The sequence below is a fragment of the Chiloscyllium punctatum genome, chromosome 7, assembly GCF_047496795.1.
Source record: "Chiloscyllium punctatum isolate Juve2018m chromosome 7, sChiPun1.3, whole genome shotgun sequence".
Lineage (NCBI taxonomy): Eukaryota > Metazoa > Chordata > Chondrichthyes > Orectolobiformes > Hemiscylliidae > Chiloscyllium > Chiloscyllium punctatum.
The window spans coordinates 79,139,981-79,284,159 of NC_092745.1; the positions used below are offsets into that span (position 1 = coordinate 79,139,981).

Genomic DNA, 144,179 nt, shown 5'->3' on the forward strand with positions numbered 1-144,179 from the left:
CTAAAGCATCTCAACCATTTAAGCAATCGATGCAGTAGCAACAGAAGTGGTATTTGCCATCAACAGGATTCTACTATCAAGCCAAAAAAGATTTTGGTTGTCTGTTCCAAAGAAGGGTCACTGGACCTAAAATGTTAATTCTGCTTTCTGTCCACAGATGCTGCCGGACCTGCTGAGTTTTTCAAGCAACTTCTGTCTTTCTTTCTGATTTCCAGCAGCTGCAGTTCTTCCATTTGTTTTTTCTGCCAATCACATAGCTTAGCAAAGTGGTATGTGAATTTCAGTGCTGGTAAAATGCCAGATATGTAGGTTATACATCTCAAGCTTTAGCAGATATTATCAAACAGCATGTCCTTCAGTTGTTCACAACAAGCAACGTAGTGATAGTAATTAACCAGCCTGGGCTTGTAAAACTCACAAGACAGTGGATAACATTATATTTGATTCTGCAATTAGACAAGATTCGCTGAATACTCCTGAATGTGCAAGGATGTATGATGACAACTAATTTAGAATTGTCAGTCAGGCTTTCAGTGTGGCATACTTTCATGTACTGGAGCTTACTAATCCATGGAACTCTGCTCTTTGCAGTTAACACACATACAGTCACTGTGCCATTTTCATCTCAACAAAATAGATGACACTATTCACAAATTCATTTCTCAGGGCAATGTCCTGATTAGTCAGAGTCAACTTTCCTGGTTAAAAAAATAACAAATAGTAGCGGCTAACTATTGATTAGTATGAGCAGATGCCCTTTCCATTGCCACACCTCTACCTGTAAGAGTTGATTTGTCAATCAATTAGCATTTGTTTATGTGCAGTATAAATGTTGAACTGGTATACTTGTGAAATTTCCTGATGAATGCAAAAGGAAAAGCTTCACCAAACATGTCTTGTTTTCAGCAAGTCTATAGAGATATACAGCAGGGAAACAGACCCTTTGGTCCAACTCATCCATACTGACCAGATATCCTCAATTAATCTAGTCCCAATGCCAGCACTTGGCTTATATCCCTCTAAACCCTGGGCGAAAGTGAGGACTGCAGATGCTGGAGATTAGAGTCAAGATTAGAGTGGTGCTGGAAAAGCACAGCAGGTCAGGCAGCATCTGAAGAGTAAGAAAATTGATGTTTCAGGCAGGAGCCCTTCTTCAGGAGCAGGAGAATCAATGTTTTGGGCAGGAGCCCTTCATCAGGAATCTCCCTTTAAACCCTTTCTATTCACATACCCATCTAGATGTCTTTTGAATGTTGTAGCTTTACCAGCCCCCACTATTTCCTTTGACAGCTCATTCTATACATGCACCATCCTCTGCATAAAAAAGTTGCCCCTTGGGTCCCTTTTAAATTTTTCCCCTCTCACCCGAAATCTATGCCGTCCAGTTCTGGACTTCCCTGCCCCAGGGAAAAGATCTTGCCAAATTACCCTATCCATGCTCCTTACGATTTTATAAACCTCTATAAGGTCACCCCACAGCCTCCGAATCTCCAGGGAAAATAGCCCCTGCTGATTCAGTCTCTCCCTCCAGCTCAAACTATTGAACTATTCTAATTTACACTTCCAGATTCTGAAACTCTCAGAATCTTCAAACTGATTGGTGAAGGAGAAACAGTTCCTTGATTGTCTTCCTAGGTCCCCAAGATCTTGGTAAGGGTCACTGTGTTTAAATATTTTTTTAACATCCAAAATTATCAAATCAAAACACACACAGGGAGCTTGTGGGCGAATTACATGTCTGATACACAACCATTTGTTCCCCATTGCTTTGGTCAAAAGGTTTAATGAATTTGATAATAATTTGGTTAAATTTTTTTGAAATGGCGATTTTTATGAGATCATTTTATTTGCGTTGACGAACGTGCGTGTTCTATCTGGCCAATAGAAGCAGAGAAAGTAATATATATATATATGGTAATGGTAGGAGTTTACGGCATTTAAAAGGTTAAGAGATGATTGTTTTACATATTCAGTCACGAGGGGAAAAGAAAATCCGCCTCCAGCGCTTGCCAATGAACTGAGTGCTACTGGAGGAGGTTCGAGTATTTTGAGCTTGGCCCTAGTGAAAGTGGGTTGTGTGTTAATTTCTGGGCAAGGTTATTGTAACAAAACTGAGCAAAATAAGATGTCTGGCGATTGCAAGAAAGGCGAGTTGGAGAGCGGATTCCAGCTACCTTTTGAGCATTTTTCTACCCAGGCAATTCATGCGGGACAGGATCCCGAACAGTGGACATCAATGGCAGTGGTGCCTCCAATATCGCTGTCTACTACCTTTAAACAGGCTGCTCCAGGAAAGCATGCAGTAAGTGTGCAATGGCAAGATCGCTTTCGGTTTCCAATATTAGTCTTCTCTATTATGAAGAGGCAAACGCATCGGACTCCTCTTTAGATTTCATCAACCTAGATTTTAATTGATTCTATTAAAGCGGTTGGGGCTGACGCGGGAGCAAGGGCATTATTAATATGCTGATAATTGGTCCTATACATGGTCTGTATTTTAAAGATGGCTTACCAGCGAAATAAATTTTGGCGTGTGCTTTAAATATGTTTTACTTTTATTTTAGTATTACAGTGAGTCGCTCGTCATTTTGAGACCAAGTTTATTTGTTCTGCATATTTGGTGAACGTTTTCTTACCCCATGATATTTGATTTCCAGTTGGGTCAAAAATAAAGCGCTAGAACCGATTGATTTGTATGCGGGTGCTGAAACTGGTGTTCGTGTAGTAAGTCACATTTCGTAGTTACAAAATTTTGGCTTTAGTATGAACTACAGATTTCTCAGGCCTTCTATGAGAATCAGTTCATGAAGAGATCAGACTGAGACACTAGAACTATGGTATTTCCTCCTTTGTCTCATTTAAAAAGGAAATGAAGCCTCAAAGAAAATATCTGGTCAAGAATTCCTTCTCTCTTTGAGGTGAATAGAATAAAGTTCTCTTCTTCCTTTATCCCTTTTTTAATGCTTCTTTCTCAGCTTTCAGAAGATGATTTTAATATCTATTTATTTGAAATTGAAGATGTACTATATAAGACATTGAATTAAGTTTGCAGTATTAGACATCTGAGCTGATACCTAACACTTGTCATTTGATCAGTAAAATTGTATCACTTATACACAAATCTAGCAATGACTGTTAATGTGGTTTTTCTTTTAATGGAGATAAAGTTAAACAAGTATTTTTAGTAGCTTCAAAATCTACTTGGATGCTGCCTGAACTGCTGTGCTCTTCCAGCACCACTAATCAAGAATCTGGTTTCCAGCATCTGCAGTCATTGTTTTTACCTAAGTATTTTAGTATGCACCAGTTACAGGTAGACCTATTCGGCTGCATGTACATTCTCTTAATGTGAAGACTTTTCATGGGTAGGCATGGTTGTTTTGACTCTGCTGGTAATGTTAGCTCTTTATCAAAAGCTGCAAGGTCAAACATTGCAGAAGGACACAAAGTACTGATGGAAGTGCTGTTTTGTACAAAATGGTGCCCTTTTGGTGAGACATTGACTTCTAAGTGAGCTGTGTAAATAGAGCTGTTGAAGACTAGGGCGTGGTGTTAATCTAGACTAATACTCTGTCCTGAGCCAAAATTGTTAAAAACCAGTTTCAAATTGGAAATTTGTCATCAGTTCTTAACTAGAAAGAATGTTTTAATAATTCTACCCTGTAAAGTTAAGATTAATAATTTGTTGACCAACTTAGTTTGGAGCTGCAAAGTGTTCACTTCTAAATGAACAAATGTTCTGAACAGTTTCAGAATACCTGCAAAGAAAACAATTTTTTTTTCTCCCCATCCATTTACATGTATTAAACTTTTTTTGTTCCCTGTAACCTTCACAAATTGCACAACTTGTTACTTTTTTAAGCGTGTGTGTTAGTAAACATTTTTTTGAAGAAAAAATGTTGCTTTGATTTTAAATTTCAAATCTGCATCAGAATTAATTGCATACTTATTGAGGTGAGCACTTGTGATTAATCTTGAGGCTAAATTAATTTAGTTAAGGCAACTTGGTTAATTGAACAGTATTTTCTCAAGGAGAAGTTCCATGGGCAAACTTCATTGTGGGAAAGACTTTTTAAAAAATATATATTTCTCTGGCTGAGGGCTCGAACAAGGAAAGCACTGACTATTAACAGGACGGTTGGAGTTTTTTAAACACTGAATGCTCAATTATAGGAAATTGTTGAAATTAGCATTTTTTTTTTTGCTCCATACCTAGCACCATATTTTGAATCAGACAATGTACAAAACCTACCCTCTGCGTTCCTGCATGAGCAGATGGGCTGCTGGCTTCCTGATGTAAGATTGGGCTCACTTGCTTCCTTCCAACCCCTCCAGGGCTACCACTAAAACTGAACAGGCTAATACGAACAAGTTTTATTTTTAATGTGTGAACACATTGCCCTGTAAAATTGTACCACATGTGTACTGGATACTAAGGTTTGTCTGCATTCAGTGAAGGTATCAGGTTTTTAGAGCATTTAAGTTCATTCAAAAGCCTAATTGTTTTTAAAAGCAAAACTTTCTGCCTCTTACTTTGCCAATAAGATTCATTTAAGCACCTTTTTTAGTGCTAAGTGTATTCTTTATTCCAGTGTTATAATGGGCCAAAAAGCGACTGTGCTTTGTTTTATGATCTAAGTTTCTGTACACCAAGCTGGCCTGATTGCATCTTTTGTAAGTTCACCAATTAATTGAATTAATATTGCTTACTACTAGGACTGTCCATGGATATAAAACTGCTGATGCTTTCCTTGATAACAAAATTGTGGTTAGTTTTCCAAACTTCAGTTAGTCATAGAGATGTACAGCATGGAAACAGACCCTTTGGTCCAACTCGTCCATGCCGAGCAGCTCCCAACCCAATTTAGTCCCACCTACTGTACCTGGCCCATACCCCTCCCAACCTTCCTATTAATTTCTCAATCTCGATGTCGTTTAAATGTTGCAATTGTACCAGCCTCCATTTCCTGTGGCAGCTCAGTCCATACACGTACCACCCTCTGCATGAAAAAGTTGCTCCTTAAGTCTCTTTTATATCTTTCCCCTCTCACCCTAAACCTGTGCCCTCTAGTTCTGCACTCCCCCACCCCAGGGAAAAGGCTGTCTATTTACTCTATCCATGCCCCTCATGGTTTTATAAACCTCTATAAGGTCACCCCTCAGCCTCCGATGCTCCAGGGAAAAACAGCCCCAGCGTATTCAACCTCCAACCCTTGCCTTTCCACATAGATGTACATCCTGTCCCTCAGGATTCCCTTCAACAACTTGCCCACGACTGAGGTCAGGATCACTGGCTTGTCCTTAACACCCCTCTCAAATCCTCCAACCCTGGCAACATCCTTGTAAATCTTTTCTCAACCCTTTCAAGTTTCACAACCTCTTTCTAATAAGAAGACCAGAAGTGCACGCAATATTTCAAGTGGTCTAACCAGTGTCCTGTATAGCTGCAACATGACCTCCCAACTCCTGTACTCCATTCTCTGATCAATAAAGGAAAGCATACCAAACACCGCCTTCACTGTCCTATCTACTTGCGACTTCACTTTCAAGGAGCTGTGAGCCTGCACTCCAAGGTCTCTTTGTTCAGCAACACTCCCTAGGACCTTACCATTAAGTGTACAAGTCCTGCTAAGATTTGCTTTCCCAAAATGCAGCACCTCACATTTATCGGAATTAAACTCCACCTGCCCCTTCTCAGTCCATTGGCCCATCTGATCAATATCCTGTTGTAATCTGAGGTAACCCTCTTCGCTGTCCACTACACCTCCAATTTTGGTGTCACCTGCAAACTTACTAACTGTACCTCTTATGCTCACATCTAAATCATTTATGTAAATGACAGTGTACCCAGCACCAATCCTTGTGGCACTCCACTGGTCACAGGCCTCCAGTCTGAAAATCAACCCTCCACCACCACCACTCTCTGTCTTCTGCCTTTTGAGTCAGTTCTGTATCAAAGTGGCTAGTTCCCCCTTTTATTCTATGAAATCTAACCTTGCTTACCAGTCTCCCACGGGGACCCTTGTCAAATGCCTTACAGATCACATCTACCACTCTCCCCTCATCAATCCTTTGTTACTGCTTCAAAAAACTCAATCAAGTTTGTGAAACATGATTTCCCACGCACAAAGCCATGTTGACTATCCATAATCAGTCCTTGCCTTTCCAAATACATGTACATCCTGTCCCTCAGGATTCCCTCCAACAACTTGCCCACCACCGAGGTCAGGCTCACTGGTCTATAATTCCCTGGCTTATCTTTACCGCCCTTCTTAAACAGTGGCACCAGATTAGCCAACCTCCAGTCTTCCTGCACCTCACCTGTGACTATCGATGATACAAATATCTCAGTAAGAGGCCCAGCAATCACTTCCCTAGCTTCCCACAGAGTTCTAGGGTCCATATGATCAGTCCTGTGGATTTATCCACCTGTCTGCATTTTAAGACATCCAACACTTCTTCCTCTGTAATATGGACATTTTGCAAGATGTCACCATCTACTTCCCTACATTCTAATACTTCCATGTCCTTTTCCACAGTAAATACTGATGCAAAATAGTTGTTTAATATCTGCCCCATCTCCTGTGGCTCCACACAAGCCACCTTGCTGATCTTTGAGGGGCCCTATTCTCTCCCTGGTTACCTCTTTTGTCCTTGATGGATTTGTTAAAAACTCTTTGGATTCTCCTTAGCCTTATTTGACAAAGCTATCTTGTGTCCCATTTTTGGTTTCCTGATTTTGCTCTTAAGTATGCTCCTACTACCTTTACTCTAAGGATTCACTCGGTCTATCCTGTCTATACCTGACATATGCTGCTTTTTCTTAACCAAACCCTCAATTTAGAAGTTGAGTAAAAGATTGTTTCTCTGAAATAAGGCAATCAGAAATCGGTATTTGGCAAAATTAGTGGTGTAGAGCTTGTTAAAGCACCCAAAGGGAAGCTAAACTGAGTTGCAAACTTCAACCAATGTTAGCTTATGAAGGATAGAATCAGGAGTTCTTGCTCATTTTAAAATGAGCGAAGAAAGATAGTGGTTTATCTCCTACCATGCTGATGTAGATAGTTGCACGGAGCTGGACAAGAAGCAATAATTGTCAAATGCTGCAAATGGCACAATGTCTCTTCCACAGGCAGTTCAGGAAATTTGGCATGTCCATAAGGACCCTAAACTTTTACAGATGCACCATATTGTGTGCTTGCATAAATGCCTTATATGGCAACTACTTTGCCTGGGACTGCAAGCAACTACAGAAGGTTGTGTGCAGTCTAAACCATCATGAATTCCATTTAGTCCTGCTTTTGCTGCAAAAAGACTGCCAATATCAAAAACCCATTCCACCCTAGTAATGCTTGTCTATAACTTCCATCAGACAGAATCTCAAACACTTAGGAGCAGGTTGAAGAACAGCTTCTTCCCTGCCATTATTAGACTGAAAGGACTCTCTCTAACTTTAGTGTTGATCTTGTTAATATTTCTCTGCCCCCTTACTGAGATTATACCCTTTGGTTCTAGAATCTCTAATAGGAAACAACCTCCTAGCATTTATCCTGTCAAGTTGTCTTTAAAATACCTCCTTCTAATGTTTTCAGTAAGGTCAACTCTCATTCTACTTAAGACCCAACCTACTCAACCCCCCCCCCCCCCCCCCCCCAATCCCTCCATATCATGTATCTACCTAATGTTCCTTCTATGGGCTGCCTCCAATATAGAAATTTTGAGTAAAAGATTGTCCTTTTTTTTCACAGAAGCAATCAGATATCATGTATTTGGCAAAATTAGCGTGATTATAGGGCTTGTTAAAGCACCCAGAAGGGAAGCTAAACTGGTTGAAGTTTGCAACTATTCTAGCTTATGAAGGATAGAACCAGGAGTTCTTGGACATTTTTAAAATGAGTGAAGAAATCAGTTTTTGCTTTTGAGAAGGGGCTCAAAACTGTTCACAGTATTTCCAGTGTGGTCTGAAAAGGCACTTTGGATTATTGTTACCTTCTGGGATTACCCCAATGTTGAGTTATGTAGACAGATGGCTCTTGAAATTTGTGCAGCTGGCTTCTGTTAATGGAAGGATGTCAGTAGTTTAATCTGTCATTGACAACATGATGAGATTTGTTTGAGCAGTATGTTCTGGAGAATAAAATGGTGACTATTGATCATTGAGAGAGCAGTGCAGGGTTGGAATAGGGAGGAGAGAATTTTGAGATGTTGTCTGGGAGATGGCAAAGCAGCTTGTGACACGTTGGCACATGGAGTTATTTTTAGACTTCTGAGTGAGAAGGGACAGAATTGGTAATGGAGCAAAATGGGTGAATGCTGCACTTAAACTGAAACTGTAGGCATTTGAGAAACTCATGTTGGTTTTGTTCCCTTTTTTAACTGCACATGGCAGAGGATTTGTTTTGTTTCATTTGCAAAGTTTTTTTTTGTGTGGATCTATTATGTTGCTAAAGTGTCTGTTACTGGATTTTTCTGCAGGGCTTTGAATACAGTCGCAGTGGCAATCCTACACGGAATTGTTTGGAGAAAGCTGTTGCAGCAGTTGATGGAGCAAAATACTGTAAGCCATGCAGTACCTGATATGTTGAATTGTTTTGTGGGAGGAGTAGCACGTTTTTTGGCTATAAGGGCTCTTTTCGTCTCTAGACGTAAATATCTCCATTGTTGGAGAAATGCACAAGTTTCTTTGTCAATGTCAAATACTAGGGTGCGGGTGAAATTGGGCATGGTGAGACTCATTTTCAAAAATGCTGAAATGTCCATCAAATGTCACTGGTAAATGAATTAAGATGTACATGAGCGGCATACAGAAAGGGAGGTCATGGCATTGCCATGAGCACTGTCACTTTGGAGTTAATGCCATTTCTTTAACCTCTCTGAGCATGCATGAGACCATAACTCCATAAGACATAGGAGTGGAAGCAAGGCCATTCGGCCCATCGAGTCCACTCTGCCATTCAATCATGGCTGCTGGGCACTTCAACTCCACTTACCTGCATTCTCCCTGTAACCCTTAATTCCCCGAGACAACAAGAATTTATCAATCTCTGCCTTGAAGACATTTAGCGTCCCGGCCTCCACTGCACTCTGCGGCAATGAATTCCACGGACCCACCACTCTTTGGCTGAAGAAATGTCTCTGCATTTCTGTTCTGAAATGACCCCCTCTAATTCTAAGGCTGTGTCCACGGGTCCTAGTCTCCTCGCCTAACAAACAATTTCCTAGTGTCCACCCTTTCCAAGCAATGTACTATCTTGTACGTCTCTAAGTCTCCCCTTAATCTTCTAAACTCCAATGAATACAATCCCAAGATCCTCAGCCGTTCCTCATATGTTAGGCCTACCATTCCAGGGATCATCTGTGTGAATCTCTGCTGGACACGTTCCAGTGCCAGTATGTCCTTCCTGAGGTGTGGGGACCAAAACTGGACACAGTACTCCAAATGGGGCCTAACCAGAGCTTTATAAAGTCTCAGTAGCACAACGATGCTTTTATATTCCAACCCTCTTGAGATAAATGACAACATTGCATTCGCTTTCTTAATCACGGACTCAACCTGCATGTTGACCTTTAGAGAAGCCTCGACTAGCACTCCCAGATCCCTTTGTACTTTGGCTTTACGAATTTTCTCACCGTTTAGAAAGTAGTCCATGCTTTTATTCTTTTTGCCAAAGTGCAAGACCTTGCATTTGTTCACGTTGAATTCCATCAGCCATTTCCTGGACCACTCTCCCAACCTGTCTAGATCCTTCTGCAGCCTCCCCACTTCCTCAGTACTACCTGCCTGTCCATGGATTAGGTTTCTTTTTGAAAAAAGGCTGGGGATGCCCTTAAGAGGTTTTTCAAATTTTGTTAAGAGTGGTGCTGGAACAAAATAAACGATGTTTCGGGCAAAAGCCCTTCAGCCCTTTCCTGATGTAGGGCTTTTGCTCGAAACATTGTTACTTTTTTCCCTGCTCCTCGGATGTTGCCTGACCTGCTGTGCCCTTCCAGCACCCCACACAACTCTAATTTCCAGCATCTACAGTACTCTTTCTTTCCCATCTTAAAATGTTAAGGTTTTGTTAGTGGATAGTGACTAAGCTTAATTTTTGTGTTGATGAGTGTAGCAAGTGAATTCCAGCATTAAATAGTCACTAAGAAATCCAAATGGATATTCAGAAGAAACTTCTTTTCTCTAAACTGGGTGATAATGTGGAACTCTACCACAAGGTATAATTGAAAAATGTTGCACTCAACTATTTCTCCCCCCATGCACTCTAGATAAAGCCAAGGTGGAAACCCATTAGGCAAATTCCTGACATGGACAGGAAATTGGTTGTGTGGCAGTGAACTGAGTTGGAATAATGAAGTACACTAATTGGCAGCACATAACAACTAGTATCCTGCAGGGATCTGTGTTCGAGTCTTTATTCACAATATTCATTATTTATGTTTTTAATTATATAAAGTCAAGTTGAGGACAGCGATGTATGTGATTTGTGGACTTCAGTAAGGTGCTTGACCTGGTTCCCCATGGGAGACTGGTTAGCAAGGCTAGACCTCACTGAATACAGAGAACTATCCATTTGAATACAGAACTGGCTCAAGGGTAGGAGACAGGAAGATGGAGGGGGTTGTTTTTCAGACTGTAACCAGTGGTGTGCCACAAGGATCCGTGCTGGCTCCACTACTTTTTTGTTGTTTATATAAATGATTTGGACATGAACATAGGAGGTACAATTGGTAAGTTTTCAGATGACACCAAAATTGGAGGTGTAGTGGACAGCAAAGAGGGTTACCTCAGATTACAACAGGATCTGGACCAGATGGGCCAATGGGCTGAGAAGTGGCGGATGGAGTTTAATTTAGATAAATGCGAGGTGTGCATTTTGGGAATGCAAATCTTAGCAGGACTTATACACTTAATGGTAAGGTCCAAGGGAGTGTTGCTGAACAAAGAGACCTTGGAGTGCAGGTTCATTGTTCCTTGGAAGTGGAGTCGCAGATACGATAGTGAAAAAGTTTGGTATGCTTTCCTTGGTCAGCGTATTGAGTACAGGAGTTGGGCGGTCATGTTGCAGCTGTACAGGACAATGGTTAGGCCACTGTTGGCATATTGTGTGCAATTCTGGTCTCCTTCCTATCAGATGTTATGAAACTTGAAAGAGTTCAGAAAAGATTTACAAGGACGTTGCCGGGGTTGGAGGATTTGAGTTAGAGGGAGAGGCTGAACAGGCTGGGGCTGTTTTTCCCTGGAGTGTCAGAGGCTGAGGGGTGACCATAGAAGTTTACTAAATTATGGGGCATGGATAGGATAAATAGACCAAGTCTTTTCCCTGGGGTGGTGGAGTTCAGAACTAGAGGGCATAGGTTTAGGGTGAGAGGGGAAAGATATAAAAGAGACCTTCATGCAGAGGGCGGTACGTGTATGGTATGAGTTGCCAGAGGAAGTGGTAGAGGCTGGTACAATTGCAACATTTAAAAGGCATTTGGATGGGTATATGAATAGGAGGGGTTTGGAGGAATATGGGTTGGCGCTGGCAGGTGGGATGAGGATTGGGTTGTGAAAACTGGTTGGCATGGACAAGTTGGAACAAAGGGTCTGTTTCTGTGCTGTACATGTGTCTCTGTGGCCAAAGTTGCTGACAAGCCAAAATTGGACAGTGATGGTGATAGCATCAAATTTTAACAGGATATTGATTAGTTGAATGGGCAAATCTGTGGCTGGTGAATTTTAATGAGTATGAGGCCCTCCATTTCGGACTGATAGTTAATGTAATTGCAGTCTTCAGGATACAGGTAGTTTTGGCATAACTTGTTTTGGTTATAGTGTTGCTGAAGAATTGGGAATGTGATTTTTGAGAATGCTTACCTCCATTGGCAATAGTGCAATTCCAGCAGGGATCAGTTTGCACGCTTCATTTTGGCTTTGTGCTGTTCTGCGCATGTGCTTAAAGCATTGCACTGAAAAAAAAATTTAAAATGTAGCACTTGGCTGTGAAACAAATAGCTGAGCTGTTGCTTTAATACATAACGAAGTCAAATTTGACCAATCAGTTTAAATTGTGCCCAAGGTTACCAAAATCCAATCTAACTCGAACTTTATTGGTTTGATGACATCAAAAAATAGTTTTGGCATATAAAAATCAGGCATTTGAACAGAGCCAGTGGCAAAGAGCACCAACAGGCTGCTCACAAAATCACATGAAACCTAACTGTTCATATTAAATCTGTGCAGCAGAAGACTGAAGACCAGACCCAAGGGGGAAAAAGTCAAGAGGAGAATTGATATAGCTGACTGGTTTTAAAATTTTGAAACTTTTTTTAGTAAAACTTTGTTTGGGGGGGGGGGGGCGGGCCAGCAACATTTTGGTGTTTATCCAATCAGTATAGTGCTGTAGAGGTGGGAGGCAGCTAAATTGATCAGACAAAGGAGGTAGATATTTGTTTGTTTCATGTTTTTCTTGGAGTTAAAGAATAAATTGTTAATGGGATTTGGTAGTTCTTTGTCACGCATACTTTTACAGAGTACAAGGTGAAGTGAGCTTTTGTCTGGTTTGAATTAGTGGAAGGGTTTACTCCATGTCATAATGTCCCTCACCCAATTTTCCCATACACCCCATTATCTATATTAAGCAATTTTCTAGTAAGTGAGGTCTCCCTGGAACTCTGCTACAATGTTGAAGAACTACCTGTATTAACATGATAAGCAAGTTAAATAAAGATGAACTCTTTCCAGTAATTGAAGATTGCAGAACTCTTCCTCAAATGGCAGTCGTTGCCGAATCAATTTGTTAGATTTAAATGTGTTTTTGTTTTTATTAAACACAGGATATTGGCACAAAGCAAGTGAATGGAGTTGGGTCATGGATCCATCATGATCTTACTGAGTGGTGGAGCAGGATTGAGGGCCTGAATGGCCTACTCTTGTGCCTATGTCCATTTGAATTAAGGGTTATGATGACTTAAGGAAAATGGGAACTTTGAGAGAAGCATAAATTAGGCTGAATACCCTGTTTCTGTGCTGTGTATACTATGCAATCAAGTATAAAAGTATTGACTGTCCTATCTGGATTTTTTTTTAATATATATTGTCTTTACTTTTTCTGCAGGTTTAGCATTTGCATCTGGTCTGGCAACTACAATGACAATTGCACACTTGTTGAAGTCTGGTGATAACATTATTTGTATGAATGATGTATATGGAGGTATAGTTTTGATTTGATTTTTGAAAGTTTAACTTTTTTTGATTTGATCAGTATGTGTTCCTGACTTTCATTTTAATGTTAATCTGAGCATAAGTGCGGTGGCAGTGTCTGCCAGGTTGATGCTGACTGAGCAGGAAGAATAGCAGCTATGTGGGGTCTGGAGGAACCAGAATGTTTTAAAATGGAATGTAGAAAATCTATGTCATGCCTCTATGTAAAACCCCTGTACCCACACCTATAAGACTGGTACCATTAACTTTAACCATTAACTTCCTATATCCCATTTCCCCTCGCTGGCTACTTGATTGGCTTTAGAAATTGTTAATTTCTAATCTCCCCAGCCTTGTGTGATCCTGCTATGTTGAATACTATATCTGCTCTATCACCAAGATTGCTTATTTTTCACTTCCTTGTCATTGACCATTTCAATCTTTGCTTGTTTCGCCACCAGAAATGACAATTCCAATCTTCACTTCTAAAATTCATTTATTCATCTTAGAAACTCTTGAGTAAGACTTGGAGTATGATAGAAACACTTTTTTTTTGCTGATATACACTAGTTTTAACTGCTTCAACTGTCAAATTCCTATCCTAATTTTAATTCTCTCCCTACCTTTTTATCCTGTTTTTAGTTCTATACCACCTCTTTCACTCGGCCTTTTTAAAATGGTGCTCTTTTTTTGACTTGAACTTTCTATTCTCTTGGGCAGCTATGGGAGAAACCACATTATCTGGAGCCACCTTGAGCAGCCTCTGATCCATTTGATGCCACTTCAAGTATTGTTTAATTCTAGTCACCACATTACAGCAAGGATGTAGAGGCTTTGGAGAGGAAGCAGAAGAGGCTTACCAGGATGCTGCCAGGATTAGAGGATATGAACTTAAAGGAGGCTCATCTGGTTGTATTCATTTGGAGTGGTAGAGGCTGAGGGGAGAGTTGATAGAAGTCTGTATAATTGAGATGTGTAGTTAGGTTTGATGGTCAGAATCTTTTTACCAAAGTTGAAGTGTCTAATATGAAGGGCTGTGCATTTACGTTGAGAGGAGGCAAAATCACAGAAGATGCGAGGAACATGTTTTTTAAACACTGGTATGAGTCTGGAATGCACTGCCAGGAGTGGTGGAGGAGGCAGATACGATAAGAGTGTTTAAGGGACCTCTAGATAGATAGATGAATTTGCAAGGAATTGAGGGATAATGGACCAATGGTGGGCAGAAGGGATTAGTTTAATTTGGCATCATGTTTGGCACAACATCTTTCACTATGCTAATCCTCATTCTCCTTCTCCTCTTTCCTCTTGCTTCCATTATCAATTTGTAGCTTCTCTCTTGATTTGAGACCTCTTCTTCCTGCTCAGTTTATTTTTCACTCAACTCCTGATTTCTTAAGTTCTGGTTTTCCGTGCAGGCTCACTAGCTTTTATTTCCCTTGCATAGCAGCACTTTCATTTCATAGACCAGTAACTCAAGACAATGGTCAACTTTTAATTCACTCTATCCCTTCTTGCAAATTTCTTACTTTGTTAGACTTTTTTGACATTGTTATACATAAGTTAGCATTTTGTCTGGTTATACATCAGGAAAATCCAAACCACCTTTTGGTTCATGCAATACTTCCAGCTGTCGACAACTAGTCCAACTTGAACCAGATGGCATGAAATCTGTGTTCTAACTGATCCAGGAAGCCATATTCAATCCTGCATTCAGTCACCAGGGCATTGTGTTACCTTGTCTCAATTAGAATTGAAATAGTATGAATGTTCATGAAGTGTATACCACCTTGAGTAAATAAAGTGTAAATGAAATTGCTTTGTGTATTTGGATTTGAACTCTTCTAGCTACTTTGTGCACTATAAGGAGTGTCACTAACTGCATTGAACAGGATATGATGTAGTACTGCATGTTTGGGCCAAAGGTTCCCAGTTTTATAGCATATGGGGCATAGTTTATTAATTAGCAGAAAGGAGGGTATCATAAGTTCTGGTAGTGTTAATTTTGTTTTTTTTACAAATGATTTTCAACCTTCATTTAGGCTTTGCTGCACTTTGTGGTAGACTATGTGGAGAAGTGCTGGTTTGATGTAGGGTGCTGCTTTGCAAGGTGGAGAGAAATCTAAACTGGTATTGATCTAGGCTGTTTGCATCTACATCAGTTAATGTCTTCCTAGATATTTACAACTTGTGACCAATGTGGCATAAGACAGCACAGGATTTTCCCCTAGAGAAAGTGGGGGAAAATGTGGCTGATCTTTTTCATTGGTGAGTTTCTTTGGAAACCACTGCTTGTTTCCTTGTCACCAATTTAATGGAGAGATTTTCTAAAATTGATTCAAAACATAGTACATTCTGTAGAAATGCATTTTGTACTTTTAGGTACAAACCGATACTTCCGCAGAGTTGCATCTGAAATGGGCTTGGAAGTCTCTTTTATTGACTGCACATCATTGGAATGTCTGGATGCAGCTATTAAGCCAAACACAAAGGTAAGATTGTGTTGGGGAAATCTTTTTAATTTTGGTACAGGTGTGGTATCTTAATTTCAACCATCTGCCGCCACCTTCTCCTCCTCCACCCCCACCCTCCTGAGTGAAATCATTATGGGCCTATCTAAATATGATTCAAGCTGGAACATTAGTAGGAAACGAAGAACGTTGTGGAATGCTGAATGTTGAGAAAGTTGCAGGCAGAGTACCTGAGAAGGAGGGAATGAAAGCAGACAGCTTAGGGAGGAGCTAAATTTAAACTTTCATTCCCACATTTTTGCTTAAGTGGATTTTAGTACAGTTGCACTCAAAATTCATCCTGACTAACCAAGAACCACTAGTTGAATTACTTAGGAGGCAGTAACGTTTTATGTATGTCATGGTCATAAGCAGGATTGAAGGGAGGCAATAGTCAAGAATTAAAACCAGGAGGCTGTGATGGATAAAATCTCATAGATGAGGAAGCTGGTAATATCAACTGACTGTCCAGATTTGAGGACTGATGGAATGAGTACATGAAGTCAAAAAGCTAGAGTAAAATATCAGAATGCACAGTTGGCAGGAATTGGAGGAATAAAGGTCTGGGTAATGCAGGTGCTATGGACTAGGCCAGACCACTCAAAACATTCTTAAGCAGGCAGCCTAGACCATAACTTTGCAATTTGTTTTGGGGTGTGTGTACAGTGAAAATTGCCCACAGTATGTTAGCTGGGTTGACTACCAGGTTTTAAAGCAGGCAAATTGTTTCACAATTACACAATGAAACACAGAACAGAATAAAGAACCCCTATGGAAATCAGTCTATCCAAACTGGACTTGATTATGCTGTTCCAAATATACATTCCCAATAAGCAACTCTTCTTTTTTTTAAATAAAAGTAGTAAAATTGGAACAAATACTCACACTTTAAAGTTAAAAGGACAGAAGGGGGAGAGTATTTAGCAGTGTGTTTCCACACAGCCGAATTCCTAACTAGGTCGTGGCAGTAGAGAGCTGACCACACCAGCATTATACAGGTCACTTCTAAAACGTGACCACTTTGGCATGAAGTCTCATCTGCTTCACATATGAACAAAAGGCCTCTCCCAATCCTCTTTCATCTCTGTACCAAACTAGTCACCTCTGAGCCAGGAGGGTTTTATGACCCCCCCCGCCCCACCTCATCAAAAACAAGGACACAGTATCCTTGAGAAAAGGAACAGCTGTTAGGGGAAAAAAAAGGACCAGTTTTGTGACAAATGGAGTAGAAAGTGGGTGGCACAGTGGTTAGCTTCGGCGACTGTTTGTGCAAACACCACACAGACATTCTCCCTGTCTGCGTGGGTTTCTTCCGGGTGCTCCGGTTTCCTCCCACAGTCCAAAAATGTGCAGGTTAGATTAATTGGTCATGCTAAGTTGCCCATAGTTAGGTGCATGGATAATTGTAGGAGAATGGATCTGGGTGGATGTGCTTTGCTGGGTCGGTGTAAGTAATCCATTCTAATCTTAAAAAAAAAAGTGGTGGAGTTGGAGATTATCAAGATCCAGAGGTGAAAAGCTGTACATCTGTTCCTAGAAATTTAGTGGGAGAGGAGGATTGTTTTCTTTATTTGAAAAAAAAATATGAATTTGGGCAATAAAACACACCAACTGATAATGGTTTAGTCCCATCTAGAACCTGTCTTTGTTTCTGGAGCCAAACTTGAGATCCAGTACTCAATGAAGGAGGGGAAGCAAGGACAGGAATTGTTGAGGTGGGGGGTGTTCTTGTGTTACAAGATTCATTTTTAATATTTACTATTAATCATCTGACCTGACTTTTCGCATGGGTTCTAACTCTGATTTGAAGCTGCTGTCGATGTACAAGCCAGAAGACTGGGCACTCTCCCTGTGCTGCATTGCTGGCCAAGGTATAATCTGAAGCTCACATCTGTCTGATTCCAGACCCACAAGTTGGAGCTGCTGACCAATACCACCCCTCCCCAGCTACTGGGCTAATAGTTCAGCTGAACTGGGATGGCTACTTGAGAAAATATGTGAAGAACATTGAGGTTTTTATGGTAGGGATGAGCTGCCTGAGTTTAGTAGTCAGTGATGTACAGCAAGGAAACCAACCCTTTGGTCCATCCCATCCATGCTGACCAGTTATCCCAACCCAATCTAGTCCCACCTGCCAGCACCCAGCTCACATCCCTCCATACCCTTCCTATTCGTATACCCATCCAGATGCCTTAAATATTGCAATTGTGCCAGTCTCCACCACTTCCTCTGGCAGCTCATTCCATACATGTACCACCCTCTGTGAAAAGGTTGCCCCTTGGGTCTCTTTTTTTTTAATATATCTTTCCCCTCTCACCCCAAACCTATGCCCTCTAGTTCTGGACTCCCTAACCCCAGGGTAAAGACTCTGTATTTTTTTATCCTACCAATGCCCCTCCATAATTTTGTAAACCTCTATAAGGTCCCCTCTCCACCTGACGCTCCAGGGAAAACAGCCTCAGCCTCTCCCTACAGCACAAATCCTCCAACCCTGGCAACATCCTTGTAAATCTTTTCTGAACCCTTTCAAGTTTCACAACATCTTTCCGATAGGAAGACCACCAGAATTGCATGCAATATTCCAACAGTGGTCTAACCAATGTCCTGTACAGATGCAACATGACCTCCCAACCCCTGTACTCCATACTCTGACCAAGGAAAGCATACCAAATACCACTTTCACTCTCCTATCTACCTGTCACTCCACTTTCAAGGAGCTATGAACCTGCACTCCAAGGTCTCTTTGTTCAGCAACACTCCCTAGGAGCTTACCATTAAGTGTACAAGTCCTGCTAAGATTTGCTTGCCCAAAATGCAGCACCTCGCATTTATCTGAACTAAACTCCATCTGCCACTTCTTAGCCCATTGGCCCTTCTGCTCAAGATCCTGTTTTGATCTGAGGTAACCTTCTTCACTGTCTACGAACCTCCAATTTTGGTGTTATCTGCAAACTTACTAACTACTTCTTATGCTCGCATCCAAATCATTTATGTAAATGACAAAAAGTAGAGGGCCCAGCACCGATCCTTGTGGTACTCCACTGGTCACAGGCCTCCAGTCTGAAAAACAGCCCTCCACCACCGTCCTCTGTCTTCTACCTTTGAGCCAGTTCTGTATCCAAATGGCTAGTTCTTCCTGTATTCCATGAGATCTAACCTTGCTAACTGGTATCCCATGGAACACCTTGTCGAACGTCTTACTGAAGTCCATATAGATCACATCTACCACTCTGCCCTCATCAATCTTCTTTGTTACTTCTTCAAAAATCTCAATCAAGTTTGAGACATGATTTCCCATGCACAAAGCCATGTTGACTATCCCTAATCAGTCCTTGCCTTTCCAAATGTTCATCCTGTCCCTCAGGATTTCCCTCCAACAACTTGCCCACCACAGAGGTCAGGCTCATCGGTCTATAGTTCCCTGGCTTGTCTTTATTGCCCTTCTTAAACAGTGGCACCATGTTAGCCAGCCTCCAGTCTTCTGGCACCTCACCTGTGACTATCGATGATACAAATGCCTCAGCAAGAGGCCCAGCAGTCACTTCTCTAGCTTCCCACAGAGTTGTCAGGTACACCTGATCAGATCCTGTGGATTTATCCATCTTTAACAGTTTCAAAACATCCAGCACCACCACCTCTATAATATGGACACTTTGCAAGATGTCACCATCTATTTCTCTACATTCTATATCTTCCATGTCCTTTTTCCACAGTAAATAATGATACAAAATAATCATTTAGTATCTGCTGCATTTTCTATGGCTCCATGATCATAATGGTGTAGGCTAGAAGGGCAGAATGGCCTACTCCTGCACCTATTGTCACACAAAGGCCACCTTGCTGATCTTTGAGGGAGCCCTATTGTCTCCCTAGTTTCCCTTTTGTCCTTAATATATTTGTAAAAACCCTTTGGATTCTTCTTGAAATAGCTGTGGCAAATAGAATTATGTCCCCTTTTTGCCCTCCTGATTTCCCTTTTAAGTATGCTGCTACTGCCTTTATACTCTTCTTAGGATTCACTCAATCTGTCCTGTCTAAACCTTAGCATATGCTTCCTTCTTTTTCTTAACCAAACCCTCAATTTCTTTAGTGATCCGGCATTCCCTATACCTACCAGCCTTATCTTTCACCTGAACAGGAATATATTTTCTCTGGATTCTCACTATCTCATTTCTGAAGGCTTCCCATTTTCCAGCCATCCCTTTACCTGCGAACATCTGCCTCCAATCAGCTTTCGAAAGTTCTTGCCTAATACTGTCAAAATTGGCCTTTGTCCAATTTAGAACTTCAACTTTTAGATCTGATGTATCGTTTTCCATCACTATTTTAAAACTAATATCATTATGGTCGCTGGCCCTAAAGTGCTCCCCCACTGACACCTCAGTCACCTGCCCTGCCATATTTTCCAAAGGTAGGTCACATTTGCACCTTTAGGTACATCCACATACTGAATCAGAATATTGTCTTGTATAGTTAACACTGGCAGTCCCAGTCTGTTTGGAAAGTAAAATTCCCAACCATAACCACCCCATTATTCTTACAGATAGCTGAGATCCCCTTACAAATGTTTCTGAATTTCACTCTGATTGTTACAGGGTCTATAATACAATCCCAATAAGGTGATCATCCCTTTCTTATTTCTCAGTTCCACCCAAACAACTTCCCTGTTTGTATTTTGGGAATATCCTCCCTCAGCACAGCTGTAATGCTATCCCTTATCAAAAATGCCACTCCCCCTCCTCTCTTGCCTCCCTTTCTATCCTTCCTGTAGCATTTGTATCCTGGAACATTAAGCTGCCAGTCCTGCCCATCCCTGAGCCATGTTTCTGTAATTGCTATGATATCCCAGTCCCATGTTCCTAACCATGCCATAAGTTCATCTGCTTTCCCTGTTAGGCCCCTTGCATTGAAATAAATGCAGTTTAATTCATTAGTCCTACCTTGTCCCTGTCTGCCCTGACCGTTTGACTCACTTCTGTTCTCAACTGTAGCAGTCTCAGATTGACCTCTTTCCTCACTATATTTCCCTGGGTCCAACTTCCACCACATTTTATTGGTTTAAATCCTCCCAAGCAGTTCTAGCAAACTTCCCTGTCAGTATATTAGTCCCCTTCCAATTTAGGTGCGATCTGTCCTTGTACAGGTCACTTCTACCCAAAAGAGATTCCAATAATCCAGAAATGTGAATCTTTCTCCCATACACCAGCTCCTGAGCCATGCATTCATCTGCTCTATCCTCCTATTCCTGCCCTCACTAGCTTGTAGCACCAGGTGTATTCCAGATATTACTACACTTGGACCTCCTTATTAAATTCCTGCCTAACTCTCTGTAACCTCCCTTCAGAATCTCAACCTTTTCCCTGCTCATGTTGTTGGTTCCAATGTGGGCAATGACCTCTTGCTGGCCCTTCTTTCCCCATGAGAACATTCTGCACCCTCTGAGACATCCTGATCCTGGCACCAGGGAAGCAACACCATTCTGATTTTTTTTTCACTGCTGGCCACAAACACCTGTCTCTACCCCTGATTAGAGTCCCCTAACACAATTGATCTCTTGGAACTCTACGTACCCCTCGTTGCATTAGAGCCGATCTCGATACCAGAAACATTGATGTTCGTGCTATGTTCCCCTGAGAATCCATCCCCTACATTTTCCAAAAAAGCACAAAGTGGAAATGGGGTGTCAAAGTTCTGCAGGAGCACTGCAATTTCAGTTTTATAGCATTAGGGGCATAGTTTATAAAGTGAACAGAAAGATGTGTTGCTGAAGGTTGGTAGTGTTAAATTGGATCTTTAGAGTTTGAATGATTTCTGATGTGAACACTTTGAACTGTTGAATATTGTTCAGACCTTTGGTGAGAATAGTTACTAAGGTTGTCTGTTTAGTTGTGATAACTCTATCTGCTGCTCTCAGAAATGCACTAATAATACCTGAAGTGAACAGTGTTTGTATTTCCAGTTGGAGAACTGGAGGAGAGTGGCTGTATGTTACTGTGTCGTAATATTTGAGTTCCAATTTAATAGGTTGTGGGATCTGCTGGTTCCATGATTGAGGAGGAGTCACTGACTTGGAAACAAAAAGGAAAGGATCAGGCTGAAAGTGAGAAGCCAGAGAGAAGGGTGTTATTTTCAGAATGGACTTTACTAATTCATGCTCGTGGCTGCTAATTTTGTTTTGTGGGGTGGGGAAGGAGTTCCACTGAATTCACAGGTGTGATCAAAATATTTTGCTGATTGTTTTCTTTTAATTGTACCCTGTCGTGACCAGCCTTTGACAGTTCTGAAGTAAAATCCAGGATATTGCAACTGGAGGGAGGATTAGGTCACTTATTGTTTCCAATATGCACAAAAGTCAAAACTGGAGACTTTTTTTTGCATGTTGAACTGAAGAGAATTATAGGGGTAAATGAAATGTACTGTTGAGAATTTGCTTCTGGCAGAACACTGGGCTGATGAGCCATGCTCCACATGTGTCACTGTCTTCAATATATTCTTGGCAAAGACTGATTCCAGAAGTATCCCTAGCTAGAGATGAAATATCAAAATGGGACTGAGCTGACTATGATCAGTTAGATAAACTCTCTTCCCTCACTCATACTTACAGGAAGATCCATTAAATTGTGCAAGATCCATTTTGGTCTTGATCCTGGCCTTGGAGATGCTAATAGCCTGTGTGCTTCATTTGGAGGAATCTTTAACTCCTAATTTCTCTTCACAGCTTGTCTGGATTGAGACTCCTACTAACCCGATGATGAGTGTCCTTGATATCAAGGGTTGTGCAGAAACTGTACACAAACATGGAGATATCATTCTGGTGGTGGATAACACTTTCATGTCAGCTTATTTCCAGGTAATCTTGATGGTCTGCACATTTCCAGATTTGAATAAAGTTACTTTTTGAATGCAGCTTCAAATATTTAATGAGTTCATGCATCACTTTTTTTCTCTTTTTACTCGTTTCTTGAGTCTAATCGTACTGGGTTCAGTAAAATTGCCATGACAGCTGCAGCATAATGTGCTATGTTACAACTGAATGTAATATTCATTTTATACTATCTGAATTGAACCAATAAAGTTGGATTATTCTACTGGGGCAGAATTTGTTGCACTGCTACACAATACACAGGTGAAATTTGCAGCTTCATTTGTAATGTTTTCCCATAAATAATTCCAGATCCAAATCTCTTTGAGATGTGGATTTCTTTTTGTTTTTTTTTTTGCACAGAAGAGCACAGAACTGTAGCTGTTTGTCTCTTTATTTGATGGCTGACCTTTTGCCTCAATTCTTATACTCTCCTGTTTGTTCTATATGGATTCTTTAAATGAGTCATGATGGCATTTCAGCAATCTCTTTTTTTTGGTTTTTTGATTGGTAGTAAAACTAGTACCAGTCTAATGGACAGTCAAAAAGATTGAGTGAAGGGAGCTTATGACTTGGTCTCTTGCTGTTGACAAAATTATTTGCACTCTGGAATGAATATGCAAAATTAGTTTTGCATCTCGGGGTAAAAATTGGATGCAAGAATGTAACAAAATCGAGATACCCTAACAACTAATTTCAGAGTCTGAGATCCTCAAGTATCATCTACAAAATGTAGAAGTTTAGAATCATACTTGAGTATGAGCATCAAAAAGAAATTTAATAGCTTGTAGAATAAATACACTAGCATAAACCAGAGTGCTGATTTTGACGTAGATCTTTGTCTTTTTAGTCACTGACAAGATAAAGGCCAGGTGAGCATATATTGCCTATCCCTAACTGCCCAGAAGGCAGGTCCAAATCAACCACATTGCAGTGGGTGTGGAGTCACACAGGCCTGACCAGTTGAGCAACTTCCTTTCCGAAAGGATGTTAGTGAAGTAGATTGTTGGAAAATCTATCGACAGTGAATTCCGTTATCATTAGACTCTTGGTTCCAAATATTTGTCAAATTCAAATTTCAACCATGTGACATGGCAGGATTTAAACCTGGGTCTCTGGATTAACATTCTAGTGATAATACCACTAGGCCTTCACATGCCCCCACCCACACCCTCTCCACTTTGCTGTTAAATGCAATAGCAAATGATTGGACACTTAAATTCCTTTTACCCACAATCTCCCAATCCTTTTATTTTTTGCTATTGGTAGTCAGTTTATTAATCTCTTTAAACCTACTCAAAGACTGAGGTTTCCACATCCCCTGGGATAGAAATTTCCAAAATGTACAATCTTCTAAGTTAATAAAAATTCCATTCTTAGTCCTAAATGGTGTTTTCACCTTATTGTGATGTTGTTACAGATTAAACATCTCTTCATTATCTTAAATCTAAAGAACTGTGGATGCTGGAAATCATAAACTAAAACAGAAATTGCTGGAGAATTTCATAAAGTCTGGCAGCATCTGTAGAGAAAAAGCAGAGTTAACATGTTTTGTCCAGTAACCCTGGATCTGAATGGCTCTGAAGAAAGGTCACCAGACTCAAAACATTAAATGTTTTATCTCTGTAGATGCTGCCAGACCAGCAATTCACTGTTTTTTTTTACACTGTATCTACCCTGCTTGTGTTTTCAGTTTCAATGAGATCTCTCCACTCCAGAAAATATTGATCTAGTTTGCCTAATCTCTAATAGGACAGTAATGCCATTCCAGCAACAATTCTGGTGAATCTCCATTGTACTTACTGACAATTTCCTTCTTGAGAGAAGGAAACTAAAACTGCCTACTCCAGTTATGATCTGACTGAATTCCAATAAAATTGAAGATAAACTACTCACTTGCTTTTATTGCAAGAGGATAAAAGTACATGTTTGTAATAGCTTGCTGCACCTGCATGTTAGTCTTCAGTAACTTATTTACAAGGGCACCTGACTACTTTTTTGCACATCCTCCACTTTCCAACCTCCCCTCCATTTAATAAATGCTTTGCACACCTGTTTTTCCTCCCTTTGTCCAAATTCTTCTGAAAACATGTCCCATCTTCCTGTAACATACATTCCTGTTTAGATTTGAAGCATCTGCAGATTTTGAAAGCTTGCATTTGGTCTCCATGTCCAAGTCATTCCATATTGTCAATTATTAGGGCCCAGTTATGATCTTTGCACCACCCCACTAGCTATAATTTGCATACTTGGAATTGCTCCTTACTGCTATGTTTGTCATTTACTACTTTGTATCTTTAGTCAGAAGATGACAGATGATTTAAGGTCCTACCTACCCCCAGAACTCATTGCAATTTCAAAATCCCAATGCCCTCCCTTCACACCATTCTCTAGGTGTGTCCAATTTGAGTCATCAATCCTTCTGTTCTTGTACTTAATAGCACATGGCACTAGGAGTAACCTTCTCCTTACTGCTGTTACTCCTGCTATTAATTTCTTTCCTAACTTCCTGAATTCTTTCAAGACCTCATTCCTCTTCCTGTGTGCTGTTGGTACCAATATGGACAATGACTTCAATGACTTCTAGTTTGTTTTCTCTTTCCCCTCCCCCCACCCCCCCCCCCCCCCCCTTTCCTAAAAGGACATCCGCAACTAATGTGTGATGACCTTGACTGGGGAGAGGAGATCTATCTTCCTGGAGTCATGACTCATGCTACAGAGACACCTGTATCATCTCCAGGCTATGGAATCCTCTGTCACTGCCTTTCCAATCTTCCTTATTTGCACAACTAAGACACCCTCGTGTCATGGACTTGTCTCTGGCTGCATGCCTCTGCAAAACCTATGCTTTCACTAGTTTTCAGAATTAAATTCCACTTAGCAAACATGGTGGACACAGGGTTCTCCTGTATGACTTATCAGGCTTTCTTAAATTCCTGGTGGTCACTCATTTTCCACTCTGCCACTAGACACCAATCATAACACCCTGTCTCCACCTCAAATAATGGACCAAATTTTTTTTTCTTGTCAGGCCTTTGGGAGAACTCTTGACTTGTAATCTCACCTCTAATTTTAATTTATCCATTACCTAAAGAATCTTAATGTACAGATCAATTATGAACATTTATTCTTTTGTTACTTTCTTAATGTGCAGTCAGTTCCTCTATAATGCAATTGTTCTTGTGCAATCTCATATTATAGAAAAATCATATTTTAGAAATGGTGCTTAGAGTTGCTGATATAATTGCATTACAGCCAACATATTTTAAATGTCTGCACTTTAGAAACAGCATCCCCAATTCCTCAATCGCATTATAGTGAATTTGCATTGCGATGCATATTATAGCAGGAAGACCTGTATTGTTGATTTCTATTGCAACTTATCTTCCCTCTTTAACTGAGGAGGCGGATGGTGGAGGGCAATGAGTCAATTCTCACTTGAAAAAGAATTAAGCTTAGTGAGATATTTCTCACTACTTTCAATGTAATTCCCTCTCTGAAGGATCAACATAGTAAGTCACTCAAGGGGAGGTAATAGCTAGTGATGTTATTGTAGACCATTAATCTGGGGATCTAGGTTCAAATCCTGCCATGGCACATGATGGCATTTGAATTCAATAAAAATCTGGAATTAAGAATTTAATTGTCAGGGGAAAAAATCCATTTGGTTCACTAATGTCCCTGATTCGATCACATTTATTGTCAAAAGTTTACAAGGCACCACTTATGGTGCCATCTTGGCTACAAAGATATCTCGTGCAGATACTTAAGTATAGATTCTTTGGTATAAAATAATAAAGCTTAGGAAATAAATCCAGCATAGGAATAAATTGGAAAAACAAAGAAATACTACAGTTATTGTCCTTCGGCCCAGGCCCATGCCCAACGTTTCCTCAAGACGACACCTGGAGCTTGCCTCTCGGCCATACTGGAGCATCACACTGTGTAGATTAATTTCATTATTAGAAGCTACATTGTCATTGGAATCTTGTATTTTTAGTACTGTAGATAAGCAAAACTGAGGAAATAGTTTGGAAAGATGTTAAGTTAGAAATCCTGGCATTAAGTCTAGTTTGAAAAGGTTTCCCACAGCTAAAAGCTAAAGAAAGTTCTTGACTCTGCTTTGTCAGAAAATAGAAATATTGTAATAAATGTAGTAACTCGGAGGTACTTGGAAGACCAACTAATGACTATGCACAATGTCCTGTTGGTCAAGTGAACTGTGACTGGGCAAATGGAAAGGTTACTTGGAAGACCAAAGATAAAACAGATTCTCATGAAACTTCTTTGCAGTGTAGAGCAGCCAGACTCTGAAGATCCATGAGAGAAAAAGCTTGAAAATAGGCTATAAAAACTACCAGGAGACCTTTTTATTGCTCATTTATCTACTTCTTCATAGGAGCAGTTATGGACTAATCCAAACTACTCAAAACATTCTTAAGCAGGCAGCCTTAAACTGTAACTTTGCAATTTGTTTTGGTAAGTGTACAGTGAAATTTACCCAGATTAAATTAGCTAGGTTGACTAGTAGATTTTAAAACAAACAAAAATTTATTTACCACATTACACAATGAAACACACAGAACAGAAGAACCCCTACAGAACTCCACTTATCCAATTAGAATTAATTATACTTTTTCAACTGTACATAACAGTCCCAACACACAAACTCCCTTTAAAACCCAGTACAAATGGAACACCTTACAGGTTGAAGTTGAAGGGCAGAAAATAGTTTCCACATAGCGCCCTGTTGAATTCCCAGTTCAAGACTGAACTAAAACTGCTCTTCTCAGTTTGAGAGCTGACCACTCTCCTCTCTTTATACAGATCACTTCTAAAGCATGACCTGGACTAGAACTCCCAAGTCTCTCTGCACTTCAGACTTCTGAATTTTTTTTCCCCATTTAGGAAATAGTTTGTCTCTATTCTTCCTACCAAAATGCATGAATTCACTTTCCACATTGTACTCCATCTGCCATTTTTGCCCACCTTCCTAGCCTGTCCAAATCCTTCAGCATCCTCCCTACCTCAATGCTACCTGCCCCTCTACCTATCTGATGGGCAATAAATACGAGCCCAACCAGCCATGTCAATTTCCTGTGAATTTTTAAAAAATATTAATTTTTGTTTGTCCCATCTGACCAACTAATTTCATATGCAATGTTAAAATTTCTGATGTTTTAATGATAGTACACTTTGGCTCTAAGATTTGTTTCTGATCAAAGTGCAAATGAGAGTGGCTGATTTTTCACTAAGTCAAGTGCAGCATACATTTTACTGTTTAATGCTATTGGTTGCAACACTATCATAGCAGACGTTCCATTCTTGTCTAATTTTCTACATTTGCAGTCAGCTATTGCAATGCTTGCATGCTTCAGTTTTGGTCTATGAGGACACTGTGTACAGTGTGTATCTGTCTGCATACATAGTAAAAATAATTACCAGCATTCAATCAGTTGGAAAATGAACTGATAATAATATTATCAGTGTGGGCTAGACACCTTGAGAAAAATCTTTTACAGATTCAAAGGGCTAAATTAATGTTAACATTGAAAGTTTGATAGTAAGACAACTTAAGCCATTGAGCACTAGGGTCAGAAAGATCTGTAATCATTGCTTTTTGTTGAGTTAATAGCTAATTATATTGCAATGAAGGATTTGGTGCCCCAGGGTTAAAGTACAGAAACTAACCACGTTTCTTATTGATTAGTCAAGTGAAAGTGCACGACTGGCAGAATCAAGGTGGTTTGGTGCTATAATCAAATGACTTTGCAACACTTTTTCTGTTCCAATTGCATATATAAAGTACCAATGAGGTGAAGTACCAGAGAAGGCTTCACTATGTGAAGTGAGAAATTTGAGCAATGGGAGAGAAAGAAAAACAAAAGCCATTTTGATGCATTAATTTTAGTGTTTGTATTTTGTTGTCAACTGTTCTCATTAGACTGAACTTGCCCATCAGTTCTGTGCAGAATCACTATCTTGAAGTTTGGAGCTTTGTGCTGCAATTTTGAGGTATTTACGTTTGTGCTTAGGTGAGCATGTGACCTTAATACTCTAGTGTAATAGCTGTTTCACCAATTTACCTTCAATCAAATGGGAGAAGCCTGCTGTGATTTGGGGATTGGTTGAACTACTCATTTTTTAAAAAAAGTATTTAGTTTCTTAGTTTAAGAAGAAATGTAGAGATAATGCATTTATCTCAAGAATTTTTTTCCTTTTTAGCGTCCTTTGGCTCTTGGTGCTGACATCTGTATGTACTCTGCAACAAAGTACATGAATGGTAAGAACATTCAGTGGTTAAACATAACATTATATTTGCAGTTTCAAGTTGAGGTCTGAATCTAAAAACTAATAGTTAAATTCTAATGAATTGATCCGTTTTACTATGTGATGTGTATAATGTTTATAAGCATTAGAATTGCTGGAACTCCAAGATTTTTTTCATTCTGTCCTCAAGTTCCAGACTTTAACATTATTTACGTAAGTAGCAATTTTAAAAAATCACTTCTGCTTAAATGATCTCTTTGTACCAAACTTTTATCACTTTTAAAATTTTCATTTTAAAACCACTTGGATTTTAAAATTTATTTTAATACTTATGACAGTGCCTTATTTTAAATGTTATGTCTGCGAGCCCTGTTTTTCTGATTCTTGTCAAACGCCAAATAGCCTCGATTGTTTTAAAACTGCTGCATATTCTTTACAACACGTTTTGTAGTCATACTTTTTTCTTCAAAATTGCTTTCTCAGCTCTTTAAATCCTTTTGCGCTTCATCAGTTCACCTGAGGGCCCAAACCTTAAAGCTTACTTCGATACATATCTTGTTCCCTCAATTGCTGATCTAATTTGTTAGCCTCCATCTTAGCCCCACTTCACCCCATATTGTTTGTAAACCCTTTTGTCACACATCTGTACTATTAAGAAACCATTTCTAAATCTGCCATCTTTCCACACATCTGATTCACCCCACTTTTGTTCTTGTTTGTGAGTATCTGTTTCAATTTCATTCTCTTTCAATTTCTGTTTATAGTTATCTTTCTATGCATTCAACATCAAATCTAAGTATTCCAGTCAACTAATCCATACTGCCCATTTCTTCAAGCTCTGAAATACTCTGTATCCCATTTCATCCACTTGCCAATTGTGCACTGCATCTTTCTGGTATTATACAGTCCTTGGAAAAATTCCTGAATTCCCTTTCCAAACTCTTATGACTTTCTCTCAGTCCAATTGACTAACACAGCATCTCTCCATTTTTTTTTTCTTTTAGGATTTTTTAAAAGAAGCTGTAGTTTATTATTTTGCTGGATGTGTTACTGGCTTGAGCAGCATTTGTTAGCCATTCCTAAATGCCATCAAGAGACGCTGGTTCCATTTTGCCTGGAACCATCACACTTAATGTGGTGGGTGTACATCCACAGTGTCACTATGGAGGGGATACTAGGATTTTGACCATGATGATAATAAAGGAATGGTAATTATAGTTCCAAATCCAGTCAGTAACTTGGAGGTGACCTTAGTGTTCCCATGTTTTGGTGACCAGTCCAGAAGTCACATGACACCAGGTTGTAGTCCAAGAGGTTTAAATGAAATCTCAAGCTTTTTGAGGGCTGCTCCTTTGTCTGGTGAAGCTCCGGCACCTCTACATCACTGACATGTAAGCATCTGGAGGTCCAAGCAGTTTAGTGTTTGTTTAATTTTTTACAAGCCTTCCTGTAAACCTGCATAATGAAATTATTTCCTCAAGTAGCTCTGTCAATGTTTGCTCAGTACCACAAAAAAATCTTCTTAAATTTCCAGGTCACAGTGATGTAGTCATGGGATTGGCCTCAATGAATCGTGATGACCTCCATGTGAAGCTGAGATTCTTGCAAAATGGTAATAATTTACAGATATTTGAACAATATATTACATGGTGTGTTTACAGTTCAATGGCATCAGTGAGCTTGACTGTCATTGGCAAGGTAGAGTTAAACCGTAATTTAGAAGTTGAAGTTTTTTTTGGGTAACTGCAAATTTGCTTGCTTTTTGAGAGGAATGTCATATCTGTGTAGATGTGTAATTTTATCATTCTCTGTATAAAATACTACTCTTTAACAATAACTGGTTTTGGACTTACCCAGTTAACACAAGAAATTTGGCCAGGATCTAGAATGATCACCTTTAGATGAAAAAGGTGAGAATCTGGATTTTAGTACACCAGCTGAATCAAGAAAATATTTCCTTTTATCACCTATCTCTATTCTAGATGGTGAGACTTAGCCTTTTTGAGAATTGTTCAAGATTCCAAGGCTATGAAAATCAATATCCATGCCATTTACTCCCATGCAAATGAGGGGATATGATATAATTTTTTGGAGCTAAAAATGGAAGATAAATCTAGGTCAAAAGTTTTTCCTGAAGTGGAACATGTTCCCTTGTTCTCCATTTAAATTGCTTATTTTTCATTAGCATTAAAATAGCTAACACAGATGCTTGCTGAGCAAGGACTCCAACCTGAGTGTAGTTTTACAAAAGAGCATTTGAAAAGCATTATCTTGTACAGGTTCTGTTCCCAGTATAAAAGTACCAAAACAATTTGAGTCATAGATGTACAGCATGAAAACAGACCCTTCGGTCCAATTTGTCCATGCCGACCAGATATCCTAAAATATAGTCCCATTTGCCAGCACTGGGCCCATATCAGTCTCAACCTTTCCTATTCATATACCCATCCAGATGCCCATTTTAAATGCTGTAATTGTATTAGCCTCCACCACTTCCTCTGGCAGCTCATTCCTATACTCATCACCCTCTGCATGAAAAAGGTGCCCTGTAGGTCTCTTCTATATCTTTCCCCTCTCGCCCTAAACCTATGCCCTCTAGTTCTGGAGGGGAGGCTGTTCATAAGTAAAGGTATGTCTGGTATGTGGGACGCTTTCAAAAATTGAGTTCAGGGACACTACATATTCTTATTAGTGTGAAGGGCAGGCTGAAGGATTAAGGGATGACCAGAGATATTGAGGCTCTGCTCGAGGAAAACGAGGTATATGTCCGATTTATAGACAGCTGGGATCAAATGAATCCCTGGAGGAGTATGGGGAGTAGGAGTATACTGAAGGAGGAAATCTGGAGGGCAAGAAGTACACATGAGTTAGCTTTGGCAGTTGGGGTGAAGGAGAATCTCAAGAGAAACTATAAGTACACGAAGGGCAAAAGAGTAACCAAGGAGAAAATAGGACCCCTTAAAAATCAACAAGACTGTATGTATGGAACCACAGGAGATGGATGAGATACTAAACAATTATTTCACCTCTGTATTAACAATGGATAAAGACATGGAAGCTGAGGAAATTGGGAAATAGTGGCTCTTGAGGAGGTGCTGGAGGTCTAAAGTTGCATAAAGGTAAACAAATCCCTGGGCCCTGATTGGGTATATCCCAGAATATTGTGGGAAGCTAAGGAAGAGATTGCAAGGCCCTTTGTAGAGATATCATTGACTGCTGCAAGTGAGGTGCTGGAAGTCTGGAGGGTGGCTAATGTTGTGCCATTTCTTTTTTTAAAAAAAGCTGCAGGAAAAGCCAGGGAACCTTGACTGAGTCTTTAGTCCGAACTGAGGAAGGGTCACAGGACCTGAAACTATTTCTCTTCAGAGGTGCTGCCAGACCTGCTGAGCTTTTCCAGCAATTTGTTTGTTTCTGATTTACAGCATCCAAAGTTCTTCCAGTTTTTCTTTTTCCTAGGGTGGGGGAGGACATAGGTTTAAAGTGAGTGGGGAAAGATTTAAGAGGAACCCGAGGCAACCTTTTCACACAGAGGGTGGTGCATGTATGGATCAAGCTGTCAGAGGTGGTAGATGCAGGCCTAGTTGCAACATTTTGGGCAGGTGCATGAATAGGAAAAATTGGGCAAATGCAGGGAAATGGGACTAATTCAGTTTGGGAAACCTGGTTGACATGGATGAGTTGGACTGAAGGATCTGCTTCCATGCTGTATGACCTCAATGTGATGGTATTTTGGTCTGTCTTTAGGAATTCTACAATGTATCTATCCAAACCCAAATTTCCCCCATTGCATGTCACAGCAAATTAGTCCAAAAATATTTAGTATGTCATACTGAATTGATATGAGAATTGATTCCATCTTGGGACCTATTTCCTTTTGACAAGTTATGAAAATATTTGCACATGATTGAGATGTGGAATTCAGATTAATACAGACAATGTAAACTGTTGTAGTTGAGATTTACTACTTTTTAAACCAGAAAGATAAACATTTTACTAGCTAAATAAAAAAGTTCCATCTGCTGTAAGTTAAGATTGTGTGTTTTAGCTTGCCTTCTCGCAATGTATCCTAACTTTATTGCATTGAGATTCCCAAAATAAGTTCCCAGAATAATTCCCAAGGTCAATGAGTTACCATTTTTGTTACATTTTGACATGGGACTTTTATTCATGGGATCATCGATGGAGGCAAAGCCAGCATTTATTGCAAGTCCATGAACAAATGCCATCTAATTGCCCTCCTAAGCTGCTGTTGAGCTGCCTCCTTGAACAACTGGTAGAGCGATGTCCAATAGTGCTTTGGAAAGGGAGGTACAAGTCTTTAAGCCAGCAATGCTGGAAGAATGATAAGATGGTTCCAAGTCAGGATAGTATGAGACTGGGAGAACTTATAAGTGGTATATTCCCATACAACTCCCATCATTCTCAAGTAGTATAAGTAGCTGGATTGGAAGAAGCTGTTGAAAGCACTTTGGTAATAGCTGGGATATCGAGTGAATTCTTTGCCTCAATCTTTTGAGAACAACTAAGGAAGTGACAAGCCTGTTCAGTCAAGTGGTTGGACTATGTTCCCAATGTAGGAAAATACTTAATATACTGTGAAGGACTATAGTATAAAATTTGAAGGTACTATGTAATTGGGGTTTTGACTTGTACAATATAAGGAAGGCACAAATTAACACACTTGCAGTGGACAGGTAAGTAGAATTTGGTATATCAATAAAGTGCTAAGTGGTTGATTTTTGATAAAGGGAATAAGGAGGCTAGTTATACCTTGAAAGATAAGAAACTAAAGTTTGGAAGGAAATTTGGGAATAAAGATGCATACATTATTAAAAGAAGTGACATTATCCACAAAATGGTTTATAAGTCCATAAACAGTAACAGAGTATAAGGATTCGTTTCGGAAAGGAATATAATAAAAGCATGGTGATAATACTACATTCATATAGGATCTTCATTCAAACTCAACTTGTGTACATTGTATACTTCTGATAGGGGATTAAGAAAAAGCTGTGCGTTAGGAATGTTGTAGGTGTATTTCACGTGGAATCACAGAATTCCTCAGTACAGAAGTGGGTCACTTGGCATATCAAGCCCATACCGACCCTCCAAAGATCATCCTACCACTGCACCTTTATTGCTGTAATCTTCACTTCCCATGGCTAATCTACCTAGCTTGCACGTCACTGGACACTGGTCAATTTAGCATGAGCAATCCACTTAACCTGCACACTTTTGGTTTTCTCCCAGTCGAAAAAAAAGAGCACTAGGAAGAAACCTATGCTGACAAGGAGAGTGCACAAACTCCACATACAGTCATCTGATGGTGGAATCCAATCTGGGTCCTTGTGAGGCAACAGTGCTAACTACTGAACCAGTGTGCCAGCCTTAAATACCTATGATTCAAGTAAATATCTAAAATGCAAATGGTTTATAGAACATTATGTTGTAAGATCATATTTCAATTTTTAAAAATTGTGTTATAGCTATTGGTGCAGTTCCATCTCCATTTGACTGCTACATGTGTAATCGTGGGTTGAAAACTTTAGCCCTTCGAATGAAACAGCACTTCAAGAATGCGTTGGTTGTAGCCCAGTTTTTGGAGGTGGATCCTAGAGTAGAGAAAGTTATTTTTCCAGGTCAGTGATTTAAATATGATTTCTATTATAAATGAAGTAAACAGACTTAATGGCAGTAGTTATTCTTGCACTGTCTTTGTAATGTAATAGCTATCTCATTGCTGTCCATAATTTGATCAATTTAACAACTTGGTCAGATGGGATTTATTTCTTGGATGCTTTGTTCCTTTAAAATTTGCAGCACTGAGAGCTTCTGTGCACATCTCATTCATTCCAATATGTAATGTAGCCTTAGACTTAGTACAGTATGGCCAACATCTTCATAATTGTTGAATGTATTGCCATTGCTGTGAATTGCTGTAGTGCTGGAGCTGTGTACTTTTTTCAAGTACACTGTATTTCTTCAGACTTATTAGTGAAATTGATACATCAATTTCAAAATTTAACTTATATTGGAAGATGTTGGGGACGTGGCACAAGTTCCAGAAGATAGATCAAGTTTTTTTTGGTTAAACTGTTTGTGCAATTGTGTTTCTATTTAAAAGTAAGCTTTCCTGCACCTGTAAACCTTGTGGTTTTGACCACATTTCATTAAGTAAATAACTTTTTTTGTTCTCCTTCAGTGTCAACCCTTCTGAGATGTTGAGTCATGCCAAGACACAGTTCCATGATCACTAGATGACATGACAGTACTCCTCCTGCAGGAATTTTTAGCTGGAGCATGTGGCATCCTATTTTTCAATGAGAAAATTGCAAATAAGCTCCTGTTGATCTTTGTCTAACAACTACTTGGATTTGTATTCCCAGCAGAAATTGCCAGGTAGCAGTTGGAAGCAATTCAAAATTGTAATTGAGACTTTTTTTTTCCTGTCTCTTGAGGTGCAGACACAAGAAATGTAAGCTAGTAACTTGCTCATCTTACAGCTTAGTTCAATGCTGGACAATGCAGTAGATAACAACAGTATCTGTGGAGAGAAAACAGTTTTACATCCAGTGACCCTTAATCAGAACTGATAGTAGCTAGGAGCAGCCTAAAGTACATGGAAGGTGGTATTCAGGCTTTAAAATGGAACTTGATATTGATTCCCAAAGACTGCAGGGTTCCCAATTGGAAGATGCAGTGCCGTTCCTAAGCTTCCACTAATTAATCCACCTTCATTAGAATAATTTTGTTTTAATAACGAACAATTATTGGTTTAATAAATTGATATTTTGTTTTAAACTTGATGCAGACAAGGTATTTAGTTGGCCACTTTGAAAACTGGGAAAATTATTTTGCAACTTGTGGAGCAATGGAACTAGAATGACAGTCTAGCTTTCATCATAACATAATTTAAAGTGTCATCTTCTTCGATCCTTTCCTGTTTCCTATCATAGGATTTGAGAGATATGTGTCCATGTAGCCATGATTACAGTATTTAATTGTTGTACACAAGAATTCTCCAAATGTAATCTAGTAGCAGAGTAGAAATCTCAATGAGGCTGCAAAGTTGGAGTGCTAAAAACTCCAGTGCTAAACATTATGGCATGCTTGTAAAGGTATGAATATCCAAGAGCCTTTTTTGTTTTTTGCATTTTTAAAAATCTATTGAGCCCCATATACACACTTCCTTCATCTTGCCCCAGCCACACTCTCTCCTACCAGCTTCTGTGATTTGGTTCTGGCTGAAACCGAGTTCTTGGCCTTGCATAAGTGGCTACTTCCATGAGGTCCTGGCTAGGTATTTGTGGCTTACACTGACACACACTGGTAATTAAAATTAAATCTGAAGTGAGCTCCTTCTGAGATCCATGCATTCAGCAAGGATCACTAGGATAATAAATTTATGAAGCCAGGTTCCTTTCTACTTCTACTCTGGCATAAGGACAACTGTAACATTACTCCTGAAATTGAAGTTTGGTAATTCTAGAGAATGTGATTTACACTTTAAATCTTCCCAGTCTGAAGAACTTAGTGCTGCATTGGATAATGTATTTACCCTTTGAGACAAAGGTTTACCTCGGTAGGAGATTGAATTGTGTTTAATGTTTGATTTAATATACTGCTTTGTTTGGCACATTTACAGAATTTAAGGTAGTTAAACATGGTTTTCAAGTTTTACAACTTGATTTGCAGTTTGTGTAATCAAATATATTTGCAAAGTGCTGTTGTATCTGGGATTGTGTTTGAGTTTTTGGTATTTTTTGATAACCTACTCATGGCTGTGGTTTGTTTCTCAAGTGGCTCTGCTTTCAAATGAGTGATGTCTGGACTACATATTTATTGACTAGTAAAGCATTTAGGTATAAAAGGGACATTTGTTTGCATCTTCTACCCTCTTCTAGTTTTTAAAGAGTTGTCTTAATCTTATACAATGATTTCAACAAAGATATATGATTGGAAATGTAAACTAGGTGCATTTCTTCCATTTTATTTCCAGGAAGACAATGGCCATTTTAAACCAGTTTTATTTATTTAAAAAATAGATTGAAGAATTATTGTGAATTAGTTGATGATTTTGGCAGTTCAGTGAATGAAAAGAATCCCAACTGGTAAGAGTCAAACAAAAGCAGATGGAGTTGAAACTGTGAAAATTATGCTTTTTGGGCTTTTCCATACACTGGTGTATGGAGAAGGTGCAGAATGCACATTTGATCTGTGTACTCAGTTTGTGATAATGGTTACAAAACGTGAGATTGATTTTTAGTATGCTATAAATTCTGTAGTTTTTATTATTGAGACTTCAATTGCAGAAGTAAATATTCAAACTTGGTACATGTTCCAAAGGTTATGGTGATATGTATTATGAAATATCAGTGACAAGCAATTGTGTGTACAGATTTTGTCTTTTAGTTTACAATAATCTGTTCTTGATAAATTCAAAGCATTTTTATTATAGAAAATCTTCCAACACAAGCTACTTCTAGTTTAAGATTTGATTATTTCATCTGAGGTCTGGAAGGACACTTGTTTGATTTCTTGTCCCTTACCACAAATTTCTATGGAATGATAAAACTTAATTTACCCCTTTCAGTTCAGCCTCTGCATTGGTCTGATTACACGACGTTCTTTCTACCACAGGGTGGTGGAAGAATCCTAAATATTGAACACTTCAACATTTTATGAAGCATAAAGGTAAAAACAATGACTGCAGATGCTGAAAACCAAATACTGGATTAGTGGTGCTGGAAGAGCACAGCAGTTCCGCATCCCTATTATAATTTCCTAAGGTGCTTTATAAGCAACATTTGACACTGCTAAATATTCAGATGGAGCACAAACAATTGAAATTTAAAGGTTTTTTTGAGGAAGAAAGAGCGAGCATATCAGGTTTAGACTGAAATTCAAAGCTTGGGGGCACAGTAGCTTAAGGATAGCTACTTAGGGAAAAATTTAGAAAGTCTGGAGTTTGAGGTGAGTCTGCTTGGCCAATCAAAAGCAATGCCAAAGAAAGAAAAACTACAGATCATCTGCCTGTATTTCTGTGATGTAGAAACAAGTTGAAGGAGCTTCCTTCCCATGATTTTCCTCTCATCTGTTGCTGCCCTTGAAATGCAGGTCTGCTTTCCTTGTCTGCTTTAGAGTAAAGTTGCAGCATGTTTCTCAGTCTTCAACAGTTGGGTGAAGCCAGATGACGTTCTAGTTGTGGAAATAGAGGGTCTTGGTACAGATATGTAAGTTTATCTCTGGGTCAAGCATGATACCAAGGATGCAAATATACCTGCTTAAATTTGCTAGGGCAAGGAATGGAATTTGGAGCAGAGATTAAAGTAAATGTCAGTCTTCAGAGTATCCAATAATGAATTGGAGGAGTGTTCTGTTACCATTGGTAAGCAATGTGATAATTTAGGAGCAGTCGTCAAGAAAGGCAATGATGATCCAGATTTGCGTGTCTTTAGGATGTGAGAAATGAAACCTTCACAAACCATGTGGCCTCTCAAGCCTGCTTTATCATTCTGTAATAATGTTTGATCATCTGCCTAAGTCCATTTTCTTGCCTGCTGCCTTTTTGTCCTTCTGAGGAAGGTCACTGGATGTGAAACGTTAATGCTGATTTCTCTCCCCAGATGCTGCCAGTCATGCTGAGCTTTTCTAGCAACTTCTGATTTTGTTTCTGATTTACAGCATCTGCAGTTTTTTCAGTTCATAAAACAGTGGACACGTATTGGAGGAGAAAGGCTGTAGATAGGTCTCAAAGGTTCAGGAGATACTTCAGAAATCTTCACTTTCCTTATTTTGTCTTTTTAGTGTTGCTGATTTTTGTGACTACTGATAGGAAGGATATTTACATATGTCACATTGACATAAGAGGTTTTAGTAACTTCCCCAAGAACTGTTTCAGAACAATGACAGAGGTGCAGAAATTTGGAAGGAAGGATTCACTGAGTTCCAGGAAGGATGATTGTGGGTTTAGGAGGGGCAACTTCAGAGGTTAGAGGTGGAGTAGAATTTTGTCAGCACTTCTGAAGAAAAGTGGAGTCAAGGATTAATTTTGAGAAGTGTAATGACTGCAGATTTAAAGGAGAGGAGTACAATACCTGAAGAGTGTGTTAAATTATGAACTGGGAAGGGAATTTGTGCAGTTGGCTATTTATTGTGAATAGGATCAAGGGATCAATAGGAGGGGCTCTGAATGTGAAATCAAAGAGAACATAACTGGGATTGGAGACTGCCTAGAGAAAGTTGAGTTTAGGATGAAGGAGAGTTGATGTTTTCAGGCAGGATATCCACCAAATCCTTTTGAAGTTAGTAAACCTGAAGTGGAAATGACAGCCATAACTGTAAAACTACTATTCTTATCACTGCCTTATTTGTATTGTACTTGTAAGCTGCAACACTGGAATATAAGCTTTTAAAGAAGAGGAACAGGAGAAGGCCATTCAGCCCCTAACCTGCTCTACCATTTGAAAGGATTATCTGACCCAACATTCCTCTGTCTGCTTGCCTGCTCTTTCCTCAAACCTTTGCTTGAACGTGGAGAACTTCATAGGAACCCACTCCCAGACCATATTTGGTTCTGATATGGTTTGGAACTAAATTGAAGTAGGAAAGTGTCTCTACCTGATTCTTAATGGGTTGTGTTCCTTTACACTTTTTATGACTTTTACGTGTGCTTTTCAGGTCTCCCTTCTCATCCACAATACAATCTGATGAAGCAGCAGTGCACTGGAAGTTCGGGTATGATAACGTTTCTAATTAAAGGAGATTTGAAAAATGCCACAACGTTTCTTAAAAACTTAAAAGTGAGCACTTCTGAAATTCCTTCTACTTCTTTAAAGTTGACTGTGTTAATGTTTAGTGAAAGCACTACTGAAATTAATGAGCTTTGTGTTCACTTCTGATGCTCCATAGTATCGCTGAGTCAAATTAAATGAGATGTTTGACTGTCTTAAGAGGTGAATTTTTCTTGTGAGGAGAAATAACAAAGCTATTATTGCATTTGAATAATCTAAGTGACTTTGTTTCAAGAGTCAGTTGGTTTTTATAGTGGGCACTACAGATGGCCCCAAAATTACCGCCTCACGACATGCATAAATGTGGAATTTTCAGCAATTAACAACAGAATTATAGAAATGCTCAGGCAACTTCAAGCCAGCGTTATAGGTCTGGGAGGAATACTCGGGCCTCACTGCTACATAGACTGTACCAAAAGTATAAATGTTTCATTTCATGATCCAAATGGTTAACTTATTTCTCTTCTCTTACTGTTATCCCAAACAAAAGACATTTTCATCAGGTTTCTTCAATAAATTTTATTTTATTAAGAACAACTTTCATTTTTAGACAAATTACTAAAGCAACTGCTCATCCACTAAGCTACTATGCAGTCGTAAACTATATCCCCCTTACTCCTTGCACACATTCATTTCACTCTCAGGATAATACAAATTCTTGCAGAGGGATTATGGGAGGGGAAAAATCACCCTTGTGGATCAAAAATGCAAACTAAAAAGTTAAGGTTGTTGGAGCCATTCCATTAATTTACAGTATGTAGAAGAAAGAGCGTTCCTGGGGAAGGGCTCATGCCCAAAACATCGATTCTCCTGCTCCTTGGATGCTGCCTGATCTGCTGTGCTTTTCCAGCACCACATTTTCAGCATTTACAGTATGTAGCCTGATGATTGTGTAGAAAACCAGGAGTGATTTATGAATATGTCCCAACTCCCTGGCTGAAGGACAGCCATCTCCCGATTCATTATTTAAATAAAATTCACTGAAGATGATAGGAAGCAGCCCTCACAGTTCTGGGTGTCAGATAAGACTATTTGCATGGGCTGAAATCACCAGATGGTCACTTGTGCAACTGATGTAGTTAAGCTTATGAAATTATATGCATTCTGTAAATGTAGTGTCCATACAATGGGTACCTTATTAGTATTTATCCACAGAATGGTAGGACTGACAGAATATATATTATTTATATTTCATTTATCATTTGTGAGCAATCAGTGTTTCTGATGTAAAATATCTTCTGAGCTTGATGGGCTGAATGGTGGCCTCTATAACTATTCTGATTCTGAAATAGAGGCAAGAAAAAAAATTGGAGGGGACGGAAACATTTTTTAAAAATCATTGATATGGAAGGTAGGGAATGTCTAAAGGGATGAAAGTGGGACAGCTAAAACAGATGATAGATCTGTAAGATGTATGAATGGAATAGCTGAATCATTATCAGCATGTTTGAGAAGTGGGACTAATTTAAAATTCTTATTGAGACTGGGAGACTGTAAACTGCCTAATTGAAAGATGAGATGCTGTTCCTGAAGGGTGTTCGAAGTGATTTGCAAAGGGACTCCAGTTGTGGCGGGACCAATTGCTTTTGAATGTTCAAAAGTGGAAGATTAGGTTTGGTAGTGGCAGCACACTGGAGATACTAGAAATGTAGTAGAGGCTGGTGGGGTGGATGGCTCGATCTCCTTATTATTCTGAGAGGAGTCAGAGCAGAAATTTTGAAAATTGAATGGACACTGCAAAGAGCTCTTTGTTCCACAATAGCAAGGAATATTCAGTAGCTGTTATACCTTTTTTTGCTTTAGTTGAATTATTTTTTGTTCAACCACTAAAAGCAATGCCTTTTTGTTACTGCTCACTTGGCTGAGATTAGTAAATGTAGTTCAGACTGCCTTGGACCATTTGGGCCTGTATGGTTTAGTACTGCACTTATGCAGAACGTTTTGCCTCTTTGCAAAAATATGGTGTGAACTGAAGATTTAAATTATGTATCTCTAATAGTGAAAAAATTCTCAATTCATTATTTACACAACTAGAATTTGAGAGTTTTTTTTTTTGCAGGAGGGGAGAACGTATATGCGCTGAATCTTGGGTGGGTTGTATAGTATAAAAACTCTTTTTTTTAATGCTTTACCTTTTTTTTTCCTTTTTTCAGCTGTTTGTCCTTGCTGAGAGTTTGGGAGGATATGAAAGTCTAGCGGAGCATCCGTAAGAAATCTTTTTTTTTAAAATAGATGTATCGATCACTACTTCAGTTTTAGATGTAGAAGTTTAGTGACATGTATTTAAAGGATAGGTTGTTTGAATGAGAGGATTTTTGAAGGTGATGCATGAAAAAAGTTTCAGCGTATGTGATGTAAATATAGAGCCATGGAATCATAGAGATATACAGCACGGGAACAGACCCTTCAGTCCAACTCGTCCATGCTAACCAGATATCCTAATTTAATCTAGTCCCGTTTGCCAGCACTTGGCCCATATCCCTCTAAACTCTTCTTATTCATATACCCATCCAGATGCCTTAAGATGCAGAACTGGTTAACATACAGTTTGTGATATGAAAATATAAATTTTTACCCCCCAATCCAAAACAACATATACACCATGTAAAAATGAAACTGCATTATTTCTGTAGTGATTCAGTTTTGTAGAAGAAAACCATTTTGGCCAAAATGTTTAACTCATGACTAGAAACAAATAATATCTTGGAGTGTTTAGCTGGCTGGCTATCTGATGTTCTGGCACACATGGGTCACTAGATTTTGGACCTTGGAAGACAGGGTCTTGTTCAGGAAGCACACAATTTCAAAGTTTTTTGGACATTGTCCTCTTAAACAATCAAATTTTGTTCTGAAGTTGTAACAAGAATGTTTCAGAAAGACAGGCTGAGCAACTATTTGCTGAACAGGCTTTATTCCAACTGACATCCCAATCAATATCCAGACAAGATTGCCATAGAACTCAGGCAGGTGATTTCAAAGAAGTTAATCCAAAAAATAGGCCAAGGTCATGTGATTTCCTAGAAGTTTTTTTAAACTGTTCCGGTGTGTCCTTTGACCGTTTTAAGAAAAAGCAGATATTCACCAAACTTGAAATTAATCGATTTATCTGCAATCATTCAAACTGTAAGTACTTAGTATGAAGCCTTCATAATGTAATCGTTTTGAAAAATGCTTGAAAATAGTTGCTGTCTTTGCACGCAATGCAGGAAGAAGACTTTGTTTTTAGTTGGAAATTTTCCAAACGCATTTTATGTCTTTTTAATTCCTCTGAAACAGTTTCTTTAAGTACACTGTACCATTTGTTGTTTTAATGTAATTTAATCCTAATTAGTGGTTGCTTGAAAGCTGTACTGTTAGCTTAAATTAATCAATTCTCACTAATGGATAATTTGAAATTAGAGTAGTAGTAAAACCAAGTTAATAACAAATTATGTAGTTATGAAGTTGTACTGTTTGCAAAAATATTTTTGATTTTACAGGAAGTGGCTTTGCATCTTTGTTTTTGATCATTTTCATGGTTAAGAAATATTCAACTTGCTTCCTTCAGCTATTTATACTTGACTCTCTTTTCAGTGGATTTTCATCATTTTTAATTTGTAGACATTGAAAGTTGGCTCTAATTTTATGAAAGCTCATGATTATCTATAACTTGCATGTTTTTTTGTTAGTGCAATTGGAAAGTATTGAAAGCATTTTCTTTGTCAATCATTTTGGTTGAATTGTTTTTACTACTCCCTTTTGAGTTTTGAAGATCTATGGTTATTGATTAAATGTTCTTTCAGTACATGATTTTATATCTACCTCAATTTCAATAAACCTAAAGCATTCTTTTGCTACTTTAAAATTGGTTTTTATTCTGTTAAACTTTACAGGGATTAAAATTTTTAATACTTGTCATATCCTACAAACAGTTCAACAGCTCAACCTTCCTTCTGTTTCTTTAAACCAACTACATTTGATCTTTCTCCCTTTTTCAAAATGAGTATACTAAATGCTTAATTGTGTATGTTTGGAACTTTTTTCAACTTTAATTTCTTTAACAATTGTTATTTTACTTACCAAAAAATTTTTTTCTTAAGTAATTACAAAATGATTGTTGCTAAAAAATAAACACAATAGGTGTAAATTTCAAAGTTGGGTATTTATTTGTTCCAATCAAAGGATTTCATTTATCCATAAGATTTTATATATATTGCAGTTTTTAATGCTACAAATACCAGTTAGACTAACTCAGCTATTTCCAATATCGAATTCTTACTATACCTGCTTCCTGACGTGATAATACAGTACCCCAAATATTTTTACTGTGGCAGGTAACCATTTACTTACAGATAGTGGCTTGAATCTTGCTCAAACTCCAGCATTCTCAAAACACAGGACTTTTTAAAATAAAAAAAAATTTCATTTGAGTAACATTTTAAAAATTAACAAATGGACAATTTTTGAGTGCTGCGTTGGTGTGGTGTAGCGCTCAACAAATTATCCACTTCACTGCTTCTGTGCCAGTCTATTTCTGAGTGAGCCTTGACCTCAGCAAACCTGACTTGATCCAAAGATTGTGTAGTCCTTTAATCCCAGCGTTCTCAATGTTGAGACATAATACCTGTATTTAAGTCAACAGTTTTGAGGTAGTACATTAAAATACTTGCATGTAATGTATTGTACTCTTCTAAGCATTTAATTTTCATTTATTTAGCTTTAGATTAAATTTAAGTATCTGATTATTGATATTTTACAACACTTAATAAATTTAAGGAACTTGTATTATCACCACCTCAAATATCTCTTAGCAGTTTGAACATAGAAAAAAATACAGTGCAGTACAGGCCATTTGGCCCTCGATGTTGCGCCGATCCAAGCCCACCTAACCTACACTAGCCCACTATCCTCCATATGCCTATCCAATGCCTGTTTAAATGCCCATAAAGAGGGAAAGTCCACCACTGCTACTGGCAGGGCATTCCATAAACTCCTGACTCGCTGAATAAAGAATCTATCCCTAACATCTGTCCTATACCTACCACCACTTAATTTAAAGCTATGCCCCCTTGTAATAGCTGACTCCATATGTGGAGAAAGGTTCTCATGATCAACCATGTCTAAACCCCTAATCATCTATTAAGTCACCCCTAAACCTTCTTTTCTCCAATGAAAACAGCCCCAAGTGCCTCAGCCTTTCCTCATACGATCTTCCTACCATACCAGGCAACATCCTGGTAAACCTCTTCTGCACCTGTTCCAGTGCCTCCACATCCTTCCTATAGTATGGCAACCAAAACCACACACAATACTCCAGATGCGGCCGCACCAGAGTCTTATACAACTGCAACATGACCTCAGGACTCCAGTACTCAATTCCTCTACCAATAAAAGGCAGTATGCCATATGCCGCCTTCACCGCACTATTTACCTGGGTGGCAACTTTCAGAGATCTGTGTACATGGACACCAAGATGCCTCTGCTCATCCACACTACCAAGTATCCGACCATTAGCCCAGTACCCCATCTTTTTGTTACTCATACCAAAGTGAATCACCTCACACTTACCCACATTGAACTCCATTTGCCACCTTTCTGCCCAGCTCTGCAGCTTATCTATATCACGCTGTAACCTGACACATCCTTCCTCACTGTCAACAACTCCACCGACTTTCGTATCATCTGCAAACTTGCTCACCCAACCTTCTAGCCCCTCCTCCAGGTCATTTATAAAAATGACAAACCGCAATGGTCCCAAAACAGATCCTTGCGGAACACCGCTAGTAACTGCACTCCAAGATGAACCTTTACTATCAACTACTACCCTCTGTTGTCTTCCAGCCAGCCAATTCCTAATCCAAACCTCCAACTCCCCCTCAATGCCATACCTCTGTATTTTTTTGCAGTAGCCTACCATGGGGAACCTTATCAAATGCCTTACTAAAATCCATATACACCACATCTACCGCTTTACCCTCATCCACCTCCTTAGTCACCTTCTCACAGAATTCAATAAGGTTTGTGAGGCCCGATCTGCCCTTCACAAAACCATGCTGCCTATCCTTGATCACATTATTCCTATCCAGATGTTCATAAATCCTATCCCTTACAATTCTCTCTAAGACTTTGCCCACAACAGAAGTGAGACTCACCGGCCTATAGTTACTAGGGTTATCCCTACTCCCCTTCTTGAACAAGGGAACCTTTGTAAGTAACTTTGACTGTAGTCATTATTTTGCAACAACATAAACCACACTTTATAAATTAGTAAGTCTGTACCAGCTAACCTGCAACTCTACTGCATGAAATTAATTAATACAAGTCTTTCTTCTGATACAAGTTAATTTTCTATTTAAATTCTGTATATAAATCATTCCTATTTAAAAATATTGCTGCAGTTGTATTTGTGGAAATTCTTGTGGCTTTCCTTTATTTAAGGACAGATGAGAGGCAACTTTTCCATTATTGTTTTGCCACCAGGCACTCCTGCATCAAATGTAGCATGATTAGATTGAGGGGAAAAAGTAATGTTCTCTTTATGTTCTGGCCCAGACGTGTCTCTGCCCATATTACATTAAAACAAATTTATATCAGAATGACTGTTCATTTTCCACATAATCTATTTTATTTTCCTCCTGAGTAAGGTTGCTAGTATTAATACCAAGTTAGAGACCCTTTTAAAACTCTGCACCTATCAACAAGAGGTGGTGTTGAAACTGCCCAGACATTTATTCTAGCGTACTTAGTAATATAGAAACCTGCTTTTTTTAAAATAAAACTTTCTTTAGGTTGCACAAACTAGCAAAGGTACCAATACTATTTTCTTTATATGTATTTATATAAAAGAAGAGAAAAAAATCGCTGAAACACTTCTGTGTACAACAAAAAGTACACGGCACAGTGGCCCAGTGGTTAACAGTGCTGCTTCATAGCACCAGGAACTCCCGTTTGATTCCAGCCTCTGGCAACTGGGCAAACTCCACACAGGCATTCTCCCCATGTCTGCAAGGGTTTCCTCCAGGTGTTCTGGTTTCCTCTCCACAGTCTGAAGATGTGTGGGTTAGGTGAGTTGGCCATGATCAATTGCTCAGTGTTCAGGGATGTGTAGGTTAGGTGCATTAGTCAGGGGTAATGTAGAGTAATAGAGTAGGGGAATTGATGTGGACAGGATACTCTTTCAAGGATTGGTGTGGATTTTCGCAAAAGGCCAGTTTTCGCACTGTGTAGGAGTTCTGTGAGGGATTCTATTAAGTGCGACAGTAATAAGCTCTGTTCTTTGTTTTTTTTTGTTGTTTTTAGAGCAATTATGACGCATGCTTCTGTCCCGAAGGAGGACCGAGATGTATTGGGAATAAGTGACACCCTAATCAGATTATCTGTTGGCTTGGAAGATGTAGCAGACATTATTGAGGATCTACATCAAGCATTAAAAGCTGCAGTAAGAAATTTAATTTTAAAGGGGATAACCAAGTTATTGATTGTGGGATATGATTAATGACCACTGTAACAAAGCAACCCGAGTAAAAGTATGATATAACACCTTGGTGATGGTGATAACTGCCCTTGGCATCCATTTTCAAGGGGGTTCTGCCATTACATGCAAGATGAACATGTACTCATGCTAATAATCAGCATTTTGGATACAATATAAAAATTCATTTGGAGCCCTTCCATTGCCAAGCCATCACTAGGCTCCAGGTTTGTTTTTCCTAAATCTTTCTCACAGTTAAGAGAAAGAATTGAAGTAATGTTACTAAGTTTGGAAAACAAGAATATCCTTCTTTATCTTTTTTTTGTCTACAGCATCCAAATGTGGTGATACCTACTGAGCAAATCAACAGATTCCTTTGCAATTAATCTTCGTGTTCCATTTGGAGGAAATGCATTTGTGGATGAGGAAAAACCTCAAAAGAAGACTTGATTGATTAAAACATTTTGTGTCAGTTAGGAAGTTTGAAGCTCTGTTTAATTACAGCCTTTTAAAATGTTTTGACCTGTAATGAAATATCACTTAGGACCAGCAATTGCAATGTCACAATATGTATGTAAATTGCTAAGTTTCAGGTAAATGCCTTTTTTGTAATTTTATTTTTAATATGGCTTTGTGAAAGGTTGAACTCCTTTTACTAAAATTTAATGTTTTTACTTCCTTGAATTATTCTGTGGAATGCTGGTGGGAGGGGAAGTTGAGAAATGATTTTTATAATGTATTGGAGAGATGAAAGGGACTATCATTATGAACTTAAATTCTGGAAATATTGAGCAAGTCAGGTTGTTTGTTTTTACAAACATCACGTTAATGTTTTAGATTTAATGGCTTTTCATCAGAACTGGAATTTTTTAGAAATGTAACCAGTTTTAATCAATTGGGAAGGAAAGAAAGGGAGATCTGTGACAGTGGGAGGCAGCAGAGGCAATGGTGCAGGTAAAGTGACATTATCAGAAGATTTGGCTCCCTTCTATGCAATAACATTCAGCCCATCATACCTGTGTAGCCAATCTCCTGTCTTTCTCTATTTTCCTGCACCATTTCGATACAAATAATCATTTAAGGCCCTCTTGACTACCTGCATTTAACCTCCCCCTCCACATTTTCAGAGAGTGCATTATTCTTTATTACTCACTGATATACATTTTCATTCCCTCACTTCACCCTTGCTTCATTTGCACGTTATTTTAAATATATACCATCTCATTTTATTCTTTTAGAAGTGGGAACAGCTTCTCCCAATGTACTGGGTCCAGCCTGTTCACCATTTTGAAAACCTCTACCCAATCACCTCTCTGCCTCCTCTCCAAAGAGAACAGTCCCAACCTTTGCAAATTATCCTCTATTCCTGAAACCATTCATGTAATTTGTTGTTTCAGTCTCTCCAGTGCATCTTTCCTACAATGTCATCCCCCCCACCGCGCGCCTCCCCCCCCCCCCCCCCCCCGTACACAATACACCAGCAGAAATCTAACAAGTGTCTTGTACAATTTCGTCATCACCTTCTTGCTCTTGTATTCCATTCCCTAATTAATAAAGTCAAGAACCCCATGCTTAATTAACTGCATTCTCCACCTGTCCTGCCACTTTCAATGGTTTGTGCATATGGTCACCCAGGTCCCTCTGTTCCTGCACTCCCTATTTTATATTGTCTTTCAATGTTTTTCCAACCAAAGTGTGTCATCTCCCATTTCTCTGCACTGAACTTGTCCATTTGAAGTTCTATGCTGTCCTCCTCAGTTTACAATTCTTCCAAGTTTAGCATCTCTAAATTTTGAAATTATTCCCTGCACACCAAGATCCAGATTAATACATATTGGGGCTAGCCAGAGTCCCAATACCAACCCCGAGGGAACTCCACTGCAAACCTTCCTCCAACTCAAAAGTATCCATTGACCATTACTCTTTCCTATCCAATCAGCCAAATTTTTTTAATCCATGTTGATACTGTTCCTTTTACACCAAGTCATCACTTTCCTTGAGTCTATTGTGTGACACAGTAACACACACCATCTGGAAATCTGTGAATATTACATCAACAATAAGACCCTTATTGACCCTTTTTGTTTTATCTTCTAAAGTTAGTCAAATGTGATATTCCATTTAGAAATCAGTGCTGACTGTTCCTAATCAACCCACCTTTTTCTGCGTGATTACAAATAGTGTCTAGAAACATCCCTACCATCAAAGTTAAGTAACTGGTCTATAATTGCTGGTACTATCCTTACAATCTGTTCTAGAACAAGGCCATAATGCTTGCAATCCTCCAGTCATCTGGTACCTCCTTGGAGTCCAAGGGTGACAAATTATGGCCATTGCTGCTGTAATTTCTACCCTCCCTTCTAAATCCTTGGATGCATCTCCTCCAATCCTGTTGTTTTGTCAACTTTTAAGTGTCAAAAGTCTATCCAAAACTACTACCTTATTAATCTTTAACCCTTCAAATGACTGTTCCTTCCTCTATCACCACGGCCTGTGAAGAATCTTCCTCTAGTTTTGCCTTGTGTTCTTCTTCCCAAGTGGTACTTAACCAGTTGAAGCTTTTTGTAATTAGGGATTGTGTGGAGACCAAGATTGCAGGGGGTTTGGGAAAGAAAATGGGTAGGGGGAAGTAAGAGAACCCATGAGAGGAATTGAGATGCAAAGGAAGCTGAAGAGATGGAAGGAGGAGAAAAGCTGGATTTGATGTTGAGTTGTTGAGCACCAGGGGCGTTCTTGTAAAGAGAGGAGGAAAACCTCTTCAAGGCAGGCATCCTTGCAAGAGGATTCGCAGTAGGGTTAAAAGCAAGGACAGAACGCCCCTGGTGCTCACCTTCCACCCTACAAACCTTCGCATCAACCAAATCATCCACCGACATTTCCGCCACCTCCAAAAAGACCCCACCACCAGGGATATATTTCCCTCCCCACCCCTTTCCCCCTTCCGCAAAGACCGTTCCCTCCGTGACTACCTGGTCAGGTCCACACCCCCCTACGACCCCACCCTCCCATTCTGGCACTTTCCCCTGCCACCACAGGAACTGTAAAACCTGTGCCCACACCTCCTCCCTCACCTCTGTCCAAGGCCCTAAAGGAGCCTTCCACATCCATCAAAGTTTCACCTGCACATCCACCAATATCATTTATTGTATCCGTTGCTCCCGATGTGGTCTCCTCTACATTGGGGAGACTGGGCGCCTCCTAGCAGAGCGCTTTAGGGAACATCTCTGAGACACCCGCACCAATCAACCAAACCGCCCTGTGGCCCAACATTTCAACTCCCCCTCTCACTCTGCCGAGGACATGGAGGTCCTGGGCCTCCTTCACCGCCGCTCCCTCACCACCAGACGCCTGGAGGAAAAACGCCTCATCTTCCGCCTCAGAACACTTCAACCCCAGGGCATCAATGTGGACTTCAACAGCTTCCTCATTTCCCCTTCCCCCACCTCATCCTAGTTTCAAACTTCCAGCTCAGTAACTGTCTCCTTGACTTGTCCGACCTGCCTATCTTCTTTTCCACCTATCCACTCCACCCTCTCCTCCTTGACCTATCACCTTCATCTCCTCCCCCACTCACCCATTGTACTCTATGCTACTCTCTCCCCACCTCCACCCTCCTCTAGCTTATCTCTCCACGCTTCAGGCTCACTGCCTTTATTCCTGATGAAGGGCTTTTGCCCGAAATGTCAATTTCGCTGCTCGTTGGATGCTGCCTGAACTGCTGTGCTCTTCCAGCACCACTAATCCAGTATTTGGTTTTCAGCATCTGCAGTCATTGTTTTTACCTAAGAAATAAAGCTGCTTTTGTGTAGCATCCAAAACACCACTCTTAAATACAGAGACTTTGATAAGAGTATTATAACACCTAGGTAGATTTCAGGCACATGTGACTTCATCTTTTAGACAGGAATTTCTGGTAGCTTCTTTCTGGAGCTGGCCTACACCTGAGCTTCAATGTACTCAGCTTTCAGTAACTTCAGGGTGTTGTCCCAACACTTCTGGCCTGGGTATTGCACTAACTCCTCATTCTCTAAAGTAACCTATTTAACTATGTTTCTTTTTCAGAGCACATGTCTATGCAGTGATTTTATTCCAGGGATTTAGCAGAACTGCCCCACTCATAGTTAAGAACTGAAACCCAATCATTAGTTATTAGTTTTTTTTTCCATTTTAGTTTTAAAAAGTTTTTGAAATCACTAATAAACCTTGCATTCCCATTATTTGCCTTGCTGGGTTGCAAAACAAACAAAATACACCAACCCATTTACTCTAAAGCCTGGCCTCAAAAATACCTTTTTTTAAAAAAAAATCACCGTGGCCACAGAAATACTTCAAGTTAATATTAACTTGAGACACTCAAACTTGAGAAACCCAAACTTGCAATAAGTGGCAGGTCGAGAGCGTGGATGCTGGAAAAGTACAGCAGGTCAGGCAGCATCAGAGAAGCAGGAAAATTGACAATTTGAGCAAAAGCCCTTCATCAGGATTGACACCTTTTCCATGAAAGCGCAGGAGATAGAGCACATCCTTTAAACTAATATTCAAACATTCCTGCAGTTTGCTTGTATTTACACTTTAGCACTGTAATTATTACTCATGTTTTGACATTTTAATCTCTAATGTGGCACAGTGGCTCAGTGGTTAGCACTGCTGCCTCAGAGCACTAGGGTTCCAAGTTTGATTCCAGCCTCTGGTGACTGTCTGTGTGGAGTTTGCATATTCTCCCTGTGTCTGTGTGGGTTTCCTCCCACTAATCCAAAGATGTGCAGGTCAGGTGAAAAGGGCCAAGCTAAATTGCCCTTGGTTTTAGGTGCATTAGTCAGAGGGAGGTGGGTCAGTGTGGACTGGTTAGGCCAAAGGGCCTGTTTCCACACTGTAGGGAATCTAATCTAATCTAGTATTTACTACTTTATTTTTCCTCCTTGCTTTAAATCTTCTAACATTTCACCAGTACTAATGAAAGGTCATCAATGGGAAAATCAACAGTTTTACCCTCTCTACAGATTCTGCTGGTCTTCTGAATTTTTGACACTTATTTTCTTTCAAATTTATAGCATCCACTGTTTGATTTTCTAATCTTGTTTAGATGGAAGCCTAGAAATCATTAAACTTCTAACTGTAGCACCTGACCTTGGATTTCTTGTTCTTTAATCACGTGAAAGCATAAAGTACACATTAGAATTTGATACTTAGCATGGTGTGCTTAAACTGGGTACTGGTTTTGCAATGCATCCTTAAGCCTTTGGGGTGGCATGGTGATGGCTCAGTGGTTAGCACTGCTGCCACACAGCACCAGGGACCTGGGTTCAATTCCCGTCTCAGGCGACTGTTTGGAGTTTGCATATTCCTCCAGTGTCTGCGTGGGTTTCCTCCCACAATCCAAATGATATGCTGGTCAGGTGAATTGGCAAATTGCCCATAGTGTTGGGTGCAGTAAAGATAGGGGAGGGGAATGGGTCTGGGTGGGTTACTCTTCAGAGGATTGATGTGGAGTTGTTGGGCTGAAGGGCCTGCTTCCACACTAGGGATTCTAATCTAATATGTTTAATATATTTGGGTGAATCCATAGTTGTCTGTCCTAATTGCTAACAAAGGTTTAAATAACTGTTTGTACAGTAATCTGTTCATGAGTACCACTATTTGTAATCATTCTATAAATGCTTATCTATACATGATACTGTGATTTACACTCCCCTCTTAGATTATGCATGGGTAATTCATCTAGACACAGGAGTCCAAGAACAACATTTCATGGGGGTGGGGGGTGGGCACAATTTAAAGACCATATTTGGCAGAACAGTAAGTCTAAATTTCAGAAAAAAATCCAAAGCAATGGTAAGTCAGTCCCAAGCAGCCTCGTCAGTTGAAAAGTTGAGCTAGACAGAAATACTTCCTATATTTCAAACATTGACACAGTTCATATGGTCCCCTTGACAGATCAGTGTTATTACTGCTGACCAAGTCTCGAATACTTCTGAAAGCTCTTTTGTTTTTTAAGGAAAAATTCTTGCAGTTGGTGCAGTTACTTTTCAGATTATGGTTCCTCCCCTATTTGGGGGAAAAAAGGTCTAATTATCTCCTTGATTTGCAAAGAGATGAGATCAAAATATCTGGAAATAAAGCTATTTTTTCCCAACTCTTATCCCATCACCCTTTTCACAGATCGTTCCTCTTCAGGAGTCAGTTTAAAAACTCCTTTGCAATGTGAGTATGTGGAATTAAAGAATCTCTTTCCATAGAGTTAAACCACAGAATATTTTGATTTATTTGTCTCTTTAAAGATAGTGTCATGACAATTTATAGGCTCATCAGTAATCAAAAATTTTCTTTTGGTCTAAAGTAATGAAAGAGGAGGACAGTGTTGTTAGTAAATTGTAGAGCAGCTCCCTATCAACAGAAGTAAGAGCGTCTTGAAGTTTGGGTTCCCAAAGAGTAAACCCCTTCTGGATTTTGAGTAGATTGTTGTCACAATCCTATGAGCCATAGTCATATTTTATCTATATCTAATCCAAGAATTGGGACACAGTTATTGTGTTCTTCCATAATACAACCATCAACTTGTTGGTTATGTTTCAGTCTTTCGTCCAGCATAGAAAAATACACCACTTCGAGCACAAATTGTAAGGGACCAAGCGGATAGATAAATTTCCCAGCCAACTATATTAAGTTAGGGTTGTAAACATGCCTTTTTCTTAATGATTTGTTGCGAGAAGGTTTAAAAAAGTTGGGTGAAATGCTACTCAGCCTTTTCTCACCCATTCAGAAATTAAGATTCTGGGTGTTACAATTCTGTTAAGGGCCATTAATATTCAAAAAATAATACTATAAAGTAGGTTATAGTCTGCTCAATCGGTTCCCTTGTTTTACACAATCGTAAAGATTCCTTCACTTTTTCTGGGGCTAACCCAAAAGAAATGCCTCAGCCCTTTGGAATTTAGTTTAATTCTATGGGGTCTAAGATTCTATGGGGTTATTCCATTTAATATTTTAATATCCACCTTTTCCATTGTCAACTTCATGGCCTATGCCTTTAACAGTAATATCCACGCCTCAGAAAATGCTGTCCTCTGATTGATCAGCAGTCTCTGGCAGTATGGGACTTTTGTGGGAAGCCTCCTGTTTGGATGAGAAGGTCGCCGTCTACCTAATTTTGTTTGATCCATTGAGTTTTCTCACTGGTGAGGTTGGGAGTTCGTCACTCACCTCCACTCAGCACAAAATACTTGATCCTAATTTGCATATTAAGTACTGGTTTGGGGGTTGTGGGAGAGGGGTATTGCAAATGCTGAGAATTAGAAGTGCTTTAAGTAACATTCCTACTTCCGTATCCCATCACTGATCCAATTATCCTTGAGCACTGCATCATTCCTATTATTCTTTCTCTTCATTTAGCTGTCTGAAGATAGGACTAATCCATAGCATTATGATGTTAACCAACATGTAGGGCAAGGAGGCAGTCTGATGTGTTAAAGGTAAGAAGGGTCATAAAGACATAATCATAGAGATCACCAACATGAAGACAGGCCCTTCAGCCCAACTTCCCCATGCAGTCCAGTTTTCACAATTTAAACTAGTCCCATTTGCCTGCATTTAGTCCGTACCTATCCCATTCACGTACCTGTCTAAATGTTTCTTAAATAACAAAATTGTACTCCCTTCACTCACCACCATTGACAGTCTGTTCCAGACCCACACTAACCTCTATGGGGAAAAAATGCCTCTCTGAATCCCTTCATCTCTTCTGTCTCTCCTTAAGTCCATGCTATCTAGTTTCATACTACCATGAGGAAGGCTGGCTGTTATCTACCTTCTCTATGCCTGTTATGATAAGGTCACCCTCAGTCTCCTATGCTGTAGGGGGAATAAAGTCCTGGACTATTCAACATTTCCTTACAATTTAAATCTTCCAGACCAGGTAGCATCCTAATAAATCTTTACTTCACCTTTTTAATGGCTTTCTACAGCAGGGTGACCAGAACTGCATGCATCTCTCTAAATGTGGCTTTGCCAACATATTGTAAAGCTGCAACAAGATGTCCCAAATCCTCTACTCAAGGGTCTGACTGATCGAAAGCTAGCGTGCCAAAAGTATTCATCATGTCCCTGTCCACTGTTCGGATCCTGTCCTGGGCGAGCCTCCCCAAATTTATTACCATTCCTGACTGGATACCCAGAATTGTTAAGCTGCTGAATGGGGTGAGATAAACTGGCTCCTCTTCTTTATTCACCCACCTCCCACGTTGGTTGCAATAAGGATCACTTAAACAGGGCTCCTTCCCCTGTAGATATCTTTATCCCAAAACAAATGAACTTCTACTTTAAGAAGCCAACTTAGCCAGGCTTTCTTGAATCAATAAGGAGTGAATTTATTAATTACAAGAAGTAGGAAAATTAGTAATGTAGTGCACATACCAATTCAAAATAAGAGATTATCTGGATAATTCTCTGCATAGTTGGATATTGTGCCTGTTGTAGTGGGGTTTGCGAGTAGTGTTGATGGTGTTAGTTGAATGGCCATTTTCATGATCGTTAGTTTTGTAAATTTGTTGAGATTCTGTAGTTGATTCCTTTTGACTGTTATTGAATTACAGCATTCAGGGTGTGTGGGAAAGTCATGATTAGGTTAGATTAGATTCCTTACAGTGAGGAAACAGGCCCTTCAGCCCAACAAGTCCACACCGATCCTCTGAGGAGAAACCCACCCAGACCCATTTCCCTCTGACTAATGCACCTAACACTAATGGGCAATTTAGCATAGCCAGTTCACCTGACCTGCACATCTTTGGACTGGGAGGAAACCGGAGCACCTGGAGGAAACCCACAGACACTGGGGAGAATGTGCAAACTCCACACAGATAGTCGCCCAAGGCTGCCCTTTTATTGTCCTGTTTCTTTTTGTCTGGTTGCTTCCAAGTGAGCAAAGGTTTTTATTTGTAGGAGTAACTAGGGGATAGTTTTTCAACTTTGAACTCTGCATACAAAAGCAGGCTGGTATACATGAGAATTTGCAGTCCCATTAGCACGTGACACTGCAGTTGAAGCTGGTTTCTTCATCCCTATCCTTGTATATCCTCCAAAGTGAAAAAAAGATATGTCTGCAGTTTGGCACATAATCCATAGGAGTATGGCTCCCGTTTCAGCAAGGGATTACCAGACCCACCTTGTTAGCATAAGATTTCACCAACAAGTCTGTTTCAACTTGCTCGTCCCACCTTTGAAGGGATGTCATTTAAAGGAAATCAAAAACAGGTCAAAAGCCATAGGAAAGGATTCCAGAGTGGATAATGATAACGTATAGGTAGTTCTCATATAAAGTGTGTTTTGGCAGTGTGATTTGGCTATAACATAGCCGAAGAATTAGGGAACAGTATTTTCAAGAATGCTTACCTCTGTTCCCAATAGTGTGATTCCAGTGGAGATTTTTCACATGCTTTGTTCTGCGCATGTGCTGATGTCAGCTGCCATCAGAGTATATTAGAGATACTGTACTATACATTGAACAGCATCCTTTCAAAAATTAAACTAATGAATATTCCCTCAGAGAAGAATATTCTTGTATAATCCCTGTATAAGACATGTCGAGGACTGCATACTGAGGAAGTCAATTCGGGTGTACCCCAACAGCAAACTCTGGATGAACCAAGACGTACAGAACCTGTTAAAAACCAGGCATGAGTTCTTCAGAGCAGGAGATCCACTCACCTATAAGGAATCCAAGTATGACCTTCGCAGAGTCATTAAGACAGCCAAGGACTAATACCGATACAAACTAGAGACCCAGACAGACACCTGGCAACTCTGGCACGGACTGAATGACATCACAGGTTTTAAAAAGAGATCGTGCAAGAAAGCAGACGATGACACATCCCTCCCAGATCATCCCAACACCTCCTATGCCCGCTTTGAGTAGAGTTTTGACAGAGAGGTAATACCTATTCTGACAGGTCCTGATGAACCAATCCCAACATTCACTGCATCAGAGATCAGATCAGTTTTCCTTTGTGTGACTCCAAGGAAAGCGATGGGACCAGATGAAGTACCAGGCCGTGCACTCAGAGCACGCACAGATCAACTGGCACAGGTCTTCTCGGACATCTTCAACCTCTCCCTGCAGCAGGCCACTGTTCCTGCCTGTTTCAAGAGGGCCAACATCATCCCTGTGCCTAAGAAGGCTCATGCAGCATGTCTAAATGACCACCGCCCAGGGGCCCTAACTTTGGTGGTCATGAAGTGCTTTGAAAGGCTTGTCATGACATTAAAAACTCCAGCCTCCCTACAACTCTTAACCCACTCCAATTTGCCTATTGGACCAGATCCATGTCAGATGCCATATCACTTGCCCTTCACTCTTCCCTAGAACATCTTGACACCGAGAACAGCTATGTAAGAATCCTACTCATTGACTACAGTTCAGCCTTCAGCACTATTACCCCCTCGAGAATGATTGCTAAACTTAGTGATCTCAGACCAAGCCCCACTCTCTGCAACTGGATCCTGAGTTTCCTGACCCAAAGGCCACAATCAGTGAAAATTGGAGATTATATTTCTTCCTTAATAACACTCAATATTGGAGCCTCCTAGGGGTGCATACTTAGCCCCCTACTATACTCACTGTGTACCCATGACTGCATCACCAAATACCAGACTAATGCCGTTCACAAGTTCACTGATGACACCACCATAGTCAGTCAAATCTCAGATGGTGACAAAACAGACTACAGATGAGAGGTGGAAGACCTGGAAACTTTATTAGGCACAGTGGCTCAGTAGTTAGCCCTGCTGCCTTACAGCACCAGGGACCTGGGTTCGATTCCAGCCTCGGGTGACTGTCTGTGTGGAATTTGCACATTCTCCCTGTGTCTGCTCTGGTTTCCTCCCACTGTCCAAAGATGTGCAGGTTAGGTGGATTGGCCATGCTAAATTAGGTGCATTAGAGGGAAATGAGTCTGGGTGGGTTACTCTTTAGAAGGTCACTGTGGACTTGTTGGGCTGAAGGCTGATTCCACGCTCGTGCACTGAGAAAAATCCAGCTCTCAAAGCCAGCAAAACCAAGGAACTCATTATTGATTTTCGGTGGGATGTTACTCATGGCCCCCTATACATTAACAGCACAGAGGTGGAATGAATGGAGAGTGTCAAGGTCCTGGGAATGGTCATCCACGACAAGCTTTCTTAGACTCTTCATGTGGTGGACACACTGGTTACAAAGGCCCAACATTTCTTCTTCAGGTAGCTGAGGACATTTGGCATGATGGTGAATACCCTTGCCAACTCTTATAGGTGCGCCATTGACAACATTCTGTCTGGATGTGTCACTACCTGGTATGGCAACTGTACCATTCCAGATCGGAGACGGTTACAGAGAGTGGTAATCTTGGCCTGGACAATTACAAAGGCCAACCTCCCATCTATAGAAGCCATCTACCAGGCCTGCTGTCAAGGAAAGGCTACCAGTATTCTCAAAGATCCAAAGATCCAAACCACCCAGGCAATGCTTTTCTATAACCTCTACCATCGGAGAGAAGGTATAGAAGCCTGAACATGCACACCAGCCAGTTTCATATCAGTTTCTACCCTACTGTTGTTAGAATACTGAATGAACTCACAAACTCTTAACATTTACTTGTACCGATGTTTTTGTTTTTGCTGCTGTTTTACTTATTATTTACTTAAATCTACTTAAATCTGTGATCTGCCTACATTGCTCGCAAGACAGAGCTTTTCACTGTGCCATGGTACACGTAACAATAAACTAAATTCAGTTCAGACCTGTATAATTCCTGCAGGACTACATTACTCTCACAAATACCATTTGCCATTCTAATTTGTTCTTGTACCTGGATGTGCAATCTGAACCAACCCCCAAGAAACAGTCAGAAGACAATCAACTACAGCCACCCACTTCTGCAACCACAACTACAGTGGTGATGATGATCCTCTGTCCCTGCATTAACAATATTTTTTTCAATGCAAGATGATAAATTTACTTTTGTTTCATGAATAAATATGATTTAAACCTTCATCCCAGTCATTCTATACTTAGTATTAGGCTTTTGGGTGATTTTTGAGCGAGGGCTAGTATGAGTTTTGCTGGTCTGCCCCGACGCCATTTTCCCCATAGGCCCCATGATTTCTATTAAATGATTTTCTATAAAGTGAGATTTGGAAGCAACTATGACTTTACAGGAGAACTAGCTGTAATCAGGTAGGGTGGAGCATCAACAAATTATCTTCTATGTTCAGAGACAGATGTAGTGGATTCCACACAATATTAAGTTTTTAAATCCAGTTCAAAGCTGTGAGAATTGAGCTTTGAGCACCAGGTGGATGGAGGAAAGAGTTGAGATGGAGGAAAGAGTTGAGAGGGAGGAAGGACACAAAGGTCAAGTCCTCACAAGAGAATCTACCAAAGATTGAGTTATCTGGAAGAGCTGAACAAAAAGCAGTTATCAGCAGTAGCTTCCATCACTAAGCCTTGCTGCACAAATGCTCTGTCAGAGGGGCAAAGAACACCTACGTCCTTGCTACCACCATTCATTAATCGCGATTTCTCCTGCTCCCCTCTTCCATCCCAGACCCAATATCTCACCTCTTTCCTGTTTGCCAATCCTGCCACTCATTGGTCCTTGTATTTCCCAGTGCTCCCACTAACTGCTACCATCATTCAAACTGTCACTGTTCATCTGTCCTCCCCATTGTAAGAGGAAGCTTTCAAAGGAAAGATGGATGCAGCAACCTAGGCCAACAGCGCCGATGGGACTGGTACACATAGAAGAAACTATCTGTTGATGAGTTGTTACATTCTTAGGGATATAGTTTGCAAAGTAAAACTAAATCGCACTATGTAGACAGGCCAAGAAGAGACAATGCCATATTGGATTTGGTACTGGGGAATGAACCCGACCAGGTGTTAGATTTGTAGGTAGGTGAGCACTTTGGTGATAGTGACTGCAATTTGGTTATGTTTACAATAGCCATAGGCAGGGATAGGTATATACCACAGGGAAAGAGGTATAACTGGGGGAAAGGAAGTATGCTGCGATTTAGCAAGATTTAGGATGCATAAAGGATGTGGAAGCTTTGGGAAGGGTTCAGATGAGATTTACTAGGATGTTTCCTGGTATAGAGGGAAGATCTCACCAGGAAAGGCTGAGGGAACTGAGGCTGTTTTCGTTGGAGAGAAGAATGTTGAGAGGTGACTTAATCGACACATATAAGATTATCAGAGGGTTAGATCGGGTGGACAGTGAGAGCCTTTTCCGCGGATGGTGAAGGCTAACATGAGGGAACATAGCTTTAAATTGAGGGGTGATAGATTTAGGACAGATATCAGGGGTAGTTTCTTTACTCAGAGAGTAGTAGGGGCGTGAATGGCCTGCCTGCAACAGTAGTAGACTCGCCAACTTTAAGGGCATTGAAGTGGGCATTGGACATACATATGGATAATAATGGAATGGTGTAGGCAAGAAGAGCATCGGATTAATTTCACAGGTTGGTGCAAAATTGAGAGCTGAAGGGCCTGTACTGCACTGTAATGTTCTACGTTCAATGTTCTACTTGAGGGATTCATGTTCATGTGTGAGGCAACAGTGATTAGCACAACACTGAAAATTGCAAATATACATTTGATTTCAAGAGCACAGTGCTGCTACCTGCTGTTGGATTTTTACTTTGCTGACTGAAACAACAAACCCACAAATCTACTACAAACCCACTGACTCCCACAGCTACTTAGACTACACCTGTTCCCACCCTACCTCCTCTAAAAACACTATCCGTTATTCCCAATTCCTCCACCTCTGCCACATCTGTTCCCAGGGTGACCAATCCCACCTTAGAAAAGATTAGGCTGAGGATGGTCATGTCAGACAGTGAGTGGGAAGAGGAATTAAAATAGACGGTGACTGGGAAGTCTGGGTGGCCCCTGCAGGCTCGGCTTAGATGCTTGGTGAAACATTCCCTTAGTTTACATTCAGTCTCCCCAATGTAGAGAAGACCACATTGGGAGCACTGGCTATAGAAAGCTAGGCTGGAGGAGAGGCAAGTGAACCTCTGTCTCACCTGGAAGGACTGTTTTGAAGGTTGGCTGGGGGTGAGGAGAGTGGTATGCTGGCAGGTTTTTCATCTTTTCCGTTGCAGGGGAAAGTACCTGGGGGTTCAGGGAGGTTGGTAGGGAGAGTGGCACAAACCAAGGACCTTCGAAGGGAACAGTCCTTGCAGAAGACAGAGAAGAATGGGGAGGGAAAATGTTCTTTGTGGCAGGGTTTAGTTGGAGTTGGCAGAAGTGTTTAAGTATGATGTGTTGGATACAGAGACTGGTGCGGAGGTAGGTGAGGACAAGGGGGTCTCTGTCTTTATTGCATTCGGAGAGTGAGGGTTTAGAGCAGTGGAGCGGGGATTGGAGATGGTGTGGTGGAGGGCTGTCTGAATGACAGAGGGAGGAAAAGCACATTGTTCGAAATAGGCGGACATTTAGGATGCTTGGGAGTGGAATGGTCTCCTCATCTGAGCAGATGCAGCAGAGGCGGAGAAATTGGGAGAATGGATGGAGTTCTTGCAGGATACCGGGTGGGAGGATTACACTTAAAATGTCGACTTTTCCACTTCCTGATGCTGCCTGGCTTGCTGTGTTCTTCCAGCCTCCTGCTTGTCTACCTTGGATTCCAGTATTTGCAGTTTTATATTTGTCTCTAACCAATCTAGAGACAGTCAGTTTGAACATAGGGAAGGGCATCAAAGTGAAGGCATAATACAATGGATCTATCTTGACTTGATGAAAATGAGTAGTTTCAAGTATCTGCTGTCAGTGTGGAAGAAGGTAGAAACATGAAAATGGAAATTGAACAACGGATTAATTCCAGTTAGAGTAACTGGAATAAGTGCAATAAAGTCTAAGTGTTAGAAGGTGTCACTAAAACTAGAGCAAATCTACAAGACAGTTATATGACTGATTTTGTTAAACAGTGTGGAAACCTAGACAAAATCAAGGAAGAAAGAAACAATGACTGGATACAACTGATATGCAGATACTGGGATGAATGTGTGGAGGGATGAAAGGACAAGTTCAGGACTCACACATTGGGGGCCATTGAAGATTGTGAGAACATCAAAGAAAGTAACTGTTAAGAGACTGAAATGGTATGATCATCTGTTGTAGCAAGAGAGGAAATTGGACATGTGAGTAGTGGAGGAGAGGCTGCTATGAAGAAAGAATAGAGGAAGACCTAAGACCAGATATAAAGATATGGTGAGAGATATGAATACAGTATTGTGGGATTTGGAGGAGGATTGGGTGACTGACAGGAGAAGAGAGAAAGGTGATTAACCATTATTATAGCAACTTTAAGAACAACTGGATAGACTGAAAGAGGAGGACCTCCATAATGTGCCTGCCTACATTTAACTGAAATGCCTCATTTTGCACATACAGCTTGTGTTATAGAGTCATAGACAGACTCTTTGGTCCAATTGATGCATGCTGAACATCATCACAAACTAAATTAGCCCTACCTACCTGCTCCTGTCCTGTATCGTTCCAAACCTTTCTTATTCATGTACTTATCAAAGTGTCTTTCAAACATTGTAACTGTGTCCACATCCATCACTTCCTCAGGAAGTTCATTCCACATGCGAACCACCCTCTTGTAAAACAATTTAATCTTCATGTCTTTTTTAAATCTCTGTCCTCTCACCTTAAAAATGTGTGCTCCCTGGTCTTGAAATTCCCCCATCCTAGGGAAAAAACACCAACCATTACGTCTATCTATGCCCCTCTTGATTTTACAAACCTCTAGAAGTTCACGACCCAACCTCCAATGAAAAAGGACACAGCCCAGCTAGCCTTTCTCTTTAATTCAAATTTTCCAAACCTGGCAATATCCTGGATGGGCAATAAATGGTGGCTTAGCCAGTGACATCCTTGTTCCGTGAGTGAATAAAATAAAAGGCAATTAAGGCAGTATTGTTCTCATGGCATCTAGAAGGTATAAGAACAGAAGGTTTGATTGTCAAAGCACAATTAGCATGCATCTGAGCACAAGGAAAGTTGCAACTGACAATGGGACACAATTGAAAGATATTCAGTCCAATGAATCTTCTCCAGCTTGATAATATCCTTCCTATAAGTGGGCAACCAGAACTGGACATATTACTCATTTTCCAATGAAAATCACAACAACCAGTTAATGCATTCTTGATGAATTCTTAACCACGGAGTGGGAAGGATCATGGGCCTGCAGTCACCCATCCTGGTGAAAATGGCAACTGGCAACTGGAAACTGTCACACTGCTGGCGTTGATGTTCTGTATCGCCCTGCCTATGTGCCCCCACTCCATTCTGGCACTTTTTATATAATTCAATCTTCCAAACATGGAGAAATATGCGATCAAATGGGCTTTGCACATACTCACATGTTCCTAGCGTAGGACCAAACACAATAATAAAAAAGCCAAATAGCTATGAGGAGAGCTTTTCCTGGGTCATCTCTTCTGCCTTTCAAGACGTAAATACTTACAGAGAAGTGGGAGATTGAAGAATATGTTTAGAACATTGGAACATGGTTCTTTAGTTCCAAAGATGAACCAATGATCCTCAAGCTGTGACTTATTTCATTTTTAAAAGCAGGTATAAAATATCATCATTGGTGCTCGAGGGTGATTCATGTTTTGTGCAATTTGTAATTTAGCTATCAGCAATATAAAAACTGCTGAACTGTATATTGCAAGAGATATTGGATAGTACGTCCTTTCAAATAAAGCATTATGATTAATTTAGAAAGAGATGAGTCAAATTAACAGTTACCTTCAAGAGACTAGTAAAGAAATATCAGTGCAGATGAAAATCGGATTGCACAAAATTAGTAAAATAAAACAAAGAACTGCAGATGCTGGAAATCTGAAACTGGGGTTCTTTCTGGGGAATGTGGGACCTCTATAAACAGAATGGTCTACACCTGAACCTGAGGGGCACCAGTATCCTTGAGGGGGAGGTTTGCTAGTGCTCTTGGGGTGGGGGGTGGGGTTTAAACTAACTCTGCAGGGGCATGGGAACCTAGACTGTAGCTTTAGGGTGCAGGACCTGGAGTGTAGGGAGGTTAGGAACATGGCATCAATCTCAAAGGAGGGTGCCTGTAAACAGGAAAGTGGCTTGAATTGTGTATGCTTCAATGCAAGAAGTATACGAAATAAGGTAGGTGAACTTGCAGCATGGGTTGGTACCTGGGATTTCGATGTTGTGGCTATTACGGAGACATGGGTAGAACAGGGACAGGATTGGCTGTTGCAGGTTCCTGGGTTTAAATGTTTTAGTAGGGTCAGAGGTGGGGGTAAAAGAGGGGGAGGTGTGGCATTGCTTGTCAAAGATAGTATTACAGCGGTGGAAAGGACGATGGATGAAGACTCGCCATCTGAGGTAGTTTGGGCTGAGGTTAGGAATAGGAAAGGTGAGGTCACCCTGTTAGGAGTTTTCTACAGGCCTCCTAATAGTCCTAGAGACGTAGAAGAAAGGATTGCGAGGGTGATTCAGGAGAAGAGTGAAAGTAATAGGGTGGTTGTTATGGGGGACTTTAACTTTCCTGATATTGACTGGGAAAGCTATAGCTCGAGTACGTTAGATGGGTCGGTGTTTGTCCAATGTGTGTAGGAGGGTTTCCTGACACAATATGTAGTCAGGCCAACAAGAGGTGAGGCCATACTGGATTTGGTTCTGGGTAACGAACCAGGCCAGGTATTAGAATTGGAGGTAGCTGAGCACTTTGGGGACAGTGACCACAATTCGGTGACTTTTAATCTAGTGATGGAGAGGGATAGGTGTGCACTGCAGGGCAAGAGTTATAGATGGGGGCAGGGAAATTATGATGCGGTGAGGCACGACTTAGGATGCGTGGCTTGGAAAAGTAGGCTTCAAGGCAAGGGCGCAATTGATATGTGGACCTTGTTCAAGGAGCAACTATTGAGTGTCCTTGATAAATATGTACCTGTCAGGCAGGGAGGAAAGGATCGTGTGAGGGAGCCGTGATTTAATAAGGAATTCGAATCCCTTGTTAAAGGGAAGACGGCAGCCTATGTAAAGATGAGGCGTGAAGGTTCAATTGGGGCAATTGAGAGTTATAAGGTAGCCAGGAAGGATCTGAAGAGAGAGCTAAGAGCAGCAAGGAGGGGACATGAAAAGTCCTCAGTTGGTAGGAATAGGGATAACCCAAAGGCTTTCTATAGGTATGTCAGGAATAAAAGAATGACTAGGGTAGGAATGGATCCAGTCAAGGATAGTATTGGGAAGTTGTGTGTTTAGGCTGAAGAGATTGGGAGACACTGAATGAATACTTTTTGTCAGTATTCACTCAGGAACGTAACATTGTTGCCGATGTGAATATTGAGTCACAATTAATTAGAATGGACGGCTTTGAAGTATGTAGGGAAGAGGTGTTGGAAATTCTGGAAAGGGTGAAAATAGATAAGTCCCCTGGGCCTGATGGCATTTATCCTAGGATTCTCTGGGAAGCAAGGGAGGGGATTGCAGAGCCATTGACCTTGATTTTTATGTCCTCGTTGTCTACAGGAATAGTGCCAGAAGACTGGAGGATAGCAAATGTGGTTCCCTTGTTCAAGAAGGGGAGTAGGGATAACCCTAGTAACTATAGGCCGGTGAGTCTCACTTCTGTTGTGGGCAAAGTCTTAGAGAGAATTGTAAGGGATAGGATTTATGAACATCTGGATAGGAATAATGTGATCAAGGATAGTCAGCATGGTTTTGTGAAGGGCAGGTCGTGCCTCACAAACCTTATTGAATTCTTTGAGAAGGTGACTAAGGAGGTGGACGAGGGTAAAGCAGTAGATGTGGTGTATATGGATTTTAGTAAGGCGTTTGATAAGGTTCCCCATGGTAGGCTACTGCAAAAAATACGGAGGTATGGCATTGAGGGTGAGTTGGAGGTTTGGATTAGGAAATGGCTGCCTGGAAGAAGACAGAGGGTAGTAGTTGATGGTAAAGGTTCATCTTGGAGTGCAGTTACTAGCGGTGTTCTGCAAGGATCTGTTTTGGGACCATTGCGGTTTGTCATTTTTATAAATGACCTGGAGGAGGGGCTAGAAGGTTGGGTGAGCAAGTTTGCGGATGATACGAAAGTCGGTGGAGTTGTTGACAGTGAGGAAGAATGTGTCAGGTTACAGCGGGATATAGATAAGCTGCAGAGCTGGGCAGAAAGGTGGCAAATGGAGTTCAATGTGGGTAAGTGTGAGGTGATTCACTTTGGTATGAGTAACAAAAAGATGGGGTACTGGGCTAATGGTCGGATACTTGGTAGTGTGGATGAGCAGAGGTATCTTGGTGTCCATGTACACAGATCTCTGAAAGTTGCCACCCAGGTAAATAGTGCGGTGAAGAAGGCATATGGCGTACTGGCTTTTATTGGTAGAGGAATTGAGTACCGGAGTCCTGAGGTCATGTTGCAGTTGTATAAGACTCTGGTGCGGCCGCATCTGGAGTATTGTGTGCAGTGTTAGTCGCCATACTATAGGAAGGATGTGGAGGCACTGGAACGGGTGCAGAGGAGGTTTACCAGGATGTTGCCTGGTATGGTAGGAAGATCGTATGAGGAAAGGCTGAGGCACTTGGGGCTGTTTTCATTGGAGAAAAGAAGGTTTAGGGGTGACTTGATAGAGGTGTACAAGATGATGAGGGGTTTAGATAGGATTGACCATGAGAACCTTTTTCCACGTATGGAGTCAGCTATTACAAGGGGACATAGCTTCAAATTAAGGGGTGGTAGGTATAGGACAGATGTTAGGGGTAGGTTCTTTACTCAGCGAGTCGTGCCAAACCTGTTGTGTTTCGCCAGTAGCAGTGGTGGACTCTCCCTCTTTATGGGCATTTAAGTGGGCATTGGACAAGCATATGGAGGATAGTGGGCTAGTGTAGGTTAGGTGGGCTTGGATCGGCGCAACATCGAGGGCCAAAGAGCCTGTACTGCGTTGTATAGTTCTATGTTCTATGTTAAACTCAGGTGTTCTGAAGAACGGTCACTGGATTGAAACATTCTGCTTTCTCTCCACTGATGCTGCCAAACCTGTTGTGTTTCGCCAGTAATTTTTACTTATGTTACACAAAATTAATATTGTTAACAACTGGAAATGCTGCAGACACAATAGGATGATTCTTTTTCTTCACTAAAGAGTGGGAATTGGTAGAGAATTGGCCATCAATCAGACATGACACTTACTTTTCATGTTCATTGACCTGAGTGGAAAGAAAGACCTGGTGAGGTATAAAAAGATATATGATCCATTACTCTTTACTTTGCATTGTGTGTGAAAATTATGTCCTATTTTAAAAGTTCGAAGAATTGCAAGAAACTGACATTAAGATTTTTCCGAAATAGCATTTCATAAACAAAGCAAAATCGTGCAGATGCAGCAATCTAGAATAAAAACAGAAAGTGCTGGAGAAAGTCAGCAGGTCTGGCAGCATTTGTGAAGAGATAAAGAGAATAAATGTTTTGAGTTCAAAGACTCTTTTCTGGAATTGAAGTTCGGGGCTTAGTTACAAAGAAGATCTTTGGGCTCAAGATGTTAACTCTGTTTCTCTCTTCACAGATGCTGCCAGACCAGTTAATTTTATCCAGCATTTTCTATTTCTGTGCCATAAATAATATTTGCCTCCCAAACGGATACAGTACATGAATTTCTTGGTTAATATCATTAACTGGTTCCTGGAAAATACAATATTATATGAAAGGACATGATGCAAAGTATGGAAGTGGTATGATAAATGGGGTCACATTCCTTGTGGATTGTATTTGGAATACACCTTTCCATATCAACATGCACATTAACATTTTAAAGTTAAGAAAATGTAGAAAAAATCAGTGGTAAGTTTATCCCAACATGAGAAAATTAAGAAAACACAGGGCTGGATTTTACAGCTACAAATAGGGCAGGCCATCAGCCCAGAGCAAGCATGGAATACAGGTCATTCTGTTATAACGCGTGCTTTGTTAACAGGAATTTGCTATAACGCGATTGTCAAATTGAGGACACTGCTTCTAAAGTACAAAGTTTAAATGGACATTATGCAAATTTAAATAGTTTAGATGGTGCTGCTGCTACACAATTTTCTTATAGCACGGGATTGCACAAGAATTGAACCACTGTGTTACAGCAGAACTGACTGTATAGCAGAATTGACCTCATCACACTTAACACCAGCTTAATGGAAGATGGGCAGCATGGAAACCAGAAGCTACCTGCTATTTTGAAACAACCAGTGGAAAATGTTTGAGTATTGATTAAAAAAAGATATATTGTGTTGAAGCTTTTTGTCTTGCACTTTTCAGGACAATTGGCAAGAAAACCACTTCAAGGAGAAAACTAACATTTCCCTGCATGAGAGAAGAATGCTGATTAATTAGCAAGTGGACTCTGATTGGTCAAGATATTGCCATGGAGAATGCACCCATTAATGCTGATACATGATTGTCAGGGTTGTTTAAATTTTAACCGGATTGGTTGACTCCGCCCTTAGAAATGAACCAGTATATGGCTGTCATCTATCAGTTGACTGGAAACAGATGCATATGTGTACATGTTCCTTCTGCCTGCCCTGTTTATTAATATATGTGGCTTGTGCTACATGCAAACATGCTATGTGACGAGCCTGACTGACAAACCTAATTGGTTTTTTTACACATTCAAGATTATCTAGCAAATGTTATCTAATTGCAGAGTTACACCTGAAGTTGGGATCTTTGCTGCAAGTTTTGCAAGTGCAGACTGGCTGGATACAGTCAGCCCTTTGCTTTATGTGAACAACCAAAGGGACATGCTGTTTGGCACAATCCACCAGCCTATGGATGCAAGGCCTCCATACCTAGGATCACACCAACACTGATATCCATTTCTGTAATAGGCTGCCACTAATAGGATGCTGCCTTCAAGCCAAATAGTTGGCCCTTCAATTGTTTGCAACAGCAAGGTACTGACTATATTCAACCAGTCCATGCTTGCAATATTCATAATGCCATCTGACACTTAGCATTTGTCGATAATACCTTAAACTTGAAACTGTGTCTATGACTTGTCTAAGTCTTTTTGACAATGACACATGATGTCAGGATAATCATTGACCCATCCTTGTCCACCTTCATCACAAGGACAGTTATGATTTTTCCTCAGAATGAATCATTCTTGTTTTCTTGTAAATAATTCGGCCACCATGCGGTCTGTTAACCTTAACATCCCTTTTGTCCTTGCTTAAGAAATTGTTCATGTTTGGGAAAGGGAAGTTGCTATAGATGTCATTATATGAGGGCTCATGTCACACAGGAAATACTAGAAGCTTTCAGTTTTGTACCAGTCCCAATTTCCAAAACAGAGTAGCGAGGGAAGTTTCAAACAGGTTTGTGAAGGGAGCAGTGAAAGGGATATTGGGTGGGAGTGTCAAGAGGAGTACTAAGTGGAGCTATGAGTAGGAATAGTGAGTGAAATGTGCAATTGACAGGAGATACAGTTTCATTCTGATTGTTGCATAAATTGCTTTCATGTTAATTTCCTTATTTTATTGCATATTCTTTGCCCAATTAACATAAATTTACATTGTCCTTACCTTTCTGATTCTTGCTTAATGAATATTTTCTATTTTCTCCTTGCATAAGCTTTGATTCTCGTTACTTAAAGCAGGTTTTCATTTTGCTTGTTACACACTGGATACATACTGACTTGTGCTGTTTCCAGTTATCACAACAGCTTGCTATCTTTTTGTTTCTCACAGGTAACATTAGATTTATTTCCTCAAGTGACTTAATTTGTCTTCTTTGTTTCACTGCAGTTACACAATACAATTACCTAATTCTTAACTGGGATATTATTTCAAAACTTTTATAGCCAGTTCCTTCGCAGGCACAACATCATGGGTGGGGCGGGAGGGGGTGCTGCTGGTTGGAGGTGGAAGGTTGTTGGTGAGAAGGAGGATGATTGGTTGACTATTCAATCAACTTAATAATGTCTTCATTTGACATCCAGAAATGACTTTCCAGCAGGTTGAACAGAAGTGAGAACTCTGGTTGATCTTCTTCCTTCCCCAGTGAACCCACACACTACAGCCATGAGTAGCTGCCTCCGAGCACCAATCAATCAGTCACGACTGAACAGCCATCTCTGCTATTGGGAACTCCATATTCGACTACGTATTTACCAAAAGTGGTTTGTAGAGTTTCCAGAGTGCAGTTCTGATCATCAAGAAAGCGATAGTTCTTCATAATGTCATTTTATTGTTTTTTAATTTCCTGAGGTGAATTCTAATCCAAGCAACAACAGGATGAATATTGCTTATGATAACAAAACGAAAACTAATAACACATAAATAGCAGACTAAGCACTGAATGATTTTGTTTTGTTCCGTAGATTTTGTTTCAAATAAATAAAACATGCATTGTCATAAATACCAGTTTATTCCATGATGATAAGTGAGCACATTAAAACAAGAAAAATCAAAAGTTGGTTGTTACTTAATGCTTTGTAAGGTTTTTTTCCCCTAATGTTGTTTCTTTTATTGTTTACAGGGTATGATAATTCATGTCACTATGCTTTAATGTCCTGGCAGTTTAAGCTGTAGTCAGAACTCAACAGCATAGTTAGTACTGATTCAGTTGTAATGAATAATGTTGATCAATTTTCTTCTTGAATACAGGTTGTCAAGAAGGAATGTTTCATCGACTGAAATAACTGTCAAGCAACAATTTACAGAAAAATAAATTGTTGAGCAATTGGTAAATCACAACCTTGAAGGGCAACTTTAGAACCTTCAGAACATTAAACAAATAAACTAATAAAGTAGGTTATAATTACTCACATATATGTATAACATATTAACAATGCTGACAAGCACTTTATAAAGTTTAATAAAGGCAGCATTCAGTCTGAAAAAAATGAAAGTAATACATGTTTTGGTAATAATCAGGCTTGTTGGATACTGTAAGACTATTGTTGATCCCTTTTATCTAATTAAACATATTCACAAAGCTCTGCTCAGCAACTTCCAGCTGCCTTTGAAGACGTAAATATTGTATTTTATAGTTTAACTGAACTAAGTGCTCTCATCCCCTTCTACTAGGCATATAACTGAAAGGAGAAGGAAAAGGATATGTTGAAAAATGCAATTGAGGATGTAATTGCGGTTCAATTTTGTTCCTAAATATTTTATATTCTTTCTGATCCTTGCTGGCTCAAATTAAAAGGAAGATGTAAAATGAAAGCAGTAACCAAGACATACTACCAGTGTAAGATGCCATATAAATACATTCAACAGAATATTGTAGGGCTCTAAGCCATGTGGGCTATGGTGAGATTTGTGGTAGAATTGGACAAGAAATCCAGTGAAACCTACCTTGACACTGGGAGCAACAATATTAATCTTTTAAGCTTTATACAAACAAAGTGGCACATTTCTTGAAAGCAGTGATGAGTTGCCAGATAAGAGATCTTAATTCTTATTGAATGCCTTGTTGATTGTCCAACTCGCCTCATTAATAGCCAGATTTCTGGAAACCAGAGCAGGTACCTGGCATGATAGAGAGGAATGTAAAAGTGGAAAGGGAATTACATTACAGATAAGGGAGAATATCGCAGTTGAACTGAAGGTGTACACCATGGAAAGCTTATCCAGTGAAGTCATATGGATAGAGCTCAGGAATAGGAAGGGTACAATCACTTTAATGCGGTTATATTTCAGGCCTTCCAAAAGCCAGCAGAAGATAGTTCTGCCAGATCTGCTGAGCTTTTCATATAATTTCTGTTTTTGTTGGAGGAGACAGGAGGTACAGCTATGTGGACAGATTATGGAAAAATGTAAAATCAGCAGTATTGTTGCAGTGGGTGATTTTAAATTCCTCTGTATGTAAATAATTCATCTAGAGAAACAGCTATTCCAGACCTGGTATTGGAGAATGAGCTGGTCAAGTGATCAAAGTTTCCATGGGAGAGCACCCGGACAGCTCTCTCATTTTCCTATTCCCTTATCATTATGTCCTCTGTCCTGAGGACCAATGGAGCACAGGTATGTGTGTCTCTCCGGTAGATGCTGACAGTGCTGGACCTGGCTGTCCATGGCAGGGGCCAACTGTCCATGGAGGATGCCCAATGGTCACACGATTTGATCCACTGCTGCAGCATCTGGGCAATAGGGCTGTTGTGCCCCACAGACTTGTCTGCTGCTACTGTTCCTCCCTGTATGAATGGCTGAAGTCCCTGATCGCTGAAACCATAAGGTCACCTCCTGCCTGGGGCTGAGCACAGTGATGATCTCTGATTGCCAGTAGCTGTCGCAATGAGATTCCCACCCTCTCTCAGTCTAATGTTCCCACCAAGGTCAATGTCTGGGCTGGTGGCCTGGTACAGGGTGCAATCTTGTTGATATTTCCTCGAGGCTTTGGTACTTTTGTCCCAGAGGTCCAGGAGGTGGATTCAGGAGGTAGCCGGGCATTTCTCAGAGAGATTGTGGAGATGCTGACTGTACCTATATGACATGAGTGAGTGAGAGAGAGAGCATCATAGGCAGTGGGCGAAAGTGAGGACTGCAGATGCTGGAGATCAGAGTCAAGATTAGAGTGGTGCTGGAAAAGCACAACAGGTCAGGCAGCATCCGAGGAGCCTGAAAATCGACGTTTCAGGCAAAAGCCCTTTATCAGGAATGAGGCAGGGAGCCTACGGGGTGGAGAGGTAAATGGGGGGGGGGGGGGGGGGGGATGCTGGGGAGAAGGTAGCAAAGAGTACAATAGGTGGATGGGGGTGGAGATGAAGGTGATAGGTCAGAGAGGAGGGTGGAGCGGATAGGTGGGAAGGAAGATTGGCAGGTAGGACAGGTCATGAGGATGGTGCTGAGCTGGAAGGTTGGAACTGGGGTAAGGTGGGGGAAGGGGAAATGAGGAAACTGGTGAAGTCCACATTGATGCCCTGGGGTTGAAGTGTTCCGAGGCGGAAGACGAGGCGTTCTTCCTCCAGGCGTCGGGTGGTGAGGGAGCAGCGGTGGAGGAGGCCCAGGACCTGCATGTTCTCGGCAGAGTAGGAGGGGGAGTTGAATTGTTCGGCTACAGGGCGGTGGGGTTGATTGGTGCGGGTGTCCCAGAGATGTTCCCTAAAGCGCTCTGTGAAAAGATGTCCAGTCTTCCCAATGTAAAGGAGACCGCATCTGGAGCAATGGATATAATATGTTACATTTGTGGTATGCAGGTGAAACTTTGATGCATGTGGAAGGTTCCTTTGAGGCTTTGGATGGAGGTGTGGGCGCAGGTTTTGCAATTCCGGCGGTGACAGGGGAAGGTGCCAGGATGGGAGGGTGGGTTGTTGGGGCACGTGGACCTGACCAGGTAGTCAAGGAGGGAACGGACTTTGTGGAAAACGGAAAGGGGTGGGGAAGGGAATTTATCCCTGGTGGTGGGGTCCGTTTGGAGGTGGGGGAAATGTCGGCTGATGATGCGGCTTATGCAAAGTTTGGTAGGGTGGAAGGTGAGGACCAGGGAGGTTCTGTCCTTGTTGCAGTTGGAGGGGTGAGATGCGAGGACGGTGGTGTGGGACATGGATGAGATGTGTTGGAGGACATCTTCAACCCCGTGGGAAGGGAAATTACGGTCTTTAAAGAAGGAGGCTATCTGGTGTGTCCTGTGGTGGAACTGGTCCTTCTGGGAGCAGATACAGTGGAGGCAGAGGAATTGGGAATACGGGATGGCATTTTTGCAGGAGGTAGGGTGGGAAGAGGTGTAATCCAGGTAGCTGTTGGAGTCGGTGCATTTGTAAAAAATGTCAGCATTGAATCAGTCATCCTTGATGGAGATGGAGAGGTCCAGGAAGGGGAGGGAGGTGTCAGAGATGGTCCAGGTGAATTTAAGATCAGGATGGAATGTGTTATTGAAGTTGATGAACTGCTCATCCTCCTTGCGGGAGCACAAGGTGGTGCCAATGCAGTCATCAATGTAGCGGAGGAAGAGGTGGGGAGTGGTGTCGGTGTAACTACAGAAGATGTACTGTTCTGCGTAGCCGACAAAGAGATAGGCATAGCTGGTGCACATGTGGGTGCCCATGGTTACCCTTTTCCTCTGGAGGTAGTGGGAGGATTCACTGGAGAAATTGTTGAGGGTGAGGACCAGTTCAGCCAAACGAATGAGAGTGTCAGTGGAAGGGTACTGTTGGGGACGTTGGGAGAGGAAGAAATGGAGGGCTTGGATGCCCTGGTCATGGTGGATGGAGGTGTAAAGGGATTGGATGACCATGGTGAAGATGAGGCATTGGGGGCTGGGGAAATGGAAGTCTTGGAGGAGGTGAAGGGCATTGGTGGTGTCTTGAATGTATTGTGGGGAGTTCCAGGACAAGGGGGGATAGGACAGTATTGAGGTAGGTGGAGATGAGTTTGATGGGGCAGGAGCATGCTGAGACAATGGGTCGGCCAGGGTGGTCAGGCTTGTGGATCTTGGGAAGGAGGTAGAATCGGGCGGTGCGGGGTTCCCGAACTATGAGTTTGGAAGCTGTGGATGGGAGATCTCCTGAGGTGATGAGGTTGTGTATGGTCTGGGAGATGATGGTTTGGTGATGGGGGGTGGGGTCATGGTCAAGGGGGTGGTAGGAGGGGATGTGTTCTAGTTGGCGGTGTAGAGGTCAGTGCGCCAAACTACCACTGAACCCCCTTTATCCGCTAGCTTGATGGTGAGGTCGGGATTGGAGCAAAGGGAGTGGAGGGCTGCGTGTTGTGAGGGTGAGAGGTTGGAGTGGGGGAGGGGTGTTGACAGGTAGAGGTGGTTGATGTCTTGGCGGTAGTTGGAAAAGAAGAAGTCGAGGGAGGGTAGTAGGCCAGCACAGGGTGGACAGGTGGATGAAGTGTATTGGAGGTGGGTGAAGGAGTCCTCGGAAGGTGGGCGGGAGTCCTGATTGAGAAAATAAGCTTGAAGGTGGAGGCGGCAGAAGAAGTGTTCGACGTCACAATGCATATTGAATTTGTTGATGCATGGACGGAAGGGGATGAAGATAAGGCCTTTGCTGAGGACTGATCGTTTGTCCTCAGTGAGGAGGAGATCTGGGGAGATGGTGAAAACATGGCAGGGCTAGGAGCTAGGACCTGGTATAGGTGTGGAGCTGGGAGTGGGGGTGGAGCCTGTAACTGGAATGGGAGTGGTGGTAGGGGGATTGGAGGTGGAATCATGAGCAGGGGTGATGTTCCCCTCAGGGTTCTTGGAGGGGGGGGGGCAGGATGGTGACAGTGGGATCCATAGGGGGCGTGTCAGGAGTATGCAGGTGAGTGGCGATGGCGGGGGTGGTAGTGGTGGCGATGATGGCAGTGGGGGAGGGGGGCAGAAGGCAAATTGTAGTGAAAAGGAATAAAATAAAATAACTAGAGTCAGAAGGAAAATAATGGTATAGAGCGTAGGCAGTGGTCAGGTGTACAATTACTGACACTGACAACAGGGTTAATGTGAGAGTTACAGTAGAAAGAGGAGTGGTACTTATTTAGTTGGGGGACAATGATCTGCACAAGAGTGGCTCAGGTTTTGTCCTACGAGGGGCAGGAGTTTGCCCTTATAGGGGCCGAGGAATCTAATATCGGTTATGTCCACCCCACTCAAATCACTTTACACTTTCCTTTTCTGGGTTGTCCTTTCCTGGAATGAAAAAAAGGGAGGGATAGAGGGCCTGCCCAAAATTTCAATGCTGGACCTTGGAATGTGTAAGTTACAACAATCAGTGAAGAATAGCTCTTTGCACTGCAACACCAACAATTTTCACGCAGTGCTAAAAGCAGCTTTCTCCAAGTTGATAGTGCACAAGCTGCTGTTTATATTGTTTCAGCTTTCGTACTTGAGAATACCCATAGGGCACAGAGTAGTACATCATGGTATTGCTTGAAATCAACCTCAATGAACATAAGTTCTCTCTAAATCTCACAGAGACCCTATATTGACTACTGTCTGATGGTCTTGTGGTCAAAAATGTTTTTGTGAATATATTTCTTCAAAAGGTCAGATTCTATGCCAAAGTCCAACAGGTTGAAGCATCTGCAGTGCAATGGTCCGGCTTATCATTTGCAACACCAAGGTTGGGTAGAATCACAGTAGGTAATGACACTGGTCATCCAGTTGCACAGTGGCTCAGGTGATTAACACTGCTGCCTAATAGCACCAGGTACCCAGGTTCATTTCTAACCTTGGGTGACTGTGTGGAGTTTTTGCATTCTCCCCATGTCATTGTGGGTTTCTGCCAGGTGCTTGGTTTTCTCCCACAGTCCAAAGATGTGCTGGTTTGGTGAATTGGCCATTCTAAATCGTCCATATTTTCCAGGGATGGGTAGGCTAGCTGGATTAGCTGTGGGAAATGGAGTATTACAGAGACTGGGTGGAATGCTTTTTGGAGGATTTGTGTGGACTCGATGGGCTGAATAGCCTGCTTCCATACCGTAGGGCTTCTATGAAGGGTCTATGCACAGTTTGATGCAGTAGCACAGAAATGTGACTGGCAGGTTATGTTTTCTCACCCTCCACCTAGTGTTTTATGTATTGTATCCCCGTGAACAGACTCTATTTTCAAATTACTTCTTTGTCAAAGGGTCAGTTAGACTCAAAACTTCAGCTCTTTTCTCTCCTTACAGATGCTGCCAGACCTGCCGAGATTTTCCAGCATTTTCTCTTTTGATTTTAAATTACTTCTGTTGTGATATGCCTTTTCTTCTTACAGTGCGGGTGGCTGCACTGTTATCTATGGTAAGGACAGCATCAAATGCCAACAGGACAACTTGCCTCACGTTCACCACAGGCATCATAGTGTCCACTTCACCAGCCATGAAGCTCTGCACCATTATTTTCCTTCTGACTCTAATTATTTTATTTCCTTTCGCTTCAATTTGCTTTGGTCATCTTTCCCTCTCCCCACAATGGTTTTGGCAAAAGTTAACATTGGGTTGGCATCTGCTCAGCCTTTTCAAAGGTAGCAGGGAATTTGCTTCCAAATAAAACTAGTATATTTAACTTGTCACCTCATTTTATGTGTACATCTCAGATACAATTTCCGAGTATTTACATTAGGTTTCCTCCTGCAAAAGACAAAGTTAGACATTATCAATTAAGAAAATTGTGTACAATTACTTCAATAGGTTTCTGGGTAACTTTGAATTAGTTATTTTATACTGGTTGACAAATCTTACAATAGCTAAGTCTGTTCTTATTGGTTGACACCATAATGATGTAATTCAAGGATGAAAAATCAATCACTTCTGATATACTTTGTTCACCCTGTCTTTTCAAAGGAGTAACTATGCAGCAGCTGGTCACAGTTATCTGGTAAAGAGTATCTTTTCTGTTATATGCTTGCCAGCCTTAGCAAACTATTTGTTCCACTCAGCTTAAAACTGTTGGTAAATTACAATTAGTGGTTCATTATAAACCTTATTTGATTTGTGTGAGGAACTGTAATCTATTAAAATTGTTTTGGATTATGAGCTCAATATTTAATAAAGAACTGTGCTTGCTAGGGTTTTCCTACTATAAGTCTCTAATACATGGAAGTTTAATGTATGTTTGCCATCAACTTCTTTGTCATTAACATATATTGGAACAGTGGTAGAGTCTCATAGAATCGTAGAGTCATAAGTCATGTAGTATGGAAAAAGACCATTCAGTTCAACTCATCCGCGCCAACCAGACATCCCAATCTGACTTAGTCCCATTTGCCAGTATTTGCCCATATCCCTCTAAAACCTTCCTAGTCACATACCCATACAGATGTCTTTTAAATGTTTCAATTGTACGACCTCCACCACTTGCTCTGGCAGCTTGTTCCATACATGCACACCCTCTGTATGAAAAATTTACCCCTCAGATCCTTTTTAAATCTTTTCCCCTCACCTTAAATCTATATCCTCTAGTTTTGGACTACCCTTCCCTAGGAAAAAGACTCTGATGCTAAAGGGAGAAAAGCTCCAGCCTATTTAGCTTCTTCATATAAATCAAACCCGCCAGTCCCGGCAAAACAGTTGTAAATTTTTTTGTGTACCCCCTCAAGTTTACCTACATCCAGCCTATAGACTGGTGACCAGTGTTGTACAGAGTATTCCAAAAGTGGTCCCACCAAAGTTCCTTTGCTGTTTTGTGTGGCCCAAGATATGAAAGAGCTTATATTTTGAATTATGAAACCTGTCTAACAAACCATTGCCACATACAAGTTAATGATTGATACCAGTCTTTTAATCCAGTATCCTTCTTATTAGTGTCTAACCAAAGCAAATTACACAATGTCTTCTCCTTCACTCTAAAATCTTGCTTCACTCGTTTGGTTCACTTCAAGTGCTGACAGTTTGCTGATACTTCTGGCATTTCAGTAAGAGAAGGCCATCTTTCCTGAAGGTATACTCTCACTTTGTTGCAGAAATCTGGAGAACATGTTTTTATTCATTTACGTGATATGGCCACCTCTGGCTGAGCCAGTATTTAATTCTACTTGGCCTTGAGAAGGTGGCGATGAACTGCCTTGTTGAAGTGCTGTAGTCCATGTGCTGTGCGAGTGGGACCTCAATAACATTAGGGAGAGAATTCCAGGATTTTGACCCCAGCAGCACAGAAGAAATACGCTTTCAAGTCAGGGTGGTGACTACCTTGTAGGGAAACTTGCAGGAGGTGATGTACATCCCCATGCATTTGGTGCCCTTGTCCTTCGAGATGGTAGTCATTGTGGGTTTGAAAAGTGTTCTGTAAGGAGCCTTGAAATTTAAAAGGTGGTACACACAGCTATTCCTGAAAGGCAGTGGTGAAGGGAAAGAATGTTATTGGATGTCGTGCTAATTAAGTGGCTGCTTTGTCCTAAAGGAAGGTATATGGATAAATATTTCCTTTTCAGATAATGATATAATTCCTTTGTGAGAGTCTTTTTGACCCTGACAATACCACAGAGCGTGAATCCCAAATCTTAACAACTTGCTACGTGGTAAAGATTAATCCAGTTCCCCCACCTGCCACGCTGGGAACAAATGTTGAAGATACCCTGTGCACAAAGAAAAGCTGTGATCCTGATAGCATCCCCTGGGGAGGCTTACATAAACTTTCTCAGAGGCTGAAAAATAAACCATTTGCTACTTCTCTTTTCATTCTGTCATTCTGCCGATTTTATATCCATATTACTACTCCCTTTCATTACATGCGCTCTAACTTTACACAAAAGTGTGACATTGCTTCAAATGCCGACAGAAATCCATGTGCATCCCATCAAAAATGTTACTCTCATCAAACCTCTGTGTTACAAAAAAAATCTTAGGCGACTTAGTTAAACACTATTTATCCTTAACGAATCCATTCTGACTTTCCTTAACTAACTGCATTTGCCTGAGTTTTCTTTTCAACAATTGTTTTGAAGAGCTTTCCTAACACCAGTATTACATTGACTGGCCTGCAATTGCTACATTTGTCTTTACATCCACTTTTGAACAAAGGTACAGTGTCTGTAATGCTCCAGTCCTGTAGCACCACCCTTGAGTTTGGAGAACATTGAAAAATTATGGTCAGTGCCTTTGCAATTTCCATTTCCACTTCCTTCTTGGATCTATCTCACTGGTCCTGATGCGCTATCAACTTTAAGTACAGATAGCTTATTCAATGCCTCTTTCTTATTAATCTTAAATCCCCTCTTTCACCATGACCTGGGCAACTTCATCTGTTGTGTAGAGGTTTTTAAGGGTAAATAATGTTTAATGGCTTAGTAACTTGGTAACTTTGTAATCCCTAATTAGCCCTACCCTTCCTTATAGCACCAGAGAAGACATTTAGATATACTTTAATGTAAGTTGTCAGTCTCTTCTCATTCTCTCCCTTTTCATCTTTTGATTTTTTTAATGAAAAAATCTAGCCTTACCCAATTCCATTGGGCCTGGTTTTCAGTTATATTATCCTCCAAACATCTACCATTCAGCACATTTTCCCTGATTCAGCTTTATTTCTGTCTATTTTGCCTCCTAGAAAACCCCATATTTCTTTGGCCTACCTTTCGCCTTTGATTGTACTTGAAATAGCATCTCTTTAAAGACAGCCATTTGCAAGAAACACTTGATTCAAAATCTTCCACGCTTGACAGATTTATTAATTAATTGAAGTTGAATTCCCTCAGAGACCTTGGTGCAATGTGAATTTATACTTCCAGAACATTAACTCTATAAGATTCTCATTATGTTAACATGCCTTTTTTAAAATCACAGATTAATAATTGGAAAGTGCTCATTTTCGAGTGTAAGAATTATGATTTCTTTGCTCCTGTTGAGGTGATGCAGACAACATACAGACTTCATGCTTCCTGCTGATCACCATGATTGTTACCTGCAACCCAATGCTAAGTGGCCTGTTGACTGGCTGTACACAGAGCAGCTAGTCTAGTCATGTTCATAGATAGCACAGCTTACAGCGAGACTACACCTTAAAGGCAATCTGAATCTCTGAAAAAGGGGATGCATTCAGGCTGATACAACCAGTGGAACAATATCAAAAAGTACTTCAAAGAAGGAATAAGAAGACCAATGCAGCACCAGGGCTCCCAGATTCTCTGTTGTACCACAGGAGGCCTTACACCTGGAGGAGGAAAGCAGGAGGCATATTATATTTCTACACGGGGCTTGAGGAGACCATCCATGCTACAAAGAGATTGGGGGCAGGTAGCCACTAAGGTCAATTCAAGGATTTGCCCTTTTGAATCTAGCTGTTGTGTTTCAGAAAGCTCAATGTCTCAAATTGAGTGGTGAATGTCACTTGATGTAGCCTTAAATGCCATCTCCTCCCACGTGGATCAACAACCTCACACACTGCCCAATTTACAACACCTCCTTTGCCCACCCTTAGCAATCCTTAACAATCAGAACTCATACCTAACGTTCTGATTCTCAGTTCACCCTTCCACACCTACCACTGCGGTAAGTCTTACATCCAACTATGAAAAGCAGTTCTGATAAAAAGTCCTACTGGACTCAATATACTAACACTATTTTTCTCTCTCAAGAGATGCTGCTAGACCTGCTGAGTTTCTCTTGCACTTTCTGTTTTTATCTAATATATCCAGCATCTACAGTATTTTGCTTTGACCCTAAATCAGTGGCAAACATTCTTTGCATTCTTTTGCAGGTCACGGGGTAAACAAGAGCAGCTAACAATAAAAACTCAACAGAGGACAGGCACATCTATTTCTCATGAACCACATGGAGGAAGTGTGGCTGAAAATTAATGGGCTGGCATTTTCTGAGACCACTGAGCACAGTATCACCAAGAACATCTAGTACGTACCTCCCTTCTCAAATCTTACTTCACCTTTATCCTCCTATCAGGCAATGGAATGCAAGCTGCAAATGGTGTGACCATGGAAGCCCTATTTTCTACCACATCCACTGCCCTTCTCTCAACCCAATAATTCCCTTCAGAAAGCAAGAATGGGGGAGATCCAAGATGGCAGTGGTCTGAGTGGTCTGCTGTGCCAGGCTCTGTGCCATACCCTCGGTCAAGGGAAGATTGAAGCAGCAGTAGAACCACTATCTGCCATCTGAAAAGCATGAGCAGGAAATCCAACTACTGGACCAAAGAATGGAGACAGTGGAGGAGAGGACTGTGGCATCGGAGACCGTGGCGGAGATCTTGGGAAGACCAGGTTCAGATCCTTCAGGAACTAGTCGATGGACTGGAGAATAAAAATAGGAGAAAAAACCTACGGCTTGTGGGTCTTCTGGAACACGAGGAACACCTCATCGGCTTTTTGGAGGGATGGCTCCCAAAGTTCCTGGGGCTGGAGTTGGAGTTGGGCCTGGTGAGCATGGAGTGGGCCCACCAGATCGCAATGCGCAGGCCCAGGCTGGACCCGCACCCAGTGCAGCTCCTGAAGTATAGAGAAAAACAGTTTATAGTTGAAGCAGCAAGAATATTGGAAAGGAATTCACAGGATTTAATGTACAAAGGCTCAAAAATAATGTTTTTTTCATGATGTCTCAGGATCCCTAATTAAGAAGAGAAGAGCATTTGATGAAGTCACGAAAGAGTTAAAAGACCTGAACATTCAATATTCCTTGAGGTACCCATGCGTTTTGCCAATGGGTGGACAGTACATAACTTTGACTCCGCAGAAAGGCAAAGGACTTTGTGAATTCTTTGAATTGAAGGACTTGTGTCAGAGTGGGAGGGGAGGGAGCATCGTTGCGGGTATAGGTTTATTTAATTGCTCCTTTTTTTTACTTCTCTCTCCCCCTTTTCTTTTTTGTGGTTATTGGCTTTATACATATAGCCCTGTCGTAAAACTAGAATTATTTTATATATCAGTCGTTTGGGTATTATCTAGGGCCCCTTTTTTTACTGCTGTCCTTTGGATTTTGTATTGGGGATGGCTATATCCATGGTTAAGGTGAGTGGGGGGAATGGGCATCCATTAACTTTCAGAATGTAAATAACAGGTTTTTTCATTTGTGAATTGCCTGAGGCTACAGCACAGCCTCAGCTAGAGGGAGTTAAGATGGTTGTAAGGATTGGGAGGGGTGCCTGTAATGGGCAAGGGGGAAGATCTCTAGTGAATTGGGGGTTATTTGGGTGTTTGCTTCAGTTAAATGTAATGATTAGTTTTTTAGTTGTAGTAATTTTTATAGGAGTAGTTTATAGACTTCATAGAGTTAATGTCTTTGTAGCTCACCACACCTCAGATAAGCTTCCTCCTCTTGGGAAACAACGGGCTGCCCTGGATGACCATGGTTAGTGAATATAAAAGGGAGCCATTCCCCTATTAAACGAAATAAGGTCTTATCAAGCCTCAGGAAGGAAAGGGTGGATATTGCCCTGCTGCAGGAGACGCATCTAACTGATAAGGAACATCTGAAACTGTAGCAGGAAGGTTGTGACAGGATATTTTTCTCATCCTTCAACTTTGAGTAGAGGAGTGGCTATGCTGATAAGAAGGAACCTCCCTTTCTAGGTAACGGAGCAGATTAAGGAGGAACACGGACGGTTTATCATTCTTAAAGTCCTAATACATGGAGAAGAATACTGTGTTTTGAATGTATATTGTCCCCCGGCACACCGTCTTAAACTCCTAATTGATGGAGTGGCTAAATTAATGAATCTTGGGGTGTGCTGCATGGTCATAGGAGGGGATTATAATTGCCTAATAGATCCCAAGGTTGACAGGGTGCCAAGGGGCCCAGCAGATATACCCGCATAATCTAAGCAGTTGGTGGACCTATTTGAGGAGTTGGGACTAGTGGATGTGGGGAGGAGTCTCCACCCTAATGGAAGAGACTTTACATTCTATTCCAACATACACAAGTGCCATACGCGAATTGACATGTTCATATGCCAACTGATGGTTTGGCTAGAACATTGACATGCAAAACTGGGAATATAGCTGTCTCGGATCATGCGTCAGTGTACTAAGATGTTAAAATCAAGGGTATTGGAATGGATGCACGGTACTGGTGTATGGACCCATTTCTGTTAAGGGATAGCAAATTTATTGAGTATATCAGAAGAGAGTTCAGGGCCTTCTGGGATATCAACTCAGGTATGGCTAGTAATCCGGCAATACTTTGGGAGGCCACTAAGCCATATTTACGAGGCCTGATCATTTTGTATTCTGTGACTAGGAGGATGCAGAGGGAGCAGCAACAATGGATACTGGAGGCCTGGTTGCAGATGGCTGAGGAAACGTATTATAATAGGCTGTCATTGGTCAAGTTCGGTCAAGGCTCTCCAGGCGGCTCTCGACTCATTGCACACACAAGTGGCTAAAAAAAGGTCTCCTTTGCTAAACAGAGACTATTTGAATTTGGAGATAAGCCAGGTATCTGGCATGTTTGGCTAAGAAGAAAAAAGCTTCCCAATCTATTATCTGTTAGAGAGAAGGCTGGCACAGTTACCTGTGAGTTGAAGAAGATCAATATTAGATTTAGGGAGTGTTTCGCAGAGTTATATCAGTTGGGGGGTGGGGGTGAATATGGTGCAGCGAGAATGCAATCATATTTTGAGAATCTGGACTCTCCAGTATAAACATGGAATAGGCTTCCCTTTTGAATGTGCCTATAACGGTACAGGAAGTGCAGGAAGCAATAAGGCATCTCCAGGGTGGCAAAGCACCGGGGCCAGATGGATTCCCAACTGAATTCTATACGGAATTCATAAACATGTTAGTGGAGCCACTTCTGGGGATGTACAACTATTATTATACGCAGGATTGCTGCCGCCTTCTCTTAGGGAGGCTAATATCTCCCTCATTTTAAAGAAAGGGAATGACCCTGAAGAATATGCTTCATACAGACCAATTTCACTGCTGAATGTAGATTTCAAAATTTTATCCAAGACGCTGGCTCGGAGGTTGGAGAAGATCCTGCCCCATATTATAAAAGAAGACCAGACAGGATTTGTTAAGGGCCGTAGCTCCTCCAACAATATCAGGAGAGTACTGAACACAGTACAGGTATGCCAGCAAAGATTGATTCCAGGTTTGGTGCTTTCCCTAGATGCAGAAAAGGCATTTGATCAGATATCAAGGGTAGTGGAATGGATGCACAGTACTGGTGTACGGACCCATTTCTGTTAAGGGATAGCAAATTTATTGAATATCTATTGGTCCATATCTATTTGAGGTCCTAGAGTGGTTTGGTCTGGGGGGGATCCTTTGCCAGATAGGTAGTAGTACTGTATAATGATTCTAAGGCGGCAGTCATTACAAACAGTACTAAGTCAGATAACTTTAACATTGGGAGAGGTAGTCGACAGGGGTGTCCTCTCTCACCACTGTTATTCACCTGGGCCACTGAGCCATTACCTGAGGCTATCAGGAGGGATCCTGAAATAGTGGCACCAAGGGTGGGAGAGGGGAAGCATAAGGTCACTCTATGTGCTGCCGACGTCTTTTCATTCTTGACCAATCTGGAGAAGTCAGTTCCTCGACTGATCCAGATAATTTATTTATTTGGCAGTTTCTCGGGCTGCAGGATCAACTTTACAAATCGGAAGACATGCCAGTATGGGGATTAGTGGAGGTGCCTAATCTAAAGGATGGTGGGAGCCCAAGGCTTTAAACCTGGGGCAATGGACTCTGGCTTCAAGTCATGGGAGAATGAGAGGATCTCATGCCTGGGAGATTTTTCAAGGGGGAGGTCTTGATGCCATTTATTCAGTTAAGCCAGAAATATGAATTGTCTAATAGGGACCTTTTCCAGTACTTTCAGATAAGGGATTATACCCAAAGGAAGACCACACTCCTGGCTCAGTGTTACAAATCAGACATGGAGGAAAGAGTAGTCCGGTGTATGGGTGCTCTTTCTGTCAGTACTTTGTATCATTTACAGAAAGGTCGTGTGCTGGGGGACATGGAAAGGCTCTGTAGTACGTGGAATCGAGAATTAGGAGAGGATATTTCATCGGAGGTATGGGAAGATATATGGAGAAATGTAAGGAAAACCTCAGTATATAACAGAGTGCAAGCCATGCAATTGAAGATTGTACACAGGGCTCATATGGCGCCAGAGACGCTAACTAAGTTCAAGAAAGGAGTGTCATCAGAGTGTTCCAAATGTAATATTAGCACAGGCACTCTTACACATTGCTATGGTCATGTTGTAAGATCCAGAAATACTGGAGTGCTATAGTAAGGGAGATAAAGGACATCCTAAGGATTGATATTAACGTTATTCTGTGTTTCTTCTTCTGGGGTTGCCAAATTGCCCTCTCTGGGGGAACACGGGAAGAGATTGTGTAATATTCTTACCGATTGTGCGAGGAAGAACATTCTACTGAATTGGACGTCAGAAAAACCACCAGGTCTTATGGGGTGGCGTAGGCTGGTGATGGAGCATCTCCCCCAAGACTACCTCACAAATATGGTGCACCACAAAACGGAGCAGTTTTGTAAGATGTGGCAGCTCTTTTTAAATTATGTTGATGCAGATGTATCAGCAATATTAATCAGGGCCGTGGTATAGCCGTGGGAATCAATATGGGTGTCTGTAGGGCCCTTGGGAGGAGGAGTTTGGGAGATAAAGAATACGGGTATTGTAGATAGTGTTCCCAGGGATGGGAGCCTCAGTGGAGGTATGATGAGAGAAATAGAATAAAGTAGTGAGGTATTATTTAATTTAAGTTCCTTGAATTTAGTTTAAGTTAATTCTTATTTAATTTGTTTGTAGTTTAGTTTAAGTTAAGTAGATACGTTTGTTCTGGTAGAATACTAGGCCATTCATTAATAATAGTATCGTGTTATGACTTTGTTGTACTGCCTCTACTTGTCTATTTTTTGGTGTTATTCTTCTTTTTTGTATATAGATGTTTTGTGAAAGATTTAAAAAGGTTTTCAATAAATATATTTATTCAAAACAGAGAAAGCAAGAATGGCTACCTGCCCAATCAGTACAGCCTTCTGATGATGTGTGCAAGCAATTACACACTTAAAACTGGATGTTACTTTAATCACCAAAGTGCAAGTTGCATCAGATTTCTTTGGCAGGTTTTCACTATGAGACCAATATGATTTCTCATTGCCTCTTATCAAAATTGCTTCATTAACTGCTGACCTTTCTTCAATGGCATCTGTTACATCTGATTTGATCTTCGTTACTCGCTGTTCCAGGAGGAGCTCATCACTCAGCAGGAAGCCCAACATATTTAAAAGTCTGTCGTACACTAATGCACTTGAAGGTTGGCCCACCCATTGACGGGCACAGTTCGAAGCTGGTGGAGATTGGGAAGACGCCACGGTGATTCTCCAAAAGGGATCTGACTGAGGTCCTCGGGTGGAGGAGTGGTGTAGAAGAGAGGCGTTCTCTACCTGGAGAAGCAGCAGAGGATGTTGTGACATCAGGCCTGGCATATGAGGTCATCATGCCAGGTATGGGCATACATTGTCCACCCTTGAAGTCAGGGTGCTCCTGACCACGAACAAACACTCGCTCCCATGTTACCCTGTTCCCATCAATGCATTACTAGACCTTCCCTTAGGAATACTGTTTGCCTGGGAGGCCTCAATATCCAGCCATATTGAGTTTGGATCGTTACCTACCCAATCACAGACAATGGACAGCAGGGAACTCAATTGATACCTCCTGATGTCTGGGAAATCAACTCCTCCCCCTCCTTGAGGCAACTGCAATTTAGTAAGTTTGATGAAGGGCCGCCCACGATGCCAGACAAAGAACATAAACCATCCCATAAGCTTCCACAGCGTTGACCTGGGAAACATTATAGGGAACATACACAGGTGATAAAGCAAACGAGGAAGAACATTCATCTTAATGAGAGATATTCGGCCCAACCATGAAATTGGAAGAACCTCCCATCTCTGGAGATCTCACCTAATATTGTTGAGCAAGTGAGCAAAGTTAGTCCGAAATAACAGATCAAACTTGGGGTAATTAAAATGCCGAGGTATCGGAACCCTGCCCGTGACCACTTAAAAGGGAACTTAGGGCCACCTTCAACTTCTGGCATATCCTTAAGGTTCCCCAAAGGCATAGCCTCCAATTTTGCAAAGTTGATCTTATATCCTGAAATAGCCCCAAATGAATTGATATCAAATTGGATAAAAACAGAAGGACATCATCCACATACAGTGTAATCTTGTGTGCCCTCAATTCCATTTCCAGAGCGGTAATGTGGATGTTCTGACGAATGGCCTCTGCCAGCTGCTCTATCACCAACGTAAACAACAATGGTGAGAAGGGGGCAGCCTTGCCGACTACTCCTACCAATCCTAAAATTTCCAGACTTCACCCCGTTGGTGATGACTGCGGCCAGAGGGTGGTGATATAAAATCTCCACCCACCTAGTAAAGACTCCACCCAAACCAAACTGTTCTCAGACATAAAAAAGATACGGCCATTCCACCCAGTCAAATGCATTTTCTGCATCTAAGAAAATTACCAACCCCGGAATCGATCATTGCTGACAAACTTGGACCATATTCAGCAACTTTCTAATACCATTAGAGGACCTATGACCCCTTATAAAGCCTATCTGGTCCTCTTTAACAATGTGGAGCAACACCTTTTCCAGTCTCAGTGCCAGGATCTTGGACAGAGTCTTGAAATCTGAATTTAATAGAGAGATGGGCCTGTATGAGGCACAATCCTCAGGAGCCTTCCCCTTCTTAAGAATTAAGGAAATATTAGCTTCTCTCGTACATGGTGGTAGGCATTCATACATATAGGAGAGATTGTACATCTCCAACATTGGCCCTGACAGAATCCCTATAAACTCCTTATAAAACTCACCCAGGAGTACGTCAGGGCCAGGTGCTTTCCCACTCTGAAGTTGCCTAGCTGCTTCCTGTATTTCCTGAGCTGTCAAGGGGACATTAAGGAGAGAGGCCTGTTCCAAGGTTACCCCTGGGAGGTCCAAGTTCTTAAAAAAGGTCTCCATTTTAGCCCTCCTGTCCACGCAACCTTCAGACTGATACAATTCAGAGTAAAAGCTCTGAAAAACCTTATTAATCTTTTTAGCATTGTATGTAAGGACCCCAGCGCTGTCTCTGATTGCAGTAATGGATTGGAGAGCACGCTTTATCCTAGTCAGGTTCGCTAAATATTTCCCTGGCCTATTCCCATTTTCGAACAGCCTTTGTCTAGCAAAAGCAAGTTCTTCCTTTGTGTTTTGTGTCAGTATTGAATACAAGGCAGCCTGAAGGGCCGTGATCCACTGTAACTTAGTCACCCAAAGGCCGCATAAATGTGCTGCCTCCGCGGCTTTCAACCGCGTCTCAAGTAGACGCTGCTGTTCCTCTTTCTGTCGTTTCCAGCTATCCGAATAGGAAATAGCTAATCCCCTAGCAAAGGCCTTAGCAGTTTCCCATAGCATAGACGGACTACTAGCCGTGCCTGAGTTGATAGTCAAGAATTCCTGAAACTCCTTCAAAAAGTATTCCACAAATTTGGAATCCTTTAGGAGAAAACAGTCCAAACATCAGTGCCGCAAACCTAACCCTTCACTCTTGGCCTTAACTTCCAAATATGCTGCCGCGTGACCAGAGATAGCTCTATTCCCAATTTTACAATACAAAATCGAATCCAAAAGGGCCGAGGGAGCCAGAAAGAGGTCAAACTGCGTGTGACACTTATGTGGATTTGAAAAAAGGTGAAGTCCCTGCCAGTAGGATGAAGATATCTCCAAATATCCACCAGCCCCAACTCCTCGCATAAGTCAACCACCTGCTTGGCCTGCGAAAAAATAGTTGGGGGCCCACAAGGCATCCTGTCCTCCATTGGATCCAAAAGACAGTTAAAATCCCCCCCCCTATAATAATGTGCCTTGCTTCAAAAGCACTCAACTTAGAGACAGCACTAACCAATAATTTGAGGGGATGCGCCGGAGGACAGTAGACATTAAAAATGCCATATTCCTCCCCATGTATCAGGGTTTAAGTATCACAAACTGTCCCTGCTCATCTTCTACCTGCTCTAATAATGTGAATGGAAGAACTTTCTGGATAAGTACCACCACTCCCCTACTTTTAGTAGTGAAGGATAAAAAGAATAACCAGTCATAACCCCCCGTAATAATTTCAGGTATTCCCCACCATCAAGATGGGTTTCCTGCAATAAAGCGATATCAACCCTTTCCCTCTTAAGGCTAGAAAGCACTTTTTTCCTTTTAACAGGTGAATGACTTCCCTTAATGTTACAGGTGTACCATTTAATAAGACACTTAGCCATATCGCCTTTCAGACACCCTTGGACCCCTCAGAGGGAGAACCCTGCTTACAAAGTGCCGAGTACAAGTAAATAAAGACTCATAGAGTCGAAGAACTATATGTACAAAAACTAGTCTATCATAACTGTGATAACTATTACTACCAAAACACTGAAAGAAAACCAACTATAAAACCTTGAATGGAAGACCCTTCCCCTGCCCATAGGGGGCACTGTCTTCCACTCTTATCCCAAGGTTAAAGCTCCTAATCGAGATGAACAGGTTCAGGAGTCTTCTTCTTATGGCAGTGTTTCCTCTTGTGCCCATTGTCCCCTGTCCCCAAACCCTGTTTCCCTTCAGTTATTGTGGATGAAGATGGATCCAATGGATTGACCAGTTCTAATTCTCCACACTATACCTCAGGAAGTATTTTGGAGGGAGTAAAAAACATGTTCAGCAAAATGATACCGGAACTGGAGGGATTAAGTTATGAGAACAGTTTGCCTGGATCTGGATTACAGTTATTTTCTAAACAATCTGCTCAGAGATATTATTACATACCAAGAAGCAGGTGGAACTTAAACACAGGTCTCCTGACTCTGAGGTATGGACACTACCACTGCACCACAAGAACTGCTATGGACCTGCATTGTATTGCCTTAAATATAAGTTATTAATAGCTGATGTAATTGAGGTGCTTGAGATGATTAAGAATTGATAGAGCAGATAAGGATAAGCTACTTTGGGCGGCATGGTGGCACAGTGGTTAGCACTGCTGCCTCACAGCGCCAGAGACCCGGGTTCAATTCCTGCCTCAGGCAACTGACTGTGTGGAGTTTGCACATTCTCCCCGTGTCTGCGTGGGTTTCCTCCGGGTGCTCCGGTTTCCTCCCACAGTCCAAAGATGTGCAGGTTAGGTGAATTGGCCACGCTAAATTGCCCGTAGTGTTAGATGCAGGGGTAAATGTAGGGGTTTGGGTGGGTGCGCTTCGGCAGGTCGGTGTGGACTTGTTGGGCCGAAGGGCCTGTTTCCACACTGTAAGTAATCTAATCTAATCTACTTGTGCTGGAGTGGCCCCCAACAGGGCCCATAACCTTAAAATTAGAACTAGGTTGTTCAGGGATAATATCAGGAAACAATTCTTAGAGTCATAGAATCATAGAGTCTAAAGCATAGAAACAGGCCCTTCAGTTTACCATGTCAATGTTGACCACTACACTAATCCCACACTTGGTCCATGGCAATTTAAGGAATCATCCAGATGCTTCTTAAATGTTGTGACAGTACATGCCTCTACCACCCTCTGAGGCAGCACATTCTACATACCTACCACCCTCTGAGTGAAAGAAATGTTTTCTCAGATTGCATCTGAACCACTTACGCCTCATTTTAAATTTATGCCCTTTGATTTAGATATGTATACTAATGGGGAACAGATTCTCATGATCTATGCTGTCTATCCCTCTCATAATTTTGTATACCTCAATCAGATCCCCTCAGCCTCCTATGCTCTAAGAAAAACAAATTCTGCCTATCCAGTCTCTCCTCATAACTAAAACCTAGTCATTGGCCTTATTGAAGTCTGTGTAAATCACATCGACTACACTACCATCATCAGTATATTTATTCTCAAAAAACTCAAATAAATTGGCCAGGCAAAATCTCCTTGAACAAATCCATGCTGACTATCTATGAACAATTTCTCCTTTTTCCAACTTAATCCTGTCCCTCAGCAATTTTCCAATAATTTCCATACAACTGACATTAGACTAGCTGGTATGTAAATAGTTGGCCTATCCCTAGCTGTCTTTTTTAAACAAAGGAACAATATTAGCTATCCTCCAGTCATCTGGCATTTCCCCTCTGGCCAGCAAGGTATTAAATATATCCATCAGAGCCCCAGTAATCTCTTCCCTCTTGTTCAACAGAAATCTTAGGTACATCTCATTAGGCTCTGGAGATTAATGCACCTACGTCTGCTAAAACATCCAATGCCTCCTCCCTATTAATCTTCACATGTTCTAGAACCTCACCATCCCAACTGAAATTCTCAGCTGCAATGTCCTTCTCGTGTATGAATATAGATGAGAAGTATTCATTTTAGACCCCACTCATGTCCACTGCTCCATGCAGAGGTTGCTACTTTGGGGTCTGATAAGGGGCCACACTTTTCCTGGTAATCCTGTTACTTGTAAAATACTTATGAAAAGTCTTTGAATTCTCTTTGATGCCATCTGCCAAAGATATTTCACAGACCCTCTTTGCCCTCCTAATTGCCTTTTTATTGCACTCTCTATGCTTTTGAAGGGGCTTCCCTGTTTTTAATGCATTGTACCTGACATCCTGTCTTCTCTTTCTTTATCGAGTTCCAGGAAGCGAGAAAGGAGGTTGCTAGCCCATTGGCGAAGATCTTTGCTTCCTCACTCTCCACGGGAATCGTACCAGAGGATTGGAGGAAGGCAAATGTTGTTCCTCTTTTCAAGAAGGCTAATAAGGAAATCCCCGGCAATTACAGACCAGTCAGTCTTATGTCTGTGGTCAGCAAGGGTTTGGAAAGAATTCTGAGGGATAAGATTTATGACTACTTGGAAAAGCATTGTGAGATTAAAGGCAGTCAGCATGGCTTTGTGAGGGGCAAGTCATGCCTCACAAATCTTATTGAGTGCTTAGAGAAGATGACGAGACAGTTCGACGAAGGTCAAGCAGTGGACGTGGTGCATATGGCCTTCAGCAAGGCATTTGATAAGATTCCCCACGGTAGGCTCATTCATAACTTCAGGAGGTATGGGATACAGGGAGATTCGGCTGTTTGGATTCAGAATTGGTTGGCAAACAGAAGGCAGAGAGTGGTGGTAGATGGAAAGTATTCTGCCTGGAGGTCAGTAGTGAGTGGTATTCTGCAGGGTTCTGTTCCTGGGCCTCTGCTCTTTGTAGATTTTATAAATGACTTGGATGAGGATGTTGAGGGGTGGGTTAGTAAATTTGCTGATGACACAAAGGTTGGAGGTGCCGTTAGTAGTATTGAGGGCGACTGCAGGCTGCAGTGCGACATGGACAGGATGCAGAGCTGGGTTGAGAAATGGCAGCTGGAGTTCAACCTGGATAAATGCGAAGTGATGCATTTTGGAAGGTCAAACTTGAATGCTGAATATAGGATTAAAGGCATAGTTCTTGGCAGTGTGGAGGAACAATGAGATCTTGGTGTTCAATTGCAAAGATCCCTCGAAGCTGCCACCCAAATGGATAGGGTTTTTAAGAAAGCATATGGTGTTTTGGCTTTCATTAAAAGGGAAATCATATTTAAGAGGCGCAAGGTTTTGCTGCAGCTCTACAAAAGCTGGTGAGATCACACTTGGAATATTGTGTCCAATTCTAGTCGCCCTAATATAGGAAAAATATGGAGGCTTTGGAGAGGGTGCAAAGAAGGTTTACCAGGATGCTGCCTGTCTTTTGAAGAGAGGTTGACTAAGCTTGGACTTTTCTATCTGGAGAGAAGGAGGAAGAGAGGTGACCTGATTGAGGTATACAAGATAATGTCAGGCATGGATAGAATCGATAGCCAGTGACCTTTCCCCAGGGCAGGATTGACTGGCATGAGGGATCATAGATTTAAGGTGTTAGGAGGAAGGTTTAGAGGAGATATCAGAGGTAGGTTCTTTACGCAGAGAGTTGTGAATGCATGGAATGCGTTTCCAACGGTGGTGTGAAGCAGAGACATTTAAGTGACTACTGGACATGCACATGGGCAGCAGTGAATTGAGGGTTGCGTTGGTTAGGTTATTTTAGGTTAGAGAGTGCATGTGCGCGTGAGAAAGAGTTTGTGCGTGTGCAAGAGAATTAGAGTGTGCGCATGTGTGTACTGTGTGAGAAAGAGTGTGTGCCCAAGGGAGAGAGTATTCACATGTCAGAGAGAAAGATAATGGGCCAAAGGGCCTGTTCTGTGCTGTACTTTTCTATGTTCCATGTTCTATATTCTTGATATCTCTTGACATCCAGGGTCCTTGGATTTACTGCCATTACCCTTAAGAGAAACACACTGGGTCTGAATTCTCACTGTACTACTTTTAAAAGACTCCCACTGTTCAAATGTAGACTTATCAGCAAGTAGCTACATCCAGTCTATGTTTGCCAGATCCTGTCTTGTGATTTTGAAATTGGTCATACCCAGTTTGGACACAACTTCTACACTGTTCTTATTCCTTCCAAAAGGACTTTGAATCTTCCAGAGTATCCCTGAATTGCTCATTTACTGAAACTTCAATCACTTGCCCAGTTTTGTTCAAGGCAAATGTGAAGACTGCAGATGCTGGAAACTAGAGTTTAGATCAGAGTGGTGCTGGAAAAGCACAGCAGGTCAGGCAGCATCCGAGGAGCAGGAAAATCAATGTTTTGGGCAAAAGCCCTTCATCAGGAATGGAGGCAGGGAGCCTCTAGGATGGAGAGATAAATGGGTGGGCGGGGAGAAGGAAACAAAGAGTACAATAGGTGAATAGGGGTGGGGATGGAGGTGATAGGTTAGAGAGGAGGGTGGGGCGGATGGGTGGGAAGGGAGATTGGCAGGTAGGACAGATCATGGGGACAGTTCTGAGCTGGAAGTTTGGAGCTGAGGTGAGGTGGGGGAAGGGGAAATGAGGAAACTGTTCAAGTCCACATTGATGCCCTGGGGTTGAAGTGTTCTGAGGCAGAAGATGAGGCATTCTTCCTCCAGGCATCGGATGGTGAGGGAGCGGCAGTGGAGGAGGCCCAGGACCTCCATGTCCTCGGTAGAGTGGGAGGGGGGAGTTGAAATGTTGGGCCACGGGGCAGTGTGGTTGATTGGTGTGGGTGTCCCGGAGATGTTCCCTGAAGCGCTCTGCAAGGAGACGTCCAGTCTCCCCAATGTAGAGGAGACCGCATCGGGAGCAATGGATACAATAAATGACATTGGTGCATGTGCAGGTGAAAATTTGATGGATGTGGAAAATTCCTTTGAGGCTTTGGATGGTGGTGAGAGAGGAGGTGTGGGCGCAGGTTTTGCAATTGCTGCAGTGGCAGGGGAAGATGCCAGGATGGGAGGGTGGGTTGTAGGGGGGCGTGGACCTGACCAGGTAGTCACGGAGGGAATGGTCTTTGTGGAAGGCGGGAAGGGGTGGGGAGGGAAATATATCCCTGGTGGGGGGGTCTGTTTGGAGTTGGTGGAAATGTCGGTGGATGATGCGGTTAATGCGAAGGTTGGTAGGGTGGAAAGTGAGGACCGGTGGGTTGTGACCTTGTTACGGTTGGAGGGGTGGGGTCTGAGGGCAGTGGTGCAGGATGTGGATGAGATACATTGGAGGGCATCTTTAACCATGTGGAAAGGGAAATTGCGATCTCTAAGTAAGGAGGCCATCTGGTGTATTCTGTGGTGGAACTGGTCCTCCTGGGAGCAGATTCAGCAGAGGCGGAGGAATTCGGAATGCCGGATGGCATTTTTGCAGGTGGTAGAGTGGGAAGAGGTGTAATCCAGGTAGCTATGGGAGTCAGTGGGTTTGTAAAAAATGTCAGTGTCAGGGGAGATGGAGAGGTCCAGGAAGGGGAGGGAGGTGTCAGTGATGGTCCAGGTAAATTTAAGGTCGGGGTAGGATGTGTTGGTGAAGTTGATGAATTGCTTAATCTCCTCGCAGGAGCACTAGGTGGCGCCAATGCATTCATCAATGTAGTGGAGGAAGAGGTGGGGAGTGGTGCCGGTGTAACTATGGAAGATGGACTGTTCTACATAGCCAACAAAGAGACAGACATAGCTGGGGCCCATACGGGTGCCCATGGCTACCCCTTTGGTCTGGAGGAAGTGGGAGGATTCGAAGGAGAAATTATTAAGGGTGAGGACCAGTTCAGCCAAACAAATGAGAGTGTCAGTGGAAGGGTAATGTTGGAGACGTCGGGAGAGGAAGAAACAGAGGGCTTGGAGGCCCTGGTCATGGTGGATGGAGGTGTAGAGGGATTGGATATCCATGGTGAAGATGAGGCTTTGGGGGCTGGGGAAACGGAAGTCTTGGAGGAGGTGGAGAGTGTAGGTGGTGTCTCGAACAGTTTCATTCTAGGTCTAGCACTGCCCCATGGTAAAGTAAGGCTATGTACTGGCACCAAAAGCTCTCCTGAATGCACTTTAAAAATTCCACTCAGTTTAATCCTTTCACACTAAGGTGATCCAAGTTAATGTTAACTTATAACCCTGTTTCTCTGTGATTTGCCGACATTTCTGCTTCTCTATTTCCCTCTGACTGTAGTGTAATTCCAGCAAAATGACCACCCTTTTTTTATATCAGAATCCTACACCGATGGCCTCATTTGAAGACACTCTAGGACATCGTCCCTCTTAACTGCTGTGAATGTTTTCCTTATCTATAATACAAGGTGCTCACCTCTCTGACTTTACCGAGGAGAAAGTGAGGACTGCAGATGCTGGAGATCAGAGCTTAAAAATGTGTTGCTGGTAAAGCGCAGCAGGTCAGACAGCATCCAAGGAGCAGGAGAAGAAGGGCTTATGCCCGAAACGTCGATTCTCCTTCGCCTTTGATGCTGCCTGACCTGCTGTGCTTTTCCAGCAACACATTTTTAATCTCTGACTTTATCCCCTATCATGCCTGGAATTTTTACATCCTAGAATGTTGAGTTGCCAGTTGTACTTCCTTCAACCACGTCTCAGTGATTGCAACAATATCATATGCCCATCTGCTAACTGGTGGCAAGGTGGCTCAGTGGTTAACACTGCTGCATCATCAGTGCCAGACACCAGGGTTCAGTTCTTGCCTCAGGTAACTGTCTGTGTGGAGTTAGCACATTCTCCCTGTGTCTGGGTGCTTTGGTTTCCTTCCATAGTCAAAAGGTATGTAGGTTAAGTGGAGTGGCAATGCTATAGTGCCCAAGCTACATAGATTAGCCATGGGAAATTCAGAGATGAGGTGGGATGCTCTTTGGAGGGTTCTTCAGAGGACACCTTTGGGAAAAGTCAGTTTTTTTTAATTAAATCATCCATCATCTGTCATGGTGGGATTTGAACCCAATCCCCAGATTAATACTGGGGTCTCTAGATTAATAGTCTAGTGATAAAATTACAATGCCATCGCTTCCCCAATAATATTTGGGGAGCTAAGGTGCCTGTTAAGTGAGATAAGGGATCCTTTGCGGAAGGATAGGTGCTCTTTGATATAGTTAAAAATAGGCATGATGTGCATAAAACAGATAAACTCCTTAATTGTCAAGTTCTTTGAAAATAAATGTCTACAGTGTTTCAGAAAACAAAAACATGATTGCTATTTAACTCTGTCGACATAAGCCCAAAGGTTTTCATTACTGAATTATCATTAAATCACCGATTTCACAACCATCTATTATTTTTGTAGAGTGCCTACCATTTCACAGTTTGACGATCAGATTTAAGTGGTTATAGATTCATTGAAGCTGAACTACAAATGAATTTCAGTGATTGTTGTCACAAGTGCTTCTGTACTTGAATTAAATGATTGTTCTTACAATGCATCATATAATTTAAGGAATTTAAGGAATTTAAACATAGTAAAATGGATATTTAAAATTATAGTGAAATCTAAATACACACTCAGAATGCTCTTCTCTGCATTTGGAACTGAGACCTATCCTTAGTGAATACTAGGTGAGTTGATTCAGGAAATATGATGGTGGGTCTGAGTTGGCACCAGGTTGGTGTAGGGACATAAAAGGCTTTGGTATGAGTAATATAGCTTGTGTTAGCATGGAGGGCATGACGGTCAGTGGGCTTTGGAAAAGGGACTTAGGTGACTTGCACATATAATAGGTCGAGGGGGATACGTACAGGAGCATAGATGGCATAGATTACAATCTTCTTATAAAAGATAGTAGACATTTGAAAAATCCTCCTCAAAGAGCTGTTGTATTTCAACTGAAAATTTCCTAACTGAGGTTGGTATATTTTACTTATACCACGATGTTAAAGGTTTTCCCGAGTTGGCTGGATTGATTTAAGAGATATAGATCAGCGCTGAAGAAATAGTGGGACTGACTTGAAGGGATGGCTGATGAAGGGAATGATTTCAAAGAGAGCGAGACAGAAGAACACTGCAGGAAGCTTCCACAGCGTTTTGTGCCTGGGAGATTTTTGTTTATTTACTTTGTTTGTGATTGGAGTATGTAAGTCAAATTCCAACGTAATGTAGAATTCAGCTCTATTGTGATCAGTACTTCCTGGATCACTAGATCATTTGTTATGACATTCTAAGCTAACCTTGCACATGCAAACATAAGAATGAACCAACAAATGTTATCAGATTAGAGAAAATTCCTTTTAACTAATAGAGGGAGAAGAGTGTTTGAGTGAAGGGAGAACTTGAAATTCAAAGATTAAAGTTAAAACTTCCCAGAACACTGCTCCCAGCACAGTTCAGCTGAGGAGTGCCCTAGTAATACAGCTGCCTCATTCACCAGCACTGGCCCAGTGAATCAAAACTCATTTGTCCCTCATTATTCTATGAGCCACGCATTCAACTCTCTTATCTTATTCGCCCTGTACCGATTTGCTCATGGCTCAGGTATTAACCAAGAGATTGTAACCTTTGTGATTCTGCCTATTAATTTAGCTATTAGCTGCTGATAATCCCTCAGCAGAACCTCTTTCTTAGCCCTACCTGTGATTCTAGTACTCCCACAACAACTGAATCCTTCCCCCTCCACATTAAGTTCCTCTTCAGCCCAGAGACGTCCTTTGACCTGCCATTGAGCCAACAATCCATCTTTCAGGACTCACACTCTCATCTGCATAGAATAGAACCTAATCTCCAAATTATGTTGTCCCATTCTACAACCTCATTCTTTTTTACTGCTACACTTGAATGGCCTTCCTTGTCATGCCTCACTGAGGCAACAAATTGAAAATCAAGACTCATTATTCCTGAAGTCATCAGAGAAGTTAAAACTTTTACCAAGTATGCAAAGACCTCTTTCTCCTGTGAGATATACCGAATTAGATAGGCTATTAGAAAATATGGTCCAGGTTTCTATACTTAACAAGAACTGTTGTTAAATGCAAATAAATGAAAATAAAACTGGGAAACATTTCAATGGCCAAGTCCACAGGATTCATTGAGATGATCCTTTTGCTTGCTAGGATTTTCTGTTCTTGAATCTCTCTTCCCCAAGCTCTTTTCATTTCTTTGCAGAGGCATGATGATTGGTACACTAACTACTAAGGTTCTTAGTTACTAGTTAAAGGTCACAATTTACAGGGAAATTAAACTGGCTTTCTTCCATGTTTAGGTATTTTACTGAAGAGAAAAACACGACGTCTGCCCTTCCAGCAGCCTGAAGGCTTCTGTAGTATCGTTCAAACCACAAGCTGTTCTGTTACCCAGGAACCAATCAGATAGTTGTTGCCAGCTGATGGCCTTTGGCATCCTCACCTGGCCACAACTCTGTGAACTAATCAGCCCCAAGTTGTTGCCAGCCATCTAATTTTCTACGTATCATCTGGTGCCAACCTGTCTACAAGCAGCCGCTTGAACAAAGCAGCAAAACAAATACAATTTTCTTCCACGATCCTTGGTTTTAACTCTTCCCTTTCACAATTGTTTTCCCCAGAGCATTGGAGGCTGAGGGGTGACCTTATAGAGGTTTACAAAATTATGAGGGGCATGGATAGAATAAATAGATAAAGTCTTTTCCCTGGGGTGGGGAATCCAGAACTAGAGGGCATAGGTTTAGGGTGAGAGGGGAAAGATATAAAAGAGACCTAAAGGGCAACATTTCCACACAGAGTGTGATACGTGTATGGAATGAGATGCCAGAGGAAGTGGTGGAGGCTGGTACAATTACAACACTTAAAAGGCATTTAGATGGTTATATGAATAGGAAAGGTTTGGAGGGATATGGGCAGGGTGCTGGCAGGTGGGACTAGATTGGGTTGGAATAACTAGTTGGCATGGACGGGTTGGACCGAAGGGTCTGTTTCCATGCTGTACACCTCCATGACTCTATTTCAGTCCACAATCTAAAGCACATAAAGATAAAAAGATGCAGTCTTCACATTCTACCTTGCGGCCAATAACAATGTTACTCACCTACCTTGCAGTCCTTGCATTTGTCCAAATGAGCTATGCGAACATTGAATCGACTGGACATTTGCAGAGGTTGAGGAGTCTCCATTGCTACTTTCTGGGTTCCCATATTTGTCTAACTCCCAATGACACCTTCCAAATTTTATCACATGCAAAATATAGATTCTAGCTGAGAGTGTGTGACAACCTCCTAGAGCAACGTGTTCTTCCTCCTCCTTGATAGATTGCAGTGTTCAAATCTCAGACTGCAGCTCATAACTCTGAGGCAAAGTTCCTCAAACTGCAAACACTTACTGTAGATGTGATTGCTGCTGGTGTTTACAAATACCCACATCCTACAGCTGCAATATATCACTTGCCCTGCCATCTTTATTTTATTTAACAGATTTATGTTTTTTAAAAATATCACTGAAGTTATACTAAGTAGTTTTAAAAATTAATCTGTCAACTAGCAGCACTTATATCACCTCAGCATCAGCTTAAAGTATGGCACCCCTTTCTGAGTGATAAAATCTTAAAATTCATCAACTAATCACCCACCTGGCTCACTTAATGGAACACTCATCAGCGACTGTTAATCTAAATGATAGCTTGAGAAAGAAAATTCACAGGGACTCTCCTCCACCAATTGCCTGAGTTACTACAATTCCTTCCCACACACAATCTTTGTTGTTTCTTCTTTGTGCATCTCCTTTAATTCACCAAACATTTCATGACCCATGGGGAGTTTTATTCTTTGGGCTATAATTTGAATGTCTCCTTTTCTCCTCCTTACATGTTTCATTTCACATTTATCTACACTGTATTCAATGTTTTTCATGTTGGTTAATTTTATGTTAGCAAATCATGTATTTTGCCAATATTTAAACCCTTCATGTATTTAAAGATCAACAGAGGCACTAAAGCAAACTCTTGTCACAAATCACTAACGACACCTTACCTGAAGCTCATCCACTTACTTCCATTCCTTGCTTTCTGTCCTGTATCTCTGTTCAGTTATGTTCATTGGTCAGTTCATGGAAGGCTAAGGATCCTCAGAGCAGCAATGGACATTGATGAATAGTTCTGTACTAACACTCCTCTGGTTTTAAAATTCATTCATGGGATATAGGTTTCACCAGTTGGACTAGCATTTGTTGCCCATCCCTAATTGTCCTTGAGAAGATTGCGGAGAGTCTCCTTCTTGAGCTATGCAGTACATTTGATGTGGAGATACCCATGGTCTGGGAAGTCAGGATTTTGACCAAATAACTGTGAAGGAAAAGCAAATTATTTCCAATCAAGATGGTGTGCAGTTTGGAGGGGAAAGTTTGGGTAACAGTTGTCCCATATATCTTTTGCCCTTGTCCTTCTAGAATATTGTTTGTAAAGTGCTGTCAAGGAGCATTGATGAGTTTCTGCAGTGCATCTAGTAGATGGTACACACTTCTGTTACTGTGTGTCAATGTTGGAGGGAATAATTGCTAGCGGATGTGGTGCCTGTCAAGTGGTCTACTTTGTCTTGAATAGTGTGAAAGTCCTTCAGTATTGATGGAGCTGCACTCATCCAGGCAAGTGAGGAGTTTTCCATCACACACCTGACTTGTGCCTTTGGATGGTGGACAGACTGTGGGGAATTGCGAGGTGAGTTACTCACTGCAGGACTGCTTGCCTCTCATCTAGTCTTGTAGCCATAGTATTTATATGTTGACTCCAATTCATTTTGTGACTTGTAATTATCACAAAAAATATGTTCACAGAGTCATAGAGATATACAGCGTGGAAACAGACCTTTTGGTTCAACCTGTCCACGCCGACCAGATATCCCAACCCAATCTAGTCCGACCTGCCAGCACCCGGCCCATATCCCTCCAAACCCTTCCTATTCACATACCCATCCAAATGCCTTTTAAATGTTGCAATTGTACCAGCCTCCACCACTTCCTCATGCAGCTCATTCCAAACACGTACCACCCTCTGCGTGAAAAAGTTGCCCCTTAGGTCTTTTTTATATCTTTCCCCTCTCACCCTAAACCTATGCCCTCCAGTTCTGGACTCCCTGATCCCAGGGAGAAGACTTTGTCTATTCATTCTATCCATGCCCCTCATAATTTTGTAAACTTCTATAAGGTCACCCCTCAGCCTCCAACGCTCCAGGGAAAACAGCCACAGTCTGTTCAGCCTCTCTCTATAGCTCAAATCCTCCAACCCTGGCAACATCCTTGTAAATCTTTTCTGAACCCTTTCAAGTTTCACAACATCTTTCCGATAGGAAGGAGACCAGAATTGCACGCAATATTCCAACAGTGGCCTAACCAATGTCCTGTACAGCCGCAACATGACCTCCCAACTCCTGTACTTAACACTCTGACCAATAAAGGAAAGCATACTAAACGCCTTCTTCACTATCCTATCTACCTGCGACTCCATTTTCAAGGAGCTATGAACCTGCACTCCAAGGACTCTTTGTTCAGCAACACTCCCTAGGACCTTACCATTAAGTGTATAAGTCCTGCTAAGATTTGCTTTCCCAAAATGCAGCATCTCGTATTTATTTGAATTAAACTCCATCTGCCACTTCTCAGCCCATAGACTCATCTGGTCCAGATCCTGTTGTAATCTGAGGTAACCCTCTTCGCTGTCCACTACACCTCCAATTTTGGTGTCATCTGCAAACTTACTAACTATACCTCTTATGCTCACATCCAAATCATTTATGTAAATGACAAAAAGTAGAGGACCCAGCACCAATCCTTGTGGCACTCCACTGGTCACAGGCCTCCAGTCTGAAAAACAACCGTCCACTACCACCGTCTGTCTTCTACCTTTGAGCCAGTTCTGTATCCAAATGGCTAGTTCTCCCTGTATTCCATGAGATCTAACCTTGCTAATCAGTCTCCAATGCAGAACCTTGTCAAATGCCTTACCTAAGTCCATATGGATCACATCTACTGATCTGCCCTCATCAATCTTCTTTGTTACTTCTTCAAAAAACTCAGTCAAGTTGTGAGACATGATTTCCCATGCACAAAGCCATGTTGACTATCCCTAATCAGTCCTTGCCTTTCCAAATACATGTACATCCTGTCCCTCAGGATTCCTTCCAACAACTTGCCCATCACTGAGGTCATGCTCACCGGTCTATAGTTCCCTGGCTTGTCTTTACCGCCCTTCTTAAACAGTGACCCATGTTTGCCAGCCTCCCGTCTTCCGGCACCTCACCTGTGACTCTCAATGATACAAATATCACAACAAGAGGCCCAGCAATCACTTCTCTAGCTTCCCACAGAGTTCTTAGATACACCTGATCAGGTCCTGGGGATTTATCCACCTTTAACCGTTTCAAGTGTCTTTAATCAACAGTCTTTATTCAGCCAGGCATAATCCACGTTGTTACATCTGTGTAAAGAATCTTTGAAGTCCATTGGCAATATTTATTGCACAAAGTTAAAATTGTTTTCTTATCGCAAGAGAGTAATAAGAAGTGGGCTACAAAAGACCATGTGTCCCATTAGTTCCAGTTTTTAAAGACCATGGCTGCCTCATAAACAACTATATTTCTTCAGAAATTATTTTGCAAAGTTTAGTTCTCTTCACTAAACATTTGCTGGACACTGCTTCAAAATGCATAAACTTATATTCTCCATGCTCAATAAGTTTCATTACTTGATGTGGTGCTTCTGAAATTTCAATATATATATAAACATAGTTGCTTCATAGGGCAATCTTCCCCTAGAAAATAAAGATTACATTGAGCCTCTTGCATCCAGTTGTGTACTGGAAATGAGAACTTGACAGGTTGAAACTGTGGTAATGAAAAAAGTAATAGGCTGCTTAATGTGTTTAATAGACAAGGTGCTCAATCAACAATATAGCCCCCATTCTATAATTGAATAATAACTGTGCACCTATGCTAAAGGAGTCACATCTTCCATATGCAGCCACAAATAGCTTATAATCGTTATCAACTAAGACTTTACAAACAATATCCTTGTTATTGTTACTTGAGATAGAGTATAATTTAACAGTTAAGCTACATTCGAAATATGTATAGATGTCAGATCTTATGAGGAGTATTTCTAGACAACAAATTGCTAACTTTCTTCAGTAAAAGTCAACTTTGGATTTAATATAAATAAGGAATGAAATGCTCCACTGAACTTGATGCTCTGAACATTAGAACTCTGAAAACATCTTGTTCTGTACACATTGTTAATGAAATACTTTTAAATTGAACATGATGTCAATGCTTTCATAGGAATAGCAATCTAAATCTGTGTAGTATTCTTTGTAGCTCAGGGTCACAGCAGGAGTACAGAATGTTCTACCTCTTTAGATGTAGAATAATTTGCTATGATCTTTTCCCACAACGCTGCTGTGATTCAGAAAATGTAAAAAATATGAATCATCTATGACATAAACACAAAATAACTCCAATATTACAACAGGTGGTCTGAGATTGTGGATCTTCCAATTTTTCAATAGCCATCAATTACTTTCCTGACTGACTCATACAATCTAAAGTGGTGGACTACAACAATTTAGGATTATGCCTTTTTTTAGTGATTTTGAGTGCATTTTACTGTACAAATTCCATTCTATTCATAGATCCGTACATTGAAAGCTTATTAAATTTGGAGGCTAGCAATCATTGAAAAGGTAGTGCTCCTCCCTTACTGTGGAGCTCAAACTAATAGAAGAAAAATTTGGGAATTGAAATCCATTGCAACAAGTTCCATTGTCAAGAGGGAATTGAAACCGGTCCCCAGTTGATCTGTTACAATGGATCCCAGATGGCCAGTTACAATGGATCCCAGATGGCCAGTTACAATGGATCCCAGATGGCCAGTTACAATGGATCTCAGATGGCCAGTTACAATGGATCCCAGATGGTCAGTTACAATGGATCTCAGATGGCCAGTTACAATGAATCCCAGATGGCCAGTCACAATGGATCCCAGATAGCCAGTTACAATTGATCCCAGATAGCCAGTTACAATGGATCCCAGATGGCCAGTTACAATGGATCCCAGATGGCCAGTTACAATGGATCCCAGATGGCCAGTTGAATCATCACCAGTGACCATTTATGCTGCTTCTAGTTGTGACCAGTACCTGCTTCAAGTTGCAAGCCTATGAGGTTCCATTCGAGACCATCCTATGATAGGTAAGCATTTCCTATGAAATAATAAAAAATAAGCACTTTGACAGTAGGACTACAGTTGGAGGTGGTGTCACATTGGTGTTTGTGATATTGGGAGGTTGGTGACTGGTAAGTGTAAGAAAAGGTCTTAAGATCAGATTTCAACCAAAACTTACAAGTTATCATGTTGATTATTTCTGTACCTGACTCATGCATTTTCTGTCCCATCTGAATCCTGGAAATACATTGGATCTGTCAGGCTGATCCTTGTGGAACAGTCAAAGGATGATTGCTTAAAATGTAGAGGTCACCTGCAGCTAAGTATTCAAAAGTTGTGAAAGGAAAGATCAAGAAAATTAATGCACTCACTCCGTTTCCATAAGACACTAATAAATAAAAAAATACCAATGCGCTTATCAGTGTGATATGAACCAGCAGAATATAAAATTAGATTAGATTCCCTACAGTGTGGAAACAGGCCCTTCGCCCCGACAAGTCCACACGACCCTCCGAATAGCAACTCATCCCGGCCCATTCCCCTCTGACAATTTAGCATAGCCAATTCACTTGACCTGCACATCTTTGGACTGTGGGAGGAAACCAGAGCAGCCGGAGGAAACTCACGCGGACATGAGGAGAATGTGCAAACTCCACACAGACAGTTGCTCGAGGCAGGAATCAAACCAGGGTCCCTGGTGCTGTGAGGCAGCAGTGCTAATCACTGAGCCACCATGCAGCATTATTGGAAATTATTGGATTTCACTGTGACTTTCAAATTTTATAGGAGTAATAAACAGAACACATGAAGCAAAAATCAAATGAACAGTGCAGAAACCAAAAAAAAAGCACAAAAACAGTCATAGAGATGTACAGAATAGAAACAGACCCTTCGGTCCAACTTCTGGATTAGTGGTGCTGGAAGAGTACAGCAGTTCAGGCAGCATCCAAGTAGATTCGAAATCGATGTTTCGGGAAGGGCTTTTGCCCGAAACATCGATTTTGAAGCTACTTGGATGCTGCCTGAACTGCTGTGCTCTTCCAGCACCACTAATCCAGAATCTGGTTTCCAGGATCTGCAGTTATTGTTTGTACCTTCGGTCCAACTTGCCTATGCCGACCAGATATCCCAACCCAATCTAGTCTCATTTGCCAGCACCCAGCCCATATCCCTCCAAACCCTTCCTATTCATATACCCATCCAGCTGTCTTTTAAATGTTACAATTGTACCAGCCTCCACTACTTCATCTGACAGCTCATTCCATACATACACCACCGTCTGCATGAAAAAGTTGCCCCTTAGGTCTCTTTTCTGTCTTTCCCTTCTCACCCTAAACCTATGCCCTCTAGTTCTGGACTCTACCACCGCAGGGAAAAGACCTTGTCTACTTACCCTATCCATGCCCTTCATGATTTTATAAACCTCCATGAGGTTACCCCTCAGCCTCTGACACTCCAGGGAAAACAGCTCCAGCCCATTCAACCTCTCTATATAGCTCAAATTCTCCTATCCTTGCAACATCCTGATAAATCTTTTCTGAATCCTTTCAAATTTTACAATGTCCTTCCAATAGGAAGGAGACCAGAATTGCACGCAATACTCCAAAAGTGGCCTAACCAATGTCCTGTACAACCACAACATGACCTCCCAACTTCTACATTCAATACTCTGACCAATAAAGCAAAGCATACCAACACCTTCTTCACTATCTTATCAACCTGTGACTTTACTTTCAAGGAGCTATGAACTTTCACTCCAAGGTCTCTTTGTTCAGCAACACTCCCCAAGACCTTACCGTTAAGTGTATAAGTCCTGTGAAGATTTGCTTTCCCAAAATGCAGCACCTTGCATTTATCTAAATTAAACTCGACTTGCCACTCCTCAGCCCATTGGCCCATCTGATCAAGATCCTGTTGTAATCTCAGGTAACCTTCTTCGCTCTCCACTACACTTCCAATTTCAGTGTCATCTGCAAACTTACTAACTATGCCTCCTATGTTCACGCCCAAATCATTTATATAAATGATGAAAAGTAGTGGACCCAGCACCAATCCTTGTGGCACTCCACTGGTCACGGGCCTCCAGTCTCAAAGGCAACCTTCCACCATCACCCTCTGTCTTCTACCTTCGAGCCAGTTCTGTATCCAAATGGCTAGTTCTCCCTGTATTCCAGAAGATCTAACCTTGCTAACCAATCTTTCATGGGAAACCTTGTCAAACGCCTTACAGAAGTCCATATAGCTCACGTCCACTGCTCTGCCCTCATCAATCCTCTTTGTTACTTCTTCAAAAATCTCAATCAAGTTTGTGAGACATGATTTCCCACACACAAAGCCATGTTGACTATCCCTAACCAGTCCTTGCCTTTCCAAATATGCATAAATCGTGTCCCTCAGGATTCCCTCCAATAACTTGCCCACCACCAACAGCAGGCTCACTGGTCTATAGTTCCTTGGCTTGTCCTTACCACCTTTCTTAAATAGTGGTACCACATTAGCTAAACTCCAGTCTTCTGGCACCTCACCTGTTAGTATCGATGGTGCAAATACCTCAGCAAGGGGCCCAGCAATCACTTCCCTTGCTTCCCACAGAGTTCTAGGGTACACCAGATCAGGTCTGAGGGATTTATCCACCTTGATATGTTTCAAGGCATCAGGCACTTACTCCTCTGAATTATGGACATTTTTCAAGATTAGATTAGATTAGATTACTTACAGTGTGGAAACAGGCCCTTCGGCCCAACAAGTCCACACCGCCCTGCCGAAGCGCAACCCACCCATACCCCTACATCTACCCCTTACCTAACACTACGGGCAATTTAGTATGGCCAATTCACCTGACCTGCACATATTTGGAGTTGTCACCATCTATTTCAGTACATTCTATATCTTACATGTCCTTCTCCACAGTAAACACTGATGTAAAATACTCATTTAGTATCTCCCCCATCTCCTGCAGCTCCACACAAAAGCTGCTTTGCTGATCTTTGAGGGTTCCTGTTCTTTCCCTAGTTGTCCTTTTGTCTTTAATGTATTCATAAAACGTTTTTGGAATCTCTTTAACTCTGTTTGCCTAAGCTATCTCATGTCCCCTTTTTGCCCTCCTGATTTCCTTCTTTAGTATATTCCTACTGCCTTTATACTCTTCTAAGGATTCACTCAAACTCTCCTGTCTAAACCTGACATTTGCTTTCTTCTTTTTCTTAACCAAACCCTCAATTTCTTTAGTCATCCAGCATTCCCTTTACCTACCAGCCTTTCCTTTCACCCTAACAGGAATGTACTGTCTCTGGACTCTCATTATCTCATTTCTGAAGGCTTCCCATTTTCCAGCTGTCCCTTTACCTGCAAAAATCTGCACCCAATCAGCTTTTGAAGGTTCTTGCCCAGCAGGCCATGAAGTATCCGAGGAGCAGGAAAATCAACATTTTGGGCAAAAGCCAATGAAGGGCTTTTGCCTGAAACGTCGATTTTCCTGCTCCTCAGATATTTCCTGGCCTGTTGTGCTTTTCCAGCACCACTCTAATCTTGACTCTGATCTCCATCACCTGCAGTCCTCACTCTCACCTCCTTGAAAGTTCTTGCCTAATACCATCAAAATTAGCCTTCCTCCAATTTAGAACTTCAACTTTTGGATCTAATCTGACCTTTACATCACAATTTTAAAACTAATAGAATTATGGTTGCTGGCACCAAAGTGCTCCCCCACTGACACCTCAGTCACCTGCCCTGACTTATTTGCTTTCCAAGATCAAGGTTTGCATCTTCTCTAGTAGGTACATCCACATACTGAATCAGAAAATGTTCTTGTACATACTTAACAAATTCTTCTCCATCTAAACCCTTAACAATATGGAAGTCCCAGTTTATGTTTGGAAAGTTAAAATCCCCTCCTGTAACTACCCTACTATTTTTACAGATAACTGAGATCTCCTTACAAATTTGCTTCTGAATTTTCCAATGACTATTATGGGGTCTATAATACAATCCCAATAAGGTGATCATCCCTTTTTTATTTCTCAGTACCACCTAAATAACTTCCCTGGATGTATTTCCAGGAATATCCTCCCTAAGTACAGTTGTAATGCTATCCTTTAGCAAAAACGCCACTCCCCCATCTCTCTTGCCTCCCTTTCTGTCCTTCCTGTAGCATTTGTATCCTGGAACATTAAGCTGCCAGTCCTGCCCATCCCTGAGCCATGTTTCTGTAATTGCTATGATATCCCAGTCCCATGTTCCTAACCATGCCCTGAGTCCATCGCCCTTCCCTGTTAGGCCCCTTGCATTGAAATAAATGCAGCTTAATTTATCAGTCCTACCTTGTTCTCTGCTTTGTCCCTGCCTGCCCTGACTGTTTGATTCGCTTCTTTTCTCAACTGTACCAGTCTCAGATTGATTTATTTCCTCACTATATCACTGGGTTCCAGCCCCCCTCACTTTACTAGTTTAAATCCTCCCAAGCAGCTCTAGCAAATTTCCCTGCCAGTATATCCATTCCCTTCCAATTCAGGTGCAATCCATCCTTCTTGTACATGTCACTTCTATCCCAGAAGAGATTCCAATGATCCAAAAATGTGAATCCTTCTCCCATAAGCTCCTAAGCCACACATTTATCTGCTCTATCCTCCTATTCCTACCCTCATTAGCTCATAGCACCAGGAGTAATTCAGATATTACTATCCTTAAGGACCTCCTTTTTAAATTCCTGCCTAACTTTCTATATTCTCCCTTTAGAGTCTCAACCTTTTCCCTTCCTATGTCATTGATTCCTATGTGTACAATGACCTCCTGCTGGACCCTCTCCCATTTGAGAACATTCTGAACCCTCTCTGAGACATCCTTGATCCTGGCACCATGGAGGCAACATACTGCTGGGCACAAAAAAGTGGCTGTGTCTCTGACAAGAGAGACCCCTAACACAATTGTTCGTTTGGATCCCGACGTACCGCTCATTACGTGAGAGCCTGTCTCGGTATCATAAACTTGGCTGTTCATGCTACATTTCCCTGAGAATTCATCACCCCCTACATTTTCCAAAACAGTGTGCTTGTTTGAAATGGGGATGGCAACAGAAGACTCCTGCACTACCTGCCTATCTCTCTTACCTTTCCTGGAGTTAACCCATCTATGTGACTGTATCTGTGGCTTTTCTTCCTTCCTATAACCACCATCCATCACACCCTCTGCTCTTGTAAATTCCTCATTGCCTCTAACTGTTGGTTCCAACCAATCCATTCAATCCAATGGGATTTGCAACCAATGGCATTTGTTGCAGATATAATCCTCAGTAAATCATAACCTGCCACATCTGACAAATGTTAAATTGTGGCAGTTAATTAGAATTTTGAATTATTAAAATTTATTTACAACTACACATTGAATGATTCACCAGATCTTTGTCTCTTCTGGAGGTCCTGGATGTTCTCAGATATTATTCATTTCTTGGAGCTCATTTCTGAAGGAGATCTCCTCTGGGATGTTTTTGAACCATGCTTTAAACAAAAAGAAAATATTTGTACTTGAAATTAGTTCAGGATTTCCAAATAGATCTTCTCCTGAAAGAAATTGCATTCTTCGTGATGGCCTCAATAAAATTGCTTTTGGTTTATCAGACCCAAGATGATAATAGCTGTAGAGTTCATGAATAATAAATTCATCTTGTGTCTCTTTGCCTTATTCCACACTCCCTCTGGTATTCAATACTGCCTGGCATTTTTATCTCTAAGTAAACTCAGGGATATGCTCAGTATCCTACAGGTAAAAGTAAAAGATAATACTAATTCAGATAAAGTACAGACTCTACTTAAAGTTATTCACTACTTCAGTCTCACATAAGAACAAGTCATTAGTATGGAGGCAGTTTAATACTACATGGCATGCCTATAATTACCAATCATCTCTTGCTGAAATCAGAACAGATGATCAAATCTTTTGCACATTAATTAAAGAGTAATTGTCCTGCTGTCAATTGTGCATATAACTTCATGCCCCATATAGAGAGTTGCTGACTCTGGCTGGAGGTTGCCAGGATCCCCTGAGTGATGGGGTGTAAGCATGTCCAATACTGTGGCCTTCTGCTGGTAGTGCATCACCTTACCTAATAATATGGTGAAAAATAATTGTCATTATTCATATATCAGAGGCCATTTGCACAATTCCAATATACTGCTTCCAATAGACAAAGCTGCATAACAGGTGCACATTATAACATTAAAATAACAGTTGGATCTCACCTACTCTTGGCCATTCCACAATTTACTCCTATAGCTTGACGTTCATTGTCTCCAACAATTTCTCTTTAGATTCAGAGACAGTATTCCATCAAATCTTCTCTTGTAGCTATGTCCCTTCCATTTTTACTCTTAAGCTTAGAGTTGACTAGACTTCTCAATTCCACCAGAGAAAAGATATGGTCACAATTATCTAACTTTGACTTGGGATCTTGTAAATGGAAATTGCACCGAAATCGATGAGAAGATATTTTCCCTACATATTTTGTGTTCTTGAATACTCTCTTTACTGTCGTTAGTGCAGGAGGTGGGCATCATCACCACTGCTGTTGTCTGTTATAGTGGTGCCCACAAACTTGGGCAGATTGAGTTTGGAGCCATGCTTTCTGTTTGATCTCTTTGTGGGTGTATTTGAATTAAGAACAATGTTATGATATAGTAGTGTTACATGGCACCTGTTCTATCACTGGGGTGTGAGGCAAGTCTAAAACTTGGTTTCAAGTCAAAGTGTTAAGATTCACAGTAGCTTCTTGCGTTTTTGGCAAAAATGGAGATTCTTCACTCTTTTGAAATCTACTTTGTGAGCGTGAAGATCTGAATTTATTCAGAATCCCCCCGCTTTGACAGGATCCATCATGTTTACTTTTTGATTGTTTAAAGAAGTGAAAGAAACTGCTCTGTGATCTCTCTCCAGTCTTTTTTTTTGGCTTTTCCAATGTTACATGGAGTACTCATAATTGATCAGCTTGAGGTCAACCATACTTTTCGGATTTGGCTGTGGTTTTACCTCCACATGCTCTTCTTATCACTTTCCCTATCCCAGGCTGGTAATCAGAGCATAGTTGGCCAGGAATCTCTCCTGCACTTACCATATGCAATAAGTAAGTTGGAAAGCAGAGAGAAAATCCTATTTACATCCTTGGCTGTCAATTCCCGGCCAAGAGACCGGGAGTTTGTCCATTATGCCTCAAGACCTCTTTGTAGAGCTGTCTGCAACAAAGATAATAAATAAAATGTTTCCATCTCACTCTTGCCACGTCCTCATGGGATCTACAATTTATGTTGAAGACTCTTTGGGCAACTCCTTTCAAAAGTTCCCTGTGCCACCATCTATGGTGGACCTCACCATTTGTCAAGGTAAAAACAATGACTGCAGATGCTGAAAACCAAATACTGGATTAGTGGTGCTGGAAGAGCACAGCAGTTCAGGCAGCATCCAACAAGCAGCGAAATCGACGTTTCGGGCAAAAGCCCTTCATCATTCCTGATGAAGGGCTTTTGCCCGAAACGTCGATTTCGCTGCTCATTGGATGCTGCCTGAACTGCTGTGCTCTTCCAGCACCACTAATCCAGTACTCACCATTTGTCTGTTCAGAATGTACACGAGAATGATGATGATGGTGTCTGGGATATTGGCTATATGGTATTATTCTATGAATATGACTGTCAAGTTGTTGCTTGACTAGTCTGTATACAGCTCGCCTAATTTTGGCACCAGCTTGTAGATATTGGCAAGGAGATCTATGGAGAAGATGAGAGGGCTGAGTTTGCTATTGTTGTTTCTGGTGCTTAGTTTGATGCTAGGTGGGCTATTTGCTTTTTTCCACGTTAGGCTTGCTTGCTGAGTGGCATGCTAGGTGATTTCAGTGAGCAAAGAAGAGTCAGTACAGTGCACCATAGACGTCGCATGATGAGATGGCAGATTTCCTTCCCTAGATGGTGTATTGAACCAGAGGTGTTTTTACAAGGACTGTCAGTGATTACATGCTTTTGGGCTAACTTTTAATCCCAGACTTTACCAAATTAAAATTCACGAACCTCCCCAGTGGGATTCAAGTCCATGTCCTCAGAAATTAATTTGGGGTTTTAGATTACTATCTAGTGATATCCACTAAACTAATATATCACCATGTCATAGGATTTTAAAAAATTAATCTGAGAACACCAAATACATTGGATTACAATTAGTGAAAACAAAAATCTCTAGCATTAATTTTGTTTTAAATTCTCAGTTGGTGTGGTGACTTAATCTTTTGTACTGATTAGTAGATCAATTATTTCTTTAATTGAAGTCTTCTCAATGCATTTGACTATGTTTCTTTCATCTTAGTCAACACACAGCTCAATATAGATCAAAATGAATAATAGAAGTTATACTACACATCTTACAATGCCTGGTTTCAACACTAGCACATGTCTGACTGTAATGGAATACAAATCTCTGCACCTTGCAGATTTGCTTCTAGTGTCACAATTTCAGATCCAAAAGATGAAAGGTTCAAAGAGTTTCTATAACGATATTTCACCCTTAATGCATTAGCATTTCAATTCAAAAACTTAGGTTCATTTTTATATTTTATGAGGGGTATTAAGCAAAACCTTGACAAAGAATGTAAATGGAGTCTGCAGCCTTTCATCTGAATGCAGACTTTAACAGTGAAGAGCATGGTATTGTATAATAAACACCTGTGAAGAAGTATGGAAATTTCAGGACTTTATGAGTAATGCAGACTTTTCAGTGTTTGAAAATTTGTTATTAATGAAAATTATAACTTTTTTCAAGTTCATGTTTTGCTTTGAGGTTGGTCATTACTTTGATGGATCATATCCACAGTCTAAGCTCCGTGAAGTGAATATTGGCAGCACTATGTAATAGACAATAAAGGCTGCTGGTTCTCAGTGTGGTTGAAAAACAAGATTTGAAACAAAACTTGGTTTGAATAAGCAAATTGTTTTGATTAAGAGGGATTTGCGATCTTTGATAAGTTTAAAACATAACTCTTTTTCTCTTCATATTCCATAACACCATAAGATAAAAGAGCAGAATTAAAAACTGTTCAACCTATTGAACCTGCTCTGCCATTCCATCATGGCTGGTCTGTTTCTCAACCCCATTCTCCTGCCTTCTTCCCATAACTCTTCATCCCCTTACTAATCAAGAATATATCTATCCAAGTCTTAAATGCACTCAATGACTTTGTCTCTGCAGCAATGAGTTCCACAGATTTACTACTCTCTGGCTGAAGAAATTGCTACTCATCTCAATTCTAAAGGATTGTCCCTTCACTCTGATGCTGTGCCCTCGGGCCTTAGTCTCTCCTACTAGTGGAATCATCTTCTCTGTCCAGGCCTCCCAGTATTCTCACAAGTTTCAATCTGAGCCTCCCTCATCCTTCTAAACTCCATTGAGTACAGACCCAGAGTCCTTAACTGCTCCTCATATGAGAGGCCCTTCATCCCTGGGATCATTCTTGTGATCCTCCTCTGGCCCCCGCCAAGGCCAGCAGATCCATCCTTAGATATGGAGCCCAAAAATGCTTACAATATTTCAAATGCAGTCTGACCAGAGCCTTATACAGCCTGAGCAGTATATCTTTGCCTTTGATTGAATACTAACATTGCATTTGCCTTTCTAACTGCTGAGTGAACCTGCACATTATCCTTAAAAGAATCTTGAACTAGGATTCCTAAGTCCCTTTGTGCTTCAGATTTCTGAAGCCTATCCCCGTTAAAAAAAATCAATACCTCTATTATTTCTAAGTGCATAACATCACAATTACTCACATTGTATTCCATTTGCCATTTTTTGCCCACTTTCCTAGACTATGCAAGTTCTTCTGAAACCTCCCTACTTCTTCAACACTACCCAACCCTCCACCTATCTTTGTGTCATCTGCAAACTTAACAGTAAGGCCCTCAGTTCCTTTATCCAGATTGTTAATGTATAACATGATTATCTCTGGTCTGAACGCGGACCCGAAAGTCACTGGCTGCCATCCCTTTATCTCTACTCTGTGTCTTCTGCCAGTTAGATAATCCTCTATCCATGCTAATATCTTGCCCCTAAGACCATGGGCTCTTATCTTATTTAGCAGCTTCCTGTGTAGAATCTTGTTAAAGGCACCTGGAAATCCAAGTATATCATGTCCACTGGCTCTCCTTTGTCTAACTTGCTCATTACCTCCTCAAAACATTCTAACATTTGTCAGGAATGAGCATCATTCATGACTCTTCAGATAAATATTCACATGTCGCAAATTATGAACAACATTTAGGTTTATGCTAAGAAGTGACAAATAGCATCAAGGCCAACCAAGTGTCTGGCAATGACCATCCTTATAATAGAGAATCTAACTGTCACCCCTTAATATTCAAAAGCATTATCATTGCTGAAACCGCCGCGATCAATATACTTGGTGTTATGATTAACCAGCAACTGAACTCACCAGCAATGTAAATAATGTCGCTACAAGAATGGACCAGAGGCTAGGAATTCTGTGATGGGTAATTCACCTCTTGACTTCCCAAAGTCTGCCTACCATCTAAAAGGCACAAGTCTGAAGTGCAATGGCAGACAGTCCACTTGTCTGAACAAGCGCAATTCCAAAAATGCTCAAGAATCTTGACTCAATGCAAGACAAAGCAACCTGTTTGAATAAACCATTCACCACTTTCAACCTTCATAATCTCCTCTATCGACATACAATTGGAGCAGTACACCATCCAAAAGGTGTATTGTAGCAACTCTCCAAATCTTCCAACCCTGCTATGTCTGACATCTAGAAGTACAAGGGCAGCAGATGCCTGGGAAAACCATCACCTTTAGGTTTCCCTCATGTTACACATCATTCTTCTTGGAACTCTATTGCTGTTCTGTCACTGTCACTGCCACTTCCTAACCCCACTGAGCATGCACCTACCCCTCATGAACCTCAACAGTTTCACCACCAGCTTCCCCAGAGCAATTAGGAATGAATAACAAACAATAACCTAGCCAGAGATGCTCAAATCCAGTGAATGAATAATAAGAATACTGGTCAGTGGTGCTGGACCCAAACTTATCCCCAAAATTTGTTATGTTAATCATGACCTGGAACATTGTTAATTTGTTTTCTTAATGTTATAATTATATTATGAAATATGAACTATTTGAAACAGTCATTATATACTTTGATTTCAGAAAATGCTTGTAAAGCTGAAGTTCATCTATTTTGACTTTTAACATTAATATTAAACAATATTCATTCATTACGGATTAGAGGCAAAAGAATGATAGTAAAAAATAGTCAATGTCATTATCAGGAATAATTGTGATCTATTATTAAAGTCATGCAGATGTACAGCATGGAAACAGACCTTCAGTCCAACCCATCCATGTCGATCAGATATCCCAACCCAATCTAGTCCCACCTGCCAGAACCCAGCCCATATCCCCCAAAACCCTTCCTATTCATATACCCATCCAAATGCCTTTTAAATGTTGCAGTTGTACCAGCCTCCACCACTTCCTCTGACAGCTCATTCAATACACGTACCACCCTCTGTGAAAAGTTGCTCCTTACCTCTCTTTTATATCTTTCCCCTCTCACCCTAAACCTATGCCCTCTATTTCTGGACTCCCCGACCCCAGGGGAAAGACTTTTCTATTTATCCTATCCATGCCTCTCATGATTTTGTAGACCTCTATAAGGTCACCCCTCAGCCTCCGACGCTCCAGGGAGAACAGTCCCGGTCTGTTCAGCCTCTCCTTATAGCTCAAATCCTCCAAGCCTGGCAACATCCTTGTGAATCTTTTCTGAACCTTTTCAAGTTTCACAACATCTTTCTGATAGGAAGGAGACCAGAATTGCACACAATATCCTACTCAGTACTCTGACCAATAAAGGAAAGCATACCAAATGCCTTCTTCACTATCCTATCTACCTGCGACTCCACTTTCAAGGAGCTATGAACCTGCACTCTAAGGTCTCTTTGTTCAGCAACACTCCCTGGGACCTTACCATTCAGTGTATAAGCCCTGCTAAGTTTTGCTTTCCCAAAATGCAGTACCTCGCATTTATCTGAATTAAACTCCATCTGCCACTTCTCAGCCCATTGGCCCATTTGATCAAGATCCTGTTATAATCTGAGGTTACCTTCTTTGCTGTCCACTACACCTCCAATTTTGGTGTCATCAGTAAACCTACTAACCATGCCTCTTATGCTCGCATCCAAATCATTTATATAAATAACAAAAAGTAGAGGACCCAGCACCGAACCTTATGGCACTCCATTGATCACAGGCCTCCAGTATGAAAAACAACCCTCCACCAGCACCCTCTGTCTTCTACCTTTGAGTCAGTTCTGTATCCAAATGACTAGTTCTCCATGTATTCCATGAAATCTAACTTTGCTAATGAGTCTCACATGGGGAACGCCTTACTGAAGTCCATATAGATCACATCTACTGCAATGCCCTCATCAATTAAGAAAAGTATTAAAGAAGTTTTACAGGGCTTAAGAAAGAAAATCATATTTGACAAATCTACTGGCGATTTTGAGGAGACAACCTACAGGGTAAAGGGGATGTAGTATGTTTAGTTTATCAAAAGAACAGAGGTAAAGTATCACATGGACGTCAATGGCAGAGCCTCAGATATTTATAATCTATATCAATAACGCAGCTGAAGGGGTTGGGTATAATGGATTCAGTTTTGCCAGCAATACAAAGCTAAGTAGGCAAACAAGTTATGTGCAGGATATAAAATATTCACAAAGGGATGCAGATAGGTTAAATGAATGGGCAGAAAGGTGACATATAGGATATGATGTGAAGATGTGTATTTCCCTGATTTTGCTAGGAAGAACATAAAAACATATATTTAGATATTGGGAAAGTATTAATATCAATACTTCAGTGACATTTGTAAGTTGTTACGCCTTATCGGGGCACCACTCTCCACTATTCCGGAGGTGTCATAAAAGTTAAAGGTTTTATAAAAGTGCGCAAAATTCTGCAATTTACCTATCTTTTAGACCCAAGTTAACAAAAAGCATGGCCCAGGTTCCTGTAGTTAACAAAAATGACTATTTTTTAGAAATAAATAAATTCTAGATACAGCTAAACAGTTATGAACTACTGACATATAACTCGACCAGTGAAAACTCTAGTAAAACTCACCCTGTATAGACACTCACAAAAAAATGCGCATGAAGTCAGAAGGAAAGCAGATAAATCATCCCTGTGCAAAAGGTTTGCTTTTGGCTTGTCAGGACTTGTTGCCACTAGATCCTCCTTCTCCAGATACTTTCACTTGCTTGCAAGAGATACAGAGTAACTGGTTCACTCTTATAAGGTTAAGAGTCACAACTTTTAGCAACTGTTGAGGGAAAATACTTTCTTCATGCAAGAGGTGTTTTAACTGCAGGGAAAAGAGCAGCATAAGTCTGGTGGCTTATGATCAAAAGGGACATAGAGTATAAAAAATAGCAAACCACGTTGCAGTTGTATAGAACCTTAGTTAAAGTTAGAAGTCACACAACACTGGGTTATCGTCCAACAGGTTTATCTGAAATCACAAGCTTTCGAAGCGCTGCTCCTTCGTCAGGTGAAGTGAACTTTAGTGAGGCCACATTTGGAATATTTCATATGGCTCTGCTTGCCAAACTACCAGAAGGATGTGGAGACTTTGGAGAGGGTACACAAACAGTTTACCAGGATATTGCTTAATTCAGAGAGTACTAGCCAATGAAGAGAGGTTGGATAAACTTAGTTTGTTTTCACTTGAATGCCAAAGAATGGGAGACCATTTACCCTCCACATACACAAAAGAGATGGGTACATGAAAGCTATATTTACACAGGAGCACAGTGACGGCAACGGCCCATTGGCTACTACTCTGGTCAGTTAGACCTTGTGGCTCCAGGATGGAGTAGTTGCCTGAGAACTATGGAAGCTACCTGCAGGGCTGTGATAGCCACACACATCCGTAATGCTAGATCCAAAATTAGTCACGAAGTGTTCACACAAAGTGCATGCCATCTTATCCATGGACCGTGTGACAACAGCCTGGTGGACATGATGGATCATCCTCTTGGAAGCCCACAACCTTCATCTGGTCTGTGCCAGTCCAGTCAACCCTGCAACTTCACTCCAAACCCCACAGGACCAAACTGGGGGGGGGGAGAAGGAGAAGGGACTGAGCTTGTAGGCGAGTAAGACTATGTGCAAATGTTACAGCATCAGACAAGGCAGCTCAGGCTTCAGAAGAACCTCTGCAAAATCCAGACTTACTCTTGTTCACAGACAGATTTTCATTTGTAGAGAAGGGTATAAGGAAGGTTGGCTGGGATGTGACTAGTCTGCATGAAATAATGGCACAAGGAAGCTTGCCAGTGGGCACCTTGGCACAACAAGAGGAACTGTGAGCTCTCACTGTAGCATGTAAAGTAGTAGAAGGTAAAGCTGCTAACATCTATACTGATTCTCGCTATGCTTTTGGAGTAACACATAATTTTGAACAATTATGGCAAAAAAGAGGATTTTTGATGACTGTGGGAACACCCATTAAGAACAGGGAGGATTTTCGTAACCTCCTTAATGCCATAGAATTACTGCCAGCAGTCTCAATCTTAAAATGTAAAACACATACGAAAGTAGACTCTAAGGAGGTCCAGGGGAACGGGTTAGCTGACTGGGCTCCTAAAAATGCAGCCTTCCAGAGTAGGAACTTACATGTGCCTGTACTATTCAACTTCTGAACCTTAGTTGGCAAGTTGCAAGACTGAAAGACAATCCAGGAACAGTGTTCACGGAATGAAAGTGGACATGGTTTGAAGCAGGGTTAAAGTTATGTAATGATGGCATGTTGAGACACAAATCGGTAGCACCACAAGTACTAATGCCCTTTTGGGCACAGCATGTTCATTCATGGGGGCACTTCGCTTCATTGCAGATGATAGTGAGGTTCCAAAAGAGCTAGTGGGGAAGAGGATTTAAGAGGCATGCACAACTTGCAGATCGCTATGTAACGTGCCAAATAGGCAGTCCTGGGCCAACCACAATAATGCCACAGTTGAGAGCCCCTGCCCCTGCCAGGCCATTCCAACATCTTCAGGTAGATCACATCTCCAAAGTCCAAGTATCAAGGATATTTGGAGGTCCTGGTTGTTATTGATAAATTTTCATGATGGGTGGAAGTGTCCCCAGCTTGGAGGGCCACTGCCAATCACACTGTAAAAGTCCTTTGCAATGAATACATTTCCCAATGGGGAGTCCTATCTTGCATTCATTCTGACTAAGGAACAGGTTTTACTGGACCTGTCTGCCAAGAGATATGCATTAAACAGGATGTGCATTGTCCACTCATACACAGTCGTCAGGTCAGCTTGAGCATACAAATCGGACAATAAAACAATGCTTGGCCAAATACTACCAGGAAGGAATACCTTGGCTTCAAGGTTTGCCAGTCATGCTATGTAGTATTTGAGCCACCCCTAATAGAACTACAGGCCTAAGTTCTTTCAAGGTAATAACTGGTAGACTTATGTCCCTTCCCAGCAGCATAGATCTTAGAACAGCACTATGTCATCTGTTAAGCGATGTGTTTGTTTTTTAGATTAGATTAGATTACTTACAGTGTGGAAACAGGCCCTTCAGCCCAAAAAGTCCACACCGACCCGCCGGAGTGCAACCTACCCAGACCCATTCCCCTACATTTATCCCTTCACCTCACTCTCCGGGCAATTTAGCATGGCCAATTCACCTAACAGGTCCTGCACATTTTTGGACTGTGGGAGGAAACCGGAGCACCCAGAGGAAACTCACGCAGACACAGGGAGAATGTGCAAACTCCACACAGTCAGTCGCCTGAGGCGGGAATTGAACCCAGGTCTCTTGCGTTGTGAGGCAGCAGTGCTAACCACTAAATGGTGAGAAACTTAATAAAGCCAAAGCACAAAGGGATCTGGGAGTGCTAGTCGAGGATTCTCTAAAGGTAAACATGCAGGTTGAGTCTGTGATTAAGAAAGCGAATGCAATGTTGTCTCTTATCTCAAGAGGGTTGGAATATAAAAGCAGAGATGTACTACTAAGACTTTATAAAGCTCTGGTTAGGCCCCATTTGGAGTACTGTGTCCAGTTTTGGTCCCCACACCTCAGGAAGGACATACTGGCACTGGAACGTGTCCAGCGGAGATTCACACGGATGATCCCTGGAATGACAGGTCTAGCATATGAGGAACGGCTGAGGATACTGGGATTGTATTCGTTGGAGTTTAGAAGATTAAGGGGAGATCTAATAGAGACGTACAAAATAATACATGGCTTTGAAAAGGTGGATGCTAGAAAATTGTTTCTGTTAGGCGAGGAGACTAGGACCCGTGGACACAGCCTTAGAATTAGAGGGGGTCATTTCAGAACGGAAATGCGGAGACATTTCTTCAGCCAGAGAGTGGTGGGCCTGTGGAATTCATTGCCACGGAGTGCAGTGGAAGCCGGGACGCTAAATGTCTTCAAGGCCGAGATTGATAGGTTCTTGTTGTCTAGAGGAATTAAGGACTACGGGGAGAACGCTGGCAAGTGGAGCTGAAATGCGCATCAGCCATGATTGAATGGCGGAGTGGACTCGATGGGCCGAATGGCCTTACTTCCACTCCTATGTCTTATGGTCTTATGGTCTTATGGTTTCCTCCCACAAATCAAAGATGTGCAGTTGTCCATGTTAATTTGCCCATAGTGTTCAGGGATGTGTCAGTTAGGTGCATTAGTTAGGGGTTAATATAGGATAATAGGGTAGGGGAATGGGTCTTGGATGGGTTACTGTTCAGAGGGTTGGTGTGGACTTGTTGGGCCGAAGGGCCTGTTTCCACACTGTAGGGATTCAATGGAAGTGGGAAGGTCCGTATCAAGTTCTTCTGACAACACAGATGGCTGTGAAGGTACAAAGGCAAGAAGGCATACACGACATGTCAAAAGAACCAAACACTACTACCTCATCATGAATCTTAACTTGTGTGTGGGACTCACAGCTGTACCATATACTCCCATTGTAAATCTTGATGTGAATGTTAATACCTTTTTGTATTTGTCGTATACCTATGCAAGGAAGAATAATGTCTCTAGTTGCTGAGTTTGTACACTTCAAAGGAGGAATACCCATGCGCGCTTTAATGCTTCAAAATTAACTTAATGGGTATTCAGGCAGAATAGTCCAGGGCAGGAAATTAGGGGCTGGAGGGGGTCAATACTGGGCAAGGATTTTTGGGTGCAATGAAAATCAACAGGGTACAATCTGATGGCCTTCGCAGGCTGGTGCCAATTACAGAACCTTGCAGACGCCCCCCTTCATTACTTTGGCTAAAGCATAGTGGAGTGGGTGGCTGGATGAGACAGTGTGTTTGACAAGAATTGACAAGGGGATCTCGGAATGAAAACTGTGTGGAACTCAGTAACTGCACTCAGTATTATGATGTCTCCAGGCAGGCAGCTCTTAGCAAACTGACCTTTTAGAATCACACAAATAATGGAATGCTCGAACAGGTCTTTGGCCCATACAATGGCACTTACTTTGTATGCGGGCGGAAAGCTTATGCCTGATTAACCCCGGACTGGGCAGGATCATGTTATCTAGGCTACATGGTGCTGGTCATGCTGCACACGATATCTCACCCACAGGCAGTACTGAGGTGACACGGATGTCACATTTCAGAACTGGACAATTTCCCTCGCCTCGTGGTACCTATAAATCATTTTCTGAAATCTAGTCACTCCAAACTAGGGCGGCACAGTGGCACAGTGATTAGCACTGTTGCCTCACAGTGCCAGAGACCCGGGTTCAATTCCCGCCTCAGGCAACTGACTGTGTGGAGTTTGCACGTTCTCCCAGTGTCTGCGTGGGTTTCCTCCGGGTGCTCCGGTTTCCTCCCACAGTCCAAAGATGTGCAGGTCAGGTGAATTGGCCATGCTAAATTGCCCGTAGTGTTAGGAGTAGATGTCGGGGCATGGGTGGGTTGCGCTTCGGCGGGGCGGTGTGGACTTGTTGGGCCGAAGGGCCTGTTTCCACACTGTAAGTAATCTAATCTAATCTAATCAAACTATACTAAAACAAGTAGCCAATACACTGTCCAGGCCCTTGATGAAATGGTGCAGAAATGGTTGCTATACGAACAACAATCTTGCAGAACCGAATGGCCCAGGATAGGCTACTGTCTGAGAAAGGAGGTACCTGTGCCCTTTTAGGGAAGGAGTGCTGTAACTATATCCCTGACATCTCCAATAACATTACAGATTTATAGAGCCATAGAGCCATAGAGCATGGAAACGGACCCTTCGGTTCAATGCGTCCAAGCTGACCAGACATTCTAGCCTAATCCTGTCCCAATTGGCCCATATCCCACTAAACCCTTCCTATTCATATACACATCCAGATGCCTTTTAAAGGCTTTAATTGCATCAGCCTCCACCACTTCCTCTGGCAGCTCATTCCATACATGTACCACCCTTTGAGTGAAAACGGTCTGGAAGGAGGTGGATACACTTAAGTATCCCCCTTCAAACACTTTACGAAGTTGGGTTATGGGCTAGTTGGGATCGTGGGCACTTCCATCATTCAGGGGGTTATCATTCTTCTAGATGTTATTTTTGCCTTATATGTTTCAATTCCTCAGACGTTGTCTGTGTCCGCACATTTCTTCCCCCTCCTCCCCCGAGCCACATCATCTTTATGTGTCAGAACAGAAGCAAAGGCTGTCATCTGCCCTGTATGTGTAATGATTCTTAGGAGATTGCTAAGAATCAAAAGGGGGGAGATGTAGGAGTCAGTGGAATCCTACAAGGCAAGGAAGAAATGTTTGAGATTAATTCAAGGAATAACAATGCAGTTTGATGGGATCAAGGAAGGAAAGGGATTAGGAGCTATCCCACAGGGTGGAATAGCAGTTTATGTCGCTAGAGGGGAACCGATTGGATAGGGAACATGTGACCTCTGTAATTGTTAAAGTACTTAACTGAACAAGTCTTTCTAGTGATTTTGCCATAGAGATAATCCTGATATACAGTTCCACTGAAATTAAAGCACTTGTCAGGTACTCGAGTGAGATACAGGGGGTAACCACAAAGTGTTTAACTGGATTAGACAGTTTAAATGCCATGGAGATTATCCTGATAAGCAATCTCATTCAAAGCCACAAACCACAAAGGTATAAGAATGGGAGCCATACATTGGACAGGTGGGCAGTTACCTAATACCACCTTGGGGGCTTTTCTACATGTACACTATCTATGAAATGCTGAAAATGTGTTGCTGTAAAAGTGCAGCAGGTCAGGCAGCATCCAAGGAGCAGGTGAATCAACATTTTGGGCATAAACCCTTCTTCAGGAATGAGAAAAGTGTGTCCAGCAGGCTAAGGTAAAAGGTAGGGAGAAGGGACTTGGGGGAGGGGCGTTGGAAATGCGTTAGGTGGAAGGAGGTCAAGGTGAGGGTGATAGGCCAGAGTGGGGGTGGGGGCGGAGAAGTCAGGAAGAAGATTGCAGGTTAGGAAGGCGGTGCTGAGTTCGAGGGTTGGGACTGAGACAAGGTGGGGGGAGGGGAAATGAGGAAACTGGAGGAATCTGAGTTCATCCCTTGTGGTTGGAGGGTTCCTAGGCGGAAGATGAGGCGCTCTTCCTCCAGCCGTCGTGTTGCCATGGTCTGGCGATGGAGGAGTCCAAGGACCTGCATGTCCTTGGTGGAGTGGGAGGGGGAGTTGAAGTGTTGAGCCACGGGGTGGTTGGGTTGGTTGGTTGGTCCGGGTATCCCAGAGGTGTTCTCTGAAACGTTCCGCAAGTAGGTGGCCTGTCTCCCCAATATAGAGGAGGCCACATCGGGTGCAGCGGATGCAGTAAATGATGTGTGTGGAGGTGCAGGTGAACTTGTGGTGGATATGGAAGGATCCCTTGGGGCCTTAGAGGGAAGTAAGGGGGGAGGTGTGGGCGCAAGTTTTGCATTTCTTGCGGTTGCAGGGAAGGTGCCGGGAGTGGAGGTTGAGTTGGTGGGGTTGTGGACCTGACGAGGGAGTCACGGAGGGAATGGTCTTTTCGGAACGCTGATAGGGGAGGGGAGGGAAATATATCCCTGGTGGTGGGATCCGTTTGGAGGTGGCGGAAATGACGACGGATGATACGATGGCAATATTTCATCAATAAAGACACAAAGAAGACCTACCAAAGTTCTGTGCCTAGTTATTCCTATCCATCAGGTTTCAGGAACAGGAGTACCCACCATAGGATATTGCCAGATTTGGAGAGTACTAGACATGAAGATAGATTGGCCAAACTTGGTTTGTTTTCACATGAATGTCAAAGAATGAGGGGTGATCTGATAGGGATTTACAAAATTGTGAGATGCATGAATAGAATGGATAGTTAGAATCTTTTTCCTAGGGTAGAAGTGTCAATTACTAGGAGGCATAGGTTTAAGGTAAAAGAGGAAAAGTTTAAAGGAGACGTGAGAGGCAGGTTTTTGTTTACACAGAGGGTGGTAAGTATCTGGAATATGATGCTAGAGGAGGTGGTTAAGCAGTTATAATAGCAACTTTTAAGAGGCATCTTGGCAGATAGATGAATAGGCAGGGGATAGAGGGATATGGACTATCTAAAGGCTAATGGTTTTAGTTTAGAAAAAGACGTTATGTGTCAGCACCGGCTTCATGGGCCAAAACACCTATTCCTATGCTGTACTGTTCCTATTCTTTGTTCTGCTAAGTGCTTGACAAAAGCAGTATAAACTTCACTAATAATGAGTATTGGTAACCTGCCTTTAAAAAGTAATAGCCCCTTCCATAATCTTTGTTTTTTTTTCAAACAGTCCTTTTCCCATTTCAGTCCACAATCAAAAATACAGGGAAATAAAATGGTACAGTCTTTACAGTGTCTTTATGGATAAAACACAGAAAGCTAACAGCAAATGATTAGCAGGACAAATGTTGTATTGTCCTTTATTGCAAATGGGTTACAGTATAAGAGCAAGGAGATCTTGCCACAATTGTACAGGGTATTGGAGAAACTTTGTAAGGTTAGTTTCTGTACCAAAGGAAGCAATGGACGATATGCAACAAAGATTCACTAGATTGACTCTTGGGTTGAGAAGGGGTTTAATAGAATGGGTCTCTACTCTCAGAAAGTTAGAAGAGTGAAAGGTGCTTTTATTTGAACAAATTATATTTGGAGACACCGAAATCCTGTTTCCCCTGGCTGGTGGACTTGAACTAAGGGATACACCTCAGGAAAGGGGATCAGTCATCCCTGACTGAGATGAGCAGGCATCACTTTCTTCAGTGTTTTGAATCTTTGGAATGCTCTTCTAAAAGGCTGTGAGTGTTCAGTTTTGCAGCATGTTCAAGATGTCAATGCATTTTTGGGCCATAAAGAATCAGGTTCTGTCTCAGCGCTAATCATGTTTCACAACACCCAGGCCTGAAACCACCTGCAAGCCTTCTCTCAAAGACTTAAAGAAAGGACAACTGGGCTTGCATTTATATGATATGTTTCATGACTGCTGAATGTCTTAAATCTCTTTACAAGTAATGAAGTACTCTTGAAGATGCCGTTGGAATGTAGGAAATGTAGCAATCATTTAGTCCAAAGAAAATTCTCACAATCTACGACTCTATAGTTCTATGTGCTAATGACCAAATAATATTTTCTTCTGATACTATTGAAATGCAAATATTATCCCAGACACCACGGATAGCTCCCCTGGTCTTCTTTGAATAGAGCCCTGGAAACTTTTGCATCTCTCGGGGCAGGAGGATGAGCCTTGGTTCAAAACCTGAACCAAGAGGTAACCCTTTGGCAGTGATGTATTCCCTCAGTATTTCACTGGAATGCTAGCCTTGATTTTTCAGTGTGACTTAAATGTAGCACCTCGGGACTCAGAAGTGAGAAGTCTGCCAACTGGGTCATGGCTGACTCAAGATATAAAGTAATGAATTGCAGCTCATAAACCAATAAATACTAATATTCCTAATAAAAACTCTATGACTGCATTTACAAGAATCTTTTATAATTCATACCTATTATTTGATAATAATAAAGGGCCCATCAAAGGTGAAAAGATTGACTTTCATATTGTCATCTTAGAGACTAAGGAGCCAGTAATATAACTTAGGCCTCAGAGATACTTGATGCCAGGTGGGAAGGGGAGAGGACCCCATGACAGCATGGCATAGTCAGAGTTGTACAACCCACAGAGACATCAAGAAGTGGGTACGGGAGTTCATTTTGCTGACAATCATAAGATCTGTCTTTAGAACATTCCAGATATGTTGATGTGACAAAGTGCAGTCTGTAAAGGCAAGGATATTATTTATAATGCATTCTAACATTGTACTGAATAGCTAGGTCAAGCTAAAGTTTCACAAACAGGGACTCAGATGGTAAATCTCCCTCAGAGCTCTGGGATTAATCAGCTCTAAAGCCACCATGCAAAAGTCAAAGAATTCTGCATTTATCTATCATTTGCAATGGCAAACAAAAGTGGATTCCTGGCCCAGGTTCACATCATCCCACATTCAAAAACACCACACTCTTTTTACTTCAATCTCCTCTTCCTCTATGCCCAATGACCTCTCTTTCTGCCTCCCTCTCTTTCACTCTTATCTCTTTCTTCCTCACTCCCACCTCCCTTTCCATCACTCCTACCTCTCTCTCTTTCACTTCTGTGCCCTTCTCCTTCACTCCTGCACTGTCCTTTACTCCTGTCACTCTCTCTTTCACTCCTGCCTCCCTCTCCTTCACCACTGCCTCACTCTCCTTCACTCCTGCCTCCCACTCCTTCACCCCTGCCTCCCTCTCCTTCACCCCTGCCTCCCTCTCCTTCACTCCTGCCTCCCTCTCCTTCACTCCTGCATCCCTCTCCTTCACTCCTGCTCCGTCCTTCACTCCTGCCTCCCTCTCCTTCACCCTGCCTCCCTCTCCTTCATCCCTGCCTCCTTCTCCTTCACTCTTGCAGCCATCTCCTTCACCCCTGCCTCCCTCTCCTTCACTCCTGCATCCCTCTCCTTCACCCTGCCTCCCTCTCCTTCATCCCTGCATCCCTTCCCTTCACCTCTGCATCCCTTCCCTTCACCCCTGCCACCCTCTCCTTCACTCCTGCCTCCCTCTCCTTCACTCTTGCCTCCCTCTCCTTCACTCCTGCCTCCCTCTCATTCACCCCTGCCACCCTCTCCTTCACCCCTGCCTCCCTCTCCTTCACTCTTGCATCCACCTCTTTCACTCCTGCCTCCCTCTTCTTCTCTCCTGCCTCCCTCTCCTTCACCCCTGCCTCCCTCTCCTTCACTCCTGCCTCCCTCTTCTTCACTCCTGCATCCCTCTCCTTCACTCCTGCCTCCCTCTCCTTCACCCCTGCCACCCTTTCCTTCACTCTTGCCTCCCTCTCCTTCACCCCTGCCTCCCTCTCATTCACTCTTGTATCCATCTCCTTCACTCCTGCCTCCCTCTCCTTCACTCCTGCTCCGTCTATCACTCCTGCCTCCCTCTCCTTCACAACTGTCTTTCGCTTCTTCACACCTGGTTCACTTTCTTTCATATCTCTCTTCCTCTTCTTCACACCTTTCTTAATATTTCACACTTTCTCATGCTTTTTCTCTTCTTCTTGCCTGTCTCCATATCTTTGATATCAGTCTTGCTCTCTCACTCCTTCATCTCTGCTTCCCTGTCCTTCATTCCTGTCTCTTCCCTTCACAATTCCCTTTCCTCCTCAGTGTCATTTCAATAATGACATAGTAAGCATGTCATTCCTTTGATGCTGATAACAAGTTCTTGAATCTGGTTCTGTAACCCCGTGTTCTCTATCCTCCAGTTTAAATCAGAAATTGTTTTGATGTAAAATTGCAATGCTTATCTATAAACTCTGACAATATAATTTGAATGTTCTTGGAGGTTTATACAAGTTTCATATGGGAAATGGCAAGACAATGATTGCGATATTGTGATATGTTTATTTAAATTGGTAAGTGCGCGTCTGTAATTTATTACTGATGTATTATTTGTATATCTCTCATATTTAAACTAATTGGCCTGTAATAATTAATTATTAATGTCTTTGTGATTACTTATGTTTTTGTCTGATTTTTGCCAGTGTATATTGTTTATAAATGTATTTATCTATGTATTATTGATCAACTACATCTTTCAGATGTAAACATAATTTTATGTTCCATTTGTTATTGATATATTTGCATCTCTTTGTTAGTTCTGACTGTATTACTGTGCCCTGTTGAAAGAGTTGCTTTAGTTCAGTTTGCTGGTGCTTGGTTTGCGAAGCAGTGTGATGCTGATAGTGTGGGCTCAATTCCCACAGTGGCTGAGGTTATCGTACAGGACTTTCCTTTTCAACCTCTCCACTTGCCCTCGGGTTAAAACACCACCAGTTGTCTTTCTTTAATGAGGCAGCAGGCCTACAGCCTGGTAAGGATTTGGTGCCATATTTGCGAATGTAGCTATTTGTTTCTTTATTGTTTCCAATCCTAAAAGTTCTAATTAACTGCTCCCACATCTACCACCAACTACCTGCAGCACAGCGTATCGGGTATATTACTTTCATCACAGGCTGACAGCTGTCAGTAATTTCTGAGTTGGGAGTTGGTGAAGGCAGTCTGTGATGATCCTCGAACAAAGTTCTGTTGTCCTTGGTTTTGTTTTCCAGAGGGGTCATAAATGTAGAGACTCTGGTTTTTAGGGCCAATTTGATTATGGCGAACAAATACTGCCTCAGGCAAAAGGCTTTCAAGTTTAAAATAAAACACTTGTACAATGAACAGGGTGTGGCTAGTTACCCAGCACAGCTTTTCTCTGGTTAGGTTTGATTTGTTTTGGATTTAGCAGGCTGCCTGTTCAGAGCAAGCAGTCAGTTTTGGGCATTCCTCAAATTAAAATCAAAATGATCTGAAAGAGTTATTACTATTACATGGGGTAATTTGGATGGGTATATGAATAGGAAGGGTTTGGAGGGATATGGACTGGGTGCTGGCAGGTGGGACTAGATTGGGCTGGGATGTTTCCATGCTGTACATCTCAATGACTCTATGATTCTATGTGTGGAAATAAGCTGGGAAAGCTTACTGAATTATGTGTGATGTTGATATAGGAGATGCTGTTCCAATTAAGCAACATCCTTATAGGCATAGCCTTCTAAATTTGGCACAGGTTCAGAAGGAGAATGAATGCATGCTCCAAGCTGATATAATCGAAGTGAGTTAGTGACTGGAGCTCACCCATAGTAACGGTGCCAAAACCAGATGGTACCCAACGGTTATGTCTGCACTAATGCAAAGTCAATGCAGTTACAAAGACTGATGTGTATCTGAGTCCATGTTTGGAATATTGCGTTGAAAAGGTAGGTCAAGAAACTTATATTTCTAAGCTGTACTGCTCAGAGAATACTGGCAGGTACCTTTTCCAAAAGAGCGAAGACAATTTTGGTTTTCGCATTGCAGAATGGACTGTATCAGTTTAAAGTCATGTAGTTTGGTATGAAAAATGCGGCAGCCACATTTCAGAGACTGACCAATACGGTCATTTCTGGGTTACCCAAATGTGTCATTTGTATTGGTGACCTGGCATACTTTAGTCAAATGTGGCAGGAACATTTGCAACATTTACTAGAATTGTTCGATTGACGTCATGAGGCAGACTCAGTGATAAACCTGGCTAAAAGTGAATTTGCAAAAGCCCAAGTCACCTTCCTGGCCCATCTTATTGGACATGGGCAAATGGCTCCACAGGATACAAAAACAAAAGCATTTGGGGAGTTTCCCATACCATCGAGAAAAAGAGCAGTACTTTGATTCCTGAAATTGAGTGGGTTTTATCGAAAATTCATACCAAATTTTAGTATTGTGGCTGCTCCACTCACTGAATTGTTAAAGAAAGGCAAGAGATTTCAGTGGATAGCAGACTGTCAGAAGGTATTTCACAGCCTGAGAGCTGTGTTAACCGCTGCCCCAGTGTTATTCACATCTAACTATGCAAAGCCATTCAAGGTGGTTATCGATGTGAAAGATGTGGGTGTCGCTGCTGTGCTCTTACAGGAAGATGATAAGAAGATCAAAAGGCCTATCGGTATGTCTCCAGGAAATTGAAAATTCATCATGAGGAATATTCAATAGTTGAAAAGGAGATTTTGAGCTTGGTGTTAGCGTCACAACTATTCAATATTTATGTTATCAGTAATGTATCTGAGACAATCGTATACACTAATCCACTGAAGTTTGTGGAGAAATTTAAAGACAAAACTTCTAGACTATTTACATGGAGCTTGTTGTAACAGCCATTTAAATTGAAAATTGTGCATGTGGCAGGACAAGTACACATGGTGGTCAATGCATTATTGGAACTTGAATGAGAAATGGAGGTGTTCAGTGGCAGAGCATTACAGACTAAAACAAAATGTGTTGTGCATGCTTGCATGATTATTGTCCATATAATGTATATGGATATAATAATGTAGTAACAATTTAAGATTAAGTGGTTTTAAAATGAAGCCATCTTTGGACACTGATTTTTTTTTATGGGGGAGGTGTGATGATGCTGTTCCTTTAACAAGGCTTGGTTTTTTTTCAGACGGATCATAAATGCAGAGATTCTGGGAGGTCTGGTTTTTTATGGGTTTTAGGACCAACTTGATTATACCTAATATATACTGCCTCAGACAAAAGGCTTTCAAGTAAAACAAAACACTTGTACAATGAAAATGGGGTTTCCAGTTCTCCCAACTCAGCTTTTCTCTGGTTTGGTTTGGTTTGGGTTTTAGCAGTCTGCCTGTTCAGAGCAAACAGTCAGTCAGTTTGGAGGTTGCTGGTCAAAGAAACAGTTACATGGAAGAAGGTGTTCCATGCTGAATCTCTGACATCTCTCTACTGTAAGACCCTGTGTTTGATTTTACCTTTTTTGCCAAGTGGATGTTTATGGACATTGTTGAAGGAATTTGGAACAGTATCATTAATGTGAGATAGTCTGTTTGGTTTTCGGATAGGTTATTTTATATTCTGTTCTCTTTTGTTTGTGTTTCATTCAGTAATCTTGCAAATAGATTTGATTTTGTTTAAAACTAAGTGGTTGGGCCAGCTGCATCACTCCTGGAATATCCACTTTACTTCTGCTTAAAACAATGAGCAAAGTTAGTATTTGGCTACTTGCTTCAAGTGTTTTGGGAGTGTCTGATCTGGCCCATAACAAGTCAAATTGAATTCAGAATGATGACAACTGGCATGGTGCTCAGAGCAAATCACTATCAGGATACCTGCTTTGGCACCCAGTACTAACACAAAGCTGCTGAGTCCTTCAAACTTGAGCATGGGAAGCCTGGAGGGATGGTCAGTGGTCAATGCAGCTCAGATCCCAGCATCCAGGCAGCAAGACACGTCTAGATTCTAGCTCAGCAAAGCCAAATGCTTCAGCAGGCCACATTTCTAGTTCTTCTGCAGGCAGTTCTCTGAAGTATTTAATTTGATGTAAAGAACTTTGGGATAACTTGAATTCTTGAAGTATAGCTTGCGGTATAATGAAATTGGTGCAAATCATCATGATGTAACTTATTGCATGATTCTACCATCAGCAAGTTAGAAAACACCAGTCTGGAAAGAACTTGTGAAAGTATATATCTTTGATATAACACTTGAAACTGTATTTGATAAAATAATATGTACAGAAATAGATAAAGTTGTGTAACAATGGGGAATTTACTCGGTGATAAGGAGCAAGCAACCACAGGGACTGTGCACATACAAACATGCATATCCTGGGATGCTCCCAACTCAATGTGCAGGCCAGAGTGTTGACTTAGAGCACACAGTGAAACATAGCAGCAACCAGGGGAAAGGACAATCCAGAGCAGGATCTGAATATAAAACAAGCGCACACAAGAGAGGACACCGAAGGCAGGTCTCAGAAGGCTTTGAAACACAAATGGCAAAAGCAGGGAAAATGTTGATGACAGGACTACAGACAGGAAAAAGTGTTGCTGGAAAAGCGCAGCAGGTCAGGCAGCATCCAAGGAGCAGGAGAATCGATGTTTCGGGCATGAGCCCTTCTTCAGGAATGAAGGGCTCATGCCTGAAAAGTCGATTCTCCTGCTCCTTGGATGCTGCCTGACCTGCTGCACTTTTCCAGCAACACATTTTCAGCTCTGATCTCCAGCATCTACAGTCCTCACTTTCTCCTACAAACAGGAAAGCCCTGAAGTGTGGAAAAATAACCTTGGAAGACTTTGAAACCTAATCATGAACCAGCAGTATTCTTAAAAGTATGATGTGGAGGTGCAGGTGTTGGACTGGGGTGGACAAAATTAAAAATCACTCAGTACTAAGTAATAGTCCAACAGGTCAATTTGGAAGTACAAGCTTTCAGAGCGCTGCTCCTTCATCAGGTAGCTCGTGGTGCAGGATCATAGGACACCAAATTTATAATAAAAGATCAAAGTATCATTTGATACAATACTTTGCATCAATTGCATGACACTTTGATATTTACTATAAATTCTGTGTCCGATGATCCTGCCCCACTAAATACCTAATGAAGGAACAGTGCTCCAAAAGCTTGTACTTCCAAATAAACCTGTTGGACTATAACCTGGTGTTGTGTGATTTTTAACTCAAAAGTATGAACACAAGATTGAAACACCGGAAAGGAAAAATCCAAATTCTCATCCAGGTCAGTTCGGCAGAATTTTCTATGAGGATGGAAGTTTTGGTAGAGATCTTGCCATTAGCGGAACCATTTGATAACATGGAAGGCCAGAGTAGGAGCTCTACTGGTTTCAGGACTACAGAATGGCTCCAGAGTTATATGTAAAAGAGCTGTACCATTACATAAGCATTATTTTATGTTGTGGGTCCAATTGATGATGAAGTTCTGATAAGACAGAATGTAGAAGAAAGTACGAAAGAATATGATGCATTGATTCAAGGATTCAAAGCATACTATAGCCTGAAAAGAATTGTAGTCTTGGACAAGGTAAAATTTAATCAATGAGCCTGGTATTTCATTGAACCAATGCAAGCATTTTTAACAATTTATATAACTTAGCGAGTTTTGAGAAGATTTGTAGCTCAGGTTGAAGTTCTGGATGTAGGTTTATATATAACTTAGCAGGATGTTGCACAGCAGAAACTTGTAGGATTGCCGAATTAGAGAACATACACTACTTAATGTTGGTTCTTGATGACGTAGGCTTCAATGCTTGTTGTTTTTGCTTCATTCAGCACACTGACATTGGTCCTTCTATCTTCCCAACTGATATTCAAGGTGTTTCGAAGGCAGTGTTGATGGAACTTTTCAAGTGCCTTCAGATATCGTTGGCACATCGTCCAACTTTCACCACTGATTTGTACACTAACATTTTGATATCTGTCCAGATGTCAAGAACCAACTAAGATGGACTGATCATGTTGTTTGGATGAAAGACGAACAAATGCCGAAACAAATCTTCTACTCCCATTTTAAAGAAGGCAAACGTAAAAGAGGCGGACAACAGAAGAGATTCAAAGACACTTTAAAGCCTTCATGAAGAAATGTAACATCAACATCAACATCAACAATTGGGAAATCAATGTCCATGACTCTGGCAAACCATCATCCGAGAAGGAACAGCAACTTTCAGAACTAGATGTGCAGAACTAGAAGAAAAGGGAAGAAAACGGAGCGGCCACAACAACCAAAGCCCAATCTACCATCTGGAACTACTTGTCCTGAATGCAGAGGAACTGTCATTATGACAGCCCATAAGTAGATCAACAGAATAAAGACCATCATCCTCAACCTCAAGGGACAGCCATGACGAAGAGGAGTACTTAGTGTGAGGGATGAGAAATTGTAAAATTTTCTACTGTCCAAGGAGATTTAATTTTGAAACAGGCAATCCGATTTGTAGGCTACAGAGTCATTGAGATGTACAGCATGGAAACAGACTCTTCAGTCTAACTCATCAGGCCCGAAATCACAAAGAAAAATCTTATGGACAATTCCAGATCAATGAAGATACTTGTCAATGAGAGACTAGAATTATGCCTGTGGAATAAGTGCTGGAATATAGTATTCTGAGTCCAGGATGTAGAGGCAACTTGGGGGAGGTTATGTTATATTAGATAATAGATTATACTATACTTCCATGTAAATCATGATGATGGAACTGATCACATGACTTTGACATCATTAAGAGAGAAGACAGTAGTCTAGATGGAAGATGTGAAGAAAGAGATCTTTGACACTACATGGGAGTACTGTGAGAACCTATGAGATATTGCTGTGGATAAAAGAGCATCACAATACATAACAGGTCGAAGGGATTTACTTAGGGATAAGGGAAAAGCAGCCTCAGGGGCAGTACGTGTGCAGACTCCCACAGACCGAGATATTCCAGACCAGTACCTCAATGTGGAAGTTGCAATATTGTCATGAAACAGAAGATAAAACAAGGAGTGGCTCTACAATACATCCATTGAGAAAGAAAGGTTCTATATGAAGGATAATCCTTCGAACTAAGGAAGCCAAGGATAATGTCAAAATGAAAGAAGCTGTGTAGAATGCTACAAAAACTAATGATAGACAGAAGATTGGAAAGATCTTAGAAAATAGCAAACGATGGTTAAAAATAAAGTGAAGATGAAAAAAATTAGAATTTGAGAATAAACTGGCAAGAAATGTAAAAAAATGGAGTTCCACAGCTGATGTGACTGGGAAATTAATAAGGGCAAACAAGGAAATGCCAGAGTTTTTGAATAAATATTTTGAATCTGTTATAAAGCAACCCCCCCCCCAAAAAAAAAGTAGAAAATCAAGAGGTAATAGGGAAGAAAGAACTTTAACCAATCATCATCTCTATAAAAACTAATGGGACTAAAGGTTGACAAATTCCTCGTACCCGCGTCCTTGGCTCTTTCTCAGTACACCTTTTGAGCTTTGGTGGCTCCTTTTTGATTCTCATTAACTCTTTTATCTAGTCACATAGTAACATATTGGTGTTGATATTTAGACTCACATACAAATGGAATTAGAGGAATTCATCAATATCCTGAATATTTATCATTGTTTCAATAAATCTAAAGCCATAACACACAAGGAAAACATTAATCTCCTCAATACGACAATATTTAGATTGCCACAATGGACAAAAATTAGCAGCAAAATATTTTTTAAAAAATTAACTCTCACATAGTTATAAAGCTCTAAGTACAGATTATGTGGGTTAGAGACGTCACAGCTCAACAGTTGTCTGTCCCTAATACAGTCACAATGTCGCAAATAATTAAAATTGTGTGAAATACTTTGAGACATGATAACACATAAATGCCAATCCTTATGGAAAATATACCTGTTCAGTAATAAATTATCCAATTGACCCAACGTTCAGCACAATAGCATCCATCAATATAGATGCTCCTGAACTTCTACAGCCTTAAGCCAGAAACTGCATGAAAGGAATTCATTACTTTAGTGTCTCCAACGTTTTCTGGCTCTTAGTTCGCAGAATGTTCTTTTGCAGTCCTTCTCCCCACTTTGTAGCCCTATCTCTCACTATGCACTCACAGTCTACTGGCCTTGCCACTCTCCCTGCCCACTGGCCTGGCAGATATGATTTCCATCCCGAACCCCATCCTCAAGCCACCATGACCTCAAACCTCATCACCCTCCCAACCACAGTCTCTTTCTATAGTCATCTCCAGCCTCAAACTGGCCTCTAGCCTAACTTCCTTTCGCCCAGCAGCCTTGTTCATTATTGTTATACACCTTCTCTATGCTACTCCTTTCACACTCTGTTTGCTGATGGTAGGCTCGTGACGAGAGAATTTTGCGGCTTTCTCGGATGAATTCACCTTTGCCCTTTGTATTTTGAGCTCTAGCACTTCCACAAACTCCTTGTAACTCCATGATTTGGAGGTGCTGGTGTTGGACTAGGGTGTACAAAGTTAAAAAATCACACAGCACCAAGTTATAGTCCAACAGGTTTACTTGGAAGCACTAGCTTTCAGAGCATTGCTCCTTCATCGGATGGTTGTGGAGTAAAAGATCATAGGACAAAGAATTTACAGAATTTTAATCTGTGTCCTACAATCTTATACTCCACAACCACCTTTTAAAGCAGGTCTGGCTTTAAAAAGTGATCACATGAAATGACAAAAAGTGTATAGGAATTGGGACAAAGGCAGAAATTAATTTTGCTTAGTTACTTTCCCCAATAATACATTGAAACTATGCTGGAAATGATATAAGAGCATTGAGAAGTAAGAAATGTTGGAAATGCACAACAGGTCTACTAAACAGGCAGAAACCTTGCACTTTGATGATCAAATACAGATTATGAGCAAATTACCTAGTATGTATAAATGCTAAAAACTAAATTAGCAAAGCAGTATGCTAGAAAATTAATTCAAGGACAATAAATTTTTTGAATGGAACAGATTTGGTGATAGGTTGGGTGATACACTGAAAGTATTTTCTGATTAAAATAATTGACTAATTTAGTGAAATAAATTTAGATAATCTTAACTCATCAATTTACAAACCTGAGGTCACACCACCAGACGTGCAAAGATCCAACATTATGTTCACAGTTTAATGCAAAACATTTCTTTTTAAACTCAAATACTCCCATAAGGCAAAGGTGAGTTATATCAGAAAATCGCTCAAGATTTCTGATGTTGCGAGAAAGATTCTATTTACTCTTTAAGATTTAAATGGCAAGTTCTGACTCACGCTAATGAGTGGTGACTACCACATTTCCATACATTTACATCTCATTAATAGTTACTCTCACCTCATTTCAATGCAGCTCCATTTCTGTCCTCTTTCTCCTAGAAACAACATGGTGCAAATTATCAATATGAACAGCAGAACAGTTACTTGGTAACTGAGTTTGCTGCTTGCTTCTCTTGGTCTTCATCCAGTTCTGCTGTAACCACCATTTCCTTGTATGTTCCAAGATTATTCACGCAAAGTGGGCATTGCTAAACCACCATCTTCAACATGTCTTCATGGCTTCTGTCTGACCAACACGCACCAATTCAGTCACAATTTATTCCTCTTGGAATAATGGTAGAGTCCTCACTTTCCACCCACCACTCTTCACATTCAAAGGATCATTCTGCATCATTTCCAACAGCTTCAGCAGGATGTCACCACCAAACACATTTGCCCCACCACTCCCCCATCCATATTCTGCAAAGACTGATCCCTCAGTGACATCCTGGTGCACTCTTCCATCACTTCCTCACTAACCCACGATACCACCATCCTGAGCCCCTGCCCGTGATACAGGAGCTATATCATTTGCCTTTTCACTTCCTTACTGTTCTAGGCCCCATGCCCATCTTCCAGGTAAAGCAGGGTTTTATTCAACTTCTTTCAATATAATCTAATGAATTCATTGTTGACAATGTGGACTTCTTTATTTGTTGAGAACAAACACAGACTGGATTATCATTTGCAGAATACCTCCACACAGTCTGTAAGAATGATCCCAATTGTCCAGATGCTTCCATTTCAATATACTTGCTCTCCCATGTAAATACTCCCATCCTGGGTGGCTATTGTGGTCCAATGAAGTTCAATGCAACATCATTGTTGAGGAGGAACAACATCTCATTTTCTGATTGGTCTTTTACAGCATCTATTGAATTCATCAAGTTCAGAGCCTGACTTGTGGACTCCATTTTGATTATGACACCCTTGCGCACATTTTACTTGTGTCGTGTTAACTTTGATCTTAAGAGAATTGAACCATTTTTTCCTCTTCACACCTATAATTTACACTTTTTTTTACAGGTCTATCTTTCTCCATCACCATTAGCACATACTTTGGCTTTAACTCTCAGAACTCTCTCCACCTTTTCTACTCGCTTCTCTTCCTCTGTCAACAGTTAAAAATCACCATTTTCCTGTCTCTGTCAGTTCAGAAGATGTGTCGTGCTGGACTCAGAACATTAACTGTTTCTCTCTGTCCACAGGTGTTGCCAGACCTGCTGGGTTTCTCCAGAACTTTCTGTTTTTACTTCATGATGTCCTGCCAATTTACAAAATGCTTATTCAATTAGACTACTCTCCTATTGTCTCAAGATATGCTTAATATTTGAGGGCATTCTTCTAAATTTCTAAGATGTATCACAATTTCTCAGAGTTGTAATCTTTATTACAAATTCAAAAAGCTGTACATTGTCAGCATACTTTGATATTTTCATCCTGTAGGTTAGATACCTCTTAGACATTAGAGAACAATATCCAGTGCCCGGTTCAGAAATGTCCACTTGCTCTTATCATTACTGGATTTACCTATTGATTGAAAAACCAGGAAAGGTAGCTCAGTGGAAGCTCGTTTGTCTGCAATCAGCAGATTGTTGATGTAATCTCCTTGCCAGGCATTCATGACCCAGACTGACATTTCAGTTAAATCCTGAGGGAGTGCTCCTTCATCTGTAATGCTGAATACAAGTAGATAGAAGTAACTGTTAGAACATGAAGTGATGTCTGGGTATCAATTAGTAGCTTGTGGTTGTGGTAAAGTGCTGTCATCCATCCTCCTTTTTAAGTTATTCCAGTGATTCCCTATTAGTCTCTGGTGAAATAAAATCTCAGGAGAAAAAAAGCTCTTGTCTGAGATAACTGATGACAGTTTATTTGAAAACTTACAGCAGAACAGTCTTGATTATCCAAATGAGATAGGCAGGCAGTATTTTGTTTGGATAAGTGATTATTCGGAAAATTGATCAGGGGTACCGTGGAAGTGGCAATAACAGGAACAGGGTTCCGGTGGAGGTGGCAATAAAAGGAACAGGGTTCCCATGGTTGTGGCAATAACAGGAACAGGGTCCTCATGGAGGTGGCAATAACAGGAACAGTGTTCCCGTGGAGGTGGCAATAACAGGAACAGTGTTCCCGTGGAGGTGGCAATAACAGGAACAAGGTTCTCGTGTAGGTGGCAATAACAAGAACAGTGTTCCCGTGGAGGTGGGAATAGCAGGAACTGGGTTCCCGTGGAATGTGGCAATAACAGGAACAGGGTTCCCTTGGAAGTTGCAATAACAGGAAGCGTTCCTGTGTAAGTAGCAATAACAGGAACAGGGTCCTCATGGAGGTGCAATAACAGTAACAGGGTTCCCATGGAAGTGGCAATAACAGGAACAGGGTCCTCATGGAGGTGCAATAACAGGAACATTGTTCCCGCGGAGGTGGCAATATCAGGAACAGGGTTCCCTTGAAGGTGGCAATAACAGGAACAGGGTTCCCGTGGAAGTGGCAATAACAGGAACAGTTTTCCCGAAGCTGTGGCAATAACAGGAACAGGGTCCTCATGGAGGTGCAATAAGAGGAACAGGGTTCTGTGGAGGTGGCAATAACAGGAACAGTGTTCCCGTGGAGGTGGTAAAAACAGGAACAGGGTCGCCGTGGAGGTGGCACTAAAAGGAACATTGTTCCCATGGAGGTGGAAATACAGGAACAGGGTTCTTGTGGAGGTGGCAATAACAGGAACAGTGTTCCCGTGGAGGTGACAATAACAGGATCATTGTTCCCGGGGAGGTGGCAATATCAGGAACAGGGTTCCCTTGGAGGTGGCAACAACAGGAACAGGGTTCTCGTGTAAGTGGCAATAACAGGAACAGGGTTCCACTGGAGGTGGCAATAACAGGAACAGGGTTTCCTTGGAGTTTGCAATAACAGGAAGTGTTCCTGTGTAGGTGGCAATAACAGGAACAGGGTCCTCATGGAGGTTCAATAACAGGAACAGTGTTCCCGTGGAAGTGGTAATAACAGGAACATGGTCCCCATGGAGTTGGCAAAAACAGGAACAGGGTCGCTGTGGAGGTGGCACTAAAAGGAACATTGTTCCCATGGAGGTGGAAATACAGGAACAGTATTCCCGTGGAGGTGGCAATAACAGGAACAGGGTTCTTGTGGAGGTGGCAATAACAGGAACAGTATTCCCGTGGAGGTGACAATAACAGGAACAGTGATCCCGTGGAGGTGGCAATATCAGGAACAGGGTTCCCTTGGAGGTGGCAATAACAGGAACAGGGTTCTCGTGTAGGTGGCAATAACAGGAACAGGGTCCTCATGGAGGTGCAATAACAGGAACAGTGTTCCCGTGTAGGTGACAATAACAGGAACAGTGTTCCCGTGGAATTGGCAATAACAGGAACAGTGTTCCCGAAGATGTGGCAATAACAGGAACAGGGTGCTCATGGAGGTGCAATTAAAGGAACAGTGTTCCCGTGGATGTGGCAATAACAGGAATAGTGTTCCCGTGGAGGTGGCAATAACAGGAACAGTGTTCCACTGGAGGTGGCAATAACAGGAACAGGGTTTCCTTGAAGTTTGCAATAACAGGAAGTGTTCCTGTGTAGGTGGCAATAACAGGAACAGGGTCCTCATGGAGGTTCAATAACAGGAACAGTGTTCCCGTGGAAGTGGTAATACCAGGAACATGGTCCCCATGGAGTTGGCAAAAACAGGAACAGGGTTGCCGTGGAGGTGGCACTAAAAGGAACATTGTTCCCATGGAGGTGGAAATACAGGAACAGTGTTCCCATGGAGGTGGAAATACAGGAACAGTGTTCCCATGGAGGTGGCAATAACAGATACAATGTTCCTATGGAGGTGGCAATAACAGGAACATTGTTCCCATGGAGGTGACAATAACAGGAACAGGGTTCTTGTGGAGGTGGCAATAACAGGAACAGTGTTCCCGTGGAGGTGGCAATAACAGATACAATGTTCCTATGGAGGTGGCAATAACAGGAACAATGTTCCCGTGGAGGTGGCAATAACAGGAACATTGTTCCCGTGGAGGTGGCAATATCAGGAACAGGGTTCCCTTGGAGGTGGCAACAACAGGAACTGGGTTCCCGTGGAGGTGGCAATAGCAGGAACTGGGTTCCTTTGGAGATTGCAATAACAGGAAGTGTTCCTGTGTAGGTGGCAATAACAGGAACAGGGTCCTCATGGAGGTGCAATAACAGGAACAGTGTTCCCGTGTAGGTGACAATAACAGGAACAGTGTTCCCGTGTAGGTGACAATAACAGGAACAGTGTTCCCGTGGTGGTGGCAATAACAGGAACAGGGTTCCCGTGTAAGTGGCAATAACAGGAACAGTGTTCCCGTGTAGGTGACAATAACAGGAACAGTGTTCCCGTGGTGGTGGCAATAACAGGAACAGGGTTCCCGTGGAAGTGGCAATAACAGGAACAGTGTTCCCGAAGATGTGGCAATAACAGGAACAGGATGCTCATGGAGGTGCAATAAGAGGAACAGTGTTCCCGTGCATGTGGCAATAACAGGAATAGTGTCCCTGTGGAGGTGGCAAAACAGGAACAGTGTTCCCGTGGAGGTAGCAATAACAGGAACAGGGTTCTCGTGTAGGTGGGAATAACAGGAACAGTGTTCCACTGGAGGTGGCAATAACAGGAACAGGGTTCGCTTGGAGGTTGCAATAACAGGAAGCGTTCCTGTGTAGGTAGCAATAACAGGAACAGAGTCCTCATGGAGGTGCAATAACAGGAACAGTGTTCCCGTGGAGGTTCAATAACAGGAACAGTATTCCCGTGGAAGTGGTAATAACAGGAACAGCGACCCATGGAGTTGGCAAAAACAGGAACAGTGTCGCCGTGGAGGTGGCACTAACAGGAACAGGGTCCTCATGTAGGTGCAATAACAGTAACAGAGTTCCCATGGAGATGGAATAACAGGAACAGGGTTCCTGTGAAAGTGGCAATAACAGGACCAGGGTCCTTGTGGAGGTGGAAATAACAGGAACAGTGTTCCCGTGGAGGTGGAAATAACAGGAACAATGTTCCCATGGATGTGGCAATAACAGGAACAGTGTTCCCGTGGAGGTGGCAATAACAGGAACAGGGTTCTCGTGGAGGTGGCAATAACAGGAACAGTGTTCCCGTGTAGGTGGCAATAACAGGAAGAGAGTTACCGGGGAAGTGGCAATAACAGGAACAGGGTTTCCTTGGAGGTTGCAAATAACAGGAAGTGTGCCTGTGTAGGTGGCAATAACAGGAACAGGGTTCCCGTGGAGTTGGCAATAATAGGAACAGGGTTGCCGTGGAGGTGGCAATAACAGGAACAGTGTTCCCGTGGAGGTGGCAATAACAAGAAGTGTTCCCGTGGAGGTGGCAATAACAGTTAAAATGTTCCTGTGGAGGTGGCAATAACAGGAACAGTGTTCCCGTGGACATGACAATAACAGGAACAGTGTTCCTGTGGAGGTGGCAATAACAGGAACAGGGTTCCCATGGAGGTGGCAATAACAGGAACAGTAGTTCCATGGAGGTGGCAATAACAGTTACAATGTTCCTGTGGAGGTGGCAATAACAGGAACAGTGTTCCCGTGGACATGGCAATAACAGGAACAGTGTTCCCGTGGAGGTGGCAATAACAGGAACAGTGTTCCCGTGGAGGTGGCAATAACAGGAACAGTGTTCCCATGGAGGTGGCAATAACAGTTACAATGTTCCTGTGGAGGTGGCAATAACAGGAACAGGGTTCCCGTGGACATGACAATAACAGGAACAGTGTTCCCGTGGAGGTGGCAATAACAGGAACAGTGTTCCCGTGGAGGTGGCAATAACAGGAACAGTGATCCCATGGAGGTGGCAATAACAGGAACAGTGTTCCCATGGAGGTGGCAATAACATTTACAATGTTCCTGTGGAGGTGGCAATAACAGGAACAGTGTTCCCGTGGAGGTGACAATAACAGGAACAGTGTTCCCATGGAGGTGGCAATAACAGGAACAGAGTTCCCTTGGAGGTGGCAATAACAGGAACAGGGTTCTCGTGGAGGTGGCAATAACAGGAACAGGGTTCCCGTGGAGGTGGCAATAACAGGAACAGAGTTACCCGGGAAATGGCAATAACAGGAACAGGGTTTCCTTGGAGGTTGCAAATAACAGGAAGTGTGCCTGTGTAGGTGGCAATAACAGGAACAGGGTTCCCGTGGAGGTGACAATAACAGGAACATTGTTCCCATGGAGGTGGCAATAACAGGAACATTGTTCCCGCGGAGGTGGCAATAACAGGAACATTGTTCCCGCGGAGGTGGCAATATCAGGAACAGTGTTCCCATGGAGGTGGCAATAACATTTACAATGTTCCTGTGGAGGTGGCAATAACAGGAACAGTGTTCCCGTGGAGGTGACAATAACAGGAACAGTGTTCCCATGGAGGTGGCAATAACAGGAACAGGGTTCCCTTGGAGGTGGCAATAACAGGAACAGTGTTCCCGTGGATGTGGCAATAACAGGAACATTGTTCCCGCGGAGGTGGCAA

General features: G+C 41.6%; 1 protein-coding gene across 1 annotated transcript; it reads left to right on the plus strand.

Moving 5' to 3' along the window:
• The first annotated feature begins 1,987 nt into the window (after window positions 1-1,987).
• On the plus strand, window positions 1,988-52,188 carry LOC140479851 (cystathionine gamma-lyase-like). The gene is made up of 12 exons (XM_072574167.1): window positions 1,988-2,302; window positions 8,476-8,557; window positions 13,092-13,187; window positions 15,560-15,669; window positions 22,406-22,537; window positions 28,775-28,832; window positions 30,354-30,431; window positions 34,306-34,458; window positions 39,500-39,621; window positions 41,766-41,818; window positions 46,891-47,029; window positions 47,395-52,188. Exons 1-12 carry the CDS (start codon window positions 2,126-2,128, stop codon window positions 47,446-47,448), a joined length of 1,254 nt encoding a protein of 417 aa, XP_072430268.1. The 5' UTR covers window positions 1,988-2,125; the 3' UTR covers window positions 47,449-52,188.
• The last annotated feature ends 91,991 nt before the right edge of the window (window positions 52,189-144,179 follow it).

Bases quoted from the DNA above. Each gene is read 5' to 3' on its own strand.
- LOC140479851 (XM_072574167.1), top strand. From the start codon at position 2,126: ATGTCTGGCGATTGCAAGAAAGGCGAGTTGGAGAGCGGATTCCAGCTA. The intron at 30,432-34,305 runs GTAATAATTTAC...ATTGTGTTATAG, and splicing joins GCTGAGATTCTTGCAAAATG to CTATTGGTGCAGTTCCATCT. The intron at 41,819-46,890 runs GTAAGAAATCTT...TGTTGTTTTTAG, and splicing joins GAAAGTCTAGCGGAGCATCC to AGCAATTATGACGCATGCTT.